The sequence below is a fragment of the Pogona vitticeps genome, chromosome 1, assembly GCF_051106095.1.
Source record: "Pogona vitticeps strain Pit_001003342236 chromosome 1, PviZW2.1, whole genome shotgun sequence".
In the NCBI taxonomy this organism is placed as follows: domain Eukaryota; kingdom Metazoa; phylum Chordata; class Lepidosauria; order Squamata; family Agamidae; genus Pogona; species Pogona vitticeps.
In genome coordinates, this window is record NC_135783.1 from 156,075,918 (window position 1) to 156,220,096 (window position 144,179).

At 41.0% G+C, this 144,179-nt stretch overlaps 3 protein-coding genes and 1 long non-coding RNA gene across 10 annotated transcripts; 1 reads left to right on the top strand and 3 right to left on the bottom strand.

Moving 5' to 3' along the window:
- Positions 1 to 34,885: 34,885 nt before the first annotated feature.
- Positions 34,886 to 88,747, bottom strand: APLF (aprataxin and PNKP like factor). Of its 4 annotated transcripts, XR_012088380.2 has the most exons (12): positions 88,604 to 88,747; positions 78,198 to 78,269; positions 76,502 to 76,662; positions 74,748 to 74,919; positions 69,711 to 69,834; positions 59,843 to 59,916; positions 53,299 to 53,693; positions 49,626 to 49,751; positions 47,932 to 47,978; positions 44,807 to 44,848; positions 41,726 to 41,824; positions 35,464 to 35,740 (listed from the first exon to the last, which is right to left on the bottom strand). XR_012088380.2 is itself a non-coding variant. In XM_020811314.3 (11 exons), exons 1-11 carry the CDS (start codon positions 88,694 to 88,696, stop codon positions 35,532 to 35,534), a joined length of 1,515 nt encoding a protein of 504 aa, XP_020666973.3. In that variant the 5' UTR covers positions 88,697 to 88,747; the 3' UTR covers positions 34,886 to 35,531. The 4 variants fall into 4 exon arrangements, 3 of the variants coding, with proteins under 3 accessions (XP_020666973.3, XP_072859630.2, XP_072859640.2); XM_020811314.3 differs by lacking the exon at positions 41,726 to 41,824 and having other exon boundaries at positions 34,886 to 35,740; XM_073003529.2 differs by lacking the exons at positions 41,726 to 41,824; positions 88,604 to 88,747 and adding an exon at positions 79,665 to 79,723 and having other exon boundaries at positions 34,886 to 35,740.
- Positions 88,748 to 89,005: 258 nt separating this feature from the next.
- Positions 89,006 to 94,528, top strand: FBXO48 (F-box protein 48). 3 transcript variants are annotated; one of them, XM_073003542.2, is made up of 3 exons: positions 89,006 to 89,124; positions 91,067 to 91,402; positions 94,094 to 94,528. In XM_073003542.2, the coding sequence occupies exons 2-3, from the start codon at positions 91,103 to 91,105 to the stop codon at positions 94,289 to 94,291; spliced, it is 498 nt and encodes a 165-aa protein (XP_072859643.2). In that variant the 5' UTR covers positions 89,006 to 89,124; positions 91,067 to 91,102; the 3' UTR covers positions 94,292 to 94,528. The 3 variants fall into 3 exon arrangements, with proteins under 3 accessions (XP_072859643.2, XP_078247735.1, XP_078247659.1); XM_078391609.1 differs by lacking the exon at positions 89,006 to 89,124 and adding an exon at positions 89,342 to 89,476; XM_078391533.1 differs by lacking the exon at positions 89,006 to 89,124 and having other exon boundaries at positions 90,262 to 91,402.
- Positions 94,529 to 100,940: 6,412 nt separating this feature from the next.
- PLEK (pleckstrin) lies at positions 100,941 to 129,433 on the bottom strand. 2 transcript variants are annotated; one of them, XM_020811312.3, is made up of 10 exons: positions 128,144 to 128,246; positions 118,156 to 118,244; positions 116,972 to 117,127; positions 112,828 to 113,009; positions 110,316 to 110,407; positions 109,011 to 109,195; positions 106,987 to 107,091; positions 105,312 to 105,395; positions 102,978 to 103,047; positions 100,941 to 101,533 (listed from the first exon to the last, which is right to left on the bottom strand). In XM_020811312.3, the coding sequence occupies exons 3-10, from the start codon at positions 117,119 to 117,121 to the stop codon at positions 101,394 to 101,396; spliced, it is 1,008 nt and encodes a 335-aa protein (XP_020666971.1). In that variant the 5' UTR covers positions 117,122 to 117,127; positions 118,156 to 118,244; positions 128,144 to 128,246; the 3' UTR covers positions 100,941 to 101,393. The 2 variants fall into 2 exon arrangements, with proteins under 2 accessions (XP_020666971.1, XP_020666970.1); XM_020811311.3 differs by lacking the exon at positions 118,156 to 118,244 and having other exon boundaries at positions 128,144 to 129,433.
- A 1,973-nt stretch (positions 129,434 to 131,406) lies between these two features.
- On the bottom strand, positions 131,407 to 140,398 carry LOC144588596 (uncharacterized). The gene is made up of 2 exons (XR_013544216.1): positions 140,282 to 140,398; positions 131,407 to 131,736 (listed from the first exon to the last, which is right to left on the bottom strand). It is a non-coding gene; the product is annotated as an uncharacterized LOC144588596 (long non-coding RNA).
- Positions 140,399 to 144,179: the final 3,781 nt, after the last annotated feature.

Here is a 144,179-nt window from a genome sequence, read left to right on the forward strand (position 1 = left end):
ACAGTTTAGATTACACTCTTCCATTCACTTTTCTGCCTTCCCATTGGTTTCCTTTGGGGAAGCTGTGCAAAAATCTTTCAGATTTACCTTCTCCTATATCAGGAATGATATAAATGGATAGGTGGCCAAAACCAACACTAGAGAAAGGTGGGGTGGAGCAAACCAGGCTCAGGCCGGTAACCAATCGATGGAAGCTAGCAAAAAGACACGCAAATGAATACAGGACATTTGTAGCTGCCTTGCCCTTTATAAAAAAAGTAAAATGGACCTGAAAAAGAACAAAGATAAGGGTGCCCTGAATGTGGAAGTTTGGGTACATGGTGATGCAATATGTTACACAAAATGGGGATTGCTGGTCATTCTAAAGTTGTAAGCCGCCTAGAGTGGTCACAATTGACTAGATAGGCGGGGTAGAAATAAATAAATAAATAAGTAAATAAGTAAATAAGTAAATAAGTAAATAAATAAATAAATAAATAAATAAATAAATAAATAAATAAATAAATAAATAAATAAATAAATAAATAAATAAAGTCTCAGGATGGTGATGCCTGTCTTTTATCATTAATAAGAATTGCATTCAAGAATCAGAAAGACAACAACTGCCCTTTATAAACCAAGAATGACAGAGTGGTTCTGTATGCTTAATTAAGTTTCTTAGAGAGGAGCCGGTTGAATTAAATTAAGGGCTTTAGGTAGAATAAGGGGCTGGGAGAGTTATTCAGAAAGGCCAGCTTGCTCCAAGGTTATTGTAATGGCTGATTTACAGTCTGAAACTGTGCCAAGTCGTTTACTAAATGCTTATGTGGTCTGTCCAGGCAGCAAAAAAATTGATGTTCATGCTGATCCTGCAGGAACAAAGCTATAGCACTGCAGTTCGATTTGCTCCCAAAGAATTGATGGCCTCTTGAGTTGTTTTTTTAAATTTATCACAAATATTTTTATACTCCCTTTTCATTTGCCAATTACAAAAGAACTTACAGTCACATCATGAAACAATCCAATAAAAATAAAATACAACAGAATGGAGAATTGCAGTCCAGCAGCTCATGGCTATGAGAAAGCCAAGGCCAGAAGGTATATTCTCAGCAAACACAGGGACAACACCACTGTTGATGCCTGCTATGTCACAGAAGGGAAATCATTTGACAAGGTGGGTGCAGAGGCAGAGAAAGCCCACCTGCCTGTTACCTCCAAGTTGAAATCAGTAGGTCATTGTATGAACAACGGGGCCTTCCTTAAAGACAGCAGTGCCATGGAACGTTGTCATGGGAAAATCTTGACAGCATCTGGTCCAAAGATGTTTATGGCTTTGTCAATAATTGTCCCTAGACAAAGTTCACATTCTGTAGGAGGAAAGGGATAGGAAGAGAGAGAATTAGCCATTGAAGGAAAGGTGAACAGAGATAAATAAAAACAAGACCAAGCCTTGTAGTATGTTAAAAACCCCTAAGGCTTATTTAGCACAAGGATCGCGGTCCACTTCCTCATGAAAATATTCAGACTCCTCTCTCTCAAGAAGAACACTTAATAAAGAGGCAGTCAAACTCTCTTGCCATGAAATTTTCTTTTAAAAAAATTTATTCTAAGGAATAAGGGCTAACTCTTACACATCAGGATATTTATTTGTTTGTTTGTTTGTTTGTTTGTTTGTTTGTTTGTTTGTTTGTTTGTTTGTTTGTTTGTTTGTTTGTTTGTTTGTTGAAGCCTTCCATTGAGAAAACGGTAGTGTATTTTCTGACTACAGTGAAAACTCCAGTGCATTGATGGTGAGCAGTTCATTGTGGCTAACCAAATCGAAAACAGTATTCATGTTTTGTGGACATAGTTTGTATTGCCTGATCCAATTTCAGGTGCTAACCTACTGTGAACCAGAGTGCAGCCCTTTTCAAGAGTTATGCCTGAAGACATATATGTAAACTCCATCTCCTATGTTGCCACCCAGTGCAGAAGTCCTGCAGACCTTTGTGTGTTCAGTGCAAAGAATGTCTAATTGCAGTGAGCAAGCTGAAATGGAGACCTGGGGTAGCACTCACAGATCTGTCCTCATTCTTATCTCCCTTTTAGCCCTACACCATTTCAGGCTTAAAGCCTGAATAGGGTTTATGCCTCGTCTGTTCTCTTCTCCATTGTTTGGCTGAAAACAGAAAGGGAGAGTTTTTGTCCCAGTATGTTACAAAGAAAGTAGCACAAAAAGGGAGAGGAGCAAAGCAAAATATTTATTCTGACATTTTTTTAAAGGCTTGTATATGACAAGTAGATCCTGAAACTGAGGCTCCAGTACTTTGGCCATCTCATGAGAAGAGAAGACTCCTTGGAAAAAACCCTGATGTTGGGAAAGTGTGAGGGCAAGAAGATAAGGGGACGACAGAGGATGAGATGGCTGGACAGTGTCATCGAAGCAACCAACATGAATTTGACACAACGCAGTGGAAGATAGGAGGGCCTGGCGTGCTGTGGTCCATGGAGTCACGAAGAGTCAGACATGACTAAGCAACTAAACAATGACGATATGACAAGTGGTGGAAATGAGGGATATTGCTTAAGTGACAATCCTACAGAATGTTATTTGTTGCCCTATTTTTCTGTGGATTTTACTCTCTCTCTCTCTCTCTCTCTCTCTCTGTATATGTACGTGTGTGTGTGCGTGTGTGTGTAGAGAGAGAGAGGGGAGGCAGGCAGGGAGGGAGGGAGGAGAGAGAGAGAGAGAGAGAGTAAAGTTCACCTTCTGTAGATTTGTCAGAATATACATATATATTCTGGGCAACCAAACTGTTTCATCCTAGGATTGTTATGGATGGACTTAACCTTTTGAATTAATCTGAGAGAAGCAAAATGTAGACTAAAGAGAAGAGGAAGATAATCTATTTTGCTCTATCAGATTAACTGGCCCAAGTATATACCCTGCAAGGTCACCGTCTATCCCCTTGGATAAATTACACCATGATCATGTCATGTCAGACACTTTACTGATATTAGCAACTTTCTGCATTTATGTTATCACCTACCTATGAAGTACTTTGTGTTGCAACTCCAGGTATCTCTCATGTACTCTGAAACACACTATTCAAACAGAATGTGATGTTTGATGAGTGCATGTTTTTATTTATTTCTACTTCTATATAATAAATACAATAAAAATACAATAAAATACAATAAACCCTGTCACTAACTAAAACAATGAAGCGATCGTTAAATAGAAATACAAAAATTATAACCCATTTAAGCATCCTAGGTCAATATTCACACTAGTAGATGGCAGCTTTATATAATTCAGTCTTAATTAGCTTCCGAAAAACGGAGATGGTCATTTTTTAAATGTTCATTTCCAATCCATTTCTTTCATTCCTCTGTTTAGCACAAAAGACATATTTGTAATTAATAGAAGTGCTTTAGGTTCTTCTTATCATGTATTTTATTATACAAATTATTACATATTATGAATACATGACTGGCCAAAACAGCATTCCGTAAGCCATTACTCATAGGAGGGAGGCATCCAAACAAAAATTTTGATGTTTTGAATCAGTTCTTTATTCAGGTTCATATTTAGCAGAGTAAACAAAGTGGGCATACTCCATGCCAAATTTTAGATAAGTTTGGATGCATTTAAAGCAGGGGTCAGGGAACTTTTTTACCTTTTACCCCCCCCCCAAAAAAATTATATACGCCAGCATTACCCCCTTGATTCGAAAGGAAGGAAATAATACATTATTTGAATTAAAAATATTATTGAATCTACACAGGCTGTGTACCGAACTAGTAGGATGCACCAAATTTGATAAAGATGTGCACTATTTTTGCTGGAGCACATTGCACTCCAGCCATGGTGTGGTATAGGGAGCAGTAAGGTGTTCAATGTGCCTAGCAAGTTGCATAAAATTTTTGCTAGCTCACAGAGGATTTAATCATCATCAGTGGCTGCCAGAGTGCTGCTAGCAATGACATGCTTGCTAGAGACAGCCAACGCAGAATGGGGGGGCATTCCCTACCACTTTAATCATTCTATGTGTGGTGTACAAAAAGGAACAAACCAGGCTAAAGGTCATGTCACCCACCCTGGTGCCACAGCCCAATATCAAAGGACCAGTGTGCTTTTTTTATCATCCTCAATGGAAAACTCAGCAGTGGCCAGAGGATTGGAAAAGATCAGTCTACATCCCAATCCCAAAGAAGGCAAGTGCCAAAGAATGCTCCAACTACCATACAATTGCACTCATTTCACACGCTAGCAAGGTTATGCTCAAAATCGTCCAAGGTAGGCTTCAACAGTATGTGGACCGAGAACTTCCAGAAGTACAAGCTGGATTTTGAAGGGGCAGAGGAACTAGAGGCCAAATTGCTAACATGTGCTGGATTATAGAGAAAGCCAGAGTGTTACAGAAAAACATCTGCTTCATTGACTACGCAAAAGCATGGCAGAAAGTGAGGAGAACTTAAAGAACCTCTTAATGAGGGTGAAAGAGGAGAGTGCAAAAAATGGTCTGAAGCTCGACATCAAAAAAAAAACTTAAGATCATGGCCACTGGTCCCATCACCTCCTGGCAAATAGAAGGGGAAGATATGGAGGCAGTGACAAATTTTACTTTCTTGGGCTCCATGATCACTGCAGAGGGTGACAGCACCCACGAGATTGAAAGATGCCTATTTCTTGGAAGGAAAGCAATGATAAACCTAGACAGCATCTTAAAAAGCCACCCTTTCCCCCGCCTTAATTCAAAGTTTCTCTTTTGCTTGCCTGTTCATTTTCACAGTTTTGATTCAGTTTCTCTCTCTCTCTCTCTCTCTTACACTCACGCGCGCGCACACACACACACACACACACACACACACACACACACACACACACACACACACACACACACATCCATCCATCCACCACCCTCCCTCCATTTTCTCCCTCTATTTTGTACATTTAAATAAGTTTGATGAAGTCCTCGGTCTCTCGCACCTTTCTTCCCTCCTTTCCCTTGCTTGCTCCTTGATCCTCTCCCTCCTCCTGCTTGTTTGCAGTCATTTCTGGAGAAAGCAGTCATTCAGAAGCCCCGGATTGGTTGATTGCCCGGGGCGAATCCCCAGCTGTAACCAATTAGGGAGGCTTATCTCTGATCTCTAAAAGAAGGGAGGATTTATGAGTGCCCTGCTGCAACGAAGGAAGTAACAGAGAGAGGTGGCTTACAATTTGATGTTTGGCTGCAGAGGGTGGGGTTGGGAGGGAGGGAGGGGGTAGAAGTCTGCTCATTACCCCCAGGATTTTCATTTTTACCCAATTTGGCGTAATTTATCCCTGTTTACTGACCTATAATTTAAAGTCTAGTATTTTGTTTTAATAAAGGGCAACTTCACACATGAACACCCATTTTGCAATCCTTTTTACCAGCATGTAGCCATTACTGTAGCTAATTTTAAATGCCTAGGTTCTGATTCTTCGGGGGAAAATGTTTCCTTCTATATGCTTTACCTCAATGAATTCTGCTGTTTAAAAATACATGACTTTAAAAATTCTTGTGTTTGGGGCGAAAGATGTGTTGGGTCACAATCAGATCAACAGTCAACAAGTAAAGATGGCTTGAGGTCCGGGGGTGGTCAAACTGTGGCCGCCCGGGTTCTTGCTGTCTAAGACCGTGAGAACTTGGGGCCGAGGACTCGCCCATTTGTTGATTAAGGGATATTTTGAGACCTGATTCCACACTACGGCAGGCCCCCCTTTGCCAAAGGATGGCAACATTGAATTATGATCAATGAAGTGTGGCCCATGTTTTAACCCATAATACTTGTCTCTCGTCTTTATTCCGGGGTGGAGAGCACAATGCTGGAGCCGCTGCTGGAAATCTTTCATAAACTCTGACTGCATGCACTTCTGAAGTATTCCATAGCAATTGCCCAAATATCTTGCCAGTACTTGAGAAAACTAGGTAACAAGAACCAAAGAGATGGAAAGAGAGAGAGATTGGAATCATCCAACAAGGACAGTCAAAGCGAGAGGGCCACACAGAGAGGGAGTGTAACAATAAAGACAAGTGTTACAAAGGGAGGGAAGAGACAGGAGCCACTGAAAGATGTGAAGAAAGTTGGGGTAGGGGAGGGAGCGAGGGGGGGAGCGAGGGGGGGAGGGAGGGAGAAACCTTCCTTGGAAAGCTTTGTAGTTACAGCAATCCAAATTCGACCCAAACCAACTCTTCCCCCTCCCCCATACACCTTTCTTTCTTGCTTTCCTTCTCAGATAATTAGGAAGAACAAGAAAAGAAGTCTGGGGGAGGTTGCCCAGAGTTTGGGGTTTGATTTCACCAGATGACACCCAACTCTCTCTATCCTTTCTATTTCACTCATATTATTACAATTCAAATAGTGTTTGCTGGATGGTTTGTGGGAATGTAGACTCATCTGGTGAGGATGCTCACTGATATCTGAATTATGGATATCTGTGCTGGTAGAAATTGAATGCATTGCCTCATAAAAGACACACAGAGAGAGAGAGTAGATTTAATGCTGGAGCCAGAGGGTTATGTGCTTTCTGACCAGAGATGTTCTCACTGAAGTCCAGGGATGTTGGCATTTGCCCTCCCTACTCTGGAATAAAGACACAAGACAATATTATGGCCACACTTTGTTGATCATAATTCAATGTTGCCATTCTTTGGCAAAGGGGGGCCTGCTGTAGTGCAGACTCAGATTAAATCGCAGAGGTCTCAAAGTACCCCTTAATCAACAAATGGTTGAGTTCCTGGCCCCAAGTTCTCATGGTCTTAAAGACAGCAAGAACCCGTCCGGCCAGAATTTGACGACCCCCCCGGACCTGAAACCATCTTTACTTGTTGACTGTTGATCCTGTTGTGGCCCAGCGCATCTCCCCCCAAGCACTGGGGGGTCCGATGGGCTGTTAGCTTACCTGGGTTTGCAATGGGACTCACCAGGAAAAAAAACTGTTTTATCCGCAGTACCTGCCAGTGTGACTGAACTTCCACCTCATAAAATGCCAGCACCCAGTTCCAGTATGGGATCGGCAAAAAATCCCCACACCCAAGGGCCAATCAGGATGCAGGTCAAAAATTCCTATCCGGCCCCAGAGGTGACCAGAAAATTCACACTAGAACATAGGGCAGGTGGGTGGGGGGCAGAAAAAGGAAGAGGGGGGAACACCCCTTAAATAACCTAGCGTTCCCCCCTCTTGCCCAATTGCTCTCATGAGACCTAGAGTCTTGCATTATCCAGGGATGGAGGCAAAGGCGAGCTGCACTGCCAAAGCTTTGGCTCAGCAGCGGCTCCAGCATTGTGCTCTCCACCCCGGAATAAAGACGAGAGACAAGTATTATGGGTTAAAACATGGGCCACACTTCATTGATCATAATTCAATGTTGCCATCCTTTGGCAAAGGGGGGCCTGCCGTAGTGTGGAATCAGGTCTCAAAATATCCCTTAATCAACAAATGGGCGAGTCCTCGGCCCCAAGTTCTCACGGTCTTAGACAGCAAGAACCCGGGCGGCCACAATTTGACCACCCCCGGACCTCAAGCCATCTTTACTTGTTGACTGTTGACCTGATTGTGACCCAACACATCTTTCATCCCAAACACTGTAATCACACGATCCGTAGCACTGGAAGGTCCGATGGGCTGTTAGCTTAGCTGAGTTAGCAAAGGGAATAACCAGGAAAAAACAGTTTTATCCGCACTACCCGCCACAGCATAGGGACTAGCGCAGCTAAGACCCATGCCCGCCATCAAGTCTATTTAGCTCACCAAGAAGACATCCAAACCCAAATTGGACAGATGGCCTCTATTGTTCCAAAAACACTCAGGTACTCAATCACCAATCCAAGGTTGTTGTAGACCACTCTGCAGACCTCCCGGTTAATACTCCTGTGTGCTGTTTTAACGGAGAGGAAAATCCTGGCATCCCTCCACGCCAACCAAGGGATGATCGTGGATCACACAATATGCATGGCCGGGTACATGGCCTTCAACCATTTCAGGTCACGTAAAATGTCTAATATCAATGCCTTACCAGAATGCCTGGCCAAATCATTGCTGCTGAGGTGTACTATCAACAAATCTGGTGGAAACTGGCCAAAGGCCACCACCTTGCATAGCTGGCTCCACATCATTCCATGCAGCCCTTTCCATATGATGTGCGCTCTGACTTCAAGGGACCAATGAGTAAGGCCAAATCCCTGCAGCAGCTGAAGTGTTAAACTGGGCTGGTGTGCCCCATTCAGTGAATTGTAGACTGGAACATGGCCATGTAGTGTTGGGAGGCCTACTGCTCTGTATGTCATATGGTGTGTAAACTGTCAGATTAAATTGTCCACCACCAGCCCATGCAGGGATTGGTGAATACGTGCCCGGTGCAATGGCCAACTCACCTGACAAAGTCATTACCATACTTGGTTCATCCCCGACATATAGCCTGTCAGGGCAGACCTCTTGCGCCTCTTGGTTTGTGGTCTCTGGTTCAGGTGTAACAGGAGTTAACAACTTTCTACTCTTCTCAGCACTCCGAGGCCATGGTGTTGGAGAAGCCCCGTCTGCATCACATCCCTTCAGGCTGTGGCTCTGCCTCGAGAACAGCAAATATAGCCATCAGATCATCAGCTATTTTCTTAAGTTTGGCCCTATGATGGCTCTTCTCATCCCTGGATGATTTGCATAGCTGCACCTCTCATGGCTGTGGAGCTTGTCTTGCTAGCCATTCAGCTTCCAATGCAGAAATCTTTTCTTGCAGTTGCTGACAGACAGGCCAGAAGAGGCCTGGGAAGGAGACACTTGGGGAACTGGCCTTTTCTTGATAGGCTGTTTCCCCTTCTTATTACCTTGGCTCTTCCAAGATGTCATTATGAATCCAGTGCTCAGGCTGAAGAAGAGCTCAGAATTGTCTCAGTAGTACTGATGCCACATCAGATAATGATTCTTAACTATGCACAGTAATGGAGGGGTAACCATCTGATGGCTGGCAGTTATGTTCCCCTTTTAAGACAAGACAACCTCACTATGTGGTACTAACCAGACCGCATAAACGTTATTGATTGTACCTATTTTATTGATTTTGTAATCACAATGAACTAAATCCCTTGATTAATCCCCTTTAATTAAACTGCAAGGAAACAATATGATTAATTAATCTCAATTAAATAGTTCCTGCCTCAGGAACCAATTTATGGAAACAATTAATTTTAATATCAACCAAAAAGTCTATCACTAGGTGTTGCTAGCCCCTGTAATTTAATTAAATTCCAATGTATTTAGTACTTGCACTGCTACTTGCAGGCCTTAATGATGACACCACTCACAACGTAGTCAAGAAGGGGAGCTCTTTCCTTCCCAAGGCCAGAAAATGGAAGAGGGTGGATAGAGGGGGGAATATCCCTTAAATAACCTAGCATTCCCCCCTCTTGCCCAACTGCTCTCATGAGACCTGGAGTCTCACTTTATCCAGGGAGGGAGGCAAAGGCAAACCACACTGCCAAAGTTTTGGCTCAGCAATGGCTCCAGCATTTTGAGTGGAGAGCAGATTTCCCTGGCTCTTTCATGCCTTGGCCACGAGGACCCTAGGAGCTAGACAAACCTGGATCTATGTAGCGCTCCCTTCTGGCAAGTGGCAAGAGGCTGCTTCTCCTTCTTCTGGAACTGTGTTGCTAATGCCACAACCACTCTCATGTTCTCCCCTCACCTTCCTTTCCTGTATTCAATACTGGAGGATACATCTGTTAAGCTTTTTTGTTTTTGGTGCAAAAGGGGTGGGAAGTGTGCACAGACAGGATGTCCAGGCGGAGATGTTCAGGGGAGCATACAATGCTCTCTTTCACCCATACAATGTGTTGGGGTGGCTGAAAGAGAGAGTGTTTCAGATGTTCTTGACGCCTAACACAGCAGCTCATAACCATGGCTTCATCAATCAGCCAGAATGAAGTATTATCCATTGTTTTGGATTTAAAAGTGTACATCTTCCCCATATGTGGCATTTCATCAAGACTATTACATTTTCACATTTCAGGGAAGGCTTCTGATCATAGTTCTGAGTTCCTTGTCAGATCCCAAAAGTGGTTGTATGAGGGGGTGCTGACAAGTTTTGAGCCTTACCCAGAAGTATCTAACTTCTTGGTATTCCTCCCCCCTTTGTTTATAAACTTCCCCTGGTGTTGCCACTTAATATTCTATTCAATATTTTCAACATTTTATAGTCTCTATTGTTTATTAGTTATTTTATCTTTTGTAATATGTTACCAATTATGTGGGTGTTATTAGGGTTGTTTGTACTGGACAGACAGACAGACAGACAGACAGACAGACAGACAGACAGACAGACAGACAGACAGACAGACAGACAGACAGATAGATAGATAGATAGATAGATAGATAGATAGATAGATAGATAGATAGATAGATAGATAGATAGATAGATAGATAGATAGATAGATAGATAGATAGATAGATAGATAGAGTGGTGCCTCGCATTAAGATGTTAATTCGTTCCAGCAAAATCGCTGTAGAACGAAAACATCATAAAGCAAAATTAAAAAGCCCATAGAAACGCATTAAAACCTGTTTAATGCGTTCCGATGGGTTTAAAACTCACCGTCCAGCGAAGATCCTCCATAGGATGGCCATTTTCGCTGCCTGTCTTGTGAGGAATCCATCCCTAAACACAGCGGGGAGCCATTTTATTTACCCGGTGGCCATTTTGAAACCGCCAATCAGCTGTTGGAAAATCGTCGTTTTGTGAAGAATCAGTTCCTGAAGCAAGGAACCGATCATCGCAAAGCAAAATTCCCCCATATGAAACATTGTTTTGCGATTGCAAAAGCGATCGCAAAAAGTTCTTTGCAATGCGATTTTGTCATTAAACAAAGCGATCGTAATGTGAGGCACCACGGTAGGTAGGTAGGTAGGTAGGTAGGTAGGTAGGTAGGTAGGTAGGTAGCTAGGTAGCTAGGTAGCTAGGTAGCTAGGTAGGTAGGTAGGTAGGTAGGTAGGTAGGTAGGTAGGCAGGCAGGCAGACAGACAGACAGACAGACAGATAATATTAAATGTTGCCCACAAGTCAGCACCAGCTATGCATTCTAATTTCATTTGGTACGCTTTCAGTTTGCTTACTATTTCAGCCACTTGGTCCACTGAGTCACACAAATAACCAACACAGATCCTTCCACTTAAAGTTACTAAATAGATTTATAAAGATCCCAGAAGACCAAAATCAATTGGAAAGCCAATCTCCCACCAACAGCAGTGGCAGCTGCCATATGCTGCAGAGAATCAATGGTGCCAGCTGTGGTAGCCTTTAGAGTCCTACTGAATTCTAAAAAGCAGCCTTATTTGATTGCTTCTAATTATAGCATTTCTGTCTGAAAATCTGGGTGAGAAAGAATGTTCACCCTATTCATTTATTTCAAGGTCCTTGGAGAGAAACTGCCAACTAATGTATTTGTATGCTTGGTTTTCATATCATCTAAAAGCGAACACGGTAACAAGGCAATAAATATCAGTTCCCCAATGTGGTCTTTTAAAGTTGCTCCTGATGGTGAAATAGGAAGAAGTAATTCTAGAGGACTTTTTTGGTACTTATTTCAAGATACTGGTTTTGACCACATTTTCTTAGTTGCTCAGTTATCTGCATGAGACCCAATTATGAAGGAGGTATGCATTACCAGGGCCTAGAGATCCAAGGAGATGGCTCAGTCTTCAATCCCACTTCTACAAAGGAAAATGGAACTTCAGCCCATGCTTAAAGATATTTATGGGGACTGACTTCCCTGTAGGTATGTAACTTCCATCTATATTTTGTGAGATTGGCTTGAGTGAGAAAGAGAAGCGATGTTGTAGTACAACTAGCAGCGTTCTGAAGGGTCCATTGATCATCCAAGCCCTTCTCCAGACCCAGAGAGTTTGTTTCTATAGCTAAACCAGGGCTTGTATCCTGAGAAGTAGAAAGTCTTGTTCTTTTTTAGCAATGGTTTCTTAGCAATGGTCAGTCTCCACATTTCTTGGGAATTGCCAGGATGAAGGAATAGAGCATCATAATTAGGGACACTCTTCCCAGGGACACTGAGGCCAGTTATGAAGGTAGAGTATTAATATGAGCAGAATTAAATGAAGGTGAACAAAATTAAAGGCCCAAAATACATGCATCATTTCAGTCACAAAGCTGCATATGTAGGACAGGACCAAAGTACATGTGTAGGTGCTCCATGTTCTGAGTTTGTACTTGGCTCTAAACATTATAGTTGGGTTCCGGGAATAGTACCTGTGACGGAAAGCTCTCAGAACACTCCTGTCAGTCAAGTCAGAGCACTGGTGAGGGAGCCTATGACATGACAGGAGGGGCGGAACCAAGAAAATAAAAGGAGACAAAAAGACAGTTAGTGACAGTTTAAGGCCGTTAGGGCTGTGGTTGTGTTAGAAAGAAGAGAAATAGAGAGAGAGAGAGATTGAAAGAGATAGGAATAGGACAAGTCTTGGAAAGTTTGTGTGGTCAAGAACTGAATGAATTAAAAGTGATAATAATAAAAGAAACATCGTGATTACAGAAAATCTAACTAAGCAAGCATATCTCAAACCAGAAGAACATATATTGAATGAATAAAATAAGACCAGCTTTGATTTCCATGTGTGATTGAACTGTTATCCTATAAATAAACCTTGTTAATGTTGACAGCTGTGACTCATTATTAAAATTTGGTAGATTGAGGAAAATCCTCTGGTGGCAGCGTATAAAAGGTGAAAATTGTAAGTAGCAACCAAAGGCTAATCTGGGAGTTAAGGAAAACAAACAGAGGAGCTGGAGGGCTGCTACAGTACCAAATAAGAGCACGTTTCATCTGGTCATTGCCCCACTCCTCATTTTGAGAGCCAAAGCTTTCTCTCTGATCTGCGGGTTGAGCTGCAAAATGAAGGAGGTGGAGGAGAAACGAAAACTGACTGATCCAACCTGTCTTCCAGCAAATTTCTTTAGCAAATTTCAACTTGTTTTGTGGGGACAAGATTGAGGAACTGTGGCTTTACTCTTTTGTGCAAACTAAAGCCTAGTGGCTTGGTGAGCTGCATATAATGCCCCCTCAATGAAAAACACAAGTCAAACTGCCACTAAGGTCATGGAACAGAAGACAGCGAAACTCATACAACCTTATTCCTCCCAAGTCCCCAAAGTAAAAAAGTGACATTAAACAGCCCTTAGCATTTCCCATTCCTGCTGGAACTCATAAAAGCTTACGGCTAAAAGTTCCCCTCTAGAGAGGTCACTGATTCACTATTTGAGGTTGAAGTGCTAAAAGCTTTATAATGCAACTAACAAAACAAAGTCATTAATGGAAATGACTTCCCACTTTGCATAATGCCTGTTTTATTGTGCCTATCATATTGCATCTTCTGAGCACTCTTTTGCCAGAATTTCCATGTTTACTGATTGAATAAAAAAACCTTTCCCATTTATAAATTCATGTGAACTTTAAGATAAAGCTTATAATTAAAAAAAAAATACAGTAGGACCATCATATCTGCAGGATCAGTATCCACAGTTTCACTTATCTGCTGCCTAAAAAATATTAACTAACACCCCCCTCAAAAAATGTTTCCAAAGTATATTATCATAACTGGCCACAAGAGGGAACCAGAGACTATGCTATATATCGGGTTCACTTATCTACGATTTTTGGCATCTGTGGGCGGAATGACTTGGAATTGATCCCCCATGGATACCACTGTTCTACTGTAAAATCTAGCCACATATAATGTAAAATAAAACCTAGTTAGTCTTAATGGTGTTACAAGAGTTGTGGTGTCTCATTTTAAAATGAAAATAGAATATATGGCCTAAAAGTATCTGCCAGTTTGATTCCAATGGACATTTAAGCTAAAATGGACACATTTCCTAGTAACTAAGAGTTTGGGATGGGTTTTCTGTTGCTTCATGCTGTCAGTGACAACTTACATGGCAGAATGGCAAAGGATAGAAATACAGTAGTGCCCTGCATAGCGACGATAATCCATTCCAAAAAAATCGTCGCTATACGGATTCGTCACTATGTGAGGCAAAAAAGCCCATAGGAATGCATTGAAACCCCTTCAATGCGTCCCTATGGGCAAAAAACTCACAGTTCTGCGGAAATCCTCCATGCGGCCGCCATTTTCTCTGCCCAGTAAGAGAGGAAAGGGCGCAAAAACACTGCGGGTGGCCATTTTTTCTGGCGGCCATTTTGGAACCGCTGATCAGCTGTTTTTAAAACATCGTTATGCGATAATCGGTAAGCGAAACGCTTACCAATCATTGCAAAGCGATGTTTTGCTATTAGAAACATCGCAATGCGATCACTTTTGCGATTGAAAAAAAGCCATCGCTATGCAGATTTGTCATTAAACGAATCACTCGTTATGCGGGGCACCACTGTATGTTGGCATATATTGAAGGTTTTGTGTGCAATCGTGTGTGACCCTGGAGTCCATTGTGACTGTAGCTCTAGAGAATCCACTGCTTTCAGCACTTTCCCCCAAAGACAGGACTTCAGTCTTATTTGGCAATTCCTCTCTTTTTCTTTTATTAAAGCTACTTTTGCACATCTCTTACAAATCTCTTACAAAATCTCATTAACCACCTTTATGGTTAATGAGGTTCTACTAAGCAAAAAAGGCACCTCGAATGTTGATCTGCGTGAGGAATTTCAGCCTCATGGACTGTATTCCTTTTAAGTAGGCCAAGAGAAGCCATCAATTTGAGGGAAAAATAATTCTTTTTCCCCAGGGCAGAGAAAAAGAAGAGAAAACAATTTATATGAACAAAGAAGAAGGTAGGCTACTTCCTAGTTTTTTAGAGAGAAGAAAATAGAATAAAGCTCCGGAGTATTCTTGTGTGTTCTATTTGAACAGATCAATGGACAGAAGAGCACTGAGGGAATGGTTAGTGACAGTTGCAACCAGAGTGGGGAAATGAGAGTGTTTTTCTTAAGGCTGTGAAAGGCTCCCATCTTCTGTTCTGCGTAGGTGCAAAACCCATGTGTGGGAATCACAGAGACCACAGAGAACACTGTTTTCCCAAGAGACCTTTATTTCACAGTCACCCTTGCACCAATATTAGTACAAAAGCAAGCATGAAATCCTGCATTTTAAACTGGCTTCTTCAAGACAGCCCTTGAACAAAGAAGTCAAATGGTGAGAGATTGGGGGTTGGGGGGGGGGGAGAGAAGAACTGCTGATATTAGGGACATTTCTTTCAAGCAGCTTCAAGGAGACACTTTGCTGATGAATCACTTCAAGTGCCAAGGCTAAGAAAGGAAGTATCTACCATCTTGCTGCAATCAGAAGGAGAAACCCCCCCCTTGAAAAAGAGTATGCCAGCTACAGCTACTGCTAGAGCCTTGAAATGACTGCTGTAGATATAGATCTCTATATCCATAGAAAAGAACAGATTTCTTTTCCTCCAGAAGACATAATAGTCAATATGAGAGGAATGACATTGACTCTTATGAACCAAGGGTTAAAGGGTTAAACCCCCCCATGGCATGTGCTGTCAAATCAATTCAGAATTATAGTGATTCTAACAGGATGTTCAAGGTATGGGAGATGTTCAAAGAGTAGTTTACAGTTGCTACCCAACCACCCTCATAGTTTTCCATGAGGGAACAGGGACTTGAACCCAGGTCTCCCAAGTCCTTGCTTGACACTCTCCATTACATCACACTGGCTCTCAGAGGTAACACCAGCAAGGAATCAAACCCCCAACAAGCCTGAACCTTTAGGACTAGCCTCTTCTATTAATCTGACTTGGTAGCTTATGTCAGCTATAGACATCTATAACTACACATAAAAACACTACAGAGATGGATGTTCATGGGTTGAATGGTGGAAATAAAAATTATCTATTCAGTGGTTTGTGATTTAATTGCAGTCCTTGATGACAATCCAGATGAAAGAGCTGTGACTGTTAAGCATCTCCTTCTGAGAAATGCTTAATACCAGGCTAGATACTGTTTCTGTTGGCCTTCTCTGTCCGCAATAATAATTTTGCCTGGAAGCTCTTCTTCTTAGAAAGTTAGCTCTCTTTCAGCTAGATGCAAATGCAGGCATTTATGGCAGTGATTACGGTTTTGTCATTTAAGGGGTGGCAGATGTGCTCATGAATGGCATGTTCTCTCCTCTCATCTACAATATCTGCCTAATCCTGGGAAGTGGATTGTGTGGTTTACTTCAAAACTCTCTGGAGAATAAAAATGGCACAGTCCGCTGGATAAGTGCCTCAACACCATTATCTATCAGTGATCTAAGCCAATCATGGATCACTCTGAGGATTCAGTGACAATGCTCTCTAATCAGTCTCGTTTGTCTCTATTGCTGATGCTACTGAAAGGAAGGTGACCTATGGTGGGGCTGAAATAGCTTTGACTGATTGTATGGGCGATCCCTGAACTCCATGGATGACTTCAAAACAGTTTGGGTCTAGTCTAAAGTTGCAATCCTATACATCCTTTTGTTGTTGTTTAGTTGTTTAATCGTGTCTGACTCTTCATGACCCCATGGACCAGAGCACACCAGGCCCTCCCATCTTGCACTGCCTCCCGGAGTTGGGTCAATTTCATGTTGGTTGCTTCGCAGACACTGTCCAGCCATCTCATCCTCTGTTGTCCTCTTCTCCTCTTGCCCTCACACTTTCCCAACATCAGGGTCTTTTCCAGGGAGTCTCCTCTTCTCATGAGATGGCCAAAGTATTGGAGCCTCAGCTTCAGGATCTGTCCTTCCAGTGAGCACTCAGGGTTGATTTCCTTTAGAATTGATAGGTTTGTTCTCCTTGCAGTCCAGGGGACTCTCAAGAGCCTCCTCCAGCACCACAATTCAAAGGCATCCATTCTTCAGCGGTCAGCCTTCTTTATGGTCCAGCTCTCACTTCCATACATCACTGCTGGAAAAACCATAGCTTCCACCTTGCTAGAGGAACAGAAAGGAACTTAAATGAGGTGACATCGCAGTGCACCAAGCTGTTTAGTTCCTCTGGTTTCTAGTTAACAGACAGAGAAATATTAGAGAACTATCCAAACGGCTTTAAACAAAGGTTTTGTGATCAGATGCTTTTATGAAATGCTGAAAAGAATAAAATTCGTCTTCATTGCCACCCCAAAATCTAGCATCTAGGAGGGGAGGGGCTTGTCTATTGCAATGAGGTAGTAGTAAATTTGAAACTGCAGGCCCTCATCATGACAGTATCCATTGCCAGCCCTTCTCTCACAGAAGAGTCTAGAACACAGGTTGCTGGATCAGTCCATATCAACAAATAAGGAGCAGGTCTTTGGAATGTGAATAGTTCTCAACTGCCCACTCAAGACAAAACCACTCCCAGCTATTCTGTCTGACAATAGGAAGAGCTGCAACAATATACCATTCCTGGGAAAATCCTTTTCTTTACCAGTTACTAAAATTTGAAGGACCAGGGAGGCCTGAGGAGAAGTGGCAGATGATGTCACGGAAAGTCCTGTGAACTCTGGCACTGTTGTTCCACTGATCCACACTGTAGTGATAAGAGAACAACTTTACTACATGATCAGCTGCACTCAATTCACAATATGGTCAGAACAAATGTTCAGTGATTTGAAACAATCCTCAGGGTTGTTTACTACTACAGTTATGCTTGTATTTACTATTCTACACATGGCTGAAGGCCACTGCTTCGTAGTTGTAATTCTGCTGACTTCTCTGCTAAATCCTAATTTTATTTTCTTCCTGTCATCTTTTTTAACACAATGCAATTGCATTCAAGAAAGAAAACACAACTGCAAGCAGACCAGCTGCCCTTGGTGTGTTTAGTTCTTTAGAAACATTACATTTTCCAGGACTTAAAATGTGGTTAAAAAGCACCTTATACACTTCTTTGTAAATAATGGAACATAAGCAGCCTATCATTTCCCCCATATTGCTCCACTCCTTTTATAAATGCTTGGTGATGGAAGTGAATGATTATGTTTGTGACCTTCATCCAAAAATCACTGAGCAATAAACTCAACTATTGTTTGCCGGAGAGGAGCAAAATAAATTAAAAGCAGCAGCTTCCATGTGGATTTTCTGGAAAGAACCTTTTGGCATTAATCAAGCATATGGCTTCATCGTACCATGACAGGAAGGGTGTAATAGTAGGTCTTTGGCACTTTAAGAGTTTTTCATTTGGCCCTATGCCATTGCTTTTGAGATTCAATGTGCTGTGTCTACCTGTTTCTTAGGCATAAGATTGTGTAGGTGCCTGCTAAGGGGAGGAGTGAGATATGCAATAACACTGTTGATAGGTTAGCACTAATGGTAGGAAGTACCTTAGCACTAAGCTCCCTTCCCTGCCCTCCATACAAATCAATACTAAAAATAAATTATGCTTTCAAGAGGAATGAAATGAAATGGTGATAAAATCAGTGCAGAGCCCATGGCAAACAAATGCACCCTCTACAAGAGCTTTAAGTTTGGAAAACATTTCCATCTGCCACATCTCCCCTTAAAGACATAGGCTGCAAGACGGGAAGGTACTGGAGTTTGATGGAAACTCTCTGTTGAACAAAGGGAGACATTATTCACTTATTCTCTCTTCCCCCTATAGCCTCCGGTGTCATGATAGAAAAGTCTCCTGGCTATCCAGAACAGCTTTTCGGGAGGCGCAAAGGGCTGTAATGAAATGGGATAATCAGGAAAATCACCTTGCTAACTCCTTCCTCCAGTGTAAGGGGAATTCCAATATACACTCATCTGGATCCAACCCAGTATCAAAGCAATGTATTTTGGTGCTGGGACTTCTCTCACCAGCTCCTTTTCCTTTTCACCAAAGAATTCCATCATTCAATTTGCAAATTTACTTCCCTGGGTTTTTCTTTTCATTCTTTTTTCTACCCCAGCTAAACCAATTCCATTTTGTTATGTTCAAGCTCCTGCCACCCATAATTCCCAAGATACCTGATTATGTATTAGCTGTCTAGTTATCTGTTTCATTTACAGAGAAGTGCAATTAATATTTCCTTATGGCCTCAGCACCAAAGCAACACCCACATATTTTGATAAAAAGTAACCATGCGAGGAACATCTGTCCGTAAGCTAAAAATTAAAATGAGAAGAATAAACATCACAGTAATTTCAAGGGCAAAGCCAACTGTCTTTTTATTCGTTCCTTTCAACCTGAAGAGTTTTCTGGGTAGTTTACAAAAAAAAAAAAAAAAAAAAAAAAAAAACCAATCCAATTATAAGTGATTCCTATTCTCAGTTGTATGCACAAGATTATATGGAATGTGAGCATTACTTGCATGGTTATGACTCAGCATTCTACCAGTCATGTAGTTGGGTTTTCAACTTCATTAACAACACACACACACATTTTACAAAATATGAGCGCATACTTGATTTTCTGTTTATTCTCCCTTTACTTATTTTCTACTCTATCTTTGTATTGTATTTGTCATAGTATGATCTATGTAATTTCTGTATTATTTTATTGTTTACATTATGTTGGAAACCGCCTAGGCCAGATGGGTGGGGTATAAATCAAATAAATAAATAAATAAATAAATTTCCTTCCTTCCTTCCTTCCTTCCTTCCTCCTCTCAGTGGCTCTCCCTCCCCACATGGAGCAAATGCCTATTTTTATTGTCCACCCTCAAAGGCTACTGTATCCTATAAGATTCAGGACTCTATGAGAGGGATTCCTGCTGATCTGATTGGCACTCCTGTTGAGGCTCTGTTTGATGGCTGGCTTGCTGCTGCCACCAGGGCTGTTGACATGATCACTCCTAAATGTCCTCTCCATTGCAGAGCTTGGCCAGCAACCAGGAGCTGCGACCTATGAAGCAAAACAGGAGAAGGCTAGAGTGCATTTGGAGATGGAATCTGAGGAATTATAATCGGAAAGCTGTCAGGATTGTAACTAACCACTACCTTACTAAGGTGAGGGCTGCCAGTTGAGCTCACTTCGCTGTCCAGATAAGCAAAGCTTCAAATCAGCAGGTGGAACTTTTCCATATACAGTGGTACCTCACAAGACGATGACCCCAGTAAACGACAAATCTGCATAACAATGACTTTTTGAGATCGCTATAGCGATTTGCAAAACAGTCATTCCAATGGGGGATTTCCGCTTGACGACAATTTGGTCCATGCTTGGTGAACCCTTTGTTCGCAAAATGATGATTTTTACAGCTGAACGTTGGCTTCGCAAAATGGCTTCCCTCTGGGCGATCTTCACTGGACGATGACGTATTGTCCCCATTGGAATGCATTAAATGGGTTTCAATGTATTCCAATGGGAAAACGGATTTCGCATGATGACAATTTCACTAAACAGCGATTTCAATGGGACGGATTATCGTCATCATGCGGGGCACCACTGTAGTTCGCGATCTAGCCAGAATTGGTCTAAGTGATGGGACCACTGCCTTCTAAAGAAGCTGAGATTAAAGGTGATGGACTGGCCAAGCATGTCTCCAGACCTAAATCCTTTTGAGCATCTGTGCATCATCCTGAAATGGAAAGTGGAGGTGTGCAAGGTCTCTAACATCCACCAGCTCTGTGATGTCATAATGGAGGAGTGGTAGAGGACTCCAGTGGCAACTTGTGAAGCTCTGGTGAACTCTATGCCCAAGAGGTTAAGGTAGTGCTGGAAAATAATGGTGACCATACAAAATATTGACACTTTGTGCCCAATTTGGACATTGTCACTTAGGGTTGTACTCACTTTTGTTGCCAGATGTTTAGACATTAATGGCTGTGTGTTGCGTTATTTTGAGGGGATAGCACATTGACACTGTTATACAAGCTGTATACTCCCCGCTTTACATTGTAGCCAAGTGTCATTTCTTCAGTGTTGTCACATGAAAAGATATATTAAAATATTTATGAAATGTGAGGAGGTGAGAGGATGAGTAGAGTTTCGAGTACCCAGAGAATATGCAGAGAAAGATTGGAAAAGACAAACCTATAGAAAACTAACGTATTGGGGTGAGACAAAAAAAAAGAAAAGGAAGAAAGAATATAAATCTTGGTTAAGGAGGGAAGAACAAACAAAAGAACAGAGGAGATGTATGGCGCCAACTGGGAGATGCCGTGGGCTCAGTCCTTTCAGATCACCACTGAGACAGAACAAGGGGAAGAAAGTCTGGGAGCTGCAAGTGAGCTGGGTGTACCATCCACAACCATAGCCCTTACAGACAATATGCCAGACACCTCGGGCACTAGGCAGAAATGGACACCTAGAGTTAAGAGTTCATCTCCTCTTTCGTTGCAAGGAGAGTTACCTGGTTTTATGGAAGTTAAGAAGTATGACTTGTTAAAAGTGGAACCAAATAATATGAACATGATTGAGATTGATAACTTGTTAGATAATAAACCTGTTTTATTGAAAGGTTTTGGGCTCCTTTACAGACAAATGCATCTAAAGGAATAAAGGACTTCAACCATAATCACGGGGTGTGCTCACTTTTGTGATGTACTGTAATTAACTTTACCTGATTAAAATTAACAAGTAAACAAACTGCCAATTACTTCAACACTTGAAATAATAACTCTACAGCAATTTGAGTAAGCGTTCAAAAACAGGCAGGCTTAACTGATATTATTATGCGAGCAACTACTGTACTCTATATCTAAGTTATTGTTATGTATAGCAGGTAATTCTGATAACATCACAGGCAAGGAATTTTTTTTCTAAAAAGGAAGCACTGAAATGAAACCACTCAAAATGTGATGCTATCCCTCAAATAAAAGTTACCTACCTGTAACCATAGTTCTAGTGGTCCTCTGTGAATTCACATTTCCCACCCATCCTCCCCTCTGTCCGTCATGGTTATATTAAATGATTCTTCTGCCTGGTGGACAAATTCTAGGAACTGAGGGAAATCCTAGGTGGGCAGAGCATGTGATCCACATGGGAACATCCCACTTTTAAGCTCTAAAATCTTCTGAGATATTCAGCGCAGGCACAGAACAACCCATTTGTGTGCATTCACAGAGGACACGAAGAAGAACCTATGATCACATAAAACATAAAAAGCATATTAATTACTACTGAAGAGTGGTCCCCTGTGAGGTCATACACATGAAACATGCACGTATGCACATATGTAGGTCAGAACTCTGGTGGCTCCTAGCAATACAAGACCACACCACTTAATGTCATGGTAAGTTTGGATATGAGTTCTCTGTCACTAATTGTGCAGGATAAAGAGCGAGAGATATCTTCATTCCCAAGTCTGAGCCTTTTGAAAACCACTTCAGGTCTTGTATTTTAAAGCAGTACTTCTCAAACTGTCAGATATGGTGGACCAGCATTTCCCCCCACAATGCGCCAGACGTTGGTGTAAAATTGCCAACATGAGAGTATTGGGGGGGGGGGGGAATTTAAAAAATTAATTTATTGAAAATGTTAAAACCAACTTTTGCATTTAGTTACAAAATAAAGCAAAATTTACTAATTTTACTAATTACTAATATGCATGCATTTTTATTTTAATGCTTTTTAGTAAAATTACAAACCTAACTACCTTCAACATGGTTCAATAAAAATCAGGAAAAGGCTGCATGGTCATGGAAAGAATACAAATGCAGGAACAGATTGCACCTTTAATCGACCATTAAGATTATAAAACAAAACACCAAAATTAAAAAAAAAAATCGTGAGCTTTTGATGAGAAATCACCTTCTTCAAGGCTGTGCATTAAGTTCTTTTGGGCAGTGCCAAGCTTACATGGTGTTTTTAATGTCCCAGATTCACCTGGCTGATGGTGTAGAGGCCAAGCAAGCCTCTTAGATGGAAACAGCTGCGGCCTGCATGTTGGTTTCAAGCTCTTCTTGAGCTAGCAATTTGGAAGGCATGGCCCATCTCTTAAAGCAGAGGACTGTCACAGGCAATCTGGTGCCCCTCTCCTTCTCCCTTTCTGCCCTTTTGAAACTCGAAGAGTTCACTGTGGTTATTATTTCAGTTCTACCTAGAACTGCAACGGTGATTTCTAAGATAAGGAAAGAACATACAACCCCTATTTTGGTCATTAGGGTGATTAAAAAATTGCACACAAATAATAAATATTTCATATGATGTATATCACAGGTGACTAGCTCAACTGGCAAAAGCATTGGTTTGGACACCTACCACGAGGAAGCTCTTCTTCTAAGATCTGTTGTCCACAGATGGGTCTGGTGGTTTGGGCCAACTCTTGCCTCCAAAAAAAACAAGGCAGTATCTTTCATGGTACTTTCTTCATCTTACCCAAAATGACATTGCCTGGAGTGCTGGAACGTATGAACTCTGACAATCTGACACGTGAGGGTTCAAAACCATATTCCTTTCTCTCCTGACAGTTCGCTGCAGACCTCTAACCACCGGCTTCTGGGCCAGCACTGGTCTGCAGGCCCACCACCCCTTTGAGAAGCAATACTTTAAAGCAGGGGTGTCCAAACTTTCACCTTCCCTGGGCCACATTAGAAGATGAAAATTTGGTTTGGGCTGCATGGGGGGGGGCAGCCCTAGCCATCCTCCGCAGCCCCGCTCCAAGCGCACTTACCGGCAGCTGCGATCTCAGATAGCAGAGGCTGCCAGCTTCGACTCCGGTGGCTTTATGGGGCCGGGAGGGGGTTCAACTAGTGACGGGGATGGCACAACACAGTCACGCAGCCCCCTCTCCCCTGCCCCCGCTCCTTCCTTCCCTCTCTCCCCTCCCCCACCATTGTGACATGTCCCAGCCGCATTCCAGCCACAAGTGACGGCAGTATAACTTGAAACTTTGGAATTTCTTTTAAAATAAAAAATTGCACTAGGCTGCATTATGAGCTGACCTGGGCCGCATGCGGCCCTCGGGCCCCAGGTTGGACAAGCCTGCTTTAAAGTTTAAAGGACTCAGTATGGAATGATGTATGTAGTTCCCTTGAAGTCAGACTAAACCACCTCTGGTTCAACAGCTTTGCTTCAACTAGGTTCTAAGTTATTACTAGCATTGGCACAACTGCTTTAGCCAAATCCAGAACCAAACCAGGCTTGATACAGTTCTGAATTGTATCAACTGCTTAGGACCTGGAGTGCATTAGGCCAGTTTTTATCACTTTAGTTGAATTCCGATATAGCCAAAGACAGAAATTGTATTATTATTTTAAAAAGAAATAACATTAAATAACGAATGCTATTTCTTACTTTGCAATTACTCCACTGACAAACCTTTTTTGTTTGCAGTAGAAAAACATTAATTGCTGGATAGCTCAGTGATTTAGGTATCTGGCTGCAGTGTCAGAGGTTGGGAGTCTAATTCCTCACTGCACCTCCTTGATAGGGGCTGAATTTGATGGTCCGTAGGGTCCCTTTCCAGCTCTGCAGTCCTAAGATTATTATTTTAGCATTAAGATAATCGTTTTTATTCAACATCTCATTCCTTTGTGCAGGCAAGAAGCATATGCTTGGCTAAACAAGCCACCCTGCGATAGCATTGTGCCATCAGCTGGGACCTTAAAGCAGACACTGCTAATGAACAATTCAACACTAATGAGTTTCTAATGACCCGGTTCTTTTATGCATTGCTTGACTCATTAGCATTGGTCAGCAAATGTGTCAGATGCTCAGAGGAGGAAACACAGTAAAGCTCGACAAAGTTCAAGCTGTGAACTTCGATAGGTATTTTTGGAAATATGCGCTCTCATTTTTGTTTATCAGAAAGGCATGAGAGAAATGCTGCCAGTTTTTAACAGAACATCATGTTCTGCTTCTGATCTGTTTCTTCAAGCATTCATATCCACTGAAAAACGTGAGGCAGAAAAAGTGGAAAAAGTGCTTTTGTCCTCCTCCTTCTCTCTCCATTGTCTTCTGTGTTTTGTTTCAAAGACTGTAAGTCTGAGGATAAGAAGTGCCAATGATTGGCCTCTTTCAAGGATCCAAACTAGCCTTTTATATTTTTACATCCTTATAAGTCTGTGTAGTATAGTGCTTGGCATATAAATCTAGATCAAGGCTCAAGTGCCCACTAACTCACTGAACTTGTGAGATGACCTTGGGCACATCATTCCCAGTTTGATCTCCCTCACAAGGTGGGTCTGAGGATAAAAGTAAGAGGGGAACCAAATACACCACCATAAACCCATTGGAAGAAAGGTAGGATGTTAGTTCCACTGATTTTACAGAAGATGAAAACTATTGCTGTTCCTTGGACTGAAGATGTTCACATTGCTATGATTAATGTCTTAAATTAAGCTGAATAGATTTGTGTGCATTCAGCCAAGTTTTTTAAAAGGTATCCAAACTTTAAGTTTAAAAATGCAGGGCCCTTACAATATTAGTGATTGATATTACAAAACAGGGGAAAAAACGGATTCTGGCAAACAAAACTCTTTTAAATAATATATCCAAATGTAGATCTTGTTGCAAGGGTATGCAAATAAATAAAGAAATAAATAAAAATTCCCCATCTGCAGTTCTGGGAACCCTTGAGCAATGTTTCTGCTTGATTATTCTCCACTCTCTCTCTTAATGGATGAATTTTGAATTCCATCACAAATGATGCCTGAATTGAGTTTCCAGAGAGATTTCAATGTTCCCTCAACAATTCTGGCACATAATTATATAAGCAAATTAGTCAACTATCCCCCATCAGTTTTCCCCTATAGAAATTTGCTAAATAACCCAAACAAGAAGAGTAAGCCCTATGCTTTTTAATGAGTAATTAATAACACAAGATGATGGACAGAAAAGAGAAGAAATGTATGAAGAGTAGTAGCTATAAAACCATGGTCAGCATACAACATTGTCACTGTTCTGGCAAAAGATGTTTTCCACAGCAAAAGGGAAAGGGAGACAATGCCTGCCTCCCTTCTTTAGCCCATCACCACCACCAACAGAAAAGCCTGCTCCGTAGCCCCTCTGGTGCCACTAGGGCAACAAGAGAGAACAAATAGCAGAACGCGACCGAGAGATCATCCAGCATCATTCAGACCCATGCTTGGCTTTGCACCTAAGACACACATTCTCTGCCCTAGTAAAATGGCAATTAAATTACTTGCAACTAAACTGAAAGGTATCTCTCACACATGATGCTGAGAATGACATTCCTGAGCCAATCAAATCTTTGCAACATGTCTAGCAATGTAATTTTTACCATGTTCTGGAAATTCATAACGTCTGTCAAATACTGTAACTGGCTGTATGTTTCCATGGTCAAATTCCAACAAATGCAGAAATACACCATATTTTTCCCCCTGGGGAACATGATTCATGATGGCTAATATTAGATCAGCTTTAATTTACTGGCAACCATCTCAAAAGGGTAGAGCCTCTGAAACTGGGAAACAACAAAACTGGCAAAATAGGGAACTGATGTGTATTGTTTCTTCCACTTAAGCAAAAAGGCCTAGGTTTCCTCTCCTTTCTTCTGCCAAATTAATTCCTACCTATTCATCCTTAGCTTTTTTTTTTTAATGTCCTGATTTTTGGCTACACTTCACATGAGAAGGCAAAAACCTCACTCAGCTGCCAGGATGTTCATTATTCATTTACCTTGCTGGCAATATCCCTCTTGGGGATTATGTTCAAGATGTGCCTGCAGGCTACTTATGTGGCATAACTCAAACTTGGTTGTTTTCAGTATAATTGGTTATGAATTTCTTTAGCTTGGGCCCTATGTTAGTAGTTAAAGCTTTTGGGGACCTAGGTTGAGAATAGCTTGTTAGCCTCTATATTTTGGGGAACTTTCCCGAATTCTGAATTTAAGATTAATCTAAATGTTTTCCAAATTTGTAGGATTTGGGATTCTTTAATTAGAGAAAAATAGGGAAAATCACTTTCTCTTTTCACACTACAAGTGGCATTTTTTCTTTTAATTTTCTGATGATGTTTATACAGTCATGTGAAAAAGAAAGCACATCCTCTTTGAATTCTATGGTTTTACTTATCCGGACATAATAAAAATCATCTGGTCCTTAATAGACCTGACAATTAGATAAAAAACAGCTGCAAATGAACAAGAGCACATGACATATTACATCGTGGCATGATTTATTTTACAAAAATAAAACCAACATGGAGAAGCTATGTGTGAAAAACAAAGCATACCTAATAATCAATTAGCTTGTAAAACACCTTTAGCATCAATAACACGGAGTAATTGTTTCCTATATGACTTTTTCAGTCTCTCACATCAGTGTGGAGGAATTTTGGCCCACTCTTTACAACGTTGCGTCAGTTCATTGAGGTTTGTGGGCATTTGTTTTATGCACAGCTTTCTTAAGTCCTGCCACAGCATTTTAGTCTGGTTGAGGTCTGAACTTTGACTGGGCCATTGCAAAACCTTGATTCTTTTCTTTTTCAGCCATTCTGTTGTAGATTTGCTGGTGTACTTGGGATCATTGTCTTGTTGCATGATCCAGTTTCGGACAGAGTTTAGCTGTTGGACAGATGGCCTCACATTTTACTCTAGAATATTTGCTGATAATTAATAACTCAAGGGCCTTTGGTTAGCAGCATCTGGCTGCTACTTAGCCTCTTAATTTTTATGGAAGCAGTAAGGGTGTACTTAGTTTTTCACACATGACTTCTCCATTTTGCCGTTATTTTTGTTAAATAATTCATGACATACTGTAATATGCGCTGTTATTCATCTGAGGTTATATTCACCTAATTTTCAGATCTGCTAAAGACCAAATGATATTTATTATGTCCTGACAAGTAAAGCCATCGAATTCAAAGAGGGTGTACTTTTGTTTTCATATGACTGTACATTTATGCTGAAAGGCAGATGTTCTAAATCTTTTTCCTGTATTTTAATTCTTCTGAAAATAACTATAGATCATAACATGCTGCCATAAAAATCTGAAAGGGTTGACTTTACCCCGAAATCAGAGATGGATGTTTTGTTGATGATTTTATTTATGTATTAATATGACATGTGAAGATATTGAGGACTGCCTATGCCTTGTTAAAGGAAAAATGACATTTGTCACAGGCCAGTGAAGTAATCCCACCTGCTCAGCCAAGTGAGCAGCTGATTGTAGCAGCACCTGCTCCTCACCTACCGCTAACAGCATTTTCCGAAAAAGAAATGAAAGAGCATGCCAGGTTTTTCACGACCGGGAATCTGTCCTCCTATGAGCAAGGAGATAAATTTTCCTGCCTTGGGCAAAAAATGCAACCAAGCGATCCCCACTCGTTTTTAATGCTGGATGAAGGAGCTCGTTCTTGTTTTTTACAACCCAAGAAAACCAAGTGGCTATGGTACTTCTCACTATTAACCCCCATTCAAGAACAATGAAGGGCAGTTGCAGTTGCCTCTTCAAGATTAAAACAGCCAGGAGAAAGGAGTGGCAAGCTCTAGGGTCAGGATAGTAGGGAGGGCAGGAGAGGTGAAAGGAGAGGAAGAGGACAATGGTTGGTGGGAGATGAAGGGAGTAGGTGGCCTGCATAAAGAGTGAGAACTTGCTTCCTGAGGAGGAAACAGGATGTTGGCTTTCCCATTTGCAAGGAGGTTGTAAGATAACACATTTGGTGTGTCTGTTACTCTTTTTAAGGAGCTATAAACATAAACATTAAATAGTGTTGGGCACCATTTAGGAATGTGGAACATTTTAGGCTTTCACCAGTCTCTGAACCTAGTTATGAGCCATCACACAACTGTTTAAAGAAACTTTGTTATAGACCACTGATAATTACTTGCTCCCCTGCCCACCCCTAGACTTTTCTGAATGTTGCTGTGGTTTGTTTTGAGCCATGTAGGCACTTGGGGGTGTGCTTCAATTCCCATATAATATCTGTTTAAATGTAATTTATCATACAACAGAGTATGTACCCACTAGTAGAGGCGGGGTTGTAATTCTAAATGTAGATGTGTAGAGTAGATTGAGAAAGGTTTGTGATTAGGAAATCAGCTCCCTTAAAATTCAGTCTATAAAGGGAAGTGTACCAAAAAAAGAAAGGGGAGGAAGGGAAAAGGAAGGAAGTGTGCATTGTGGCACCTTGCTTCATTTTCAGAAAACAAAGTAGTTAAAAATCTAGGTAAAATAGCAGCCTTACAGTCTCTTTATGAGGGAACAAGATGCAAGCATGTTTGATGTGCTTTGTTCTAAGACTGATGTGCTTTGTTCTAAAGAGGTAAAATTGGTTCAAGATAGGTTACAGAACTAAAGATGGTTTGTACTGTAAAGTTTCTGCAATAGTCATGAACTCAAAATCTGCTCTGCCAGCAGAAAGAAAGATCTGTGTTTGTGGGCATTCTTAAAAGGCAAAATGTCTCCACATCCTTGTTGACATGAAATGATAAAAATTCAGGAATTCTCAAGGAGATTTTCTAAGGGGGCTGTGAAACTCCAGTTAGGAGCCTGATGCTTAGAGGTTTCTGTTCCTCATGGCAAGTGAGGTGGCATTGAACTAGAAGGAAGCACAGAGTTTCTGATTTGTTGTTGTTGTTGTTGTTTAGTTGTCATGTTGTGTCCAGCTCTTTGTGACACCATGGACCAGAACACGCCAGACCCTTCCTGTCTTCCACTGCCACCCGGAGTTGAGTCAAATTCATGTTGTTCGCTTCGATGACACTGTCCAACCATCTCATCCTCTGTCGTCCCATTCTCCTCTTGCCTTCACACTTTCCCAACATCAGGGTCTTTTCCCAGGAGTCTTCTCTTCTCAAGAGATGGCCAAAGTACTGGAGCCTCAGCTTCAGGATCTGTCCTTCCTGTGAGCACTCGAGATTGATTTCCTTCAGAATGGATAGGTTTGTTCTCTTTGCAGTCCAAGGGACTATCGAGAGTCGCTTCCAGCACCACAATTCAAATCCATCAATTCTTCGGCGGTCGGCCTTCTTTACGGTCCAGTTCTTAAATCCATACATCCCTACTGGAAAAAACATAGCTTTGACTATGTGGACCTTTGTCGGCAAGGTGATGTTTCTACTTTTTAAGATGCTGTCTAGGTTTGTCATTGCTTTCCTCCCAGGAAGCAGGCGTCTTTTGATTTTGTGGCTGAATAATGCATAACTCATTTTGAATAACTTAGGTGAATGCTACATTGGCTGCTGTCATCATCTCCAGTGATCATGGAGCCCAAGAAAGTAAAAGCTGTCACTGCCTCCATATCTTGCCTTCTATTTGCCAGGAGGTGATGAGACCAGTGGCCATGATCTTAATTTTTTTGATGTTGAGCTTCAGACCATTTTTGCGCTCTCCTCTTTCACCCTCATTAAGAGATTCTTTAATTCCTCCTCACTTTCTGCCATCAGAGTCATATCATCTGCATATCGGAAGATGTTGAAATTTCTTCCGGCAATCTTAATTCCAGTTGGGGATTCCTCCAGTCCAGCCTTTCACATGATTTATTCTGCATATAAGTTAAATAAGCTGGGAGACAAGGTACAGCCTTGTTGTACTGCTTTATCAATTTTGAATCAATCAGTTGTTCCATATCCAGTTCAGCTCTTGCTTCCTGTCTCACATACTGATTTCTCAGTAGTCAGATAAGGTGGTCAGACACTCCCATTTCTTTAAGGACTTTCCATAGTTTGTTGTGGTCCACACAGTCAAAGGCTTTTGCGTAGTCAATGAAGCAGATCTTTTTCTGTAACTCTCTGGCTTTCTCCATAATCCAGTGCATGTTAGCAATTTGGTCTCGAGTTCCTCTGCCCCTTCTCAGTCCGCATACTGCTGAAGCCTACCTTGGAGGATTTTGAGCATAACCTTCCTAGTATGTGAAATGAGTACAATTGTACGGTAGTTGGAGCATTCTTTGGCACTGCCCTTCTTTGGGATCGGGATGAGGACTTATCTTTTCCAATCCTCTGGCCACTTCTGAGGTTTCCAAACTTGCTGGCATATTGAGTGTAGCGCCTTAGCGGCGTCATCTTTTAAGATTTTAAGTAGTTCAACTGTGATGCCATCACCTCCACTGGCCTTATTGTTAGCCAATATTTCTAAGGCCCACTTGACTTCACTCTCCAGGATGTATGGGTCAAGGTTAGTAATCACACCATCTGGGTTGTCCTGGACATCCAAATCTTTCTGGTATAATTCCTATCTGTATTCTTGCTACCTCTTCTTGATGTCTTCTGCTTCTGTTAGGTTGCTACCATTTTTTTTCTTTTATCATGTCCATCTTTGCACAAAATGTTCCTTTAATATCTCCAATTTTTGAACAGCTCTCTGGCTTTTCCCTTGCTATTATTTTCCTCTATTTCTTTGCACTGTTTGTTTAAGAAGGACCTCTTGTCTCTCCTTGCTATTCTTTGGAAGTCTGCATTCAATTTTCTGTAACTTTCCCTATGTCCCTTGCATTTTGTTTCCCTTCTCTTGATTTGTTACACCTTAGATATGACGTATGCATGTCTGATCATTTACACTTTTTGTAGTTCTGATGTATTTGTATTACGGCATTTCCCTTTTCCAGGAATTCTGGGTTTGCAAATCTTTGATGCTACAGGACTATGTTCTTATGGGTTCTTTAAAAATTGTTAGTCAAAACAAAAATGTTATCAGATTGTAGATTACAGACCTTAGGAGTTATAAAGTATGCAACAACAATACGATTTCGTATTGAAAAATTATTCCTGGATTTTTAATCATTTGGGCTTCCAAGAACTGCATATAAGGTTTGTTTGAAGTTAAGAGGAAAACAATTTGTAAAAATGATAAATATAGGGAGGCAAGACACATTCATTCATTCACTCACTCATCATCAAAACTCCGCACCACTTTGGGCACCAGACAGGAAATAACAATCATGTAGCAGAGGCAACCCAAGGAGCTGATGTGAGGAAAAAGAAAATGAAATAGCACAGACAGAAGACACAGAAATCATGGAATTTACTCCATAGATTTTATTTTGCATTGTTTCTACTTATATAACACCCCATACTGCTAGAGCACTCTCTGGGTGGCTTACAACCTAATTCAAAAAGAAAAACTTTGCCCCCCACCCCCAGTGGGCTGAGTACTCATTTTACCAACTTTGGAAGGATGAAAGGCTGAGTCACCCTTGAGCCAGCTACGTACCTGAACCCATCGGGATGAACATGTAAGCAGAGGCTTGACTGCAGTTTAACCATTTAATTATCACAATTCCCCACTACTTTAAACTGCCTGATGACTGTGTAAGCACTTGGAAAATTTATTTTTTTCTGTTATTAATATCCTTAGAAGCCTAGAAAATATTGTAATATATTTTTACCTTTGTCAACTTTTATATTTTGAGAGATGTGGGTTGTTTGTTTTTTTTTTGTTTTTTTTATTTTTAAACATGCCTTATTAGGCTATAAGCTGTTGAATTTTTAGAATGTAACTTAAAACATTCAGTTTGATATTTTATTGTATTTTTGCTCAAGTATTTTGGATTCAAATGAGACTTAACTTCTGTTTACAACTAAAGGTTAATACTTGTAGCTTTTTACAAGTTGCAAGTAATATTTTTCAGTGTTTGTACTTCGTTTTCCTCACAACTGTAAGACTGTTTTCAATATATTTTAACTTGTTACTTTTTGAAGTATTTTCTGCATATGGAATATAGAAGCAATGAAGATGAATAAAGCAAATTGATATTGCCTGGAATTATTGCAACAATGAAGACTTATACCTTGATACTGGGATGAATTCTGCTTGTCAATGATTGGTTTCATTCTGGAGTTAACCTTTTTGGGGCGATAATGACAATTGTGACAAACACAGGCTTCTGGTTCTTCCCTGGAAGTCTATAAGGTTCTGTAGGACTTTCATGGAGGGTCTAGCATCAGGTTATCTGATCTGACACCTTTTTAGCAGACATGTATTTATTTTATTTATTTATTATTTATTTATTTTATTTATATCCCACCTATCTGGTCGGTTAAGACCACTCTTAACCGTATGTTGGCTCATATGCATCTTGTGATTTATGACAATTCCTTCTCACCTGTAGTATTACTGAGTTAAATATCCCCTATCTTGTGGTTTCTTTTTCACAGGTGTAGAAGTTGCCCTGTTAAATTTCATTTCAGCCCAGTACTTGAGCCTATCAAGATCTCTTTGTATTTTTTGTCTTCAAGGGCATTAGCTATGCCACCCAATTTTGTGTCATCTACAAATCTGACAAGCACTTCCTCATCCAAATCATTAATAAAAATGCTGAAGAGCACCACACTCAGGAGTGAGCCTTGGAATACCCTGCTTGTAACCTCTTTGGAGTTAGAAAAGGAACCATTAACGAGAACTGAGTATGATTCTGTAACCAACTTCAGATTCACCTGATCGTTGTTCTAGCTGGCCCAGACCTCGCCAAACACGAGTATCATAGGGCACTTTGTCAAAAGCTTTCCTGAAGACACCATATATTACTTCCACGGCATTCCCACCATTTACCAGGAAGGAGACAAAATTAGTCTGGCAGGATTAGAGAAATCCATACTGGCTTCTACTTATGGCTGCATTGTTTTCAAAGATCTCACAAAAACATTCAGTCTTTCCTGGCATTTACCAGCTTTTATATTTGATATATAGTATCATATAATAGATCAAATTTTTGTAAATATAAAAGCTGGCATTCCAGTCAAAATCTTAAAAGATGACGCCGCTAAGGTGCTACACTCAATGAGCCACCGGGTTTGGAAAACTCAGCAGTGGCCAGAGGATTGGAATAGATTAGTCTACATCCCAATCCCAAAGAAGGGCAGTGCCAAAGAATGCACCAACTACTGTATAATTGCACTCATTTCACATGCTAGCAAGGTTATGCTCAAAATCCTCCAAGGCAGGCTTCAGCAGTATGTAGACCAAGAAGTCCCAGAAGTACAAGCTAGATTTCGAAGGGGCAGAGGAACTCGAGACCAAATTGCTAACATGCACTGGATTATGGAGCCAGAGTGTTCCAGAAAAACATCTACTTCTGCTTCGCTGACTACACAAAAGCCTTTGACTGTGTCGATCAAAACAAACTATGGCAAGTTCTTAAAGAAATGGGAGTGCCTGACCATCTTATCTGTCTCCTGAGAAATCAGTATGTGGGACAGGAAGCAACAGTTGAACTGGATATGGAACAACTGATTGGTTCAATTGAGAAAGCAGTACAACAAGGCTGTACCTTGTCTCCCTGCTTATTTAGCTTATATGTGGAATATGTCATGCGAAAGGCTGGGCTGGAGGAATCCGAAGCCAAAATTAAGACCGCCTGAAGAAATATCAACAACCTCAGATATGCAGATGATACCTCTCTGATGAGAGAAAGTGAGGAGGAATTAAGGAAGCTCTTAATGAGGGTGAAAGAGGTGAGCACAAAAAATGGTCTGAAGCTTAACATCAAAAAAACTAAGATCTTGGCCACTGGCCCCATCACCTCCTGGCAAATAGAAGGGAAGATATGGAGGCAGTGACAGCTTTTACCTTCTTGGGCTCCATGATCACTGCAGATGGAGACAGCAGCCACAAAATTAAAAGACACCTGCTTCTTGAGAGGAAAGCGATGGCAAACCTAAACAACATTTTAAAAAGCAGAGACATCACCTTGCCGACAAAGGTCCACATATTCAAAGTTATGGTTTTTCCTGTAGTGATGTATGGAAGTGAGAGCTAGACCATAAAGAAGGCTGACTGCCAAAGAATTGACGCTTTTTAATTGTGGTGCTGGAAGAGACTCTTGAGCGTCCCCTGGACTGCAAGAACAAACTTATCCATTTTGAAGGAAATCAACCCTGAGTGCTCACTGGAAGGACAGATCCTGAGGTTAAGATCCAATACTTTGACCATCTCATGAGAAGAGAAGACTCCCTGGAAAAGACCCTGATGTTGGGAAAGTGTGAAGGCAAGAGGAGAAGGGGACGACAGAGGACAAGATGGCTGGACAGTGTCACTGAAGCAACAAACATGAATTTGACCAAATTCTGGGAGGTAGTGGAAGACAGAAGGGCCTGGCGTGCTCTGGTCCACGAGGTCACGAAGAGTCGTACATGACTTAACAACTGAAGAACAACAAAAATCATATAGTTTCTGATATATTTAATTTTTTATGTCAAAATAACTTTATGCAACAATCCACATATGAAAATTGGAAGAGACCCTTTTAATAGAATATATGGCTTCATATGATTATTTTTACCTCGAAGTAAGTGCTCATGTTGACAAATTTCTCTAAATTCTTTGGCAAAAAGTTTAATTATGATTTCCCGGCTTGTCTGAAATGCCAATATCTAATTTAATAATGTTTTGGTATTTAAACATGGTGCTGCAGCTCTGAGCACCTTAGCATCTCCTCTGTCTTTGGAAATGTTCACTGAACCAGCACAATTCAGCCCGATTTCAGCTGTTCATTTGAATAGGATATGTTAAGCATTTTAACCTATTAAATTAAACAGAACCCCAAAGTGATTAATTCTGGCTAGATTATGATTTTTTCCTTATTTGCTCTCAAGTATGGATATATATTTATTTCAATCATATATCACAACCGTCTTCTAAATAATTTTAAACACAACAGCGACAATCTAGGGATCATTTAGAAACAATGTCAGAGTTCAAATCAAGTCAGTGCAGGATGGAATGAAATATTTAAATAAATCACAATGTTTTATGTATTTTAATAGCATTTGTACATTTAAGCTTAATTAGCTATATCAAAGCATGTAATTAACTACTTCTTGCGTTTCGCAAAATTCTGCGCTTCTTTCAGAAGTGTGTCAAAATCTTCATTATCCTGGTCTTCAATGTCTGGATCCCAGTCAGAATCTTCATCAGTTGAGTCACACTTTTCGCTCTCTTCATGATCTAGAAAGCTGTCACTAGGATTGCATCCGTCAGACTCATCATCATGAGCATTTTTATCTGAGAAAGCCCATCTCCCTGAGGAGCAAAAAAATTTTTAAGGAAATTCAAAATCGGAATTTTAATTAATACACAACCATGATATGACCACTACAGAATATGTCTTATATTCCTTGATATTTGATCTTCTATATACAAACGATTTAAACATGGCTTTGTAAATAGCAAATATGGATTGAACAGATGGGTCCAGATTAAAGGTTAATATTAATGATGGCTTAAAATGTTGAAAGTGGCCTCCTCAACCTAATTATAAACTAAGCCCATGCTTCCACTGAAGTCTGGATTCTTCTAATACTAAGCTCGCAACAGCACCAACTGATTCGTCAAAATTCCCTGTTATCGGCCTCCATGCTTGCTAAAATTTACCCTTGTGAAAGTATAGTGAAGACAGGGCTTGTGACAGTATTTAAGGCTTAGAGTAAGACTAAAGAAGCATCCACTCAGTCAGATGACATCCAGGGATGTGGTTCTACTCAAAAGTCCTGACTCTGCAATGCCCAGCTTTCCAATTAGAAATATAAGTGGATCAGGCCAAACAGAAATCTCAATGTTATTGCCAACTAGCATTTATAGATAACACAACAATCCCTCCTCACCATTCCACCCAGCTGCACACATGGCAAGAACATCCATTAATGCCAAAGAGTCTGAGCAAGGAAGTTTCCCATGCTTTTTGATTCCAGAGGTTAGCCATTGGAAATTTGAGAGCTTTGCGAATGGAATTAAAAGTAGATGAGTATCTGTACCTACATGAGTCTAGATCATTCAAGCTTTAAAGAGAAAGGATCTGCTGGCTTTCAAACAGTAAATTTGGGGAATGGCAAGGGCTAGTGGGATACCAATATTATAACCACATGGGAAACTCAAAGTAATGCCCCCACATCCCCATGTTTTTCCAAAATAAAACTAAGGTTGGACATCTAGTACTATCAGCACAAGAAATGCATAATAAAAAATTCTACAATTCCTTTATCTGGCAAAGGTGTGGGTTGCTAGGGTTTTATACACCTTGCTGACCATTTTAAAAATCTGCAATAATTGCTAGTATTTCCTACTTTGCCTCTGTCTGATTTACTCAGACGGAAACAGACAACATGAACGATATAGTAAACAGTAATACATAGAAACGATGTTAATCTAGTGATTGACCTTTAATGTTAACAAGTATTAACATTAGAGATGGGCACTTACCACAGTTTGGCAGTTCAACGTGGTTCGGCCAATTGCGCCCACAGGATTTTCTGCAGGAACCCCGGACTCCATGCCCTGCCTCCTCCTGTGGGTACCCACTAGGAGGTGGCAGGCCAGGCCAGGCCGCAGCACTGCTTCTGATTCAGTGGACACAGGAGGATGGAATCTGGGGCACCTGCATGAAATCCTGTGGGCCCAATTGGCCAAATCAGGGTGTGTGCCCATTTCTGGTTAACATCCTCTGAGGACAGCCTTTCAAAAATTATCAATGACTTTTGAAAGATTTTTCTCATCTCAAATAGCAAAATTAGTTTTAGCCAAAGTATATTTTAAAAGTCTGCGGATAGAGTTCACTAAAGTGTTTGTGAGACAGAAGCTGTATCAGTATGATATACAGATATACCAGTTTCTAAAAGATCATCCTTGTATTAAGACCTTCCCTTAAATACATTTTCTCCTATTTTGTTAAGAAATGTCTACTATGATACACTTACTAAAGCTCAATTATATTTAATTTACTGTATTTGGTTGTGTCAGAAGGAAGGCAGTGTTAGGGATTATATTCAAAGCTTAAATGTCCATGTGGGTTTAAAGCCTGTGAAAGACCTTACACATGTTATATTCTGTACCACATAGTAAGACAAGAATATGTGAACCAGATGCTAGAGAGAAAGTATGACCCCTAAAATTGGTGCATGAACAAATAGAAAAATTAGCTTGAATGAACAGTAGGATCCCCTATCCATGGATCAATATCCACTGATTCACTTATCCAGTCTGAAACTATTAAAAATATTGAAAGAAAAAAATCCAGAAAAAAACTATTTTCGCATGTATTACTAGAACTGGCCACTAGAGAGAGCCAGAGATTGTTCTGTAAACACGTTAGTGAAGAACACATAGCATGGTTTGTGACTCCCTCTAGTGGCTAGTTCTGGTAATGCATGTGAAAATATATACAGTGGTGCCTCGCTTAGTGAGCACTTCATTTTACGACGAAATCGCTTTCCGACGAACTTTTTGCGATGTTCCCTACGGGGGAATTTTGCTTTGTGATGATCGGTTCTCTGCTTTGGGAACGATCATCGCAAAGCGACGATTTTAAAACAGCTGATTGGCGGTTTCAAAATGGCCGCTGGGTAAACAAAATGGCCACCCGCTCTTTTCTGGGACGAATTCCCCATTCTACAGCCACCGAATATGGCCGCGCTATGGAGGATCTGCGCTGAACTGTGAATTTGAAGCCCCTAGGAACACATTAATCAGGTTTTAATGCGTTTCTATGGGCTTTTTAATATCGCATTGCGACGTTTTCGTTCAACAGCGATTTCACTGGAACGAATTAACGTCGCAATGCGAGGCACCACTGTATATTTCTGTTTTTCCCCTTTTACCATGCTGTCCATCCATCCATCCATCCATCCATCCATCCATCCATCCATCCATCCATCCATCCATCCATCCATCCATCCATCCATCCATCCATCCATCCATCCAGTATTTGCTATTATCCATGGTTTTCAGTATCCATGACGGGGGTTGGAACCAATTCCAGCAGATATGCGGGTCCTACTGTACACTTAAGTTTCAACCTAAATAACAAGAAATATAGTAGAAATCAGTTTCCCCCTCTATCCTGTACAGGATAGCAGAAACCTACACAATAGTGAGATCAAACAGTGGTTTTGCAATGTGATCTTTATAGGCATGCAAAAGGATTAGAATTGTCTATGCTTAAGCAATTCTACTGAAGCCCATATGCAGTGAAGATTGAACCTATCAGACTAGACATCCTATATAAAAACAGAAAACTGATTCGTACGAGTGCTGCCAGTGTATTATCTCTCTTTTTATATCCACACTGCTGGTAAGGAAATGAAGCTATTATAGTTAATACAGAGGTACCTACCATGGAAATGGTTCAGCTAGAGTCCCACCAGGACAAGACTCTAACTGGACCATCTGGAAGACACTTAATAGACTTCAAAGCAGTGAAAAAACAATCAAGGATAATGGGGCTACTTGGATATAGAACAAATGTTCTGTGACTATGCAGAAATTCAATCAATGCAAGACTTAAGCGTATGCAATTTATGTCCCACCACATGTACAAACGATCTAGGAAACAGCCAAGAAAATGCTATTGACGTAGCCTGCTTCTGGTCAAAAATAGTCTAATAATCTTAACATTTTAATTTGTTTTAATTTTACATGTCTATAATTTTAGGTTCTGCAACACACTGATATGAAAAAAGAAAAGAAGAAAGACGATACAAATGGGCCCTTGGGCTCTTTTGTGGAAACCACTTTCGTGCCAGAAATTCTCACATGAAAATTCTTTCTCCGGTGTTCCTAGGAAGGGCTTTTTCTGTTTTCTATAACCTGTATACAGAATGCAAAATTACGGTAGCAGGACTGCCGATACCTATAAGCAAGCTAAGACAGTCCTTCCAGTTTTAATTGTAACAATGAGCTTCAAAAGAAGAAAAAAAGCAAAAGAAGAAAAAAAGACTGTTAAGCTCCAGCTGCTCTCCTGCTTCTTGCTTTCACATATCTGTTTTTAGAATACATTTTAAAGCCATCAGATCCTTATAGAAATGAAACAACTAGCAATCTGTTATAATTACAGTAATAGTTTTAAAGACTAACCAAGACAAAGGGGTCAAGTAGACATGGTCTATTTGTATTCATATCCCTGAGGATACAAAAACAAATCATGGCACTATAGGTGCCATGGAGCCCCATTACCTTCCTTCAGAACAAGGCAATCCACTCACCATTTGCCACACAGTGCTCAGCTCTATCGTCGCCATCGTGCCAATTGCAGAAGGAGCCTGACCAGCCCTTTCCCACCTCCCCATGCAGCTGACTACGGCGGCATGGAGGCAGGATGTGAAGTCTACTCACTCAGCCAACGTGTTCAGATGGGGAAAAGCTGGCCAGGCTTCTTCCGCAATTTGTGTGACGACACAGCCAAACAGTGAGTGGACCGGACAGTTCTGGGGGGAAGGAATGGGCATCTGTGGCACCTGTGGTGCTGCAATTCATATTCATATGCCCAGGGATACCAATACAAGTAGCCCATGTCTAGTGTCTAGCCAGCCCTCTTATTTTGCACAGGTAGTGTATGTATATGTGTGCTAGGATAATCATGTGCCATCAAAATTCTGCCTTCTGGCTACTCTTTTTACGATTTTCCAGGTAGAGAATGCTCAAAAATGGTTTACTGTTCTCTCCTTCTGGAGGCATCCTGGAACTGTGCAGCTTGCCCAAGTCCACACAGGAGACACAGTGGGGAATTGAACTCCCAGTCTCCAGCTCCACAGGCAGATTACCTAAACAACTGAACTATCCAGTCAGCCTCATAAGGAAATAGGGGATTTTATTTGTGGTGTGCCAAGCAGCATGCAAGAAATAAAAATGAAACCCTACGGAATTTTGAGACAAGATAGATGAAATAATCAATGCTGACCTTTAAAGAGGCTTTCACCCTGAGGAATAGCTGAAAGAACCAATACTTGGGTTTGGAAAGATTAGCGTCACTACAGAACTTGAACTGCCACTGACTTATATTGTGGGTAGGAAATCCTAATCCTAAAAATGTCAGGTTATATCCTACTGCACTCAAGGCAACATCTTGGCACTCAGTAACTGACTATACCAAGAGACCCATGTGCTCTCATAATCCTCCAGTTAGCATCTTAAACTCACCAAACATCTATCCAGGGACAAGCAGAAAGAAGCTGTTCATCCTTCTTGTTTGCCCAGAACAACTCTTCCAACAGATGCTCTGGATTCTGGTTTAGTAAGTCTATAATTGGTCTTGAGCCCCTCAATTCAGTGTGTTGTTGAGTGCTCTTATTACCATCCATGCTATCCAGAGCCCTGCTCTCTCCTTCTCATCACACACCTTCAACCTCACAATGGTACTATAGCGATCACCCTGCTTTGGCTTAGGTAGATTATTAGCATGTACCAATGAGAGCTGGTGGGAGGCAGAGCCAGAGAAGCTAGAAGGGAGGGGTGAGTCAGAGTCTAGTCAGTTCAGTCAGAGAGACAGAGAAGAGAGAAAGAGTTTTGAGGGTTTGAGGCAGAGAGAAGGTGTTTAACGAGTGATTAGTCAGAGTGTGACCTGTTTTAATTAAGATAGAAGAGATTAAAGTAAATTTTATTTATTTATTATTAGATTTTTATCCTGCCCTTCTAGACAGGCGTCTACTAAGGGTGGCTCACAATATATTGTGCACAAAACAGGTTTAAAAACAACAATTAAAATCTACAATAATAATATAATCAAGATGGGAAGTTAACAAAAAACAAGAAAAGTAGAAATCAAGTATTGGCAGGAGGGAAGGCCTGCCTGAAGAGCCAAGTTTTTAAAATACTGAAGCTTTGTGTAACTTTAAGAATGTGCTTAAGAACTGGTTCTGTTTAAAAGTTCAGTACTGTATGGAACTCAGTCTTTCATAGGAAATAACGGTTGATAAAGAGATCAACCCGTGGCAGCGTGTTAAAGGGCATATTGGAATACTCAGGTGAGCTCTTTGTTTGGTGAAACAAGCAGGGGCCATGGGGTAAATGTCACAATTGGTGTTCAGCGGTGGGATATGAAATAATCCAGTGAAGCCAAGGTTTAAAACTGAATTTTCTGGAGTCATGAGTACTTTTTAGTCAGAGGTCTGTGGTAAAGAAGTGGGTGACCTGCTAGAGCTTTTGTGGAAAAGTTTACTGGCGGGGCTTCTGAACCCAGATCTGGGGGAACTAAAGATAGGGAGCTGACTCTAAAGGAAAAATTCTTTTTTTGTTTACCTCAGGATTTGAGAGACCCAGTGGGCTAGCTTGAAATCCAAGGCTCTGAGAGATAAGGGAGCAGTGCTGGATAGAGTGGAAGCCAAGATCAGAGCAGACCTGAGGTGGTAGGAAAATAAAAGCAGAGGCTTGAAAATAAAATTATTTTGGTATCTAAGAGGAAGAATAGCTCAGACACAGAGACACAGCACCTAAAAGGTTGTTAGCTGGAGGACAGCCAGAGATAGCTGCTAAGTGAAGCACAACAACATAGTGGAATTAACAGCAGAAAGACAGGTTCTTTAAAAAAGCAGTACAGACATTAAAGACTAATTCACTCAGACTTAAACATACCACCCAAACGTAGCCAAAAAGGGAGTCAAGAGGCAAAAGTGGAGGGAAATGGAGACTCTCTAACTCTAGTGGAACAGGAGGAGACTGATGAGGGTGCCTCAGAAAAGCAAGGTGGGCAAAGCTCCCAGGATTTTGAAAAATGGAAGTTGGAACAGGAATTCAGGCTAAGAGCTAAGGAAATAGAAAAGGCGAGGGCTGAAGAAAGAGCTAGGGAACTAGAGCACAAGGAGAGTTGAGGCCAGACAAATGGAATTTCAAATAGAGATAAAAATGGAATTAGCTGCTCAAAACAACAACAACAACAACAATTCTAGTGAGGGAAATCTCTCAAACATCGATCTAAAGAAATTTCCCCAATATAGGAAAGGAGATTGCCCGGTATCTTTCCTGATTTCATTTAAGAAAGTGTGCTGGGACTTTGAGATTAAGGATGATGAAAATATGAAAATGTTCACAAATAAGTGGAGATTTAGCTAAGCTTTATTCTCAGATGCCTCTGGAGCAAGCTAGAGATTTTGTGGCATATAGAAAAATACAGTGGTGCCTCGCAAGACGATGTTAATTCGTTCCACGAAAATCTCTGCTTTGCGAAAACATCATCTTGCGAAATGTGGTTCCCCACTGGAATGCATTGAAAGCCATCCAATACATTCCAATGGGGAAAAATCATAGTCGTTTTGCAAAAATTGCCCATAGGAAAACCGTTTTGCGAAGTGCGGATCAGCTGTCAAAATCGCTGTCTTGCAAAAAAAAAAAAAAAAAAGTTTCCAAAAATAAGTTTTGTGAAGTGTGGATTCAGCTGTCAAAATCATCATCTTGCGAAAAACGATCCCGAAAAAAAAAGTATTGCGAAGCACGGTCCCGAAACATTGTCCAGTGAAAACTGCACATAGGAAACACCGTTTTGCGAAGTGCTATAGCGATAGCAAAAACTCACCATCTAGCAAATAAACCATTTTGCAAGGTAATCGTCTACCGGGGCACCACTATATTCTAGATTTGGCATAAATGCAGAACATCTTAGAAGAAAATTTCATTCCCTTACCAAAAAGCCTGAAGAATCTTATGCCCAATTGGGGGCTAAATAGATTTAATGTTTGGACAAATGGATTGAACGTGAAAATGTCACTTCACCAGACCAAATGAAAAATGTAGTTGGTTTAGAACAATTTTATTCACTGTTCAGTGAACAACCTTCAGAACATAGCCAAAGAGCCCGAAAAACCCACAACTATTAGATCTCGGCCATGAAAGCCTTCGCAAATACATTTATTCAGTGTTACCATGGGAATTGCATTATTTGGTCAAGGACAAAAATCTTAAAAAATGTATTACAGGCATCTGAATTTGCTGATTCCATTAATGAGATCAGAGATCCTCAATTTTCTGAGGTAAAAATTGGTAAAAAAGTGTGGGACGATAGGAGAGGGCCCCCACCCAGTAGAGATTACCTCAGAAGTACCCAAGCTCCTGAAAGCCAGTTTAGAGACAAGCCTTCACCCACAGAGCAGAGTCACCTAAAAACTAATAGCTCTGAGGGAAAAGTTAACAAGGCCTTTTATTTTGAAGCCAAGACCAGTAAATAATTTTATGTGTTTGGGGCAAAAGGTTATTTTTCAGCTTAGTGTGAGACTCAAAATACTAGGGATTTTAATCAGCATAAAGGTGGAAATTCCAGTCAGCCTAAAAGGATATTTTGTGCGCAGCATAAGGCTCAGTAATCAGCAGTTGAAGTTGAGGCCTCTTCCCGCCACAGCACTGTTGCTAAGGAAATGGACTTGGCACAGAGCCCAGACAGTCCAGAAGCAAGAGTGTTACAATGTTTCCTAATCAAGTGTAATCAGGATTTATTGAATAACTCTGCAGAGCCTATTTTCATTGACAATGTAAAGTATCTGGCTCTGAAAGATATCTCAGCCAGATTCTTTTACCTTCCAAGATGCATGTCTCCTAGTGGGCCCCATCACCAAGTAATTCTGATTCTATCATGACCAGACCTTATCTGCTCTATCTGCATTTAGACTGCCGTGCACTGATGCAATTCTAATCTCATAGATTAGCTCCTATACCCAGCCAGCTTGTAAATCCTCTGGGTTTGGTGAAAGAGGGTATCGTGTGGCATGAAGTCTTTATCTGTATACTGTACCTACTTGCACATGGGCTTCCCATCTCCCAAAAGTTAAGTGGAACAACTGAACGTTCACTATATGAAATTCCACAATAGACTATCAGCCAGATTATCTGGGTATTCTAGGGTACCTATATGAAATGCACAGTTCTTCCAGAAAATTGTGTTAAGTCGAATTTTTTTGAAAGGAAAAATCAGATTAAATCTCCCAGAGGCACTGGGTGATAATATCCTGATACTGCACATTTTAAAAAACATTTTGATAAAGGATAACCCACTAGAGTGGCCCCAGAATGTGATCTGAGGGCATATGATGGCACCTTGTTAAAGATAAGGAAGTCACAGGTCTGCTCAATGCCTGGGTGGGGGATCATGGAAACACCCTCTATGACAGAAGAAAGGTAGGATATACATGCATGAAACAAAAGTATTATGGAATATTGTTTACTGAATCATATATTTTGTTTCCAAGGGAACATCACATGGAGAGGCCTGCTTCAGCACACCATGCAGAAGCAGAGAAAGCCACATTGTTCTGCCGAACTTGCTTACAGTAAGTATTGCAAAGGAACTATTAAACTATTCTGTTTGTTCCATTTACACAGGCATATTATCCTCACCTTTTTTAGCAGCCTTTGGTCTCGTCTGCCTTCTCTCAGATTCTAAAGAAAGAAAAATATTAACATTACCATGGCAACAAAAAAGCGAAATACAGGGAATGCCCAGCTGTTTTCACTAGTGCCACCCCCCCCCCAATGGGTTTCCATGGCCAAGCAGGGATTCAAAATGAGACTTCTCGAGTCTTAATCCATCACTCTGCCTGCTACATCATACTGGGCACCACATTACAGAAACTGTGCAACTGTTGAAAAAGATTCCTGGCCTTCCTATTTGTCCAGTAAAGCCCTGTGGTGATGTTCAGCTGCTTGTCGTTAAGATTAAAGCTGGAAAAGAAGGGGGGGATGTGACTGCAAGCTCTACACACAAATATTCTGGCACATCTATAGGCATGTCTTCCTTTGGTATGTTGTGGATAAAAGGTGTGCAGAGGGCTCTGTAACCGTATTGCACTGAATGAAGTTAAGGAACTCTCATGATTGGGAACTCAGGAGGTACAAAGGTTCTCAGTCATGGGAGTGTTATGTTTGAACCAAGCAGGTTTACAAAGCCCTCTGCATTAAGGTTTACCACTCCTCTAGCTCTGTGTGTGCCCATTACTGGTATTAACCCTACACACGGGAGGCAAACAACTGCACAGGACATTATTCACATTAATGGAATGTACTTGCAAGGCACACAACTGACACCTTGTCAATTAAAAACGGTGGCTTCCACAGTTGTTCATGCATGGAGGATTTTGCCCCATGTGAAGAAAGTGGCATGGTAAGGGCAGAACCACAACACTCCCTCATCCTTTTATGTCTACTTTAAAAAATCTGAATTCATGTGGAGTCTCACAATCATGTAATGAAAAAGCATAGCCAACCCATTTGTCACACTCATATTTAGCTGTACTACAATGACCTAAAGGTTAGTGCTGGTATAGCTCAGGACTGAAGCAGGTTTATATCTTTTCCTTCTTGTGAGCTCTTATTGCTTTTAATTAACAGGAACTGTGCAGACAGTCCATCTTTCTTCCTTAATAGATCTTCCCTAGAAAGAAAGGACTGAAAACGAAAGGAAAAACACAGCAGCTGTGCAAACTGAAGGTGATATCATCCGAATCCACTTCAGACTTCACTGAGTACCTCTTCTGAAGCCACAACCACAGTGTTGCCCAGAAGTGTCTTATGTTGGGCACGTCAATTCTTTTTTTTCCCCTATGTGTAAACCATGCCTGTTACTTATGAATAAATTAAATCCCATTTAGAATATTTAGTGGATCCTGTGATATGCTTTCAGGGATTTCTTCTACAAAGGTCTCCCTCATGATACTGGTTGTATCTTTGATATAAAGTTTTCCCATCTACAGAAATAAGGCTGACAGAGAATGGTGTCAGGGGCACAGACTGAATACTTTTTGGATGATGACAACAATTATTAGGCAGGAACACTTGTCTTGGAACAAATCAAGGGTATTTATGCATTTCCACTGCAACCATGAGGTATCATAGGTTGCTCATGGAGTAGAACAACAACCCTGCAAATATCTCTTGTTAAATCTGGAATTTACATTACATTAGGCATGTCCTATGGCCCCAGCACCACTACTTTTACATTAAAAAAGACAAACAGTGTATCCTGTCCGCATATTTCAGTCTATAACCTGGCCTTGCAATTTGCATTTCCTTATTTGCAGGTATGGAGCACTGATAAATGGAAATGTGCAAACGCTATCATGGACTTAGGCCAGAGTCAAGCCAGAGCATTGCCAAAAGACCACAGGATAGGCTAGCTGATTTGTTGCCCTGTATTCAAGCAAAGAAGAGGTTGGGGGAGAGTGGAGGCTCGACCCACTCCATGATGGCGATAATAAGGATAGCTGGAGAGCTTCCTAAGTGACCGGGAGGTGGTATTCAACAGACTACAACTCCCATCACCAATAAACGTTGGCTATGTTTAGCTAGACTTCATGGGTGTTGTCATATAACACTTGATGGATGGCCACATTCCTTGGCCTTAAATTGTGATTCAAGGCCAAAGAATGCAATCCAAAGTAGCGCTTAGATTTATGCAAGACGTTCACAATGGCCCCACATAATCTATGACTTTTTAGTTGAACAACAGGCACTATCCACTCCAAATTATCAACCACTTTGCTTTCAAAAAGAAAAGAAAGAAAAGATCTCTCTTGAGAAAACAAACTTGAGAATGAAATCTAAACACATGTACTGTATAAGGTAACAAGCCCCTTTCTACTCAAATGGACTTGCTTCCTTTCCTTTCAAGTAAATGTGCAGAAAATCATGCTGAAACACTGCAAAAACAAGTACACACCAAAGAAAGCTGAAATCCTACCAAATTAAATTGGACGTACTTCTGAAATGAGAGTGGGCTGCAGATCCCCCTTGGATTCACAGAAAGAGTTACATGACCCTTTAGATCTTGGCCAATCTATCAAACTAAACTAATATGCAAATATGTGGTAAATGGATCTCATTCTAGATATCCAGTATCTAAAGTTTGTGCTTGGTTGGAGTCTTGAATTTAGCTGCAGTGGTTTAGATTTAAGGCACGTGAAAGGGGAAGCAGTTCTTCCTGGTTCATTCTCCCTCTGTTTCATTGTCCCTTCTGAAAAGCTGATCTGGCTGGCTGGGGTATACTCTGGAACAGTGAGAGAGACGATGGAGAATGTCAAACGAAGACAAGAATGGCAAAAAAATTTCTCCTGCCTCCTCCAGTGGGAGGCTTTGAAGGGTCTTGGTTCCATCTCTAAAGATAACCATTCTTCTCATGGATGGGAGAATCTGGGTCTAACCTGGTATAGATTTACACTCTCAGAATGTCTTGTTTTGCTGCATTTGCTGAAAATCAGATCCACAAATCCACCCACAAAAGGCAGGGGATGGAAGTTTCCTACTTGTGGACTGCCTTAGGCAGGAATGCACCCGGCAACATAAATCAGGCTGGACTATCAGAAATCACAGCCACTTCCATACTTAAAGAAACAACAGGATATGCTGTGTAAGCCACTAAAATTTCCAAAGCCCACTCTCTGGCCCCTCCCATTCTGGCTCTCATACCAAGTCATATTGGAATCATATAGGAATCTGTATTTAATACATACTGGAATAAAACACTTTACCTGGGGGAGCTGTATGTTTGTATTCCAGCCTGTGCTGTGGATTTTTCCTGCAAAGAAAGGTGGATAATACAATGATGTATAATATAATAATATAATAATATAATATAACCTACCCATCCTATGTGGTGGCGCTGTGGGCTAAACCGCAGAAGCCTGTGCTGCAGGGTCAGAAGACCAAGCAGTCGTAAGATCGAATCCACATGACGGAGTGAGCACCCGTCACTTGTCCCAGCTCCCGCCAACCTAGTGGTTTGAAAGCATGCAAATGCGAGTAAATAGGGACCACCTCGGTGGGAAGGTAACAGCGTTCCGTGTCTAAGTCGCATTGGCCATGTGACCACGGAAGATTGTCTTCGGACAAACGTTGGCTCTATGGCTTGGAAATGTGGATGAGCACCACCCCCTAGAGTTGAACATGACTGGACAAAAATTGTCAAGGGGAACCTTTACCTTACCCATCCTATATTCTTTATAACTTGATGCTTTATGAACACTGAAAATTATAAAAGGGGATTAACCTTGAAAAATCAATCATTCTGTAACTTCAAAATATTAAAAGTAAGACTTGCCAAAAAAAGACAAAACAAAAGCTTTTCATCTTTGAAAGAGAGGACAAATACAAGTGGTTTAATCAAGCTGGCACTGTTTTCTCATTTTCAGAGAAAGAACATTTCAGCATGAACTATCAGAAGCAAACTTGTTTTTCATTTATATATTTAAGTGTCTAGCAGTGCACACATCCACTAAAACACAGAATGAAACATTAAGGTGTAAATTATACAATACAATGGTTGTTTTTAAAACAAAGAAAATGGGGGAAAATGAATGTTTATAAGTCAGTTTGAATGTGAGCCAAGAAACCATACAATTTTGCTGTTTTCCACCCCAATCCAAAATTCCATGTAATGATCATTGCCAAAATAGTCTTATTTCAGGGTTGCTTCTCTGTAACGTGGTTTTTCAAGAGCGGCCTACCATGTGGTGCTTTTTCAAAATTCTACAAGCATAAAAATTCATGAGAAGAGGAACCTACACCATGGATAGTGCTGTCCTGGTTGTAGAAGGAAATCACTATCCTATAGACACTATGCACAGAACAATGAAGTTTAGCTGGTTGGCTGGGATCGCCCACTCTGCAGTGTGTTGTACCATCCTTTCTTTGCTTTAAGATATGGTAGATTTGATTTAAATCACAATTTAATTTTTTTTAAATCATTTTTTAAAATTTAAATTGTGACTCGAATCAATCTGAGATTTAAAAATCATTTATTTTTATCCACCTTGCTTGAAATGTAAAGAAAAACAAAAGACCAGTGAAAAAAGGAAAGAGGAAGAAAGTGAAGCAGAAGAAGGAAATTCAGCAGATGTACCTCCTCGCCCATATAAAAAAGTTGTTTGTTAAAGTTAGTAAGGCAAAGGTAGGAAGTGTAAAAACACTGGAAATTAATGGGTGAGAGTATGTAAGGTACAAATGTCACCTCATGCATTAGTATATCAAAAGATGTATTCTTACATCTTTTTAGACAACTGAAGCTTGAAACCACATTTCATGGTTATGCCATCTCAGCAAGTCTGCTTGCTTCTGCTTTTTAAAAAAAATAGAACTGAGTTTGACTATATTTTTTACCCCACCCATACCCACCCTTTCTACCTAAATATTTAAAGAAATTATCTTTAGCAGGCAGTATTTTTACCTGTAACAAGAAACTCCATAAGGACACTCAGGTCTGTTATCAGTATCAGCCTGACTCACGGCTTCTGTGACATAATAATCGCTATCACCAGGATGGCTGAATTGTTGAAAGTGTATGGGATTCTTCCTGTGAAATTCAGAAATAAATGATAATATTAACGTACACTATTCTGTATATAATGAGATGTGATTCACATAAGTTCTAGAGAAATGCAGTGCAATAAACTAACCAAGTACATGAATAATAACTGCTATCAAGGTCAAAATAATGTCTTTCAAACAAAGCCCTCAGATCACTATAAGATTATAAGACCCCTTGGTAGTTTGAGTCTGTAGTGGTCCCTCACAGTTGGCAGTTATCTCCAAATGTGTTAATTCCAGTGTGAAATCAGATAATCTTTTCCAAACACATCAATGCTCCTTTGGCTATCAAGGTATAATCAGTTTCATTCCTAAAATGATTCCAAGCAACATTAGCATGTTGATTTCTACAAACTTTATTCATCTACACCGTTTCTACATTCTATAAACATAAATTTAATTCAAAGCTGTTGAAAACGTGGGACATTCACCTCCCTGAGGCACCTACGTTTTGTGCCCTCACAAAGGTTCCAGTCGTTTTCCTTTCACTGCCACTAGTGGATCACCTCAATCCACAAAATAAATGATGTTTGATCAGACACTTGTATGGTGAATGCAAACAAAACTTTTTTTTATTAAAGTGAAGTAAATTTAATAATCACAGAAGTTCTTCAGATATACACACAATACTCTTGCCATATAATTTCCACCTTCTCTATCTATTTATCTTAAACAGTCTCTAACTCAGTCTCTATCTCTTCTAACTCTCACTGACTCACTCCTGTCTCTTGACTGACTCCCTCCTCCTCTCAGGCTCCACCTTTTAACTTCTCTCTCAGCTCCGCCTCTCCACCACATTTGCATAGAACATGAATAATACATGACTTATACCTAACAAAGGGTGAATGCTACAACATGTAACTAAGGTTCCTGCTAAGCTGGGCACGACTCCACTTCCTTACGTACATATCTCTTCCTTCTCCGCGCGGCGATCACATTAGGTTCTGGTCATGCCGGAACCCAGTTTGTGGAGGCGGAGTTGCACACACATGCATGGATGAAGCTGTGTGTGAGAGAGGCAGAGCCCCGCCCAGTGGGGCTGAAAATTAGAGAGTATGTTGCATGTAACTTATTAGCAGTTACAGGCATTACTTCAAAAACCTTTTGAATGAAGACCTGCCAAAACTGGAAATATGTGTTCATATCTGTTGGAACCTGTGATCAGTCTGGCCGCTGCATTGTGGACCTGCTGAGGTTTCCATACAAGAGCAGCCCTACACAAAGAATGTTACAGTAATCTGTTTTGCAGATTCCCAGCACACAAACCACTGGGGTTAGGAAATTCTTCTCCAGATAGGGGTGCAGCCAGGCAATCAGCTAATGTTGATAAAAAAGTTAACAATATGACCAGCCAATTTTACTTTACCATCAAGAAAATGTGGCATTGTATAGAAACATGTCCTCATCCCTGACTCCATTTTTGAACAAGGGAAATAACACCAACCATAGAATCACTGATTACTTCCATGAATTATGAAAACTGTCTATTTATTTCTTGCCTCCACTTCCTGTTCTAACTTCCTTCTAGCTCTTTAACCAATTATCCATCCACAAGAGAAAGACATCCTTTTCTCCCATGATGGCTAAGTATGCTTAGCAGTGGTTGCTAAAAAACTCTGGCTGAGAAGTGAACATCAATAATAATAATAATAATAATTTATTTAATTTATATGCCGCCCACACTACCCAGAGGTCTCTGGGCGGCTTACAACAATTAAAATTCAATACAGTAAAAGATAAAATAATTAAAATACAATTAAAATTGCCATCGGACCCACAGCTAATATGCCCCATTTACAAAGAATTCCTACCATTAAGGTAGGACCACAATGACTCAGGAAGGGTTTTTTCTTTTGAGACATCCAGACTGAAGTCCCCATGAGCCAGGGCTAATTGCTCTCTTGCAACCTGACCTATCTCACTGAGCTGTTAAGGAGAATAAAGTGTGAAATGCAAGAGCTATGCATATTGTCTTAAGCTAATTAAAGGAAAATCATCTTATAAGTTGAAACCAGAAAGCTCAAAATAGGTTACCCATTCATAATGCTTTCTACCAATATATTAGATACAGAAGTTAGGGTAACAATCGCTCATACCTTCCAGATTTTTTTTTTAAAGCCTGAAGTCAAATTGGCATCTTTCTATTCCTCTGATTAGCTTTTTTACATAATTATGTCATATATTTAGTTAAAAGTTCACCTCAACATTTAAGTGTATCTCAAGAGGATATACTTTTGATTTTATGAAATGCATCTGCCTTTTCAGCATTTATCTGATGCCACAGAAAATCACAAGCTAGATAAAATAATTCATGGTTTACTGGGGGGGATCAATTGAATGAACTATCTGCAGATCTTTCCTACTGTGACAGAGTGCCATTTGTCACTGCTGAAGTAGCTGTGACAAATTAAGGTTGATTCAATTGCTCTGATTTGTTCACTCGTTCCTTTCGATAAATATTTATTATACAAAGTAAGATGTGCATTTTGCTCTTGACCAACTCATTTTACCTTCATAGCCTCCACTAAATCTGATTTACAAAGCCACAGGCATCTCCAAGATTTGGAAAATTAACAAGAGACTGTATCTGACATTCTTATTGAAAAGTAGCCCAATTTATTCTCTTACAAGCATTTTTCTTCATTTACTTACAGGCAATACTGGGAATTTAGAATAAATGCAGGCTATAAATTCTCAACAATGTCTACCTTCGAAAGGAAAAGATGAACATTATTACCTGCCTGTCTCACAAGTAAAATGTAGGAGTGGGATGCACAAGCTCTCTGGTCCTGCTGGCCACATCCAGTCTTGGCTAGGGGCCATGTACAGTGGTGCCTCCTTTAATGGGCACCCTGTTTAAAGATGAATCCGCATAGCGATGAAGATTTTGCGATCACTTTTGCAATCGCATTGCGATGTTCTCTATGGGGAAAAATTGCTTTGCGATGATGGCTTCCCCCCCATCATCGCAAACGCCCCATTCCGCACAGCTGATCGGCGGGGCACGCGATCTTCGCAAAGGCCCCGTTTCTTGCGAGGAATCCGTCCCAGAAAAGAGCCGGGAGCCATCTTCTCTGCTCCAGTCCCTCCCCCTCCCAGCCTCACAGCTGATCAGCGCTGGTCTTAGAAGCTTCCCCAGGCTTGCCCAGCAGGTAAACAGGCAGTGGAAATGCACTGGTGAAGCCTCTGAAACCTGCGCTTTGCTGGGGTGTGGGTGGGTGGGGTGTGGCAGGGGCAGGCCCGCCCCCCCGCCCCCAGAGCCCCCCCTCGCACCATTTTCAGAAGCCTCCTGGGGCTTTTTCAGCAGTAAATGAGGTGCATTTCAGCAGTGAAAGAGGTGTCTTCATTTACTTACAGCCAATACTCTAACACAATAACATTTGCTTCTGAAGAGGCAGCTCTTCTGCTCACACCATTTTAATTAAAACTACCATTTTAAACATAAAAGCTTCTTCAAGTTGCATTACTAGCATCAGCAAGTTGCGTGAATCCGGCCATTGAGAAAATATATAATTTTTAATTTAATTTCTCACCTGTAGCAGCTTCTCCCATACTGACAAGCTGTCCTCTGATGTCTGGGGATGTTTGAGCTTTGTGATACACCTTGACTTCCAGCTAAATTAGAAACGTCTCTTTCAGTGCCTTGACTCAGAGCACGATCTTGAATCTCGCCCTGGTGAACAGAGGAGGCTGATGCTTCATCTTGAGAAACCCACTCAGGTTTAGAGTTAATACTCTCCAATCGATTCCCTGTTGTTCCTGTTCTAGTGGACTGGCAAGTCTGTACATCTAGGTTAAGGCCAGGCTCCTCATTCTCAAGCAGACGGTTACATTGCTCTGCAGAACTTTCAGTTCCTTGGGGTACACTTCTGCTTTCAGCCTTTTCTATTCTTTCCACATCAGGTTTAATCGATGTTCCCTGTACATGCTGTAGAAATAGGAAGTGAATTTCTTCATGAAGCAGATTTTTTGTTCTTAACTGTTTGTATAAGAGCTGAACATGGTGAAAGTATCTTAATCCATCAATGTCCATGATCCTTAACAAAATAAACGCAACCTACAATTCAAACTAGCAACCAGGGTGATAAAAAGGGTGGGGAAGTGAGAGGTGGGGCTATTAGAAGATTAACCTGCATATGTAAAATTATACGCTTTAAAATACAAGCACAGCTCAGAGAGAGGATAAATTGGTTAAACTGCAGGTCTGACAAAAGGTATTGAGGAGGGACTTGATGAATAGAAGGAGCAGGCAAAACCTTCATACCTGAAGAGAATTCAACAGAGTGGGAAACAGGTGTGAATGGGCAGTAAGAGAGAGAAAACTATCCATCAGGTTAGGCAGCAATACACCTTGTGAGCAGACAAAGATAATAAAACCATTAAAAATTAAGGAGATCAACACGGGCAAAAATAAAAAAGCCCAAAGGGAAGCATGGAAGAGTGAGGGACACCTCTGAAGTGAGGACATGAAATTTGCGGAAGGGCCTTCCCATCCTCTGAGCCAAAGGAATGGAGTATCACTGGGACAATAGAGTTCTGAACAGAGGTACAGTATGAGAAGTACAAAGAAAAAGTGGGTCACAATAATCACAATGTGTCAGGGGTTAGAACAGGGATGGCCAGAGCATGAATCATGGCTTTAGCCATGGAAAATGAGAAGGGGGGGGGATATTTCTGCAGAGGAAAAACAAAATACTTAATAAGATTGAGTCTACAAGCAAGAAGGGGAAATAAATGATAACGCTAAGGGGACAATGGATGATCAACTAGGCTGTAAGAGAAGGCCAACTGAGAGCAGAAGGAGAAGATGATTTTAAAGAAAAGATAAACAGTTCATGCTGTGTTTGAGACGGATATAAAATACGTGCAGATTTCAGATACAGGAGAAGGACTTGGACAGTCAAGAAGGGTTGGAGACACAGGTTATTATTGTTTGGTGGAAATCTTGTTGCCCAGTGAAGTGTTACTCTAGTGCAATTTACTACACTAAGCAACAGGAGTTCAGCCAATGTCATTAGAATACTGGTAGTAGTGAGAACTGTGGGATAGGATACAGCTATCTAAGGAAACAGTATACAGTACATAGCATAGGTGAGCAAAGTGTGTGAGGCGCAGAATGGGGCTGCTCAGGACATTGTAACAGTGCCTAACACCTCCAAACCAGTATTTTTTTAAAGGAAAATTGATACTGTATTTCCATTCCTAGAAATCTGTAGGGGCAGAACGTTGGGGTTTAACAAAATCGGAAGTAGCTGTCAAAACATATCCAGATATTTAGTCGGGGGGGATTTGGTGGCAGTTCTGGGCATCCTAAAACTGATGGCAACTGCTGGGGAAGGTATGTGGCTCCCAGGTCTGTCAAGATTTCCCACCCCAGTACAGAAAATAGTAAGAGACCAAGAACAGAAGAACTCCAATGCAGAAAAGAAGGCAGAGGAAAAGCTCTAACTGCTGTGCCAGCATAAATGCTGTACAAGAAACCTAGGTAAGGAAACCAGCTGCAGAAAAAAGTTGGGGAAACTTAAGGTATGGAGAAAGTCATACAGGAAAGGCTGATCAACTGTATCACAAGTAGCAGAGAGGTTGAACAGGAACAGATGAAGTAAAGACCTTTGGATTCAGTGGCATGATCATCTGTAATTCTAGCAACGGTAGCTTCAGCAAGGGAATGTTCTGTTCAGCAGTTCACAGTGGAATTTTTCTTATGTAGAGAAGGTAGAGCAATATGTTAAATGGAAAGAAAGAGAATTTACAAAATGAGAGATGAAAATGGAATCCCCCTTACTAAAGTACAATTAATAGAAAAATTCCATCACCTATATTAAGTAATTATGAATACCACAGTAAAATAAAGTGTGGCCAGAAATATGATCAAATTTGAATGTATCCTATGAAGGATACATTCATATCCTATGAAGAAATAGATACCAACAATTTACTTGGTATCCATTTCACTAGATATATGTGAATATATTTTAGATTTTTTGCTTGTTTTTTTTGTTATTCATATGTTTATGAAAACATATGAATAACAAAAAAAGCAAACAAAATCTAAAATATATTCACATATATCTAGTGAAATAGATATCAAGTAAATCATAGACTAAAAACAAGGTAGAAAGATGATATTGGGATAAAAATAGAACAAATCATATAGAACAAACTAAGGATAACTCAATCAACAACCACAGCAATAATCCTTAGGGAAAATGCCTTACTATTATATCAATGGTATATTATGCCGGGATACATAGTGTGGTGCACTGTTTTTAGTAACAATTTGAGGAGAACAAAATGAAAAAGTAGTACCCATACTGTTTATGATGTGAGCTCATAGGGCAATGCCAAAATGCTGGAATTCTTGCTGTTAAACTTAATGCTGACAACCTACCAAACATGTATTAAGAAATGTGACAAGCTGGCAGGGCAAAAAAAAATGTACAGTTCAGCTTAGAGCAGTTAAAATAATGCTAAAATATCAGATTTCAAAGAAATATAGCATGACTTTATTTTATGTAGAAATCAAAAAGGTATTCAACATCTACCTAAACCTTTCCTCAGATTATGGAAGAATTAAGTGCACTTAATTATTTTGTTTCCCCCAAAATAAGACAGGGTCTCATATTAATTTTTGCTCCAAAAAACACATTATTGCTCATTTTCACAGGATGTTTTTTTCATGTACAACATTTATTCAGATACAGCCCTGTCATCTTCTTCTGGTTGCTGAACAATGGTGGAGGGCAGGGTTTCACTCAACGTGGGCTTATTTTTGGGGTAGGGCTTATATTACGAGCATCTTTAAAAATCATACTAGGGCTTATTTTCAGATTAGGTCTTATTTTGGGGGGGAATGGTAATATAAAATTTTTTAAAGAAAATATCTATTTTTATTTATTTATTTTATTTATTTATTATATTTATACCCCGCCTATCTGGTCATTTCGACCACTCTAGGCGGCTAAACCATTCATGGATTCCTGTTATATTTGTAATGGCAAGATAGATTCAAACGCATGTCAATTATTTTGTGTTTGTTTTGGTTATGACCATTGAAATGGGTTAGCAAGGCCATTTCAGTTCTGTGTGATTTCAAACTCCACCGTCACCGAAGAATTTTGTCAGTTCCACCTACAAACCAGAAATTGTTATTGCTGTTGCCAACATAATTGGCACTGGTTGAAATTCTAAGCATCTTTACTTCAAATAAATCCAATTTAAATTAATCAGTGTACTTCTACATTTAAAAGTGAGGCTGCGCAACTCACTTAATTGTCCACCCACATATGTCAGTGCTTTAGAGAGTGGTTTGAGCTCCTGATCTGGAAACAATTCTGTTTCCTCTCTGGCAGCTTACCAAAAGATTGAGCTACACTCACTACTGGCAATTTGACTACATATTTGGAAGGATGTCAAAATCCATAGTTGCCTATCCCAAGTATGATAACCAGCTGGAATCAACTAGTCTAGCCATGAGACCAGATGTCCAAATGGGACAGATGTATTTCTCTGGCAGCAATGTGTAAATCACTGAGTCCATTGAGGAAGACCCTGGTATAAACTATCTTAAAAAGAAACTAAAATTATGCTGTCCTTCTATTAAGCCCTGATTGTGGGGGGAAGTTAAAATATTTTATTTCCAACTATTGAAAAACCATAAACATTGAAAAAGCACCAGCCAGCTATAAGCCATATTGGATAAAGACAAGAAATCCTTCTTCTAATCCCTGCTGGTTCAGTTATCTAACAAATATTGACAGAAACATCACTGCAGCAAAACAGTGACAGTAGCTTTACAATGAAGTATGAGCCTGCTTAGACTTGGGTAAACAATGGTGGCTTGCCAGATATTTTTGGATTGCAAGCCCAGTCACCCCCTACTGTTGGTTGTGTTGCCTAAAGCTGCTGGCAGATGCAGGCCAAAAACAGTTAGAAGACCAGTTGCTTGACACTGACGTAAGACATACTATCATGATTTAGTACTGTATGAACCACCCTGAGAACCTCTGGGTTCACATGCTTTCTCCCCTCCCTCTCCCCTCCCTCTCCCCTCCCAACAATTTCCATCCTTGCTTCCAGCTTACCACAGTATATTATTTTGCTCAAAATAAAACTTGCTCCAGAATAAGGAAATTGTTATGCATAAGAGGCTAATAAGGTGGTAGGTTCCTCAGAACCCAATCTTGTGCTTCTTGTGCCTCTTTGACTCAAGGGTGGGTATGGAATCACAGTATTGGAAAGGATCGTTTTTCTAGGCAGTCTGTTTCACTGTCAAACAGCTCTTCCTGTAAGAACTTTTCTCCTAATGTTTTGTCACAATCTTCTTGTAATTTGAATCCTATCCTTGGGGGCAGAAGTTTGTTCTTTCCTGCATGACAACCCTTCAGATAGTTAAAGATGGCTCTTTCACCAAATCTCACACTTATCTCTTCTAAGTGAAATATAAGCAGCTTCATGAACTTTATGAGGAATCCCCACTCATACATTTTGTCCTATCCCAGCTGAATCAGCTGTGCCATTGTGATGATAGGTTTTTTAAAAAGTCTCTATACATCTTTAAAACAAGGCATATAGAAAGCATGCACCTTGTTCTCAAATAAAGTTGGACTTCTAGAAATACATTTTGCCTTAAAAATATGATGCATGCTCCTCATATATGTTATTTATATCAACAATGGAGGAACAAGGTGACACTACAGCAAATGTGATAATACAGTGGTGCCTTGCTAGACAATGATAATCCGTTCCACTGAAATCGCTGTTTAGCGAAATCATTGTCTAGCGAAAAGCATTTCCCCATTGGAATGCATTGAAACCTGTTTAATGCGTTCCAATGGGGAAGAATCGTTGTTGTCTAGCAAAGATCAGCCATAGGAAAGCCGCTTTGTGAACCACCAATCAGCTGTTTCAATAGCTGTCTTGCGAAGCTTAGGTCCCGAAAACACCCATTTTGTGGGCATGGAGGGAGCTGTCAAAATTGTTGTCTAGCGAAAATTGGTTTGCGAGGCAGGGACCAAACATTGTCCAGCGAAATTCCCTCATAGAAATCACTGTTTTGCGAATTGCTATAGCGATCGCAAAAAGTCAATGTCTAACGAAAAAACTGTCATGCGGGGTATCTGTCTAGCGAGGCACCACTGTACCTTGTGTAAGAAACAGCCTGGGTGGGTTCAGAGATAATGCATACCTCAGTAGTTGTCCTCTGCTACTTAAATGAGACAGATTATACTATACTTCTGATTCCTTCTTGTCATGAGACGCTAACATGGGCTGAACTGCAGGGCTGCCAAGCTGTTCAGCATACCAAACCCTATACAATGCTTAATCCATATCTGGACACACAACAACCCTGCATGTAGCACAGCCCTGGCAACATACATAAGACTCATTCAGGCACTTGGTTGAACATGTTTATATGTAGGCATCCTTCAGTCTTGAGAGACTATGGTAACGTGCTCTAAACAGAGGTCTTGGAACACCATCTAGTGTGGCTGAGAAGGCCAATTCGAGAGTGACAATTCCTCCCACACAAACACAATCTGTCCACTGTCCAGCTCCCTGATTTTGCTGGTTTCGGGACTGCCTCCTTGCCTCAGCCTGCTGAACAAGTGTCTCTTCAAATTCAGATAGACCATGCTTTACCGCCTGCCTCCAGGCTGAACGCTCAGATGTCAACATTTGCCATTCTCACAACACGCCCAAGTCAACACAGATGTTGTTTACGTCTTGAACATATGAAGGGCTAAATGGGTGGTGGAAACATGAACACATGTATAAACCCCACATCTCCCAGTGTCCACACACATATTGCAACATTGCAGACCATCAGCCATTGAGTGTGAAGGTCTGGACTATATAGCAAGCTCTACTAAACTTCCTGATCGTGGGTGTTCTGGAAATATGTTCACCCAAACACTGCAAACTTTTCTCCTTAATATGCAGAGGTCTTAACTGTCAACACTGCTGAATACATGGGGATATCCAAGGGTTGAGCTCATGTGCATGCCCACATCTGTGTCTTAGGTACTATGGTACAGGTCAAAAGAAAGAAAGGGAAGGGAAAATGAAAACCAATACCTGTGTTTCAAGACCAGCTTCATTTTCAGTTATCTTCTTTTTTCCATGAGCTTTTTTAATCTTTTCACTATCTCCTATGAAAAAATGCAAATGACATTGAGGTGGAATGATGAAAAGTTCTACTTTACCAGTTTCTGCAAGAGAAGACAGTCAAGGAATATTATTTCATGCCCTAATCCAGCTGTATAATTCTCCTCCCCTCAGATGGCCAATGACAGCCAGTGCTCTATCAGAAGAACCTTTATGATTATATTTCATCGTTACTGCATCTGATTAATAGATCTTTGGGAAAATGTGTATGTATCCTGAAAAAAAATGGTCTATAAAAAGTTTCCAGCATGTGTCAAATCAGAAAGTTGATGCTTGACCTACAAAACTTTACAAATCTCCCAGGGGGGAAAAAAAATCAGAAGCCTGTGTTTATCACTGCTGGTATTTATCCCACAAGGGTTAATTCTAGAATGAAACCAAACTACAGTATCTTTGAAAACCATGTTAACATTTGTCTGAGTATAAAAGTGTAAGTCTTTTCACTGAAAAAGCCTACACTGAAATACTTTTTGGCTGGGAAGAGGCACATATATATGTGTCCCTTTAGCTTTTGTACAAGGATCATATAGGTTTTTTAATTTTTCACTAACCAAAGATTTTTTTAAAAAACTTTAAAACTAGCACATTCTGACAGAACTGATAGGCTTATTGACTTACACCCTAGTATCACAGGTGAGTAACAGCATACCAATTGTCTAAGTAAGCACAGTAATACCAGTATGCAATAAAATTAGTATCTTTTTCTAGTGCAAAGTTTATCCTCCTGGAAAACAAATCCTGATGTTTTTATTATGCTGAATGGTGTATATAGTTGCAAAATGGCCTTGATGACCTAAGTGTAGTATAAAACACTTGCTATTACAGATAATACCCTGTTTCCCCAAAATAAGACAGGGTTCTTATATTAATTTTTGCTCCAAAAATGCATTAGGGCTTATATTCAGGGGATGTTTTATTTTTTTCATGTACAACAATCCACATTTATTCAAATACAGTTATGTCATCTTCTGGTTGCTGCACAATGGTGGAGGGCGGGGTTTCACTTAACTAGGTCTTATTTTTGGGGTAGGGCTTATATTACGAGCATCCTGAAAAAACCTACTAGGGCTTATTTTCAGGTTAGGTCTTATTTTCAGGGAAACAGTATTTTGAGTAAAGACTGCAATAACTGAAACAACAGAAGGTAATAGGAATAAATTGCCCATTAATATTCAACAATAACATCGGTGTTCTCTTTGCCTTCTTCATAAAACACAGTCTAAAAACTTCAGATACAAAAGATAGTTCTCTTCTTCCCCTCTTGTATCTACTGACTGACCAAATTTAAATCACAACAAACATCTACATTTCCAGTTTTGGTCTACCAGATCGATAAGACAACAATGCCACTGAGCAATTGGATCAAATGAATCAAAGATATTTATACAGACAACTGTCATGAAAAAGAAAAACAACACTGCATGGTTCTTAGATTCTGTGATGCTTACTATCAATGGGCCATCTGCCAGCACTACATTGTGTTGTACTATCTAATAGCTGCACTTTAATTAGAAACTCATGCCTGAAAGGCACTTGCTTTTAAAAGCTGCATTTCTATTTGACAAATAATTATTATAATTTCTGCTGTTTTGACATTCAACAAAGAAACATAAAAGCTAGTAGCCATTTACATTGATAAAAATGCTGAAAAGTCTGAAAGCTTATTTTATGTAACAGTTCTGGTCTTTAACCTTTCTACAAGGTAACAAACAGTAATAATCTTAGACATTGGACACCACCCATTCGACCATGTATAATAAAGACGGATAGAAAATACTGAATAAATTTTGGGCATTACCTTTGTATCCATCAAGGCATATGTCCTAGATCTTCAACTTTGCTAAAAGAAGAATATAGGGAAGTAGACAAAGCTTTGAAGGGTCTGACAGGGAGGTCTGAACTCCTTAAGGCTACGATCAACAGGATTTGGAAAGGACAAAGTGCTCTCCCTTGCACAGCCCAAGATTCTGCAATTGTGGTTGACAAGCCACAATTGCAGAAAGGTAGGCCTTGAGGGACAAGAGAGAAAAACTTTTAGTTTTTAACTGCAATAAAAAAATAAGACAGTGGTAAGAGAGGAGTTGGTTGACGAAAAAGATGACGCTGCAGTAAAAGCTTGAACTTTTTTTCCCTTTATACATATAGGCCTTCCTGGTTGAAGGTTTCTTTGCATGATGAATGACATTCATCAGTGAGGCCAAATCCTCAACGCTGTGAGATGAAGAGCAGGGAGATCTGGGTGGAGAATTTGATTTTTCTTCTGTATGAGCAGGTGAGGTAGACGGGGCAGGTGATAAATGTCAGACAACAGCTAGTGGAGAATTGGGAACCATGGCTGTCGCAGCCACCATGGAGCTATTAGGACAGTATTGGGCCTGTCCTGCTGAAACCGGATTACAACTTTTGATCTAGCGTCCATTCATGGGCTTGAGATTTGTTTTGACTGAGCAAATCTGCCAGATTGTTGTCTTGAGCGGCTATATGCATTGTTGTGAGACAAATGTGATGAGAGGGGCACCATTCCCATAGGTCAACAGTAAGGTATAAAAGGCCTGGTGAGTGCCCCTCATTTGAGAATCATGGTGGTGTTGTCTGTGGCTATTTGAACCATTTTGCCTACGAGATGGTTTTTGAAAGCTTTGAAAGCTTTTATTTGTGTTAAAGAGTTCTAGCTCGTTGATATGGAGGAGTTACTCTTTGTGACCACCGGGCATGGATTTGCAGGGATCTGCAATGGGCCCCCCAGCTGTTAAGGCTGGCATCTGTAGTAACCTAGATTTGTGGGAGGGGTTGTTGAAAGGGCCATCTCATCATCAGGTTATGAGCGGAGTGCCACCATGCAAGCTGGGAGGCGAGTTCTGCAGTGACTCGCAGCAACATATGTGGTGAGTCTGTCAATGGGTTGAACAAGGTTAGGAACCATGCCTGTAGTTATCTTATTTTGAGGTGAACATGCTGAATTACAGCAGTCATGGACACCACAGTGCCTAAAACACGTTGGACTGTTAAAGCAGATATGAGTGCATGAGGAGTGAAGGCATATAGTAAGGAGATTAGATTGAGGCGTTTCTCTGTTGGAAGAAACATCCAAGCATGTTTGGAGTCTATCAATGCTCTTATATAATGAACCAGCCTTGTGGGTTTTAACTTTGATTTCTGTAGATTTACTGCAAGGCCGAGATCCTGGAGAAAAGACAAAGTGAAGCAAACGTCTTGTTGTGCTTTGTCATTGATGTACAGGGAGATGTGAATTTTGTGCAGTTTGAGGTAAGCTGCCACAAGGGCCATGCATTTGGTGAATACTCGGGGAGCTGTTATGAGTCTGAATGGAAGTCTCTTGAATTGGTAGACCTGAGTTCCAAGTTGGAAGCATAGGTAGGGCCTGTGAGAAGGATGAATGAAGACATGAAAAATAGATCTTAGGTCTATGACTTCGAACCAGTCTTTTCTGTGGAGTAAGGGGAGGACAGACTCAAGGTTAACCATGCGGACCTTGGTGGTACTGATGTATTGATTTTGGCTCCCTGAGGCTGAGGATGGGGTGAAGGCCTCAATCTTTTTGAGGGATGGTGAAATAGTGAGAGAAAAACCTATGACTGCGTGTTGTAGTGGTATTGGTTCTATGGTGTCTTTGAGTAGTAACGACTACTTTTTGTAGAGTTGTGACGGTGAAAGAAGCTGGTGAAATTCGATGCGGTACCCATTTCTTATGATGGAGAGCACTCAGTCATCTGTAGTGATGTCTTTCCATGTAGGTAAGTGCTTCCAAAGGAGATGTGGGAGGTGATATTGGGATTTCAGCTGGTTGGATGTAAAACATGATGCTTAGGCTTAAGGTCATTGCACGTAGTTGTGGTTTGTTGGTGAGGTTTGGCTCGGTAAGGTTGTTGCTTATAGTAAGGCACATATTTGTCTTTGAGGTTCTTGTTGAAATTTTTGATGGGGGTATAAGGGCTGTGCCACTGATTGCACTGAGGGTGTTGCTGGTATGTGGGGTAGACTCCCAAACGCCTGTCAGCTGTCCTCTTTTTCGGAACATTCTCAATAATGTCATCAGTCTCAGCATTGAAGAGACCATTGAATGTGAGATCTTTAATGTGCGCACGTGTGGCCTCGGCTGGACCCGCAGTTCTAGGTCAAGATAAACGCTGAAGTGCTACAGAGGTAGCCATTGATTTAGGCCATCAGAGAACGGGATCTCATTATCGCAGGCTACGCAGCTTTTAAATGGGCCTGAAAAGGACATGAACAGAGAACTGGTTTTGAAAAGAAAACAACAGAAAGGGGGGACACTTTGGCCTTAAGGCCGTATCTTGTTTTGAAAATAATAAGGATAATAATAAATAAAGTTCAATAACTTTCCTACTTTTCTTTGCAGATTTCTCACAGAAGCAATGATCGAGGCTCTCAACGTAGTGGTTGAAAGAAAACTGAAGGGAGAGCCTTGGCACCAAGGTACATATACCGGGGGGACGGGTCTATGCTAATGTATTTTCCTTTGGTATCGCAGAAGCTCTAGAATATTCCGACGAGGCTCTATGCATGTGTGGATTACCCATAGTGTGATTCACAGAGGCCACGAAGAAGAACAAAGACTTCTGCTGAAGATCTACCTCATGCAAGACAGATGGAGATTTTACCTCAAAAGATCTCTTAAGAACAACAGAAGTTCTTATATAACAATTGTAGGGTATTGAGGTTTTAATTATCTACAGATCTGTGATATAACCTAGAAAGTTTGCCAGATTATTTTGTTTTCTACCATAACCTTCTTGGGGGATGAGAGGCCAAAATTTCATCTGATCCATAACAATCTGAGAAGAGAGTGCACCAAAATGTCCTTCACATTAGGCTGGCCTTTTATTCCTCATACTAGACTAGAAATGCCTGTTAGCACACATGCAACAGGAACTGTGGAAGTTGCTGAAGCTAATTGATGTTGACTGCAACTGAAGTTCAGTTCAGAAACTGCTAGGAGTTCCAAATAAGGTGCTCTGAAATATGTCCATGAAAATTGGACTATAAGTATTTTTTTTAAAAAAAGGTTGAACTTTTTTCAGATCATGTCCATACACTTTTTAGATTATTCTACTGCCTTTCTAGTTGCTCACAGACAGCCTACACTGGTCAGGTGTAGACTAATGTTCCTGGACTGCACATTATCGACCTTGTCTCTCTTGATCAGCAAGGCAATATGAAGGTGAAGGAAAGCAGCTAGCCAACTTAGACAGCTTCAGTTTAAAAGGACAGTTTGGTCACCTGCATTATGTATTTAAAGTATTTTTTTAACTTGCCTTTCTCCTTAAAAAGGACCCAAGGTGGCTTACAACAATGAAAAGACAGTATTGAAGCTAACAGTCAATATACAATATAGTGGTGCCTCGCTTAACGAGCGCCTCGCTGAGCGATGAAATCGCTTAACGAGGCGCTCTGGGCCATCGCTGGAGCATTCGCTCAGCGATGGCCCCTATGGCGATTTTTCGCTTTGCGGTATTCGGTAAGCGATTCACTTAGCGAATATCGCATAATGAAGCGGGGAGAACAGCTGATCGGCGGTTCCAAAATGGCCACCGGAAGGTCCGCGCCGCATTTTCGCGCCCTTTTAGTTGAGTACATTCAAAACTCAACTAAAAACATGGCTTTATGTCAAGGCCTTCCCTCCTGCCAGCACCTAATCTAACTTAATTTATTTTTCTCTTCTTTACCTATTTATTATTTACGATTATTTATGATTTTTGTTATTTTCTGTTAATTGATTTTTAATTTCTTTTATTATAATTGTATCTATGTTTCTGTTAGCCGCTCAGAGTGGTATAGATTTACCAGATGAGCGGGATATAAATCAAATAAATAAATAAATAAATAAATAAATAAATTACCGAGGGTGCGAAAATGGCGGCGCTATGGAGGAACATCGCTTAACGGTGAGTTTTAAAGCCATAGGAACGCATTGAACAAAGTTCAATGCGTTTCTATGGCTTTTTTAATTCCGTTTAGCTATGTTTTGCTATAGTGAAGGTTAATCCGGAACGGATTAACCTCGCTATGTGAGGCACCACTGTACTAAAAGGATCAAATGAATATAATATTAAAAAAAACATAAGCAACATCAAAAAACATTAAATGCAGTAAAGATGTAAGAACCTATTTTTAAAACCCCACTCAGCAGTCAGTCAGTCACTCAGAGAAAGCCTGCCTGAAGAAAAAGATCTTTGTGAGCACACACCCGCCCCTTTGCGCATGCGCGCAAACGGGTGCCCCGCCTTCCCTAACTGGTCTGTGGCGTTAAAAAGGTTGGGGAATGCTGGTCTAGAGAACATGGTAGCTGCTTTGCCAGTGAGTTTATCCAGCTCGATATCAGGGAGAGAGTGTCAGAGATCGTTGAGCCAAGGTACACAAAGTCATGAACAATTCTTGTGTAGAGACAGTGATAGAGGGAGGTGAGTCCACACCCTGGCCCATGACTTACATTAGAAATTGAAAGTTTATTTAAACATTGTAACTGTCTGAAAATGCCTAATGCTTAAGCTTTAAAGCTACAACCGTAACGAAGCTACTTTATTTTCTTAATAAAAAAATATGCTTCAATTTCAACAGAGGACTAGTTTCTTGATCCAGCAGGACTATAACTAAATCCAGTGTGAATGAAAGAAGGTTAATAGTGGCTACTGTAAATAGAAGTCCTACTGTCCTACTTTACAAGACTGGTATGTATTCTAAGGAAACACATAGCCTATCATTGTCTCTTTAGGGAGGTGGGATTGTTACCCTATGCATTCACAGAAATGAGTCCTGTGCCTGCGGAGACACCATAAGTGAAATTTCCAGAGCTTCCAGCCTCAAGATTTTCTTTACCTAGCATCCACTGTGCATGCTCCCCCCCTCCACTCTCCTCAGTCCTGAACTGGCCTGTGATAGAAGACTGTATAAAGTTTGGCAAGATAGCAGTGGAGAGACTGGTGGATTATATGAGTGTACAGTTGACCACTTGAAGAATGACAGTTACAGGAGAGTAACCTGTCCTCCTTTGCCATGGTCTCTATGTTTCACACAAATGAGTGACTAAAAAGCAGAAAATGTAGGAGGTGGGACGTCAAGCCAAAATAGACGACAGTACTGCCCTACCAAAAGAAGCATCCCCCTGAGCCTTCAAATCTATTCTAGAGTAGCTCACAAATGTCAAGGCTAGGATCATGTTGCTGCTCCACATATCTCTTGAATGTCAACTCTTCTCATAAATGCTGTTGAAGAGGATACAGCTCTTGTGGAATGACCCTTTACATTTGACAGCAAAACTTTTCTTGCAGTTCCATAGGCTTATTTAATTACAGTACTTCTACAAACCATTTGCAAAATCATTGAGAAGCCACTAGAGACCAATTATGGGACCTTTGTATCAAACAAAGAGTTTGTTGTTTTTCTAAATTTCTTAGTTCTGGACATATAAAAAACTAATGCCCTTTTCACTTCTAAGGTGTGAATTTCTTTCCCAGATCAATTTGAGGCAATGGATAAAAAGCACTTCAAGAGGGTGTGACATATGAAATGTGGAAACTACTTTTGGTAGAACAATATATCTGTATAAAGTGTTACTTTGTCTTTGCTAAACTGAAAGTAAAGTGGATCACACATCAACGCAGTGACAGCAACTAAAAACACTTTTAAATGTTCCATTATCTGAGAACGCTTTTAAAGATGAGATTAATAAGCCCAATTATTTCAGATGGAACAGAAATGTTTAGTATTGTATTTATCATAGTTGCATTACTACTCTCATAACTGATGCTGCATATTCTACAAATTTATTCATTTATAAGACTATAGACTATTAGTTGAAGTGACAAAAGAGAATGCAGACCACACTGTAGTCCATTGTGAAGAATTTGTCCCTGGTTATGGGACAGAGACTGCTTTGGCTACCGTGATGACCTACACTGGGAGCTGGACAGGAGGAGTATGTCCTTGTTGGTTCTGTAGCTTTCGACACCATCGATTACGGTATCCTTCTGGGCCAACTCTCTGGCTCCAATCCTTCCTGGAGGGGAACACTCAGAGGATGGTGCTGAGGGACTCCTGTTACAGCAGCTCCACTGGCTACCGGTCCTTTATGAGCCTGCCTAGGCATTGAGATCAGCAAAGGACACCTTTCTCACAGTTCCACCACCCTCACAGGTGCATTTGGCGGAGACACTGCTCCCTCCCACAAGGGGGCAGGCTGCCCTGTCTTTGTTGCCAAGACCTTCCTCTTCAGGCATGCTTTTCCTCAGTTATCGTTTGAGAGAGTTTTTTTTTAAAAAAAAACTGTATTATTTATTATTTATGCTTCGCTGTTTTTAAATGTATTGCTTTTAAATATGTTTTAATGCTGTTCTTATTTACTGTGTTAATACAGTGGTGCCTCGCTTAACGAGTGCACCGTATAGCGATGTTTCCGTATAGCGATCCCTTTTTCGGGATCGCTATACGGAAACATACCCGATCTTTGCAATGGGGAAAACCCGCATTGCGAAGATCGGGTATTGCGGCGGCCATTTTGGAGCCGCCGAACAGCTGATCGGCGGTTCCAAAATGGCCACCGGAAGCCCGGAAATGGCTGCCGGCAGCCATTTTCGCGCCCTGCCCTCGCTTAGCGAAGGCGCGAAAATGGCTGCCGGCACCTGGAATCCTCGCTGAACGGGTAAGTAACGAAGGTATTGGAACGCATTAAATGAAGTTTAATGCGTTCCAATACCTTTCCCCTACCCGTTTAGCGATGATTCCGTATAGCGAGGTTAATCCGGAACGGATTAACCTCGCTATACGGGGCACCACTGTATATTTTGTTTTGTTGTTCAATAATATAATATTGTTTCTTTTTTAATAATGTAAGCTGCCTTGAGTCCTTTTAGGAGGAAAAGTAGGACATAAATATTTTAAATAAATAAATGAATGAAATTTTCTGCCCAAAGAAGACCTGTTGACTAACTGCTGTGTTATATAAAAGAGGCTTTGACTTATAACAGGTGACAGGTCCATTGGCAAGTATAACTATATTTAACAAAATATAACCTACAAGAGGCAAGATATAGTTATCTCACATGCTGCCAGTTAGTAGAGCACAGCTCACTTGTGTTTTTAAACTATTGTCATCTTTCACCGTTCTGTTGCTTTACTCATTATTTTATTAACAGTTGTCTAGTCATGCATTCATGATGAACAAAAGTATATATTAAAAAGTAGCATGATTCCTATGGTACTGGTAGTATTTCATCACAGTGCTTAAGGTGTGTATAAAAGTTAATTATTCACAGCAGTCCCTATACTGATGCCTTCTTGTAGACTCTAACCCCGAAGTGAACTCCATAATCTCTCTGTAGCATAATATCTGTCATGTACTACAGTGCATTTGAAGAAATATGTTGATGTAACAAAGTCATCACTTCTATTGAGATAAAAGCAAGAATCACTGGATAAGAGCTGATGGGCCATCCATTCTAACACCAGTTATAACTTTAAATCCCCAGAGACTACCAGCGACCAATAGACAGAGCTAGAAAAGAATCCTACTTGAAAACCTGGAGACCTGCTGCCAGTTGAAGTTGACAACACAAGGCAAATTGGACCAAGACTCCAACTCAGAGCCTGGCAGCTTCTTACATTCCTAATACAGCCTATGATAGTAATAGTACAATTATACGAATTGTATATTTACAAAATTGTTTTCTACATAATTGTGCTAAAAGAAATTTAGCAAGGACCACAGTCGAGACTTCTACAGCAAGTGGTATGACATACCGACCTCTTTCAGGGACTGAGGCTGATGGGTTCTGCATTGTTACGTCTGTCTGCAGCATCCATGCTGGAAGTGCCCTTTTCCTTTGAGTAAAGTGCTGTTTTTCAGTATCACAAATGGTGGTAGAATGCTGAAAAAAAAATATCATGTCTCTTTCTGTGAGGTGCAAAAGGACAAGACAACGATGTGCAGGGGATTCAGTACCCTTCTTCCATGACTTCCATAATGTTCTGTACTCCCCTTGTTGGATTTTTGTAGCTTGCTAGGCATGGTATCATATATTCAAAGTAATACAAAGGAATCAAGTTCCCCCTTCTGCTATAGTTCTTGGAGCAACCATCTTTCCTTCAATCTTTTTGTATATACTGTACATCTTTAAAAAGCCATGGTTGAGGGAATATGTTTTCTTTACTTAAAAGTTTGGAAGATTTTCTTCATGCCTTCTGCACAAACTCTGTCACATTGCCCTTCTGCAAACATTTTGACAAAAGGACATATAGCTAATCTGCCAACCTTGGTGAATTTTAAATTACAGTGGTGCCTCGTTTAACGAGCGCACCATAGAACGACGAATCCGCATAGCGAGGGGTTTTTTGATCGCAACTGCGATCGCAAAGCGATGGCCCCAATGGGCGAAACTCGCATAGCGAAGGTCGGTAAGCGTTTCGCTTACCGACCTTCACTTTGCGACCCGCGGATCAGCTGTTCGGCAGCTCCAAAATGGCCACTGGAAGCCCCGAAATGGCCGCACGCAGCGTTTTCGCGCCCTTGGTAAGCGAGGGGAGGGCGCGAAAATGGCTGCCGGCCATAGGAAAACATCGCTCAATGGTGAGTTTTCGGCCCATTTGGAACGCATTAAACATCGTGTTTTCTTGATCCGTTCAGCAATGTTTTCACATAGCGAGGGTTAATCCGGAACGGATTAACCTCGCTATGCGAGGCACCACTGTAGTGGCTCAGCAAGCACAGTCATTGGGCATAGGTATCAACTGCACTATATTTGATGGAAAGCACTGAAGAACTAAGGTAAGAAAATCAAGGCTTGAAGGAATGAGATCTAGACTGAATGTGTTTTAGATAATTCGGCTACATGATTATTTCAAGTGCAAAGAATATAGTTTTCAGCAGTCCAGCTTCATGAGTACACTTCTAATCGTAGGTAGGGAATAAGGTGCATTAAGCCCAATGGTACTTAGTTTATGAGTCTATAAAAGTGCATTTCTAAGTTTCTGCTGCAGAGTGGCATTGCAGGTTTAATTTTCATATGTGACTTAACAACAATCCCATGTTGTTAATTTGATAAAAATGCAAGGCACACTGATCAAAAGAACCCCTAAGTAAGTTGGCACATTTCTGTAAATGTATTCACAACCGCATCATATAATATTTATCCACTGTGACCCTGCCTTAAAATCCATGAACACACCAATTTTTTTTTTTTAAAAAAATAACCCCTTCATGGATTACTGCCTTGTTATGGTGAAGGGGCTTGAGTAACTCAGGGAAGCTATGGGCTATGCCATGCAGGGACACCCAAGACAGACAGGTCATAGTGGAGAGTTCCAACTAAACACAATCCACCTGGAGGAGGAACTGGCAATCCACTCCAGTATCTTTGCCAAGAATGCCCCATGATCAGAAACAAAAGGCAAAAAGATATGACGCTAGAAGATGGGCCCCTCAGGTCGAAAGGTGTCCAACATGCTACTGAGGAAGAGCGGAGGATAAGTACAAGTAGCTCCAGAGCTAATTAAGTGGTTGGGCCAAAGCTGAAAGGATGCTCAGCTGTGGACGTGCCTGGAAGTGAAAGGAAAGTCCGATGCTGCAAGGAAAAATGCTGCATAGGAACCTGGAATGTAAGATCTATGATCCTTGGGAAGCTGGATGTGGTCAAACAGGAGATGGCAAGAATAAACATCGGCATCCTGGGCGTTAGTTAACTAAAATGGATAGGAATTGATGAATTCAATTCAGACGATTACCATATCTACTATTGTGGACAAGAATCCCGTAGAAGAAATGGAGTAGCCCTCATAGTCAAAAAAAGAGTGGGAAAAGCTGTAAAGGTAAAGGTAAAGGTTCCCCTTGACAATTTTTTGTCCAGTCGTGTTCGACTCTAGGGGGCGGTGCTCATCCCTGTTTCCAAGCCATAGAGCCAGCATTTGTCCGAAGACAATCTTCCGTGGTCACATGGCCAGTGCGACTTAGACATGGAATGCTGTTACCTTCCCACCAAGGTGGTCCCTATTTATCTACTTGCATTTGCATGCTTTCGAACCGCTAGGTTGGCGGGAGCTGGGACAAGCGACGGGTGCTCACTCCGTTGCATGGATTCGATCTTCCGACTGCTTGGTCTTCTGACCTTGCAGCACAGGCTTCCCACGTCCCTACTGGGAAAAGCTGTATGGGGATACAATCTCAAAAATGATAGAATGATTTCAATATGAATCCAAGGCAGACCTTTCAACATCATAGTAATCCAAGTTTATGCACCAACCACGGATGCTGAAGAGGCCGAAACTGACCAATTCTATGAAGACTTACAACACCTTCTAGAACTGACACCAAAAAAAGATGTTCTTGTTAGTATAGGGGACTGGAATGCTAAAGTAGGGAGTCAAGAGATAAAAGGAACAACAGGTAAGTTTGGCCTTGGAGTTCAAAATGAAGCAGGGCAAAGGCTAATAGAGTTTTGTCAAGAGAACAAGCTGGTCATGACAGACACCCTCTTCCAACAACACAAGAGGTGACTCTACACATGGGCATCACCAGATGGGCAATACTAAAATCAGATTAATTATATTCTCTGCAGCGGTTAGCAAAAACGGTCTATACGGTCAGCAAAAACAAGACCTGGAGCTGATTGTGGCTCTGATCATCAGCTTCTTATTGCAAAACTCAAGCTTAAACTGAAGAACGTAAGAAAAAACACTGGACTAGTCAGGTATAATCTAAACCAAATCCCTTATAAATACACAGTGGAAATGAAGAACAGATTTAAGGAACTAGGTTTGGTGGACAGAGTGCCTGTAGAACTATGAATGGAGGCTCATAACATTGTACAGGAGGCAGCAACAAAAACCATCCCAAAGAAAAGGAAATGTAAGAAAGCAAAGTGGCTGTCCAACGAGGCCTTACAAATAGCAGAGAAGAGAATGGAAACAAAATGCAAGGGTGATAGGGAAAGTTACAGAAAATTGAATACAGACTTCCAAAAAATAGGAAGGAGAAACAAGAGGGCCTTCTTAAATGAACAGTGCAAAGAAATAGAGGAAAATAATAAAAAGGTAAAAACCAGAGATCTGTTCAAGAAAATTGGAGATATTAAAGGAACCTTTTGTGCAAAGATGGACACGATAAAGGACAAAAATGGGAGGGACCTAACAGAAGCAGAAGACATCAAGAAGAGGTGGCAAGAATACACAGAGGAATTATACCAGAAAGACCTAGATGTCCAGGACAAGCCAGATAGTGTGGTTGTTGACCTTGAGCCAGACATCCTGGAGAGTAAAGTCAAGTGGGCCTTAGAAAGCTTGTCTAACAACAAGGCCAGTGGAGGCGATGGCATTCCAGTGGAACTATTTAAAATCTTAAAAGATGACACTGTTAAGGTGATAAACTCCATATCCCAGCAAGTTTGGAAACCTCAGCAGTGGCCAGAGGATTGGAAAAGATCAGTCTACATCCCAATCCCAAAGAAGGGCAGTGCCAAAGAATGCTCCAACTACCGTACAATTGCACTCATTTCACACACTAGCAAGGTTATGCTCAAAATACTACAAGGTAGGCTTCAGCAGTATGTAGACAGAGAAATCCCAGAAGTACAAGCTGGATTGCGAAGGGGCAGAGAAACTAGAGACCAAACTGCTAATATGCACTGGATTATGGAGAAAGCCAAAGAGTTACAGAAAAACATCTCCTTCTGCTTCATTGACTACGCAAAAGCTTTTGACGGTATGGACCACAGCAAATTATGACAAATTTTTAAAGAAATGGGAGTGCTTGACCACCTTATCTATCTCTTGAGAAAACTATATGTGGGACAGAAAGCAACAGTTAGAACTGGATATGGAATTGATTGGTTCAACATTGGGAAAGTAGTACGACAAGGCTGTATATTGTCCCCCTGCTTATTTAACTTATCATGCGAAAGGCAGGACTGGAGGAATCTCAAGCTGAAATTAAGACTGCCGGAAGAAATATCAGCAACCTCAGATATGCAGATGACACCACTCGGATGGCAGGAAGTGAGAAGGAATGAAAGAACCTCGTAAAGAGGGTGAAAGAGGAGAGTGCAAAAAAATGGTTTGAAGCTCAACATAAAAAAAAATTAAGATCATGGCCACTAGTCCCATCACCTCCTGGCAAATAGAAGGGGAAGATATGAAGGTAGTGACAGATTTTACTTTCCTGGGCTCCATAATCACTGCAGATGGTGACAGTAGCCAGAAAATAAAAATACACCTGCTTCTTGGAAGGAAAGCGATGACAAACCTAGACAACATCTTAAAAAGCAGAGACATCACCTTGCCGACAAAGGTATGCATAGTAAAAGCTATGGTTTTTCCAGTAGCAATGTATGGAAGTGAGAGCTGGACCATAAAGGCTGACCACCAAAGAATGGATGCTTTTGAATTGTGGTGCTGGAGGAGACTCTTGACAGTCCCCCGGACTGCAAGGAGTACAAACCTATCCATTCTGAAGGAAATCAACCTTGAGTGCTCACTGGAAGGACAGATCCTGAAGTTAAGGTCCAATACTTTGGCCATCTCATGAGAAGGGAAGACTCCCTGGAAAAGACCCTGATGTTGGGAAAGTGTGAAGGCAAGAGGAGAAGGGGACGACCGAGGATGAGATGGTTAGACAGTGTCACCGAAGCTACCAACATGAATTTGACCAAATTCCGGGAGGCAATGGAAGACAGGAGGGCCTGGTGTGCTGTGGTCCATGGGGTCACGAAGAGTTGGACTCGACTTAATGACTAAACAACAAACAACAACAACGTATTCAATTCTGCAGAGTGATCCAAAATTTGGGAGTTACCTTGTTTGGGATTTCAGTTGCTTTTTCTAGTACTGCATATCCTTCCAGAAATTGGCTCTTACTGGAAAACTTAATTTCCTGAACTGCAGGTTGTCTGTGTGGCATCTTTGTGGACTGAAGTGTTGCAGGAATTTGATCTGACATGTCTTCTACATTATGGCTGCAGTTTTTCCTGTGACATAGTAATATACCTCTTAACAGAAAGTAGCAGTTATGGTGTGCTGTTAACTAGAGTTTGTCAAATTATAGTACTGTATATCTAAAAGTACAAGACACAATGCAGCCAAAATTAGGCGCTTTTAGGTCCCAATTATTTCAATATCTTATGGAGTGCTCCAGTTACAAACAACAGGCATGAAAATATCACCTTTGGTTATATTGTGAGACTGCTTTACTACATACAACTCAAAACAAACTATACAGAGATCAAATATTCTTACTTTGCTCCCATTAGAAGGAGCTTTATCAGGTGCTGCTTTCAAATTATTGTATTTATTTAAATGTGGATATTCAGAAATGCAACTGCTGTTTTTTTTCACTATTTAAAAGCAAGCAAGAGACTGCATTGACAACAACCTTGCTAACATTTCCAGAAGTGGCTGGATTTGGACATCCCGCTAAAGAATCAAATAAATATAACCTTCAGTTGCTTAAATTGCATTGTTACAAATTCAAAACCCATTAGCCAGACTCCTGCACATAAACTGAAACTGTACAAGCAGTAAACTCAACCTCAGCTGCACACTAGGGCACCAGAAAGATAAAATCTGTTTCATGGAAATGAAAAAATATTTTATGTCATATTAAGTGCACTGCATTATATGCTGAAAGGAAAAAATATATTTCAAAAGGATCAGAAAAGCTACTTTATCTCGCAAAAGACTTGATAAAGAAAGCAATTTCCTCAGCTCCTTAGCTCTCAGAGACTACAGAGAAAACTCTTTATGTCTCTGCCATCATATTTTTTTTCACTTAGCTTTCTTTAAAAAATGTTATCATCATTCACTGTCTAAAAAGAATTCATTTTTCAATCATCCAAGAACATAGGTGGATTACGATATTGGAATGGAAATTTTCTATATAAAATTCATTTACAGACTGTTACATGAATGTCATGTCATTAGCTTAGTAGGAGATGTTGCCATAGAGAAGAACCACATAAAGTATTCAGAATTGAAAAACTCAATGTTCTAAACGTAGTTTAGATAACATGCTGACCTAGTCAGAAAAGGAGTTTGTGCTACTCAACAGAGAGCAGCCTCTTCTTCTGGGGAACCTCCTTCAGCCCAGTTATAGCAAACTTCTACATGGAACATTTCGAAAAACAGGTCCTGGCTGCGGCACCCTTCACACCCACAGTCTGGTTCCAATATGTGGATGACACCTTTGCAATTTGGAACCACAGTGAAGAAAAACTGGAAGATTTTCTAAACCGTCTCAACAGCATCCACCAAAATATACAATACACCATGGAAAAAGAAATAGAGGGCCAACTCCCTTTCTTAGATGTCATGGTCATACACAAACCTGACCTCCTGACTGGCGAAATGTTAGGAAGAATAACCTTCAGAACACTGTCAAACAGCCTGAAAAACCTACAACAACCATCGGATCCCAGCCATGAAAGCCTTAGAGAATACTGTGACTCAATCATATACCTCTATACGTATGCATACATTCTACAAATGTAGAAAGTAGAAAGTAACACACGACATGCAACACAACTGCAACATTTCCACAGCAGATAACATTACCTTTGCAGACTTTCTGAGGGAGAGAAGAGAATCTTGAAGACATATTTGTCTACCAACAGGGAAAAACTGTCACCTGAGCTGAGCTGGTGCCATTTATCTGTGTCCAATGGCAACAGCTGACCATTTTCATTTGGCCGATAAAAGCAAGGGTTTATGTGCACCTGTCAATTAATAAAAGGACTCTTAGTAGAGATACTGCGCCAGTCACTGTCCTGTATAGGTATTTACAGGCTTAATGGCCACTCTAATTCCACTGCAATATAACAGTACAGCTTAGATAAGAAATAATAAATATTATTAAAATTAAAAATTACTTATTGTTCAAACTGTGAGATAAAGAATCCATATTCTACATTTTGTTTCCATCCCAATCAAAACGTTTAGACTACATATACCATACGTGAGGATCCAGGGAGTCCCTTGCACGAGTGAATGATAAAATATCTGATTTTCATGAAATCACCACCACCACCACCACGTTAAAGGACTTCCAAGTCTCAGATTTTGAGGGAGCTGCAAGAGGTGGTATAAGGCATCACTAAACGCCTCTGAATGACTGTAGCTGCTCTCTGAATACCACCTCAGGAACCCAAATATCATGATGACTCTATGCATCTTTCTGACTTTAAGTACACTTTTTAACTTTTGACAAAGCCGCATTCAGTTCTTGAGAAATGAGAAGAGACACTGTTATTTGAAATATCTGACAATGACTGAAGAGGTCAGTACAGCAGCATAGCCATGTCAGTTCACCCATCACTGGTGGAGAGGGGCAGGAGCTCTACAGAACTGAGGTCATGGCAGATGAAGGCTGGATGAATTCTATCCTTGCTGGGTATTGGCCTTGTCCCAGGCATAGCATAACATCATTACAGCTACAGAAGATGTTGGAGACCACTGCTCTAGAGCACTCTAATTATCTGCTTATGCAAACCACTACTTGCCAGAATGTGGCAGACTCTAAATGGGGCAGACTAGGAAATGAGCAAGTCAGAGAGAATGGGAAAGCCAGAAATAAGCACAAAGTGACTTCTTTACATATTCTGACTATTAAGTCTGAAGCAAGCCTATCTGGATATTATGTTCCTTTACCCCTCTTTCTTAGCCCAGCAAGTCTTTTTGTTGTTAGATGATAGTGGAAGCTGAATACACGTATTTTCAGAAAAATCCTTTAATGTCCCAAATTTGTTAGCATTAGACTCTGGCACAATTACTGTACTTTGGAGCAGATTCATATGCACCACCAAAAGAGGATTCTTGCTAAGGGAAGTTAGTACCCTGTAAACACAACCTCTGGATGCAATGCACCCTCTCAAAAACCAGACAGGCCCTACCCCAGGCTAGGATGCAAACAAATACTCAAAACTACATATACATGCTGCAGTGCAAATAAAACACACATGCAAACATTCTTGCTTCTTGTTAGATGTAGGTACAGGAATAACCATCCACAGTCTACAGCCATCAATTACCCCATCAACTATACCTCTTTCTATCACTAAAGGGTGTATGTGTACATGCTTGCATCCCATTATCTCCAATAGATAGAAGCTGCCATAGTCTATGAACATTTTTCTTTTCATCTCTGCTTGGAATCTAAAAAAAGAAAGCTGAGACATGGAACATCAGAACCAATCCTATAAAACCAAACCTTTTCAGCTTTTGTTACACTGAGAAATAGAAAACAGATAGTTACCGGTTTGATGCTAAGTTGGTTGCCTGCTACTTTCAAAATGGCATGTTTCCTGGATACTCTTTTATCTGTAATCTTTAAAAAATCAGAAAATCAGCTGGATATTAAGAGCCAATAAGGTAAGAAAAACAATAAAGATCTCTAAAAAAACAGAACAAATATGATTTATAAAAGGAAAGCAAATTTGTTTGCTTTTATAGAACAAAGATTGTCCATCCTTCTTTCAAGGTGCATCTAAATACTGCACCAAAGGCATGCAAAACCTAGGTTTCATGTCCTGTTTTAAGACATCTGTACAAGAATTCAAAAAAAAATTCTTTCAAATGTGCATTTCAGTGTAATATTGGGGGAGAGAGGGAGAAAATAATCTAAACAATTCCTCTTATGAGGTAATTCATTTCAGGGAAAATGTATATATTATGTACAGAACAAATATTATTTCACTTTCTGTGTTTGCAATATTAACTACTGGGAGCTCATTAATGTGATTGGGATGAGTTAAATCAGGGTACCTCTGAGTTGTAGAAACATAACTTGACCATTGTCATGCCACCACCTCCTCCCTTGACCCTTGCCTGGCCTGGCTAATCAAAGCAGTCAGGCCCATAGCAACTGAATGGGCCACTGCAATAATTAATGGGTCTCTCCGGGAGTTCCTCTTGCCCTCAAGGAGACACTCATTAGGCCCATTAAGAAGAAACCAAGTTTGGCGATGGACAACATTGGCAATTATAGGCCTGCCGCCAATGTTTCCTTCCTCAGCGAAGTGGCAGAGAGGGTGGTGGCTGACCAGCTACAGGCCCTTTTGGATGAAACCAATGCCATGGATCTGTTCCAGTCAGGCTTCACACCATACCATGGCATGGAAACGGCATTGGTCGCCCTGCCTGATGTCCTGTTGAGGGAGGCCGACAGGGGCAACACATCTGTTGATTCTCCTTGATATATCAGCCGCCTTCTAAACCGTTAACCATGGTGTCCTCCTGGGGAGGCTCTTCAAGCTGGGAATCGGCGATCTGGCACTAGCCTGGCTCTGATCCTTCTTGGAAGACCATCCTCAGAGAGTACAGCTTGGGGTGAGTGTTTCGGCCCCATGGAGTCTCAATTGTGGAGTTCCACAGGGCTCGATTATCTCCCCAGTGCTGTTTAATATCTACATGAGGCTGCTGGATCAGGTCATCGGGTGTGTGGGGAGCTTCGTGTCATTAGTACGCTGATGACAGGCAGCTCTACATCTCCTTTTCTCCAACAGCAGTGGATGCCATTTCCTCCCTTCAGCGCTGTCTGGATGCCGTATTGAAATGGATGCAGGAGAATGGTCTGAGGCTGAACCCAGACAAGACAGAGGTCCTGAGGGTGGGTGGCCTCAATGTCAGTGGTTTGGGGAACTCCCTCTCTTTGGGGGGGGGTGACTCTCACCACAAAGAATTTGGTTCGCAGTCTGGGGGTCCATCTTGACCCGGCGCTTACCATGGAGACCCAGGTAGCGTCAGTGGTCCATACCGCCTATTTCCATCTTCAGCGGATTGCCCAGCTGAATTCCTATCTTGATGTGGGGGCCCTCGCCACTCTGGTCCATGAGCTTGTAGTCTCGAGATTAGATTAGTGTAATGCACTCTATGTAGGGCTACCTTTGAGATTGATGTGGAAGCTTCAAATGGTGCAGAACGCAGTGGCCAGACTTCTCACTGGAGTGAGAAAACATCAACATATCTCCCCTACTCTGGCTGCCCTGCATTGGCTGCCATTTGTTTCTGCATTGATTTCGAAGTACTAATGATGACATATAAAGCCCTAAACAGTTTAGGATCTCCATATCTGGCGCAACACCACCTAGATCTACCCGAATCACTTGCTTTAGTCAAGATGGGTGGGTGAAGGGCCTAACACCGAGGGAGGCCCGAAGAGAAAGAACAAGAAAGCAGACCTTCTTGGCAGTGGCCACTCGCCTCTGGAACAATCTTTTTTTAAGAGCCAACTCAAGACCTGGCTCTTTAGGCAAGCCTTCCCTCCTGTCAATACCTAATTTACTGTATTTGCTATTTTCAATTTTATTAATGTTTTTTTATTTATTTATTTATTTGTTTGTTTGTTTGTTTGTTTGTTTGTTTGTTTGTTTGTTTGTTTGTTTGTTTGTTTGTTTGTTTGTTTGTTTGTTTGTTTGTTTGTTTATTTATTATTCTTGAGTGTTGTTAGCCGCCCAGAGTAGACTTCGGTCTACTGCCAGGATATAAATTAAATAAATAAAATAAATTTTAAAAATTCATAATAGTGCAGAAGGCAGAATTTCAGCAGGATTAGTCTGGTGTGCCAACTACAATCTGCTGTAATTTCCTTTTCTGCACTGTTTCTAAAGGTACAGGTTTTGCATCTAGCAAACACATTCTAAAATGTTAGAAAACCAAAATCCAATATTGCACAGACACTCCACAGGAGGTGAGTTCAAACTCTACAAACTAACCCAAAGAAAATCAATCACCAACCTTCCTGTAGCTTCACATTAGGATTCCCCTCCCACAGAGACAGACACAAAGGCTAGGCAGCTACTGGAAACACCTCCTTGCGTGTTGCTTACATACTAGCTATATACATTCCACAGCAGAGGAAGAAAACCTTGCAGCTGCTTCCCTGCTGCAGATGAGGAAAGTTCACAACACCTTCTACAGATGGATACTTGAGCTTGGAGGATCCTATTGCAAGCACCAGCTGCAATGTTTTAACAGAGCAGGAGAAAAAGAAAGTGGGAGCCAATGGGCAAATAAGCCTGACAGTTTCAATCAGCCTTCAATTCACAAGTGATTTGCTCATCTACTTGCATTACTAATATGTTCACCTGTCAGGTTGTTAATGAGTCTGGTGTTTTAGGAGAGGACAAGCATTGTTCATTCAAGAGCAAATCTGCTTCATTTTAGTCCTTTTATTCTTCAGATTCACCACACAGGCCTAAATCCTTTACAGCAGTGCTAGGGAACCCATGGTCCTCCAACTGCCATTGCACTATAATTCCACTTATTCCTTGGTGAGTGGAAGTAATGGGAGCTGAAGCTGAACAAGATGTGGAGGGCCACATTCCACTTGCCTGCTGTATTAATTATCTTAAATATCTCATCTAGTCTAGAAAGTAAATTTTAGCAGAAATTTAAAAAGCAACACCGTAACTATAAAAGCAAAGTCATTAAAACCATCAGTGTAAAACCAGATTATAAAAACAATAATTCATAAAAATGGAAGGAAAAGTATATAAAATATAAAGAGGTGAGTTTCAAAGAAAATCCTTCGATTACTCTGGAATGCATTAACTGCAACATACTACATAAGTTTCAAAAAATGGAACAGTGAGGACTATAACACAATTCACAGTGTATTGTGACATCTAGTGGAGAAAAATACTGCTAAAATCTTCTTTGAACAACTAATGAAAGCAAGCTGTAATTAAGAATCATATGACTATACAGCTCCAAATGCACAGCATATGCCATGAAATAATAGATCAACAAGTGCATTTTTTAAAAAGCAACTGATTAAAATATTATGGATTAATCTTTCCAAATAATTTCCAAATAAGGTAAGACTGCAATCTTAGCCCTGAACAGATCTTGATTAGTACCTTTCCATGTGTACAAAAACAGCCACAACAAACCTATGTTGTTGGCACACACAGTTCCACAGTACATAGCACATATGTACTATAAAACCTTGGATCATGCTCTTGAATCTTGTAGCAAATCTGTGTATATTTTGCCCTTGAATTGCATGGGTCTGAACAGTATCACTTTGGTTAAGTATGGATTTGGCTTTGGTTAAATATGGATTTTTTTAAAAAATCAATATTCCAATAAATATTTAATACATATTGTGCCCTGGCCACCCAGAACCTCGTCAGTTCAATACTGAAGGCATCCAAGTGGTCTACTTGCCCCCCTCTCAGTGTGCGTGTGTGTGTGAACTTCCTAGTTACATTTGGAGCGGGGGGGGGGCAAAATACTTGTACATGGATTTTGAACCACACAGGTGTTCAGAACTGCTAACCCCAGCGTTGTTGAAGGGAGAAGTGTAGTTCCCTTATGGCAACTAGTTAGAATGCTAATCTAGAAAACATTAATTTCAAAATTCTCAATTTAATTTTATTTATTTATTTATTCAATTTATATGCCGCCCACACTACCCAGAGGTCTCTCCCTTAGTAATTAAAATTTCTGATTTAAGCCTCACGCACAACTTATTGTAAGGAAATGCAGCCTCCCATGTAACTCCTTCCACCCCAAGCCACTTAGCCTCCCCCAGGAATAACAAACTTTGCTTATCAAATCAGGATTGAGTACTAAATGCAGTAAATGCATCTTCTTCCAACTGAATTCTATCTAATTAAATGTTAAATAACTTAGTTTTGCTATGTACCCTAGTATGCCATCATTTTTATTCATTGTTATTGCTACATTTCTATTACGTCCTTCTTATAAGGAGCTAAAGATAGTAGAAAACATTCCACTTGCTGTCTTCATTGTGTCCTGTCAATATCCTAGGGAGCCAGATTCAGTTCAAAGATAGTAACTAGCATAAGCTCTCTCAATTATCTACACATCTGATCACAGATTTGATGTCTCCTGTTTCACATCTGATTATCCTACACTGCCTTTATAGAAAGGTAATTAAAATTATGCTTAAATAAACTAATTTACTGCCAATATAATGAAAAGCATCCTTGGGCATACACAGTCACATGCAAATACATCAAGATGTTTCAATTATGCCTTCACTAAATATGCATAAGTATATTTAAAGTGCTCCAGGTACGTGGGGCTCGTCAGCCTTGGAAGGCAGCCCATCTAGGAGAAGGAAAACTCCAATTTCAAACCTCCACTGCCTTGTGGCTATATCCACTCATGGAAAAGGCTTCAGGAGTTAACCCTGAGGCATAATCCAGAGCCGGAGTCCCGGAGGCAGTTCGTGTCATTCTGGCAACTCCTGCAACGTCGCTGGAACCAGTTGTATTGGCTCTTGCCTTTCCATTGGACTATTTCAGCGATGTGGAGAGGGGGGATTTGCTGCATGGGTAACAGCCTATCCTCCATATTATTTTATCCAGGCTTCGTGCTCTGGAGAGGACACTCCAGCTTCACATACAGCGTCGAAAGCCTCCATACAGAGCACGTTACCATAGTCTCTTGAGACTGAAGGATGCCTATGTATTTAAAATGCTCAGTAAAATAGAATTGCCATTAAGATTGATAGTGTTGATTAAAGCAGTGGTTCTTAACCTTGGGTTACTCAGGTGTTTTTGGACTGCAACTCCCAGAAGCCTTCACCACCAGCTGTGCTGGCTGGGGTTTCTGGGAGTTGCAGTTCAAAAACACCTGAGTAACCCAAGGTTAAGAACCACTGGATTAAAGGACTCTTTCCACCCTCAACTATAACTTAAATGCAGCAGCTCCATCCATATGGAGTAAAGGAAGAGAACGGAGAGAGGGACCCAACACACTGGCTTTGCTGAGAAGCTAGTTCCCTTTGGCTTTCCTTGTCCCAGAACTGTTTAAATTAGAAGTAATTATTACTATGCAACTTCAAGAACAAGTCCCTGAGGTTGCTATTTTTCTTTCTCCCACATAATTACCGAAATTTGATACATTGGAATGACAACTAACATAGAACATTTCCACACTATTAGAGAGGAGGCCGGGTAGGTGGGGCTCGTCAGCCCTGGAAGGCAGCCCATCTAGGAGAAGGAAAACTCCGACTTCAAACCTCCACTGCCTTGTGGCTATATCCACTTATGGAAAGGGCTTCAGGAGATAACCTCGAGGCAAAATCCGGAGCCGGAGTCCCGGAGGCAGTTTATATCATTCCGCCAACTCCTGCGACGTCACTGGAACCAATTGTACTGGCTCTTGCCTTTCCACTGGACTATTTCAGTGACGTGGAGAGGAGGGATTTGCTGCTTGGGTAACAGCCTATCCTCCATATTATTTTACTCAGGCTTCATGCTCTGGAGAGGACACTCCAGCTTCGCATACAGCGTCGAAACAACACGGGAAGTAGCAGTTACCGGTTATAAGTCCTTGCTCAATTGGCATAGAGCATGACGCCAGGGGCTACTTCTGACGGTGGGAGAGGTCATTACACCTCACCAGGTAGATACCGCCCGCCTTAAGCTGGGCAGCCCCCAGCCAGTAAGGTGCTACCTCGCCACGGTCTGTTAACTTCACGGGGTGCGTGGGGTTTAGGGTCAAACCCGACAAGCAGATCGATAACTGTGCACCATGCAACAATCGTAAGAAAACGCCTGCCCTAAAGCTGGGCACCTGGAATGTACGGACAATGACCCCTGGCTTTCCTGACTACGGCTTTCCTAACGACCTGCAAGAAATAGACGATGTGCGCAAGACAGCTGTCATTGACATGGAACTGAGTAGACTGCAGATGGACATTGTTGCCCTGCAAGAGACAAGATTGCCAGATCTGTCAAAGAAAAAAACTTCTCATTCTTCTGGCAGGGAAAACCATCGAATGAGACCAGGGAATATGGTGTTGGCTTTGCAGTCAGAAATACTCTTCTGAGATGCATTGTTCCACCTACTGTGGGGAGTGAAAGAATCCTGTCTCTGCAGCTCCACTCATCAGCAGGACCAGTAACCCTCATTAGTGCATATGCACCAACACTGTCATCCACTCCAGAAGTGAAAGACAAATTCTATGACGATCTGGCAGCTACTATCAAAAAAGTCCCTGAAAGAGAGGCACTGTTCATTCTTGGAGACTTTAACGCTAGAGTTGGTGCTGATCATAATTCTTGGCCCACTTGTCTAGGCTGTTTTGGCATTGGAAAGATGAATGAAAATGGCCAACGCTTGCTGGAGCTTTGCTGCCATTATGGTCTTTGTGTCAGCAACACATTATTTAACACGAAGCTGCAACACAGAGTTTCCTGGAGACATCCAAGATCCAAGCATTGGCATCAGCTCGATCTAATCCTCACTAGACGTTCCAGCCTTCCTAGTATTACGATCACACGCAGTTACCAGAGTGCTGATTGTGATACTGATCACTCCCTGGTGTGTAGTAGAGTAAAACTGCGAACAAAGAGAGTATATCACACGAAAAAGGAAGGAAGACCACGTATTGACATCAGCAAGACTCGCGATCAAAGAAAAGTGAAAGAATTTACCCAAGCACTTGAGGAAGCCCTCCCAGGTCCGGCTAATGCAAATGCACCTGAACGATGGGAACACTTCAAGAACACTGTCTATAACACCGCCTTGTCCACCTTTGGCAAGAAGACCCAAAAGATGGCTGACTGGTTTGAAGCCCACTCAGAGGATTTAATGCCAGCCATCGAGGTTAAGAGAAGAGCACTAGCAGCATACAAAGCCTGTCCTAGCGAGTACAACTTGCAAGCTCTTCGAGCTGCTCGCAGCCAAGTCCAACAGGCTGCCAGGAGATGCTCCAATGATTATTGGCTCCAGCTCTGCTCTCATATACAGTTAGCAGCGGACACAGGTAGCATCAAAGGAATGTATGACGGTATCAAGCAGGCCTTAGGTCCAATACAGAAGAAATCTGCTCCCTTGAAGTCTGCTACAGGTGTGCTCATCCAGGACCGAGCACAGCAGATGGAACGCTGGGTACAGCACTACTCTGAGCTATATTCCAGAGAGAATGTAGTAACCGAAGAAGCATTAAATAACATTGAGTGCCTACCTGTCTTGGAAGAGCTGGACAGCGAACCAACCCTAGCAGAAATAAAAGCGGCCTTGGACTCCCTCGCCTCCGGCAAGGCACCTGGAAAGGATAACATCCCTGCTGAAGTGCTGAAATGCTGTAAGGAGATCATCACCACTGAACTGCATGAAATCTTTTGTCTCTGCTGGAGGGAAGGTGGAGTACCACAGGACATGAAGGATGCAAACATTGTCACATTGTACAAGAACAAAGGAGACAGGGGTGACTGCAATAACTACTGTGGCATCTCTCTTCTTAGCGTTGTAGGGAAGCTGCTTGCCCGTGTCGTTCTGAAGAGGCTCCAGGTGCTTGCAGACAGAGTCTATCCAGAATCACAGTGCGGATTTCGAGCTAATAGATCCACCACTGACATGGTATTCTCCCTCCGACAGCTGCAGGAGAAATGCAGGGAACAACAACAGCCACTCTTAGTGGCCTTCATAGACCTTACAAAAGCATTTGATCTGGTTAGCAGGGATGGCCTTTTTAAAATACTTCCCAAGATTGGATGTCCACCTCGTCTCCTTAACATCATCAGATCTTTCCATGAGGGAATGAAAGGCACTGTAGTTTTTGACGGCTCAACATCAGACCCCTTTGACATCAGAAGCGGAGTGAAACAGGGCTGTGTCCTCGCACCAACACTTTTTGGGATCTTTTTTGCTGTCATGCTGAAGCATGCCTTTGGAACTGCAACCGAGGGTGTCTATCTCCGGACTAGATCAGACGGAAAGCTCTTTAATCTCTCTAGATTGAGAGCGAAGACCAAAGTCCAACTGAAATGCATGCGGGACTTCCTCTTCGCAGATGATGCAGCCATTGTTGCCCACTCTGCTGAAGACCTCCAACAACTCATGAATCGTTTCAGCAAGGCCTGCCAAGACTTTGGACTAACAATCAGCCTGAAGAAAATACAAGTCATGGGCCAGGGCGTGGACTCACCTCCTTCCATTACCATCTCTACACAAGAATTGGAGGTTGTTCATGACTTTGTGTACCTTGGCTCAACCATCTCTGACACCCTCTCTCTGGATGTCGAGCTGGATAAACGCATTGGCAAAGCAGCCACCATGTTCTCTAGACTCACAAAGAGAGTATGGCTCAATAAGAAACTGACGACACATACAAAGATCCAAGTCTATAGAGCCTGTGTCCTAAGCACACTCCTGTACTGCAGCGAGTCCTGGACCCTTTGTGCACGGCAGGAGAGGAAGCTGAACACGTTCCATATGCGTTGCCTCCGACGGATTTTTGGCATCACCTGGCAGGACAAAGTCCCAAACAGAGTAGTCCTAGAACGAGCTGGAATTTTCAGCATGAATACATTACTGAAACAGCGACGTCTACGTTGGCTTGGGCACGTCGTGAGAATGGCTGATGGTCGGATTCCAAAGGACCTCCTGTATGGAGAATTAGTGCAGGGAAATCACCCCAGAGGGAGACCACAGCTGCGATACAAGGACGTCTGCAAGCGAGATCTGAAGGCCTTAGGAACAGACCTCAACAGATAGGAAACCCTGACATCTGAGCGTTCAGCCTGGAGGCAGGCACTGCATCGCGGCCTCTCCCAATTTGAAGCGACCCTTGCCCAGCAGGCCGAGGCAAAGAGGAAATCACAAAAGCAGCAAAACCAAGCAGCTGGACAGGGGACAGATTGGATTTGTTTTCAATGTGGAAGGGATTGTCACTCTCGAATTGGCCTCCTCAGCCACACTAGACGCTGTTCCAAGTCCTCCATACAGAGCACGCTACCATAGTCTTTCGAGACTGAAGGATAACTAACTAACTAACTAACATAATTTGTATTTTGCCCAGTTGTGTACATGTTTTGAATACTCATATGATCTGAGATTGCAACAGGACTACCTTGCAACAATGGAAAGTTGCATGTTCCAGTGTTCCCAAAAGCTTATGATCAGCCTTTTCTAGACTCGAATAGTAGTGAAAGTAATTATGAGTTACATCATATTGATCAGAAAACCTTAAGTTAATTTGTCTGGCAATAATTTCCCTGACTTAATTCTGTGAAACAGAATCTCAGATGGTAGATGAAAAATCAATGCTTGCCTATTATTTGCTTTCGGTTGCAGTGGGTGGGCATGGCATTATTAGTTGTCCTAAAACCCCGAGTAGAGCAGTATATAAATGTAATCAATAAAGAAAAATATAACATAAATAAAGACGAATGTTTGTCAGGACCTTGAGGGGGAGGGAAGGTGTCTCTAAAACTTGGGTGCAGAAAGCATGTACGAGTCTATTAAAAGAAGTTAGGGCGATCTCCAATGAATCGGGAAGATTTGCTGCTGCCAGAAAGCAACAACAAAATGACTCCACCATTCTCAGAATGTGCGGGTGAAACGAAGAAAAAAAATGAGGACTGAAGAGGAGAGAGAACGCCCTTCACTTCGGAAACGAGAAACATTCCTGGGGCCCAGATATTTTTTTTTTCGCTCTACAAGCATGTCTCGCTTTTTCTCCCAAGCTCCCGTCGGCAGATGTCTAGTTTCCAGCAGCAAACAAGGTGAATCCCTCAAGTTTGCAAGGGTTTTTTCTCCCCCTCTTCGGCCGTGCCGGAACAAGAGGGCCAACCGTCTAACTTTTAAGGGCCCAGCCGCAAGGAGCTGCTTTTATAAACCCTCCGCCTCCCAAGTTCTTCAGCAGTTCCCGCCCCCCGCACCGCCGGTGCCACTTACTCCCAAGAGGGCACCTCTTCCTATCACGGTCTCCCCGGGCGGCAACACCACGGGGCAGCCCCCGTCCACCGGCGCTAGCTCAAAACCTGACATAGCCCGCCCGAGTCACGGTGGTGTTGGGGACCCAAAAAATCTCAACGCACCGGCCGTCCCTCCCTCTATCTCTTCCCTCTGCTGACTTGAGATCAGAAGTTCCGGCCTAAGTCACGGCCCGACCCTATTGAAGCAGACACCGCTTTAAGGGAGGGGGGGGGAGAGAGAGAGAGACAATGTTATCTCCCAGCTTCCTCCTTTTTTATCAAACTACAATCCCCACAATGCCCTTCGAAAAAAATATGCCGTTCCCCAAGATGTGATGACGTAACTGGGGAGGGGGGAGGAGAAGAAGAGGAGTAAACAAAGCCGTTCGAACAGGGATGCGTTCAAACCGTTGGCGGAAACTGTACCCGTCCGAATATCAGCCCAGTAACTCGCGCCGAACGAGGAATTCGGAGGCGCGAGCTTCCCGGGTTGCTGAGTGGGTGAGGAGGGGCGTCGCGAGAAGCTCAGTCATCCAATCGCTGAGCAGGGCGGTGCTGAGCGAGGGGAAGGGGGGGGTACAGCTGGAAAGGCTTTTAAACGACGGGGCGGGGGGCGGGAGAGAAGTTCCTCCGAGGCTCTCATTGGCTACGAGCGAAAAGGCGACAGGTGGCTGTGGAACCCGCTCAGCTGAGGCAGTTCGCCTCAGAGTTGGGAAAAGCTTTATTCAGGGAATGATTGGAAAAGCGCTCCCCGTTGACCTTGGCTGCCCATAACCCGCAAAATCTGTTTCCACTCACGTCTTTAATATTTTACTCCAATTCCCATTTAGGGAAAAAGGGGCTGGGACTATAGGTACGTTAAAAGGGAAGTAAGCACTATCATTATCATCTTGAATAAATGTATTAGTCCAACAACAATCCCTGTTTGGGACATCACAGCCTTTGCACACACAGAGAGAGAAATCCTACTCACTTTACACGTTTTGGGCTGCAATCCTCAGTAACCCAGATGGCTGAGGGATAGGTGTGCTAACACAACGTCTTTGCTGAGTCTATAGTCAGGGATGGGGACTGAAGTCACAGGACTCGTTGTCAAGTCAGACTTAAATTGCACTGGCGACTGGACTCAGACTTGAGATTTTTCCCCAATGACTTGGACTCAGAATCCCAACCTGGGGGGGGGGGGGGGAGAGAGCTTGATTTCAGTAAGGACTTGAGCTTTGGGACTCTGGCCCAAAGATTTGCCAACCTCCCTGGTCTGTGTTGAATCTAAATCTCTCCAGAAGTTTGCAGATGGTCCCTGGCCTCAGTTGGTGTCAGCCTAGTGGCTGTGAGTCTGGGCTGAGGGGGATTTGGATTTCACATAACTGTTTTTACCCCTTCTGTGCTTATCGTTTTGGCTCTTCTGCCAGCTGATCTCAGCCAGTGCTGCACCACACTTGTGCTGGCAGATCCAGTTGCTCTGGCAGGTTTAAGATTCTTTAGCCCAACAGTGGTTGTGTTTACCCAAGGGATTTCAGGACCATCCCAAACCCCTGAAACCAGTGCATCTCTAAGTTTAGATTGTGCTGCCTAGTAGTTTAATATTGTGAAGCTCTGCAAAGAATATTTATTTATTTATTTATTTATTTATTTATTTATTTATTTATTTATTTATTTATTTATTTATTTATTTATTTATTTATTCGATTTTTACCCAGCCCCTCTAGACAATGTCTACTCGGTTAGGTCATATGTACTGAAATTCCTTATGAGGAAACTGAAATTATCCATCATGAAAAACTGAAATATGACACATAAAGATAGTATGCAAAAATAATAGGACTGCAAAATAATAAGACTGTACAGTCTGAGCAAAAACATAGTTTTGCAGATATTATGAATATATTAGTACCTATCCAGACCAGGGCTGGATTAGGTGAGGGATGGATGGATTTTTTTAAAAAAAGTATGTTATGATGATGTTTTAATCCAGGGGTAGGAATCGTGCAGCCTAGGAGTTGTATGGCTTTTGTGTGGCCCCTGGAGCCTCTGAAAATACTTCAGGGAAAGGGGCCCTAAAATGAACATTTACATCCATAGAACCCATTCTGAATACAACACAGTCATCTTCTAGGGTTTTCCTATTTAATGCTATCTAATGCCTTTGGAGACCCAAAATATTATTTAGCAATAAAATGTAGAGAAGTAACTCCCAGCTACTTGGCAGAAGGCTGTGGGTCCAGCCCATGCAAATCAGAGGTAGTGGGACAGGTGCATCTCTCAGACCCCACAGTTGGCTATCCCATTCTAAACTGTAGCTTCTGCATAAGTGCAGCACTACTCCAGAACACTTTTTTTACTGTTGCAAAATATCTTCAAGTATTTCCAAGCAGACATGATGATAGTAATTTCACTTTTGTTTATGCATTTTGCTCTGACCATTTTACCCTTTTCACAAAAGGTGGCTAGTACTTAAACAGACTCTAAACTATGAAGAATGGCTCACAGCAGACATTTTCTTGCTTGTACTGTCTGTAAGAAATCATCTGTAAATTCATCTGAGCAGAAGAATAAAACAATTCAAGGGGATTTTGTGCAGCTGTTCCCACTAGAAGTCACCTTGAAGATTTTTAGTGAACTTGACATCCGGAGCTTATGCAATGCTTTGATGACATGCAAGAGCTGGAACCATACTATTGAAAATTGTGATCAGTTATGGAAACAACATTGTTTAAGTGTCAGAGCTGTTTGCCAGCGAGAGATTGATGGTGACAGAGGAAATGGGTATTCATGGAAGGTATGTGATGCAAAGGGGCTTCTCATATCCACAGCATAAATCCAGAGCTGTTGTTAACCACCATTGCCATTTGTCAGTTATCTCAAGTACCTTTCTTATTTGACAGTACAATTTGTCACACAGCAAAGGCACAACTTAGAAGTAATATAACAAGCAAAAACATAACTGTGTATCTGTAAGAGTTCTGAAAATAATTGTTCTGTGATAAGGATGAAGAACCTTTAGAATACAACTCCTTCAGTTGTTTACCCTGTTGGATGTGACTGATGGGATTATAGACCAAAGACCAAAATATCAACCCTATTTTAAGAGCTTTTTCTGACCACTTTAATGAGAGGTGCAAAACTCATGGACCTCTATATATTGTCAAATTACAACTTTCATTTCTCATTGTTTTGGTCTACATCTATGGGAGTTGAAATCCAGCAACATCTGTAGGGCTACACATTGCTTACCACTGTACTAAACCAAGCTTTAAGATTACAGCTTTCAGGACTAGTTCCAGGAGAGTTGATGTGAACTGGGAATCCACCCATTTCATGGTGGAAAGCAGTGCAGTCACTATAACTTCTGCTATGAAGATCATGTCATGAGTTACAGTTTCTTTCTTTTTTAGCATTAGTTGAATGTTGTAACAGTTGAGAATGATTTTATAGGTAAACAAAGCTGAGTTGTCTGATTGTACTCTTTGGGGCACAGACAATCGCAGGAATCAAAAGAGATTCCTGCAAGACAAGATAGAATTAGGCTGCTTTTCAGAAAACCATCTGGTTTTAGCGGTGTTTTCCTCTTACAAGGAAAGTCAGCAGGAATAGAAAACCGTTTTGTAAAAAATAAAGCACTGCCAGCACGTAGCAGCCTCACATTTACTGTAGTTATTTTAGAAGACATCATAGAATTGATACTGTTGCTTCTCGCATAGCTCTTGGAGATTACAGTGGCAAAAACTAGGTACAGTGTAGAAATGTTATACTGTATCTAACTTCTAAAGCCATCTTTCTGGAGCAACAGCAGCCTGGATTTTTACAGGGAACCTACTCAATAAATCTTCTATTTCATGCACTTATCACCTCAAGCACTACTAATGCGGGACTGAGGAGCATGTGGTATCCCTTCAGCCACATCTTCTACTAAGCTTAGCCAGCACAATCAATGGCAAAGATTTTGGGAACTGCAGCTCAGATGCATTTACCAGCAACAAATGGGCTCCTGTATCTCTGAAAGAAATAAGTGCTGTGTATAAGTGGGAAAATATTCAGAGTCTGATTTTATGTCTCGCATTTCAAGAGCTACAGCAGCCCATTTTATATAAGGCCTACAGGCCATGGCTCAAGCCTGTCAAAAAAAAAAAAACCCATGGTAGTTCCAGTCATGGTGGCAGCTCTCAATTCCTGCACCTTGTACTTAGAAAGCATACAGATAAGGCTCTGAGAAAGAATATGGTATCTACCCAAATTGTGCTCCTCCACCCAAGCCTAAAATCACTTTTCATATTTTTGCCCTGCAGGTATTCTTGACTAACTCCCACAATCCTTTAGCATTCACCATTATTGCTGGGGCTTGTGAGAGCTGTAGGCCATCACCACAGAAGGTGGAAGGGGAGCATTTTTATTGGGAAGTGGGTGGTCAATATACAGTGGACCCTCGACTTACAGACGGCTCGACTTACAGACTTTTCGAGTTACAGACTTCTCTGGCTGCAAAATTTAGATTCGACTTGCATCCAGAGAATTGACTTACAGACCAGAAAAAAACCAAAATTGAAAGAAAATAGAATAAAAACCACTGGTTATGAGATTAATCGGTTTTCAGTGCATTGTAGGTCAATGGAGATTCGACTTACAGACTTTTCGACTTGCAGCCACCATTCCAATACTGATTAATTCCTTAAGTAGAGGGTCCACTGTAGCTTGTTCTGTCATTTTGCAAGGCAATTGCAGAAAGATGCATTTTGAGCTCAACATTTGAATATGTTAAAATAAATCTATAGTTAATATACATCTATATTTATTATAATAATAAGTCTATATTTACAAATTTATAATACATTTTAATGGGAAAAGATTCTGTTGCAGGGAAGGATTTGGAGATGAGAACTGGTGGAAGGGAGAGCAGCATGATGTTCTTAAATGTCTCTTCTATCCTAAATCACCTCCAGACCAGCTTTCTATTTTAAAATCATCAGTTTTCCATAAATAAATTGAATGCATTTGAAGCTTTGACTCTTAACTTTTCACCATGAGGATGTAAAGTTTCCATGTCCACTAGTGGGCAGTGGTGCATTTTGTTTATATGAATCTATTTTAAATGTAACACTTTTTTCTGCATTAAGTCAGTTTTAGGTTATTTTCATATCTGAGGTTTACAGTGGTCTGGAATGCAGATGTAAGATCTTTATAGTATAGATATATTTTGTGGGCTGACAATATTTTCATACAGTAGAATCAAGATGAGGAAACTTCACATACTGAATCACCTTTTAGTTTCATATGTGACAAGAGTAAACTGTCCTAGAGACAGCTTTTAAATAGAGTCCATCTTCAGCTAAAACATTGTCTTAAATTCTGGTTTGGTAATGACTGGATTTTGATTATAGTTACTTTTAAGTACGAGTCTCTGAGTTATCTTTGTATTTTTTTTCCTTGCCATATTTTTCTCTTCTTCACATTATTTCCAATTTATTGTCTTCAGGTCACACTCTTGAGAAATTATTGGAAAAGCAAAGTGAAGTATGAATGGCTCAGTGGAAAGTATAGCAATATTCGTTCCTGCAGTGGTTTGCCAGAAAAAAGTATGTATCCTATGGATGCTGATACCTGGGGAGAAATCCTAGAAGCTGAACTGGAAAGAAAAGAGGCCCATTTAAGGGTCTTATACAGAAGAAACTAGAATTGAACTTATCTTTAAAAATATTGCCCTGTATCTGTATGTGAATTTTTATATTTGTTTGGGACAGCTTTATGTGTCTGTTTTTGTTTTGCACTTTCAGCACTCTAATATTTTAATTCTTTATTGTAAAGTTGAGGTGAAGGATGCATATTTCCAGTCTAATGTACTTTTTAAAAGGACGTAGTTCTTAAAATGACTCAAAATGCACTTTCGAAACAATGCCAAATGCTGCTGAAAGCTCCAGTGTTGTCCTCTTCTTCTTCAGCTGTTATCAGAATATGCTATAAGAAAATATAATGACATCCTTAGGAGAAGACAGTGAACATGTCTGAAACATCAGAAAGGTCATCAGATTCCGATTTTGGATTGAGAAGAAAGATATGTGTATGATTCACTGACTGAAATCATGTCATGCAGTTAGACAAACAGTGTAAATTTTGGAAGCAAATTGTTGTAAGTTAAGAAATCTCTGAAAGCAATGCCAAATAGTATGAGTCAATATGGAATAGATAATACAGAAATTTCTTTGTTTATGACAATTTGCTTCCAAAAATGATGCCATTTGCATAACTGCACAACTGGATGTCAGCCACAGTGCATCTTTAGCTGGGTTTTCTTATGTTTTTTAGAAGCTGATACTGTATCTATACAGGTCCTTTTTATATGATCACAACTTTTATTTTACAAGAAGCTTGTCATAAACGTGAAGGTAAAGATCCAGTGGAGTGGTTCCATTGATGGAACCAGTAGTTTCTACTATCAGAATGGGGCAGGAGGATACACCCTAGTGAACCTCCCCTTGGTGCTGAAAGGCTGGAAAGATGGATGGAATGGTCTACTATACCCCCCCCCAAAAAAAGGAAGGGGTGGTGAAAAGAAAATGTACAAAAAAAAAATTGAATCCCAGAAAGAAAACTGATGTGATTAATTTTCCCTTCCCTGATGGGCAGCCCTCATCTCTCCAGAAAGTCAAGGAGATTTTACATATTGCCCCTTTACAGCTGCACTGGGACAGGGGAATTACTGAAACTGGGAACCTTGAACAACTGATGCAAGATTTAGCTATCTTCAGGGACCTTTCTTCATAGAAAGGCTGGGAGTTAAAGAGTTCTCTGCATGCTACCTGGCAAGTTTTCCTTCCTGCTAGGACACTTAAAAATAGCCCACAGTGTTTGGTGGGCTATTTTTTGACCTCCTGAAGAAATTTTGTTGGGATTACTGGAGCTGCAGGGGAGATAGGTAGAAGTTGTTTGCCTTCCATTCACTGGTGGCTTCTGCAGCAGGAAAATGGGATATTGCCTTACCTGTATGTTTGTGTGTGTGCATGTGTGCATGCATTTGTGTGATAAAAAAGGAAGAGAAAATAACTCATGCCTTCTGCTCCACAAACCACAATGAACATCAACCACTATTGATTTATTTTGTGGTTCTATTGAAACTTTCTGCTCCTTTTCTGTAAACAGTTTCACTCCACATGTAACTACATTCTTCATTATTATACATTCTGGAATTTATATCCTCAGAAAACATTTTCAGAACAGAATTGTGGGAGCATATTAACATACAGAGATGGATGAAAAATTCCAAAACTAGCATGTGAAGAACAAGCTCTGTGGTTGAGATAATGTTGTAAAAGAATTAACAGCTGTATTTCCTGTCATTTGTGGTTATTGAGGCAGAAGCACAAAATTGCATCATTCAGTGAAAACCCCTTCAAAGGTTACTAAATACACACATTTGAAGCAAAAGGGATTCCTTTTTAATTCTTGTAAATCAACAACTATGTCTATCTTTAAAAAGCAGAGGGAAGTAAATGAAGGGTTGCAATGCAATGCAGCTGCCTAGAACACTGCTTTCTATTGAGTACTATGTCAGCAGAACAATAGGCAAACCATTTCTGTCTCCAGCTCTAAAGCATGACCAGCAAAAATATGATTAGATAGTGACAAGTAATTGGAGAACAACCTAAAACCCTGTGACATCTTGAAGACCAACTCTTTCATAGACTAGAATTCAGTCCATGAGATCCATGAAGTGTTATCCTAAGTTGCATCTCTATGGTGGCAGTTGAGTGTAAATAGTAAAACTGGAGGGAAATGAAGGTTGGATGTACAGACAGTGACAATTATGTCATTAATAGTGGCCATTCTTAAGGTGTGTGTGTGAGAACATAAACCATGTGGCACTGATTACCTAATTAACACACGGATAAAAAACCTTTTATCCAGAATCAAGCCAGAAGCAATAGGAGATCAAACTGAATAGATTTCTACTGTAAGACAGCTGTTTAGCTGTCTTGTTTGTACTGATTTCATAGAAGCCTTTTTGAGAGCCAATTCAGCTGAAGAGTAAATATTTAAAATTCACTCACATTAACTAAAGTATTTAAAACCCAGTGAATCAATCCATGTGACAAGGGCTTCTGAACTTTTTCCTGTGTTCAGTAAATGTCAATGAAGGAATATATGGGAAGGCATCAAAAGAAGAAACGGAGGAAGGAATTCAGCAAGACTGAGGTTAACAGTATTGCAACCAAGCTGGCACCCAAGGACATTGCAAGAGGCAAGTTGGTAAAGCAAGGAACATCTAGCAAATTTCATTTGGACATGTAATTAATTTTTAAGCATTTCTAGATAGAGTTCTGCAGTGAGCCACTAACAACCTAATTACTGTGGGTTGACAACAACAACAAAAACCCAGTTTAGGTACTTTTCTTGTGTACTGTACATACATACTGTATATGCACATAAAGTGTATAGTCATCATTTTAAAACATTATTACTGAATGTGAACCCAGTCCAAGCCTCTCTCCGAAATACTGGATCTGGTGTGCAGATTTAGATCAATGCATGGAGGCTAGAGGAAATCCAAGCAGAGAGATCCTCCTTCTTCCCCAACTTCAGCTATTTTTATGTTGATTTAATTTATGCAGTTCTCTAATGGCCTCAAGGCATGTGGCTGAAATTCATTTTATGTACCCCTATTTTGTTCTTATACCTCCATAAATGTGTAAATATGACGATATGTGGCATATTGTTAATCAGGTAAGTGACTGCTGTTACACTGACATCAACCCTATTCCACACATGTGCCTATTCTGAGGCATAGTTAAGCATGGGAAACCATAGTGGCTGTCACATAACTATAAAGATATGAAAACTAGCTAAGTCATCCCAGCTGTTTGTTTCTGTTATAATCCATTTTAAGGATAAGGAACCATCAGAAGAAGAGAGAACAGATGCTTTGAAGTTGCTTATCATCAGGCCCTGGTCTGCTCTCCAAGCAGGCCTCTCATCGCAGTTTTTGCAATTTTTGTAAAAATTTATGGTAACTCTATTTGAATTGCAATCTTTGTTTCTAAATCCACATGTATAGATATAAATGAGCCTCTGTGATATGGATCAGTATGTTTTCTAGCCCCAATGACCACTTGGCAATTTTGACACTTCACATATCTGTTTAAAGAAAAAGAAATAGTTCCTGTTTTTCTTGGGTTTCCAGCATGACAACATATTTTTAGATGTAAAAGCTTCAGTGGTAACAACCACACAGCAATTATCAAGAAGGCAACGGCTCAACAAGCAAACTTTGTCTTCCTCCCCGGCTTCCCTTTTAGTTATGTTGCCACTGACATGTGGTGGTCCTGTCAGTGTTGATGGTTTTCAAGGAGAGTCTTGCTGTGAGCAGATTTCCACAGAACGAAAACTTTCACAGCTCAGTAATAATGAGGAAAAGGCAGAGCCCCCAGAACTGTCTTAAAGTAGTGGCGCTCTTAATGAATTTTCTCTATTTTCATGTGTATTTTTTTTTACAGCTGGCTATCTAATGGGCTAAATAAAGAAATGCAGTATTTTGTTCAGTGAGAGACCATATGATGTAGTGGATAGAGTGACTAGGCCTCAGGAAACCTAGGCTCTAGTCCTCAGGTAACTGTGGAAACTCACTGATAAAACTATTCTTTAAATATCTGACATACTGTACATACTTTGAAAATAATGATTTGAAAATTATTAAAACTATTAGGGTTGCCATAAGTTGAATGCAACATAGTGTCACATAAGGCGCAAACATTATGTTCAATATTGTTAGAGTGAATGTTACAGCTATATATACTGCTGAGTGATGATTAAAGTACGGTAGACAAATTGAAGCAGTTGCATTTTGGCTACCCTGAAAGCAATTATAAAATAATAAACATCACAAAATTGAGTTCAAACTCCAAGATCCATAAAACGACAACAGCTGTATTGGGATCAACTGTAAATGCACAAAATATGCAGGCTTTCAAGCTCTGTAGGACTCTTCATCAGGCTTTACAGTAGCCATGGAAATTCAGCTAGAAGGAAAGTCATTAACTGGAAATTCCCCAACATTTTACCATTTAGGGATATGCCTGTTAATCCCAATACATTTGTTGTTGTTGTTCAATTGTTAAGTTGTGTCCAAGCAAAGTCCAAAACAAAAAACACAGGAAAGGATGTTTTGATTTGTATGCATGCTTTATATGTGGGGACACCAGTCTATAGCCAGTTACAGCCAGATGTGGTCATTTGGTGGGCTCAGAGGCTGGCAGACACAATTTTGCTCTTCCAGCTGCTATATATTAGTTGCACCACATTTAGACATGATCAGTCTACATAGTCCTAGATAGCAGAGGCTGAAATGTTATTTATAAATGAAATAATGTACCAGTCTGCCATTTCACCTAGGAGGGATATGCTCTTTTTTTAGGGTTTAGAAAGGAAAAAGAGGGAAATGGGTTCAGAGCTTAACAATGATTTTCATAGAATTTATTTGAATCATCAATGGGGAGATCAGGGGTTGCCAAGTTCATGAAGTGGATATCAGTTTTTCTTTAATGCAGTATTGATGATTCATCAGTTTGCTTCTTCCTGATGAGTAATTGGGTGGAAGGGGGCAGGGGCATGACCAAATAAAAAAATTGTGAAATTCAGTCTAATGACAAGGACCTGAACTCATTCCACTTTCATACAACCTTCCTAAATTAATCTTGTCCACACACTTGCCAGTATCTGTGTAGTTTGATAAAAACATTGGGTGGGAAATCTAGCTGCAGAAGCTGTCTTGATGATCTGACAGGGGTGTTGGCTGCACCCAACCTGGTACCTGACTAGCACCTTGTCAGATCACCACAACATTCACAGCAGGACTTCTGCGAGCTTAAATAATGAACTGGATACTGGCCACCATGGTCATGCTTTTAAAAGGAAGGCATTATAAGCATCCTAATTTTAAAAACATGCCCATTTAATAACTAAAGACTTTTGTTCCAGCAGTTAGAGCTGTGATTCCCAACCATGGGTCCCCAGAGGTACTTGGACAACAACTCCTAGAAGCCTTCACCACTAGCTATGATAGATGGGGTTTCTGGGAGTAGTACTCCCAGGATGGGAACCACTGAGAATGTAGGATTAGGACTGGGGAGACCCATCACTGACTCTCAGATCAACTTTTCTCACAGGGTTGCTGTGACGATAAATTAGTATATGTCACCTTTAACTCCTGGGAGGAAAGCTTTAACAACAATTTTTCTAGGTATTCTCAAAGGCTTTCACGGCCGGGATCCGATGGTTGTTGTGGGTTCTGTGTTCAGAGTTCTAGCTCCTGTCCTCTGAAGATGCCAGCCACAGAGACTGGTGAAATGTTAGGAAGAAAAACCTCCAGAACACAGCCAAAGAGCCCGAAAAACCTACAACCATCATTTTTTTTCTAGCTTTCTGCTCTTTGTGGACAACCCATTATATGGAGTTTATTACAAATTGGTTGGAAACCATCTGGTGGAAATTGCATGGTAAAATGGCAAATGCTGGCCAAAATCCTGTTACTTAGATAAATTGCACTGGAGTAGGCCTATTGGATCAATGGGAATTCAGTGAGCCAGCTCCTCCAGATGTTGAATCAGATGGACCTACTGTAGCTATAACTTACTATGCTGAAGCAAGCAACAGAGCTTTGTAAGTGTGAAACATACATAATAAATATGTTTCAGATGCTTAAATCTTCAGAAATGTGTATGCATGGGCTGGTATCCCATTGCTAATCCCAACAAGAGCACAGACCAATTGAGTCAGTGGCTGGAAGGTAAACTACTGAGTCAATAGGTCTTTTCTAATTGGGACCAGGATTAGAAATTGGCTATAGATTCTCAGACCTGCTGGATTCATTGTTTATACTGGTGCAGTTGCAATTATTTATCCATTAATGCAGTGACCTAAGACAGTGAACACTAATCATTAAAATTACTGTGGGTCTCCTAAAATTAACAGTAATTATCATGTTTCCCTAAACAAATGCAGAATGAAAGCATTTGATACATAAACTGATCCAACATGTTAGAGCTGCAAGTTTTGTTTTTTCAGAATTGGTCTACCCAGTGGAGATGGGCCCAGCAGACTACTATTCTATGTGTCTCAGGCTATAGTCAGCCAGCCTGTTCTTGCTACCTTATCAGAGATGTAGTTAGTCCTGTAGTATGCAAATATCAGTGTCTGCTTACTTGCAAACCTCTGTGTGTCTGCCCGATCATGAATAGACATCTGAATACTATGCAAAAGTCCCTTCCTCCCCACCCTCACTATAAAGCAGTCACTGCTATCCTTTATAAAAATATAAACAGAGTGAGGAAAGGTTAATTTTTAAATCCTCAAATGTGTATTTCCATGCCAATGTTAGTCATTATTCTGATACCAGAATAACACAAAGAACTTCAGTGGTGACTTTATGCAAAACACCTCTCACAAACAATATTTGTGTGCTAATATCAAATGCAGAAATCATAAGGCCGAGAACACTTACTCATGCATCTGCTTAGCTTTCCTTAATGGTAAACGACAAAACTACACAACATTTTGATATAACAAATATTTCTGTTTTAGATGATGACTGGCTAGAGAAAGCCAACAGGACGCAAGTGAGTTAAATACTGTGATGAATCTAAGTCAAACTTTTATCAAAGAAAGGTTTTTAAAAATAAAATCACTCTGGAACTAATATATGAGCAATATTACAAAGTGTTGCCAGAAAAAAAAATCCTTTGAATAAAAGGCATTTTGGGGGGGGAGGGGCTGAAGTTTGAGGTTCTTCACTTTCCAGTCCTGGCAACCAGCTGGACGGCCTTGATCCACTCCGTCCGCTCAGTGGAGGTGGCAGCTTGCAAGACATAATGGACTTCGTTTGCAGTAATGATTTCAAACAAGTTGCCCCCAACTTCATTCTTCTTTCCTAATGATGAGGGAAAGAAATGAATGAGTGAAGGAAATATAATTGTGTGGATGATCTTGGCTCTGGTCTCTAATGACACATCCTTACACTTGATGCTCTTTTCTAACTTCTCTATAGTTGCCCTTCAAAGTCTCAGTCCTCTTCTGAATTCTTGCAGCAGCAATTGCAGTTTCTTTTATCTCTAGGGTCGCTCTTCAGGGTAACAAGGAGTGACTGTGGATAGGGCAAATGGGTGAAAGTAGAGTGCCCCACCACAGGCATGCAAATCTACTTTCATCTACAACAAAACCACCATTAGATGGAATCTACTGGGTTTAATGTGCTGTTAATCTCAAGCAAGCGAGTACAGAATAGAAGTCTGCGTTCTTCTCCCTGGAGCCAAATCTGTCCCCAGTTGCAGATTGCAAAAAGATCAGCCATATGCTGTTATTCATCATTGCCTTGCAGTAACTCAAAACATAACTAGTTTTGAACATGAACATTCTCAAAAACATCTCTTCTTGCTAAATGTTCAGTGTTTAATGGGGGTGGACCTACTTTTCATTATCATTTTAAGAGAAAGAAATGCTGGTTTGATGTGTGTGCCATAATAGAACCAGTGTTTCCTTTGTTTCCTTTAGGCAGAATGAGACATTTGCCTCAGGTTTTGGGTGCTGGTGAGGAGGGATTGTAACAACAGTTACTCTTCCTGAGTTAGTTAGTTTGCTTAAAATAGTTTTTATCCCACCTTTCTCCTTAAAAAGGATCAAAGGCAGCTTACATCATTAAAATGTAAATGAATTTAAAGCTAATAACAATAAGTAAACAAATACTAAAAAAGGATCATGTAAATGCCAAACTAAAAGACAGTAAACAAAAGCAACACCAAAAAAACATTCAAGGCCCAACCATCTATTATAAAACCTCATTCAGACATCCAGGAAATTAAGGGAAAGCTTGCCTGAAGAGAAATTCCCTGGCTGACCCCCTCCATTGGAAAACAGAGTACAGTATGAGCCTGTACCACCCACAAAGATCAAATGGGGAGGGGCTATCTTTTCCTCCTCAGGCAACAGAATCACTTGGATGAATCACATCTGCCTGCATGGAAATGCCGGCTCCAGTGATTATATGCCATCAAGACAATTCTGACTTGTGGCAACCCATTCCAGAGTTTTCTAGGTATAGAGTACTAAGAAGTGGTTTACCATTCCATTCTTCTGGAAATGCTCTGGGACTATGCAGCTTGCCCAAGCTTTTCTCCTGAGAGGCATAGCAGGGAATCAAACTCCTGACCCATTGCTCTGTACCTAGATACTCAACTCACTGAGCTATTCAGCCAGTTTACAGAAGTATTTGTTTGTTTCAAAGCCCTGACTACATTGAAAATGCAGCTACTGTACTGCCAGCTGAATAGATTTGTACTGAATGTATGACAGTCTATGTGCTCACACTTAGTGCTTACCATCTGGTGTATCTTCAATTGCTGTCACTACACAACCCCTCAAGTGAATGGCTCCAAGTGGGTCTTCTCCCTGAAACACATTCCAAACAATGCAACTTTACTTCTGAGAAAAATGTATTTGCGACTTCATTTTAGATTGCAGCTGGAACCAATGAGGTAGATGGTGTTGTTCTGTTATGCAGGTTGTGGAAGAAGAAAAAACGAAAGGAAAACCAAACAGTTTGAAGGAAGGCAAGAGGGAAAAGATTTGACATAGATAGTCACTGCAAGGAGAAAACTACAAGGAGAAAATTTAACAAACAAGTTATTTTCTCTGGCACATGCTGTTTATTGTCATAAATATATTAGCAGTAAGGTCAGGAAAGATGGAAGAAAAACAAAAAGGCATGGTGCAAAAAACAAACAAACAAAAACAAACTACACCATCCCCTGATGAGCCAAAGAAGCTTCCAAATTAGCTTAATCTGGGTTAATCCGTACCCTCAGGAAAATAACAACAAAGGTTTTACAGGAACAGTTCTGCTATGGTAATGGACTGGGCCTTCAGAAAGCATGCAGATCCATACTGAGATTTAAATGGAAAAGTTTTTATAGTATGGTAACAACAGGCCAATCTAAAGGTATGTTCAAGATTATACTGTAAGACACAAGTTTCAGGAAAGGTGCTCTCTACATTATGCAAAGCACACATAAGGGAGGGCTTTAAAGGGAAGTGCAAGATGTTCAACCTAGAAGACAAGGAGAACATAGGACTGTTATTCTTGTCTCCCATTGTCCATTCAGAAATGAGCAAGTTTCTGAAGCAGCAGAAGCAGCCAAGTCACTTTGAAGGGAACTCTTTCTAGTGTGCATTCCAGCAGGGGTGGGAAGAGTTCTGGCTTGTGGAATCTACTACTTATCCATTAGTTAATGTTTTACTAGAACACCAAGATCCATCAGCTAGAACCTGGTACAACAGTGAAATAACAAAAGAATTCTAAAATAAGGAATTTAAATTCTAGAAGTGAAGACAGAACACAGTGCTTTCATCAACTAGAACAACAATAACAACAATAATCCACTCCTCAGGAGACCAAACTCTCTTTCTTCATTTGAGCAACATAGCTGGGGAATAGAGAGTGTTACACCATATTGTTATTGTTGCTGTTGTTATTGTTGGGAGGCGGGAATCCTTGTTAATCTACTGTATCACCCAGAAATCTGCTAGTGCAGTGGTCCCCAACCTTGGGCCTCCAGATGTTCTAGGACGACAACTCCCAGAAGCCTTCACCACCACCTCTGCTGGCCAGGATGTCTGGGAGTTGAAGTCCAGGAATATCTGGAGGCCCAAGGTTGGGGATCAATGTGCTCGTGGACCCAGATCTACATTCTCTTCACAGCATCCAAGACTGGATATCACAGGAGCTTAACACACTGCATATATAAATAATAGAGGACACCGCGGCAGTCATTAGTTCAGATGACTTTTTAAAAAAAGACTGAGACAAAATCATGGATGATAAGCATGATGTTTACTGGTCACCACCATTTAACTGCTAAATGGAACACCCATTGACCATGGTCAGAAAGAGCGGCCAGAATCCTGCATAACCATTTCCTATCACATGCCAGTTATATGACTCAGCATGTGATAAGAAATGGCTATGCTGATTCCTTGACATCATCAATTAAATTGTGACAATTTGCTTCTAAAGGTACTGCTGATGGAATTATGCTGGTGTAAATATGTAATAAGATTCTGGCCACCATACTCTTTCTAGGGAAACCATCTTCATTGTCATATATGACATGTGCCTTTGCCAGCTATTGGTCCCTAGACAAATTTTTCTTTATGAAGGCCAGTTCTCATGAACATGAGTATCTTGGAGAAGGTGGGGCGGGGCGGGATGAATGAGAATGCCCTGGCAGTGGAGATTTCAGGACGCAAACAAAGTATTTTTGAAGAAAAAGTGTATTTTAAGAAAATCAGATAGAGGGATATTATTGTGTAAGGAGTGCTGTGCATTCACACTTCAAAATTTATCTTCTGCTGTCTACCTGTTGAACAGGTAGGGCAGATATTTTAAGCACTACCACATAAGTAACACATCTGAACAGGGACAGAAGTAAAATGGATGTAAGTAGTATTAACAATGGCATACTACTTCCATGCTGATAGATGTCTCTAGCACTTAAATAACATTAATACAAGGAACCTGAATATAGTTTTAAATGTTTATTATCAGAAGTTCCACCAGTTAGTTACTCATATCAATCATACAGTTTTCAAAGGCAACTTCATTTTTGAATGCACTTTGGAACACACGCCAACAAAACCACCAAGAGTGAGCTTACCCCAGCAGGATCATAGTAGTGCATGTAGGCAGGGTCCTCTCGCAGCACAAACTTCCGTACTTTCCAGTTTTTCCTCCGATGCCCCTAAATCAAATTAAAATGACAATTGAGTGACTTATGTTTTGTAATTTGAAAGAATGAAGTTAAAAGAGATCTCTGAATCAAACTTTCGATAGTATCCAAAAATGATCCTGTCAGTATTGCTGGTACTTAAATGTCACATTTGCAAATAATAGGTTTCATTAGGGATTATGTTTTATAAACCAAGATGTGCAGAAAAAATGTACTGTTTCTTTGTCAAAAGTTGAGTATCTAAAACGTCTGTATAGTAGAATATTACACTCTTAATCCAGTTGGTAGTTTCAACTAGACATATTGAATCAACAGATTTCTGGCATTATTTTTGCTATTAAGCCACTTCCAGCCTGATAGCCCGATGGGTTAATGACCTCCAAAATGTCCTATTATTTTATGTGCTGATTTCCCTTACAGCAGTGGGTTCAATTGTCTACTCTTTGAATTACAGATTGAATTTAGACCTAAAGCTCAGACACGGGTTTTTAATAGTCTTAATAATCTGAAGTGTACTTTTGACCACAATCTGTTTTCTTGAATTGTATGTATATTCTAAGCATTATATATTAATTTGAAAACTGAAAAGTCTTCTTTAAGACAGTTTCAGAGCCATTCTTCTGCCTTAATTGTTTCAAGAGAAATTTGGTTTTATACTGAAGTAATTCAAGGAGCAAAAGAAGCATGAAAGGGAGTATTACCAGATTTTTCCAAGAACGAGTTTTGAGATTTTTTAAAATGAAATAAAATAAATCACCTGATTTAATTATGGGGGGAGGGGTTGAGATTGTTTGTGGTTAAGGTTCCCCCACTCATGCACTTTGACCAGGGTATTAGATCTAAGCAGCAAAAATGTTTGAACTTTCCTCAAACTGCTTGTCAAAAACTGATGATCCAAATAATGCCGTGGTTTTATTGCATTTCCTCTGGGTTGGGCAACTTCTCAAATACTCATGAAGACAATATAAGTGCTTTTAAATATATCTGTGCCCTCTACTTGATTTCGGTATGGCAATTTTTTGGAATTGTGCAAAATCAGACTGCCATCAGACGTTTGAAGATGTCATATCCATACTAGGAGCTTCACGTATTCATAACAGGAGCTAGATATTGACTGACTACACAAAGACTGATAGCCTCTTGGCATTTCTGTCCCACTATAGTTTGCATTCTAACACAATTCCTGGAGCTGCTTGCAATATAACTTTTATACTGATACACATAGTTGCAAGAAAGCACTCAAATTGCTTGTAGGGAGAACTTTTCACATCATTCGTGCTTCATAAACTGGTATATGTTTCTGCCTTGCCAAGCAGTTTGTGTGCTGAGCACACTCTGAAGAAAGAAATATCCAGAACTGGCGATGGCTGAGCCTTTCATGCAGGGAAGACGGAGGAGCGAGGCAAGTTTTCTGTAAAAACTACTGGGCACCCACTATCAGCTGATTGCCATTTGCAACACAATGATGCTGCATACAGGCAATGGATCCAAGCTCTGTGAGGCCTCCCCCCCCCCCCCCCGAACATCCAAGGTCACTGTATAGATTTGCATTGCATGAATTTATTTTCTGTGTAATTGCAATACACAAGGTATATACACCAACCTGTTTTAATAGACATCCCTGCTTGACCACAATTCCTCTGAATTCCTCCTTGAAGATGCCATCATCATCACTGGAGTTTCCTTCACAGAAAAAGCCACTGTCTGCCTGTTTGAAAACATGCAAGATCTCATGCTGCTAAATGTCTCCTGAAAGAATTCACTCTGTTGTACCGAAACAAACTGACAGATATGACCAACAAATACTGCAAAACTGAGAAAGGTTGTTTGTTATAGAAAGATATATGTAAGCAACTGACAACATGTGAAAAAACTCTACCTCTGCAGAAAACTGTCCCTTCCCTTTGATTGACTTTATCCTATGCATCTAAACAGTTTTCTTTCATTTGGGTGGGAAACATAGCAATTAACCCGTGTTTCTTTTGTAATTGCAGAACTGTGAGATTACACAACATTGTTTGCATGTCTGATGTCTCAAGCACTTGGTGCAGAAGGAGCCGCATGTCTGTAGGGATAGTTGAAAAAAGGAAGAAATAGATGTTTTCCTAAAAATGTGATCTTACCCTGAAATGCATAATATGAGAAGTGCTATTCTTGCTCTTTGAAGTGGAGGAAATTATTTTAAGAGCTCTTTTCAGGGATCTCCATTCTAAGGAGAAAACTGTAGCATATGAATTACAGGAGGTCTTTTTCCCAACTTGCTGACAAGTGGGTCAAAGGAAACAGGTTCATGCTATTCAACAATAGAACATGGCCCATATATAATCCATATCTATCTCTATAACACATGCAATGTAGCTAGGCAAGGCTGCAAACTCTCAGGACAGATATGTTTATACAGTGGTGCCTCGCTAGACGATGATAATCCGTTCCACTGAAATCGCTGTTTAGCAAAATCATTGTCTAGCGAAAAGCATTTCCCCATTGGAATGCATTGAAACCTGTTTAATGCGTTCCAATGGGGAAGAATCGTCATTGTCTAGCGAAGATTGGCCATAGGAAACCCGCTTTGCGAACTGCCAATCAGCTGTTTAAATCGCTATATTGTGAAACTTAGGTCCCGAAAACACCTATTTGCGAGCGCAGAGGAAGCTGTCAAAATCGTCATCTAGCGAAAATTGGTTTGTGAGGCAGGGACCAAACATTGTCCAGCGAAATTTCCCTATAGGAATCACTGTTTTGTGAATCGCTACAGTGATCGCAAAAAGCCAATGTCTGGTGAAAAAATTGTCATGTGGGGTAACTGTCTAGCGAGGCACCACTGTAATGTGCTTGCTATACATGTTGCCAGTTGGGGACAAAGAAGGATTTGAGAGGTCCACTTTTATCATTAAACAAGTACACAGAAGATGAAATAAAGTCCATCTTCTCTCACCTCTCCATACACTGTTAGTTTAATACTTCCCTCTGCCCAGCTTTGATACCTACAGTGAGCTATCTGGGGTCAGGAAGAGTCAAATGGCAGACCTTGGAAGCTAAGAGGTGGCGCTCATTCTTATTTTATCTGTGATAAATTCAGAGATGTTACCAAAACAACCTAGATCAGTCAAGAGTTAATTATGATAACTTTTTTAAAAAAATACAACCTGTGCCTGAATCAAAAATCATCTTCATTCTGAGAGATGAGAAAGTATTCTGATGTAACTTTTGAAATGAAAGTCGGGCCATCCTAATCATGAAGGCAGTCTCAGGCTGCAAATCTGGAATTCTCTTTAAGAGGGTCTTTTCTGGGGATGGGGAATGCTAGATATATATACACCCTTCGGTTTTGGTCTCATGTACGGTGAGAGTGCGGAATGATCAGTCTGCACTAAGGAACAACGATGAGGCACCTTCACTAAAATATTAGTGGGGACCCCACCCAGGAGGTTCTGGAAGGTTCTTGGATGTACATTCCAGCATTCTAACAGCTAGACAAAGATGTGGAGTGGCCCGTGGTCTGGCCAGAGGATGCCTCCTCTCTCAGCATTTCACAGAGGCCCATAGAGGTAAACAGCAATGTGGAGAATGCTGCATTAGCTCAGGCTCTCCTCCTCAAGTAAAAATGGCCCATGCTTTAACACTTACAAAGTAATAATAGGCATCCTCATCATCAAGGAAGGAAGTTTCTGACAGGCCTTCAACTGCACTTTTAGCTACATCCCCAGCAGGCTGAAAATAACCTTCGTTCAGCAGAGCAGATGCCACCATTAGACCTTCTTGGCGATTTTGGATGAAGTTGCTTGACAATAGCCAGTCAATCACGTGACTACCTAGGAATAAGGAAGCAAACCAAGGACTGTCAACTGACAACTGCAAAATACGCACACACACATCTTTCATAATTACAGACATGGATGGACTCTATTCTCTGTAAAACTGAGCTTTATGCAAATGACAATTACGGTGCAGAAATATGAAACCCATAATAAACCTTTCTGGAATTCCTGCTAGGTGCTACCATCTTTTTAATGGGCACAGTAACTGGCAATTGTCATAAATAAGTAGAATTGCACCCAGTATTCTCTGAAGCTCTTTTGATCCAGCAGTGTTTTAGGGGAATGAAAAGCAGACAAGGATCCTTTTTTTTGCCAATTTTTAATCAAACCATCAATGTGACTATTAATGTTCTGGTGAACATAAAGGAAATGTATAACTGTTTTCCATTCTGCTGAGTAACCAGTATAATTTTGCAGTTGGAGTAAACATTCCACACCAGAACTTTCCAGATGGCTTGAGAGGAGAATTGCTCATTGTTGACGTTGACTAGAATTTCACTATCACAAATCTTTGAGGGGGAAATTGGCGTTTTTATCTTCTGGTTTATACAAAGGTAGAAATGCCATAGTCTCACAGCCTAGTTCAGCCATTTTCATCTTTTGTTTGGCCACGGCTATAAATACAATATGAAAGAAATATAGGCCAAATCAGGATGGTATAAGTTGCATAATGAGCCTCATAATTTGGCGGGTGAAGAATTGTTTCCAGTCTGTGGCCCCCTTCAAATGTTCCAGGGAGCCCCAGAGGGCCCTATGGTCCCTGTTGAGAATGGCTGGTCCAGGTTGTCCTGTCACAAGAACAATATACCTCATACTAGCCCTTTATTGAACACTGATCTTCTTCTAAGCATAAAGATGAGGTTACATTCTTTTTCATCATATTTTCAACAGTCATCCCTTTCATAGTCCCATTCTGCTTTATTTCATTATGATATTTTTCAACCCTCCATGAGATCTGAGATGGTTCTGCTATTTTATACATACACTTGAAATTTTCTCTCCAATTTTGCTTCTTATACATCTAATGGTGAGTGGCAATCATTATTTTTAGTGAGTGTTCCACCCAGATGTGTGCTTTCAAAGTTTTATAATTTTGGAAATGAACGCCTTCTACCTGTAAAACAGTGATTGTACATTTTCTTGTCTTTTTCTAGCTTCATTTCTCTTATGCCTTTGTCAGGGTCCCTCATCGAGACATACAAAGTACTGTGGACAGAAAATATTGACCAGTCATTAGGAAACCGTGGTGAATTGGAAAGCAATTATTTGCAAATTGTTTTTTCCTGTATTCTAAAACACTTGTGTGAAAACGTTAAGGGTCCAGTTCTGTTCTACAATAGCACCAAAAGGGCCCAGCCACCTTCTGTGTTTAATGGCTCACTCATTAAAGGACCAGCAGCTTTGGTCATGTCTTGCTGGTTACGAGATATCCTTCAAAGGTCCATATATGAAGCAAGCCACTTCCTTCTGGTTCTATTCAAGACTATTTTCCAAAATTCTTCTTTACTTTCCCCCTCTGGTTACCAGATATAGCCACCAGCTACCATGCTTAGATTGGGTGCTGTACCAACAAGAATACATCATGCAGGGGGAACATGATACAGTTCAAGAAGGCTGCTTAAAGGTCAAAATTTTGAAGAGACTATTGTGGCCCTCCAGGTATTTTAGACTTCAGTTCCCATGGCCTCTTGCCATTGGCTGTGTTGGCTGGAGCTCACGGGGGAGCGGGAGGAGATCTGTGTCCACGGCCCGGTCCTACCTAGGCCATGGACTGCAGCCGGGACATGGACTGAGGATTGGGGACCCCTGCTTTAGCTTACTAGCCAGGGCACTATTTTAGGTTGGGGGAAAATGTTGTTCTTGCCCTATGGCAGTGGTTGGGAAACAGGGGTAAATTACCCCAAATGGGATAAAAATGAAAATCCTGGGGGTAATGAGGACGCAACCCTAACCCCCTTCCATCCTCATCCTCTTCCTCCTCTTCTGCCCGGAGGGGGTCCCTGGCTGCCCAATCGCCCCCTTCCTGCCCCCTTCTCCGGCCCGGCTGCAACCAAGCTACGGTGGATGGCAGCTGGCGACGGGCCCCAGCCAGTGACATAGGGCAGCCGAGGTGGTGTCAGCGGGGTCAGCCATGGTGGAAGGCAAGGTCAGGCCAAGCGGTTGGAGCACCCCAGCCAGGAGGAGCCTCTCCTTCCAGCCCAGGCTCACCCTCCTGGTACCAGGACATAGCTGACGCTGCCCCACGCCCCATCCCCAGAGGAGCCTGTCAGGCAGCAGCAGCAGTCGGGCCGATGCCAAGGCCCAACGCAACTACCCCGGCAAACTGGTGCTGGAGCGAGAGGTGGAATTGGGCACCCCTGGCGGGTGAGCCATCTGCTTCTCTTTGATGCCCACCCAGGAGCCGCCCGCTGGCAGAGAAGGGGAGCCGCCCCCGCAGGGCCGTGCATATATAAATTTGGGGGCGGGAGGTAAAAAAGTTCCCTGACCCCTGCCCTATGGAATTCCCCATCCACCTAGACTGTCTCATTATATCAAACATGTAAAGTTAAAGGTTCCCCTTGACAAATGTCCAGTCATGTCTGACTCTAGGGCGTGGTGCTCATCCCCGTTTCCAAGCCATAGAGCCAGCGTTTGTAGACAGTTTATGTGGTCACATGGCCAGCATGACTAGACACAGAACATCGTTACCTTTCCACTGAGGTGGTACCTATTTATCTACTTGCATTTGCATGCTTTCAAATTGCTAGGTTGGCAGGAGCTGGGACAAGCGACGGGGGCTCACTCCATCACATAGATTCGATCTTATGACAGCTGGTCTTCCGACCTTGCAGCGCAGAGGCTTCTGTGGTTTAACCCACAGTGCCACCATGTCACTTAGTTCTGCTTTAGTTGTTCTCAATTTGGTGAATATTGATCTCTTATGTTCTTTCGATAGTCTCCTTATTTTAGCTGCTAACTATACTTGCAACCTGTTTCTCTCTTTTTGTAACCCTAAAACATAGCAAAGTTTAGATCCAGAAGATCAATCACAGAACACTGCATGCTAATTTATGAACTGCAGAAAACAAAAGAAAGTTCCTGCTGTGACAGATGCTATCAGTAGTTAAGGAATTATCTCTTCCAGCAATGGGTTATCTTTGACAAACAATTTGACCCATCCACACCATTTCCCCTCTATTTTACAGCTGCTTTTGGAAATGGGGAATTTGAGGCAAAGGAATTACTGGTGTTTGAACTTTTTTTATACAGAGTTTCAGCATGCACTTGGAAGACACACAGAAAAAGCAGTTAAAAAGCAGAAAAAGCAATTATTTGGGGGACAGAAGGTTGGAGAGATGATTGCACACCTCTCCAACCACACTAGAGCTTCTCTACGTCAAATTTCCATCTCCCAAAGCTATTTTTCTTTGTCAAATGCAACTGCAAGCACTACCACACAAAGCACCAAAGCAATGTTGTATGAAGAAGACAGGTAATTTGTCTCCTAAGTAACCAAAAGAATTTTGTTCCTTGCTCACTCAAAGTTACCATGAAAACATCCATTTCAGGGAGCCCAAGAGCATCCATGAAGACTACATAAATCGCTGTTCCTGGCGGAAAGAACTGAAAGTGAACTTTTCACAAACCTCAAATTGATTGTTGTAGGAAGATTAACTGACTTCTTGGTTGATTTCCTGGAAAATCTTTGACCTCCCAAAATGCACTTAATTGCCTTTTTGATGTCTTTCACCCAGACATCTCTCTCCTCAAGATGGGAAGCCTGGAAGAAGTGATCCTGTTGTTTGGCAGTCGTGAGTTTGAAGACAAACTGGAATAGTAACAGATTTCATTGGAAGTCAACACTGATTTCTTGCATAAGAATGTTGGTTCATTTTCTAACAGAGTTCCTATTAACCAGTGAGTAAAAGTGCAAGCCTATTGAATTCAGTGGAGCCTATTCCTCAGTAAGCGGATAAGCCTGCAATCTAAATAACAGTATTTATTACAAAACCTTATAAACTGGGCAAACGTGGAAATTCCTGACAAGTTATATGAAACGTATAGAGAATATTTTACACCCTGTTCAGATGTTAAAACATCTTACAGCTTGAACAACGAAGGATCACATGGTACCTTTCTCACCAACGTGTTTTATTGAGCATAGGTTTTTCGGGACTGTATATGCAACTAAATGAGAGGGTTACAGCTATAGTTCAGGACTATATGTGCCCAATAAAACCTCCTAGTCTGAAAGAGGCCACAAGACTCTTTGTTTGTTTGTTTGTTTGTTTGTTTGTTTGTTTGTTTGTTTGTTTGTTTGTTTGTTTGTTTGTTTGTTTGTTTGTTTGTTTTGCTGAAACAGACTAGCACAGCTACCTCCGTGGAATTTTCTTACAGCCTGAATGAGCCTCCCTGGGCAGTAAGGTCATCAGGGGAAGTCTTTCTCTCAGTCGCACCACCCTCACAAGAATGCTTGATGGGGACATGGAAGAGGGCCTTCTCTGTCACTGCTCCCAACCTCTGGAACTCCCTCCCACAGGAGGCCAGGTTGACCCTGTTTTTACTGTCCTTCCACAAGCAGGCAAAGACCTTTCTCTTCAGGCAGGCTTTTCCTTAGTGACTGGTGGCCTGAGAGGTGTTTTTTTTTTTAATGAATTGTAGTGCTCTGTTGTTTTTAAATGTGTTTTTAGTATTGATTTTATTGACCAAACAGTTGTTTAATTCTTTTTAATATTTGTATGCTTACTGTTTTTCTCTTTTAAATATTAACTTTTACTTGTTGTAAGCCACCTTGGGTCCTTTTAAAGAGAAAGGTGGGGCAAAAATATTTTCAATATATAATAAATATTATTCAAATGGGGAATTTGAAGCAAAGAAATTACTGGTGTTTGAGACTTTCTATACTCACAGTTTCAATATACATTTGGAAGACACAGTATTATTCCTAACACATAACAAGCAAACTTACAGCACTTCTCTCTGTTTTTATGGGCGTGAAATATATTTTGGCCTTAAAAAATGGGCTGGAGGAAGAAATTGCATTCAGAGGCCAAATTATTTCCCTCAGAGCTGGGTCTAGCCTAAGGGCAATACTTTGCCTATTCTTGCTGCAAGACTTTGATGAATATCTTTGGGTGCCATATGGGTGACCATCTGTAAAATGATGCTGGGCCTTCCTCCTGAATTGCAGAGTCTGCCTTTGGTAGGGTTTGAGTCACAAGTCTCCAGTGTCCCTCCTAACTCTACAGTGCTGTGAAAAGGGCTCTGTTTGGTGCTGTCAACAGGACAGGAGAACACTTAAGGTTTGCAGATTTCAAACAACAGCAACTTGGTATGCAGGCAGAGAGAGTACAAGGCCTTAGTGGATGAAGATCTAGGCATGAGATTGCAATCCAGCAGGGAGTGCAAGTATAAGAACAGGGTAAGCGTAGCCAAAGCAAAGTGGATGGGCCAGAAGTAAATCTTCACAACTGGATATTTTCTGACCAAATGTACAAAGCACAATCACATTCCAGGCACAAATACTCGAGAACCTGCTTATAAGCAGTGACACCTTGCTTGTCTGCAAAGCCTACGGAGTTTCATGCAGTGGCATTTCCTGCCTGCAAAATATAATTCATTTCTATGCATACAAATTATTTAAGGTTTAAAAAGCTTTAAACCTCTTGAGCCCTGGTTAATTCTGTACTATTTACTTCTTTGTCGGCATGTAGAGAATGAAATTACAAGTCCCAATTAAGATCTACTGGCCTTATCCACATGATTGATGTCTACGGAGGTTTACAACCAGTTCCTAGCTCCTCAATTGCTCTGCATAGCTGTCTTTCTTATCCCCTACTTTCCCTTAATTCCTTAAAATCACATGAAATTAATGTAAGCAAATTTGGTGTTCTTTCACCGTAAGCAATTGTAAATGACAAAATAGTATGGGGATTAAAAATTATAGGTTGGATGCAGACTAGTTACTCATTACTTGTTACTTTGTGAGCATAAAACATTAGCAAACGTGTCTTAATGCACTATGTTTTGTTAGTTTAATTAATATATTGAAACTACCTTTTTTTAAAAAAAGTAGCCCAAATTCTCCCCCCCCCCCCTCAAACCACCATCTGAGTAGATCATCATCATCATCTTAGGACTGCAGAGCTGGAGGGATCCTATGGATTATCAAATACAGCCCATGTCAGGGAGGCACAGCTGGGGATCAAACACCCAATGATGTTACTCACTATATTATTAAAACTTAACAATGCTTTTAAATGATGTTATTTTGTAACAGGAATGTCAAAAAGGAGTGCATTGGAGGAAATTTCATGACAATAAAATACTTCAACATTATGTTCTCTGGTTAGGGTCTCAACATTCTGGCATCCCAGAAACTGTAATGCCTGTTTCACCTCAGATTGCTTCATGCCTTGCCCAAAGTTTTCCACACCCTCCAGGTGAACCGCTTTGTAATTTTTTGAAGAGAAACAACATTTCTGTACACAACACTTTGGGTTGCAACATGAAGTTGTAGTCTGAACTCAGCCTGGATTCAACTGTTGTGGAATTCCCACCATCTGCCTGATTGGCTTTAGGGAGAAAGAGATTCTAGCTGAAGCACTGCACATCTATGCTATGTATGAGCTGTCCCCCCCCCCTTTCTGACTAAGAGTTTAGTAGGGGAATAGGGACTGGATAGTAACAGAATGGAGGGTGCCATGTCAGGAACATTATGCCAACAGAACTGGGTTGTCCAAGTCAAACTGTGATAATTAAGAGCTTGTGGGGTTTTTTTGTTATGTTTTATTGGTTTTAGAATATTCTTATTCCATACAATAGTTTCACAGTTCAGCCACAGTCACATTTTCAGATTGCTGTGACTCCTCTAAATGAAACTCAGGTGATTTGATTAACCATTCAGCCTGCATCTAATCCAAATGGCATGAACATTTCAGAGCTGAAAAGGGTGCCTTGCTGTTGTAAAAAACCACCTTCTCCAATTTGGTGCCCTCCATCATGCTGGATTGCAAATCTCATTGGCTTCACCCAGCATGGTGAAGGGCCTATGTTGTCTGGGGATGATGAGAACTGTAGGTCAACACAGATGGAGGACATCAGGTTGGAGAGAGCTGATGCAGTTCTTGTTCTGCGTGGTTTCAATGGAAATCCACAGACAGCTGGGTTATCCAAAGACAGTTGTCATGCATTTTGGACCTCAACAACAACTTGCTCCAGGAGGATCTACACAGTAAAGTAATACTGTGGCAAACTCTCAATAGGCAATCAGCTGGCAGTTGCGGGAACAGAACGCTGGACTAGACAGATTTTTGGTCTCATCCAGCATGGATGAGATCGCCCTTCACAGACCGAATGCTTTCTTCAGCGTGCATATGGAGAAACTGCCTTTTCTGTTTCTTGGACTGGCACAATCCCTCACCATTGCTCTGTGTTGGTTAGGGCCAATAGGTGAACAACCTCCAGAGGGCGACAGCTTTGCTGATCCAAGCCCAAAGGACTCAAGACCCTTCTAAGCCACATTTCTAGGCCCAGCAGCAGTCTTATGGCCCTTCTAGTGCTGAAAACAAAATTGATTTGCTGCTTGTTCCACACTCTCACTCAACTCCATGTGAGCACCTACAATCTGAGTAGGCATGCAAGCAAGCTCATGGGGAGGTTACACCCAATGGATACCTTTTTTAAAAAAAGACTGTTGCTGAACTTGGCAGCAGCTAATAATGGATCATCAAACTTAGACTTGGACCTACCCAGAAGTCTGTTTATGTGGAAACCACCGTACATACTCACCATCCTTTTGCCAAAATCCTGGCAGGGACTCGTCAGGGTGCTTCCTTTTAGAGGAATCATTCCTTTAGGGCTGTTGTCAGTCTTCTTCTTAAAGAACTCAACTGCATCTTCTGACAACACGACCCACATGGGTTTCCAGGTATTAAACATGCTGCCCTGTATTCAAACCAAGCAGATGTTATCTAAACAGACTGCAAAAACAGAAGAGGAAACATTCTTAACATGAAATTGTATCCACATGAATATTTGTTTATCAGCAACATTTTAAGTCCCACTTTTCAGTCCTCACGGACTCTCAAACAGGCTTACAACCAGATTCCATAAAATCTATTTCTAACAGCCTTACAAACAGATTTTTAACATACAGGGCAACACGCAACATCACCTGAGTAAATGAATACCAGGATCTCCCTGATATTGCTGAAACAGAACGGATAGCACTGGTTGCCCATGCTTTTCTCAATTCAGTTCAAGGTACTGGTTTTAATCTTTTTTTAAAAAAACCACATGACTCTACTGTAGATGTATCAGAGGCTGCCCGGCGTGTTAATGAACCTGTCTGGATCTTAAGATCTACAGAAGATGCCATTCTGATGACACTGTCACTTCCAGAGGCTTGCTAGGTGCACAGAAAGACTTTTGCTCATTCTAGGGGGTGTCTCAGCCATGTGTTTTGTCAAATACTCCATTGTACAACCCAGAAGCACCACAGCACTTCAGGAATGAGCGTTTAATTAGTCATGACATATTACATAAATATGAGTGAACACCAATAGGATTCAGGCCAGAATTTGAACACTGGACAATATATAATTTTACATCAATTGCATGTTAATAACCTGTGTACTAATTTGAAGAACAAAGGAGTGAGGTGGCATAGGGTTAAGGAGTTTTGGATAGAGCAGAAAATGTTGGATTACTACAGTGCCTGGGGTGGTTTACATCATTGCAATTTTGTATGCAAAATGAAGTAATTGGCTTGGTTTCTTAACCTTTTGCACCAGACTGGCTCTTTCGTTCTCTCAAGTGAACAAGAGATTTCATACAGATATGGGAATACAGCGGTTCAGGTTTTTTTAAACCAGTCAGTGTGTCTCCAACTGCACAATATGAAACAAATGCACGGGTGGAATTTAGAGAAGAAAGAGGGAACAAAGACTTCATTCACTTTAGATCACACCCACCAGAACAGAATCTCCATTTATTTGTGTCACATCTGGTCATATACAGAATGCCTTCCCATCCCCATGGATGGTCCACCACTGTATTAAGACTGGAATAAAAAGCAGAACTCACTGACACATGACATAGTTTCCCTACAGAATTCAGCAGCAATCTCAGCACTGCTCTTCTTACCAGTTCTGATCAGGACTCAACTACATGGTATTTGGAAGGTGCAGCTGAGACAATAACAATGTATTAATATAAAATTGTTGTTGTTGTTTAGTTGTTTAGTTGTGTCCGACTCTTCGTGACCCCATGGACCAGAGCACACCAGGCCCTCCTGTCTTCCACTGCCTCCCGGAGTTGGGTCAAAATATTATAAAGTATTATATGTTTAATAGCTGCATTTGTTGAAAGAAAAATTTACTCTGCATGTTTGTGAATTAGCCTAGTAGGCATCCTTCAGTCTCGAAAGACTATGGTATCGTGCTCTGTATGGAGGACTTGGAACAGCGTCTAGTGTGGCTGAGGAGGCCAATTCGAGAGTGACAATCCCTTCCACACTGGAGACAAATCCAATCTGTCCCCTGTCCAGCTCCCTGGTTTTGCTTCCTTTGTGACTTCCTCTTTGCCTCAGCCTGCTGGACAAGGGTCTCTTCAAATTGGGAGAGGCCGTGATGTACTGCCTGCCTCCAGGCTGAACGATCAGATGTCAGAGTTTCCCATCTGTTGAGGTCTATTCCTAAAGCCTTCAGATCCCGCTTGCAGATGTCCTTGTATCGCAGCTGTGGTCTCCCTCTGGGGCGATTTCCCTGCACTAATTCTCCATATAGGAGATCCTTTGGAATCCGACCATCAGCCATTCTCACAACGTGCCCAAGCCAGCGTAGACGTCGCTGTTTCAGTAATGTATGCATGCTGAAAATTCCAGCTCGTTCTAGGACTACTCTATTTGGAACTCTGTCCTGCCAGGTGATACCAAAAATCCGTCGTAGGCAACGCATATGGAAGGTGTTCAGCTTCCTCTCCTGCCGGGCACAAAGTGTCCAGGACTCGCTGCAGTACAGGAGTGTGCTCAGGACACAGGCTCTATAGACCTGGATCTTGGTATGTGTTGTCAGTTTCTTATTGAGCCATACTCTCTTTGTGAGTCTAGAGAACATGGTGGCTGCTTTCCCAATGCGTTTATCCAGCTCGACATCTAGAGAGAGGGTGTCAGAGATGGTTGAGCCAAGGTACACAAAGTCATGAACAACCTCCAATTCTTGTGTGGAGATGGTAATAGAGGGAGGTGAGTCCACACCCTGGCCCATGACTTGTGTTTTCTTCAGGCTGATTGTTAGTCCAAAGTCTTGGCAGGCCTTGCTGAAACGGTTCATGAGTTGTTGGAGGTCTTCAGCAGAGTGGGCAACAATGGCTGCATCGTCTGCAAAGAGGAAGTCCCTCATGCATTTCAGTTGGACTTTGGTCTTCGCTCTCAATCTAGAGAGATTAAAGAGCTTTCCATCTGATCTAGTCCGGAGATAGACACCTTCTGTTGCAGTTCCAAAGGCATGCTTCAGCATGACAGCAAAAAAGATCCCAAAAAGTGTTGGTGCGAGGACACAGCCCTGTTTCACTCCGCTTCGGATGTCAAAGGGATCTGATGTTGAGCCGTCAAAAACTACAGTGCCTTTCATTCCATCGTGGAAGGACCTGATGATGTTAAGGAGACGAGGTGGACATCCAATCTTGGGAAGTATTTTGAAAAGGCCATCCCTGCTAACCAAGTCAAATGCTTTTGTAAGGTCTATGAAGGCCACTAAGAGTGGCTGTTGTTGTTCCCTGCATTTCTCCTGCAACTGTCGGAGGGAGAATACCATGTCAGTGGTGGATCTATTTGCTCGAAATCCACACTGTGATTCCGGATAGACTCTGTCTGCAAGCACCTGGAGCCTCTTCAGCACAACACGGGCAAGCAGCTTCCCTACAACGCTAAGAAGAGAGATACCACGGTAGTTATTGCAGTCACCCCTGTCACCTTTGTTCTTGTACAACGTGACAATGTTTGCGTCCTTCATGTCCTGTGGTACTCCACCTTCCCTCCAGCAGAGACAAAAGATTTCATACAGTTCGGTGATGATGATCTCCTTACCGCATTTCAGCACTTCAACAGGGATGTTGTCCCTTCCAGGTGCCTTGCCAGAGGTGAGGGAATCCAAGGCCGCATTTATTTCTGCTAGGGTTGGTTCGCTGTCCAGCTCTTCCAAGACAGGCAGGCACTCAATGTTATTTAATGCTTCTTCGGTTACTACATTCTTTCTGGAATATAGCTCGGAGTAGTGAATTAGCATCTACTCATAAAACCAATGAGTATTATAATGTTTTGTATCCTTTTACTGAATATGCAAATAATAACAGCATTCTTTATTACCCTCACCATCCCATGGAAACTTATGGGGCTATTTTACGCAGGAAGTAATAACATTCTGTATTTCAAAGGGAGAAATAAATAAATACATAAATAAATACTGGGGCAGCCTGAAAGCATAGACAATGATGTGATCTGTTTCAGCCATTCTCAACAGCAGCCATATGAACCCTGTGGGTGGCCCTGGCACATTTGAAGGGAGCCACAGACTGGAAACAATTCTTCACATACCACCTTATAAGGTTCATTATGTGACTCATAGAAAACTGATTCGGCCTGTATTTCTTTCATATTGCATTTATGGCCATGACCAACAAAGGTTGCGAATGGCTGGTTTAGATAAACCCCCAACATCTAATGGTCTTGTTATCTTCCATGTGTTCTAGTATATATTGTTGTGTTTTCCAGTGGTTGCTCTGTGTTTTTTTTTAAAGGTGACTGATAGCTAGAATTTCCATCCAGAACATGATTGGTCATTATTTCTAGCTAGGAGATGTGAAAAAGCTTGCTTGGGATAAACACATGGGGCTGTGAGCACACACAGAGGGGAGTACCTATCCCTGTGCCTGCCTTCCTCAGGTCCTTCACAGTCACGGCTCCAGATCTGAAGAGGAGAATAGTTCTGCTTTCTGGGAGAAAGAACCCTGATTGTCCAGGGTTACTGCTTATATGTAGAGCCTACCTGTGAATGAGAAACTTTTGTCTTCAGACTTGGTGTGTAACTGTGCAGAATGTGCTAAAGGAAGGGAGATGGCGTGAGGCACTTCCCTCTAAATGTGTTCACACATAGGGTGGAACAATGCCTGTTTAAGGTTAGTATTGATGGAGAGTCTTGAGTCTCCTCTCTATCCTCCCAACATCACTGAGAAGTTTGTGGTAGGGGAGATGCAAGAAAGGTCTTTCATTGTGACCACACCCAAGTATGAGAACATCTGCTCTGGTGGATTAGACAAAACACCAATCTAATGCACATGGTGTTGCCCATAGGGGTCAACTAAGTGCCTCCGTGAAGCCCAGAAGCAGATTGTATGTGCAATAACTCTCATCCTTGCTTTCCAGCAGTTGGCATTCAGGGATGTGGCAGTGAAAAAAATTAAAACAACATTAAAGATTATAATGCAAAATCTATAACCCAATTACCCATACAATCACAAACACAACAATAAATTTATCTCTATGAATGATACAATCCATTCCTATTAAACTACTAATACTTGCATTCTATTAAACTTAAAAGACAACAGACTTAAAAGTCAACTGCTCAAAGTGACTTCTCTATTTCATTCCAAACCCCAAACCAACACAGGGTGCCAAATTTTAATGGAATTATCTTCTTTTATTTCTCCTCTAAGCAGTCTACTGTGAGAGGTCCATTTTTACTTCAGTGCTATGAGTCAGATTCCTATTCAAATACCTTCAAAAGGAAAGTCCTTGAGCGTTTTTCAAAGTTTGGGCAATGTCTGTTCCCGCAATCCGGACAAGGATCACCACCAACTCTTTATCAGATAAATTATCATTATTTCCAGTGAATATTGAGAATAATAGTAATGTTTCATTAGGGACTATTACCTGCTAAAAAAGCAGAGACATCACCTTGCTGACAAAACTCCGCATAGTCAAAGCTATGGTTTTTCCTGTAGTGATGTATGGAAGTGAGAGGTGGACCATAAAGAAAGCTGACCACCAAATAATTGATGCCTTTGAATTGTGGTGCTGGAGGAGGCTCTTGAGAGTTCCCTGGACTGCAAGGAGATCAAACCTATCTGTTCTGAAGGAAATCAACCCTGAGTGCTCACTGGAAGGACAGATACTGAAGCTGAGGCTCCAATACTTTGGCCATCTCATGAGAAGAGAAGACTAACTGGAAAAGACCCTCATGTTGGGAAAGTGTGAAGGCAAGAGGAGAAGGGGACAACAGAGGATGAGATGGTTGGACAGCATCATTGAAGCTACCAACATGACTTTAACCAAACTCCGGGAGGCAGTGGAAGACAGGGGGGTCTGGTGTGCTCTGGTCCATGGGGTCACGAAGAGTCGGACACAACTAAATGACTAAACAACGCCTGTAGTTCTGCTTTAAAAGGTAAAGGTTCCCCTTGACATTTAGTCCAGTCGTGTCTGACTCTAGGCGGCGGTGCTCATTCCCGTTTCCAAGCCATAGAGCCTGCGCTTGTCTGAAAACAGTTTCTGTGGTCACGTGGCCAGCACAACTAGATATGGACTACCGTTACCTTCCCACCAAGGTGGTGCCTATTTATCTACTCACATTTACATGCTTTCAAACTGCTAGGTTGGCAGGAGCTGGGACAAGTGATGGGAGCTCAATCCATTGTGTGGATTCGATCTTACGACTGCTGGTCTTCTGACCCTGCAGCACAGAGGCTTCTGCGATTTAACCCACAGTGCTACCACGTCACTTAGTTCTGCTTTAGTTCTTCTCAGTTTGGTGAATATTGATCTCTTATGTTCTTTCGATAGTCTCCTTATTTTAGCTTCTAACTGTACTTGCAACCTGTTTCTCTCTTTTTCTATATCTTGACTCCTCCATTGTAAACATCCCTCTTAAATAGGTTTCAAGGGTATCCTATAAAAGTGTTGGCTTCACCCCATCTTTATCATTTGCTTCATTGAAAAACTCCATATCTTTTACATTTTTAATGATTTTTAGTTTGTGGGTATGCTAGAACTTAGCTTCCAAATCCTAGCCTTATACATTGGAATATTATTAGCCCCATTGACTTTTATTGGAGCATGGGAAAGTGTTATGATCGGAGCAAAATCTGCCTTAGTTAACAGTGGTGCAAGTGATCTTGAAATAACTATACAGTCTATCCATTGAATAAGTTAGATATATATTGAGGAGGGGGGGAAAGGTGCAATGACTACCTTCAAGCATTTAAATACCTCCATCCATCCACCAAACTATCCTTTTTCAATAATTTTCCAATTCTTATTTCAACAGCATACATGTTCTTAGTTTTTGAAGATATATTTCTTTTTACATTCAAAACACAATTAGTATGTATTAATAGGATTATTTTTCCCCATGCAAACTGCCCATTTCTCAGAAGGCTTCATATTAATTTCACCTGACCTACATTAGGAGCATAATGTGATGCAATACTCATCAATCTATTTCTTAATTTCCTTCTTACAAACATGTCTCTGCCATCAGGATCACTCAGCTGATCTACCGCTTGAAATTTAGAATTTTTCATAGAAATTATTGCTACCCCCCTAGATTTATTTGTTCCACTTTTACTAAACTGTTCCCAAAGGGATGGATATTCTATAATATATTGCTCTTGTTTTCTATGATGTGTTTCCTGTAGCAAGAACACGTCAGCACCCAAATTATGAATAGCCCGCATAATTGCATAATATTTCAGCTGATGAATGTGTCACCCATTAAATTTGTTAATCGTGCATTTAATCTCCTTGTTCAAATAGAATACATTAAGGAATGTTAAATGCTCATATTGCAACCATATAAGATAGGGTTGCCTGCATAACCTTCCCCTTCTTCTTCCACCTCCCTGTCTCCTGCTTCCCTCCTGGATCTCCTTCCTCTCCCTCTCTCCTTTCCCCTGCTCACTCACCGCCCAACTAATAACACTGAAGCTGCATCACTAAAATGAGCAGTCCCATGTGGGTTACAATTTGTGAGGTTAAGAGCTATTGCTCCTGTGGCGAAATCTCCCCAACTGCATAGCTTTTATTTCAATATATAGAAATATAGATGTACAGTTTGTTTGTTTGTTTTTTAAAAAAAACTCTTTTAAACTCATTGCTATATAAGCTGTTTCTTAACTATAGTAGGACTGTCTTTCTTCTCTCTTCCAGCATAACTGCATTCTATTTCTTTGATAATTCTGGTCTTGTGGAGTTTTTTTGGAGGGGTTTTGGAATCTTAAGTATCTGAATCTTCATCTCTTTAAAGAAATCTTGTCCTTCCTTTGCAGTTATAATCCTAGATTTATGACCAAGCCATACTATCAGTTTGAAAAAGAAATCCCCAGACATACCTTATTTGGTAGTATCAGTAAACAGCTTCCACTATCTATGCCTTTTACCCAGTTTTTTTTCTCAAGCATCACTCTTAAATGACAAAGACTTTGTTTCTTAGCCTTTGAGCCTGCTGTGCTGATCTCTTTCCTATCTTATTGTATAGTTTCATTGCTCTTAATTTTTACTTGGCCGCTGTATTTTTACTGTTTTATTGTCTCTCATTAAAATCTCTATGTTTAAACTTATTTTCTCATTGCTGCCCACCAAGACAAAGCAAAATAAACCTTTCTTAAAATAAAGCATTCACTTAAACAAACTTCTCCAGCAGGAGAATCACTTTAAAACGAGAAGAATTTATCCTATAGTAATCACATTTCAACGTTCCTTGGTTGCGTGTTTGCAAACCTAGAGATGAGCAATACATTCCAGGACCAACCAAAAAGCCACAGAAGTGTGCAAGTATTCATGTTTTCCCAGCCTCTTTCATTTTTCTAGACAGAACATTTTGGTCAGTCCTAAGAAAGGTGTAGCCCTGCCATGGATTTTGATTTTACCTGGCCCCGTGTGGCTATTTTTGTTTTTATTTTATTGAACACTTCCAGGTGGCTGAAATTGAAGTGATTCCCCAGACAGACATCTCGGCTGAAACTGTTTCAGTATCTCACTTACTCGTATATAGCAGAACCAAGACATAACTTCTCTGAATGTTATTGCCACATGAATAGATAGTAAATGAAGAAGTGGGTGCCTTGCAACTTCCTTAAGTTACGTGCTATTTCTCCTTTCCTTTGAGTCTGTTATACCACATAGATAGCAATGATGGTTCCCCTCCCCCCAGCTATCAGATATAGAGAATTTTGCCACATGTGTTCCTCTGGTAAGTCCGACCCATAGTAAGCATGCTGCAGATGGCAAGCCTTTCCCCATAACTGTGGTCATGGCCTAGTCTTGGTCACTCCTGCCTCCTAGTGCAATGCTACACAGACTCCTCTACCCAAGTACACTCAAAAGAACTCAGTTCAGAGTACCCATGCCTACAATCCCATTATTAGTCACTTCTGAGTGGTTACTGTAATGTGCTCCTATGTAGGTTTCCCCTTGAAGTTAGTCTATAGACTTCAATCAGTTCAGAGTGTGACCGCTAAATTCAGGTTTGAATTTTATCACACTATATCCATTTTATGACAATGTCATTGGTTTATAGCTTGTTTGTGGGCTTACTTCAAGGTGTTGGTTTTGGATATTAACAATGACCTGGTTCCCTCAGGAGGGTCTTCTCCCATATCAATCTGAAATCTCTGGTCAATTTCTGAGGCCATTTACATTGAGCCCTTACTAACTACAATGCAGCTTACTTCTATCAGCATTTTTCATTATTGAGCTTTTGATATTATATTAATCTGTTGTGAAGTTTGGGATTTCTTTTACAATAATACTTTAGGGCACTTTATTTACCACATGAGTTTTGATGATAAGTCCAACCCAGAGGTAGCATGCTCCAGATGGCAAACCTTTCTCATAGCTGTTGTCACAACTGTGGTCAAATAACTGTTGTCAAATAAAGACTTGTGATTTGTTTCACCGTCAGATTGATTCTCAAACATTTGTGCAGTTTATTTATTTATTTTAATTGCAAGCTCCTTAACTTGGTTTTCCATTAGAAAGGTGAAACAGATTGGCCAAAGAAATAAATGACTTGATAAATAACAACATAATGGAAGAAAATAAGATGAGTTTGCCTTTCTGGGTTACAGGAAATGTGTGCAGAATTTCCCCTACAGGAGTGTTTCTGTAAGAACCTATTTTGACCATTCTCAGTTGCAAACATAGTTTCTCTTGTGGTCAGGGCTATTCCTGTACTTCCTCCTGCTCATCGAGCCTTTAATTGGTCTTGTTGGTGTATTTATTTATTTATTTATTTATTTATTTATTTAATTAATTAATTAATTAATTAATTAATTAATTAATTAATATGAGTACTTATGTGAGTAAGTGCTTTGTTTATGCATATGTTCTAAAGTAATTGCTCTGGCTCTCATTAGTTTAAGGAGGTCAATTTAGTTTAGAGCTGCTGGATAGCTCAGTGGTTTAGGTAGGACTGGGAGTTCGATTCCCCACTGTGCCTCCCTGACAGCTCTGCAGTTCTAGTAATTATTAATTCTGCTGTCTGTCATAATGTCAGGGTGCATTCTGAAGCTCTGTATGCACACAATGTTCCACCCTTTTCTCTGGGGATGAAAGACACGGAGAATCTGAACTGGCATGCCCAGTTCCTTGCAGAAAAGATGATCTGAGAACATGTGGGTGCATATGATTCCATAGGAAGTTATCTGATCACAGCTACAGGCTTTATTCTCCTCTTATTGTCTTTAGGAAATTGTGTGTGAAGCAGAATTGTAAAGAAGCTGGTGACAGACATTAAAACGACTTAAAGCTGTTTTGAAAAATCCTTCCACACTTTAATTGAGTCTAACTACACATGATGTGAACAAACTGTGTTCAAGAAGCAGCTAACAATCACATGTCCCATGCTCATTGACAGAATTTGTTACGGAACATGCTATGGGAGTATTTAAGCCTTGCCTATGCAGCTGCAACCACTACAGCCCTGCCTCCCCCCCCCCCCCGAAAGGGCAAACCTCCCACTATGTTGACACTGTGTGTTATGTGCCATCAGGTCAGAACTGTCTTGTATTGATCCTAGCAAGGTAAGTGAGATATCTAAGTTCCATCTTCTCCTCCAGGGAGTTTCCATAGCCATGCAGAGACTCAAACCCTGGTATCCTGGGTTCTAGTATGCACTCCATCCACTGCAACACACGGCATATCCAAAGTAACACTACCCACTGGGATAAATATCATTCATTGCTCTAGTTGCCATTTTGTGACTGCTCTCCATATAGTGACCACTGACAGAAAGGTGCAGAGCTCAGAAATGCTACTTTTCTTGGACTATAGTTCTCATAGTCCATCAACCAACATGGCCTATGGTGGGGAATTCTAGAGTTGTCATTTAAAAACTGACATTTCCAAGCTCTGGAAAGGATTTATTGGTAATATCATCTTAGAGCTAAGATCAGCAGCACCTGCAACACCACAGGGAGAAAGAGAGGGAGACAGAGAGGGGCATAAAAATCTTACCCATAAAAAATCTTTGGAAATTGTTGGGAATTATATCAACATAACTGTGTTTAAATAAACTTGGCTTTAAATGGCAGCAGCTTTGGACCACTGGGTGCTCATAGAGGCATTGCTGTGACAAATGAAGGCTTTTGCATAAACAAACAAACAAACAAACAAACAAACAAACACACACACACACACACACACACACACACACACACACACACACATACATACATACATACATACATACATACATACATACATACATACATACATACATACATACATACATACATACATACATACATACATACATACATGTCATAGAAATACATCTTTCCAGTGCCTGAAGTTAGGTCTCTCAGTGTCCCAAGCTCAGCTAAGGATAGTGAACTTGGCATTCCAGTTTGCTTTAAAATATAATTTCCTGCACAAGAGTTTAATTCAAAATAGTCTGTGCATACCTTCTTCACTAGATATCCCTCTCTGATGAGCCTGGGTTCCCGCACAGGTCCCTGGTCTGTCATCTTGCTGCTGTTTCTGGCCCAGTGGAATTGAAACACATCTGACTGGGCTGGTTTTTATGAGCTGCATTTATAGAGTTGTCACTTTCACAAGTTCCTCTGATTGTTAATCACATGAAAGCACACTCATTTCCCCTTCCGTAAGAAGGAAATGCACAGCCAAATGTAAATGTTAATTTAAGGACATTGTCATCTTTTTAAAAAAATGTGTGCACAGATGCATGTACATATGCTAATGACCACATATCACCTAGAAGCAATAATATTAGTTGCAATGAGCCATCTGGTCGAGACAGGACTGGACATAAACAGAAAACTTAACTTCTTATTCCAACGTTAACCTTCCATGGTTGAGAAAGAACAAAGTTCATCTAGCCAAATCAGTAAGTACAATATGCTCACATGCATATTAAGAAAAAGTTATAGCAGTTGCTATGACCTTAAGAAAAACAACACCAAAGCTAGCATAATATCTCTGTTGGACCAATCTAACACAGATACGCAAGCTTCTATACTTTCCAGATCCCTCCATAAGACTCAGGATAACAGGTAGACATGAACTGTTCAAATAACAGTTCATTTGTGTTTTTTTCCTCCTGTCCAGCCCCCCACTTACCTCTTCCATTCATTTTTGTAATATTTTGCCTGGTGAAGATTTCAGAGAACTCAAAAGCTTGCACACATTTCTATGCTCTTTTTTTTTGCTAACCTAATTAAAAATAACATACTAACATGTTTTTTTTGATACACTTCATAGACTCATAGAAACATAGAATAGTAAAGTTGGAAGGGCCCTAAAAGGCCATCAGGTCCAATCCCCTGCTCAATGCAGGAATACAAATCAAAGGATATCTGCCAGGTAGCTGTCTAAGTTTCTCTTTAATGCCTCCAGTGTCGGAGCACTCACAACCTCTTAAGGTAATTGGCTCCACTGGACATTTTTTCTCATATTCAATCAAAATCTGGATTCCTGTAACTCGAGCCTATTGTTGTGTGTCCTGCACTCTGGGATGATTGAGAAGAGAACCTGCCCCTCCTCTGTATGACAGCCTTTCAAGTATTTGAAAAGGATTTTCATATCATCCCTCTGTTTTATTTTCTCAAGGATAAACAGCAACAGTCTCTCAGTCTTTCCCCACAGGGCTTGGTTTCCAGATCCCTGATCATCCTTGTTGCCGTCCTCTAAACTTGTTCCAATTTGTCAGCATCCTTCTTGAAGTGTGGTGTCCCTACACTCCCCCATCCGCGTCATTAATAAAAATGTTGAAGAGCACCGGACCCAGGACTGAGCATTGGGGTACCCCACTTGTTACCTCCTCTCAAATAGAGAAGGAATTATTAATCATCACTCTCTGAGTATGATTCTGTAGCTAACTGTGTATTCTCCTGACAATTGATTTATCCATCCCACACCTAGTTAGCTTGCTGATCAGGATAGCATGTCGAAAGCTTTGCTAAAGTCAAGATATACTATGTCTACAGCATTCCCTCTGTCTATCAGGGAGGTTACCTGATCAAAAAATGAGATCATATAAGTCTGGCTTCTAGTTATTACTGCGTTGTTTTCTAGGTACGTACATAGTGACCATTTTATAATTTGTTCCAGAATTTTCTCTGGGATTGATGTTAGACTGACTGGCCCATAGCTCCCAGGGTCCTCTTTTTTGCCCTTTTTGAAGATAGGGACAACATTAGCCCTCCTCCAAACATCTGGCATCTCACCTCTTTCCCATGATTTCAAGAAAATAATAGACAGTGGTTCTGAGAGTTCTTCAGCCAGTTCCTTCAGTACTCTTGGATGTAGTTCATCCAGCATTGGAGATTTGAACTTGTTCAAGGTGGAGAGGTATTCCGTAACTATTTGTTTATCAATCTCCAGCTGTAATCCTGTCTCCTCCACTTGTGCTTCACATTTGTTTTAACGTTCATAGTCTGTCCTATAGGAAAAGACAGAGATAAAATAGGAATTGAGCACCTCTGCCTTTTCTTTGTCATTGTTATCATTTTTCCATTTCCATTCAGTATCTGTGCCACTGTCTGTTTTCTTTGTCATTTGCTTTGCACATACCTGAAGAATGCTTTTTTATTTCTTTTAGTGTCTCTAGCTAATCTCAGCTCATTCTCAGCTTTTGCTCTCCTAATGCCATCTCTGCATTTCCCTGCTACTTGTTTATACTCTTCTTTCATGACCTGGCCTTCTTTCCACTTCCTATATATGATTTTTGTTTTGTTTTGTTTTCAGGTCCTCCCTAAACTTTTTGTGAAGTCACACCAGCCTTTTTTGCTGCCTCCCACCTTTATTTCTTGTTGGAGTTGTTTGTAGTTGTGCTTTCAGAATTTCTTTTTTTAGAAACTCCCATCCTTCTTGGACTCCTTTTCTTGTTAGGATCTCCTGCCATGGGACCTTACTTATCCTTGTTCTGACATTATTAAAATTGGGTTTTTTAAAATCTAGCAGAAGTGTGTGGCTACATTCTGCTTTCATTTCCTTTGAAATCAAGAATTCTAGTAGAACATGGTCATTCTCTTCTAGAGTTCCCCTTACTGCCACTTCCCCCACCATCTCTATTGGTTAGAATCAAGTCAGAGATAGCGAGTCCTCTGTTTTTTCTCCCCTTTTTGTAGGAGGAAAGTATCAGCCACACAAGCCAGGAATTTCTTGGAAGGATCATACTTTGCAAAATTTGCCTCCCAACGTATATCCAGATAATTGAAACCTCCCATCACTATCATGTCTCTTTGACATCCTTGCAATTTGTTTTTCAAAAATTTCATCTGCTTCCATGTTCCTTTTGTTTTTGGCCCAGCTACATTGATCCAGATGCTCTCAATGGAACATCTAATCTCCTCCTCCTGTATTTCTGTGCAGGAATGCATGTCTTTGAAATATACTGCAACTCTATCTCCATTTCTATTTTCTTTGTTCTTTTTGAACAATTTATATCCTTCAATTGCTGTATCTGCTAAGTCACAGCCTGCTGAGGGACATTTCACTCAGACAACACTTGAAATCTGTTGCAAAAAAAGATCCTATGAATGAAAATGACCTAAGAATGGTTTTACTACAAGACATTTTTCTCCCACATATTTTTATGTTGTAGTAAGTACTGGAATAACATTTTTCCCTGATATGGGCTTCCTCAACATTTGGAATCTCTTTCCATAGCAATTAATAGACTGGAGAACAACCTGGCAATGCTTAATTATTTTTAACTTTCATTTTTAATTCTGGTAGTTCACATTCCAATGTCTCGCCATTTAAACGTCAATTCATTGAAAAGCCTGTCTGTTTTGAGTACAGCTGAACACCTGTTTGAATGCAACTGCAAAATAAAGTCCTCTACACTTTTCCTTGAGGAAAGGACCAGAGTCCTTAAGTTCGCACATGATGAGTGGGCTGTTGGTGATAGGACACTTGGAAGTCACTCATTCATCATAGGGCTGTCATAAGTTGGAGGTGATGTCATGGCAGCATAACAGCAACAGCAGCAGCAACGACAATAGTTCCATGAAGTCTTGAAGGAATTACATGCCTGAAAGGAAAATACAGTACTGTAACACCAGAAAATAGACATTTAATCTGACCCTCAATATCCTCACAATAAAACAAGAGATGACAACTCAATGGTGGTAGGCTGTGCAAAGCAGCCTTGTCATTTGTGTTATCACAAAGTCAGAGGATCACAAATGCACTCACCATCCAAACTCAGAGGTTACATTGGGAAACATAGCACATGGGGAACGCACACAGTGTTTCCCAGCACAATTGCAGTCCCAATGTGATGCAAGGATTTTGCCCCTGATGTGACTAAGTTGCCCACTCTGGTACTCAAAGCAGGTTTTACAGCAGGTGTGAGTAAAGTGAGGCCCCACATCTATATGTGGCTTCCAAGACTGTTTCTGTGTCACCCTGCCAGATTTTCAGATTTTCTTGCCAATAATGGTTCGTTACCCTGTTGTGGGGCGGTATGAATTGCTGCTAATGGAAGCCTCAGAGAGAAGTAATTCACCTTTCAGATAGGCCACAGGACCCCTCTGCAATTGTTTAACACATTAAAAAAATGCCCAAGTTTCAAAACCAGAAGAAGACTTCTGGACACTTCTAGTTTTATTTTATTTTTTAAAAATTATTCTCTTTTTTAGTTTGCTTCTTGCATTCTTTTTATTTTTTATTCTTTGCATTTTAAATTAAATTAAATAGCCATGTGTAATACACAATAAACAGATGTTTGTTTATAATTCCAAAGCCATCATGATGTGGTTCCTACAGTTTACATTGTATCAAGTTAAAGAGTATTTTGAGAACTTTAGTGCTGCTAATTGGTTCTCTTATTACACGGTTGATCCCTTGGTCAGTTCTTCTATGTATCAGTCTTTTAACAAACACCTTTTCAGAATCAAACATGATACACTGTGAGAACTCTTGTAACCTGCCTGCCTTGCCCACGCAAAAGTAAAGGATACAAACTTTTGGTAAATGTATATGTCTGTGAAGGGTCACCGTGGCTGGGCATCCTGAACAGGCTGCCAGATCTCGCCTGGCACCCTGCTGGAAAGCCTTCTGGGTGCAGAGACTGCTGAACCTCTGGCAGGCACTGGGATGAGTCAGCCTACTCGGGAAGAAAAAGCAGCTGCAATCGACTGGGGCCAGTGCTTGGGCCTAGCAGAGGGGCGCTCGTTGTGTTAGCAAGGGGAGGACAGAGGAGATAGAAGAGAAGGGGGAACGGGAGTCTGGAGAAACTGGGGTGGGCAATTTGGGCAAAAACGAATACTGAGCTGATGCTGAGGAAGAGCTGGTGACTGCCTAACCGGCAGAAGACCTGTTTGAGGACATCCTCAGGAGGGACTCTTAGACTGGGGTTCTGGTAGAGCTGTGGGACGCTAAGGAGATGGCCTGGGCCCACACAACTCTGAGGCCATCATCACCTCAGCAAAGGCACCTGAACCACAGAGACAGCAACAGTGGGAATGCCTGCATCACCTGCAATCAGGCTTGGCCCAAACCCCAAGAGCAGTTACAGGCCCTCCCTGTGAGGGACCAGGGGGCACAGACACGCAAGGACTGTTGGCGACTCTGCAGGTCTTCTTCTACCCTTCCCCTGTGAAGGAAACTGGGGACTGGGAAGAGACTTTGTTCATCCAGAGGCTGGTGCAGGGAACAGGCCCCCTCTCCCAAGATGAGTCTCAGGGGGAGGAGGTTGGAAACAGGTCTGTAATTCCTCCCTCCCTCCCTACAATAAAGTCAGAGTGGCGTCAACCTTCTGCTCTGAAGCCCATGGATGTCCATGTGGGGGAGGCGTCACCCATCACCCCTACTGTGGGAGTGGGTGGTGGTGCCCACGCTGTTTCATTTATCTCTGGCATTTATCTCTTATTTTATGTGTGATTTTTTTTTAAACAGGGCAATACTCCATATTCTGTTAATCCAAACACTCCAGGAAACATTTGTGTCAGTCTTCCAATGGTTGGCTGCCTCCCTTGCAGCAGTCACAATACAGTTTTATGATATGAAAAAATGGAGATGGGGTAATTTTGGCAGTCAGTGAAGCCCCTAGAGCTTCTGGAGTGGAAAATCAGCCCCGCCCAACCCACCAAAATTGCCCATCTCAATTTAGACAAAAGGTTTCAGGATGTCCCTTACCAAATACATGAGAACTGCAGCTATGGGGCACTGCTGAAATACCACAGAAAGCTGCAGCTACAGTTGACCCTTTGGAACTTCCACAGGAGCTGACTTACCAAATCCCCACTGATTCAATGGGCCTATTGTAGTTGTGATTTACTACTGGATTTCAGCCAACAGATAATAATTACAAATTTAGACATAATACACTCTACTCTCTCCTGCATGCTAACAACGTTGCCTTCTACTGGCACAAAGAATAATCTGAGGTTTAGAAAACATTTGTTTCTTATCTGTGTACATATATCATAATGCCAGTCACTAATTTTGGTTATTGTACTACTAATCAGGTGGGACACTCAAATTATGCAATTTCCACTATATTGTCAGGCAGAAGCCAAAATGTTAGTAAACTCTCACAGTATATGCTCACTGGCTGAATAGCTCAGTGGTTTACATATCTACCTGCGGTACCAGATGATAGGAGTTCAAATCTCCCTTGTGCCTCCAATGAGGAGAGCTAGCCTGGGTGGCCTTGGTTGGGCAAACTGCATAGTCTGGGCTGCTCCAAAGAAGGGAACGATAAACCACTTCTGAGTATTCTCTACCTAGAAAGCCCTGGAAGGGGTTGCCATAATTCAGAATTGACTTGATGACACATGCTCTGTCTCTCTATCTCTCTCTGTGTGTGTCTCCTCAGATTTAGACTCAAAAGCACTGAAACCCATTTTTACTGATTATGCCTTTGTATGCCTTATTTCACCAAATCCTGGACAGACCTTAAAGCTTTCTGCAGATTTAATGTCATATTTTACCCACAATGAGATATTCTTGCACTGTCATCCAGTTATGGAGTTCTATGCCCATCCTAATGTTGCCAGTGGTTTGGCATGTGTTCACATGAAGGCTGTCAACCGATCAGAAAAAATGACCTTCCACCCTCTCTCAGTCATAGACAGCGCAGCAAATGGCCAGGGATTGTGGAACTATTATCCAGTTTCTGGTGGTCCTATAATTTCCTCATCCGGCTACAGCTCCACATTGCAGCAATGGATAGAAAATGACTGAAAATAATTTGTTCTCAGGACTTTTGGTGCTGGATGAATTTCCAAGCATCAAAACAATTGCATATTTTGCTTCAGATACATGTCATGACAGATCCTGCAGTTTAAAGTCAAATAAACCATAGGGTGATTATAACAATCATATTGACAATCACTGAACATTTACCCAGACAAGAATCCCCATTTCCCACATAAAGGGACAGAGAAACCTAAGTTGTCTTCACTCCATGTGCAGAGCTTCCCCATGTGGTGACCTAATGGAAGTGCGCCCTTATGTAAAAACTAGTGCACCCCATCCATGTTATTTATTTATTTATTCACAATATTTTTTAGCCGCACCATTACCAGTGGCTTCTGGGCGGCGTACAACATTAAAACTTAAAAACATTAAAACATTTTAAAAGACAATATAAAATGTCATATATTAAAACAATTTTTAAAACATTAAAAATTAATAAGTCCTGCTGCTCATGTGCCCAGCTAGGGAATACTGTTTAATTAAAATGCTGGCTGAACAGAAAGGTCTTTGCCTGGCGCCGAAAAGCCAAGAGTGTCGGAGCCAGGCGGATCTCTACAGGGAGGGCATTCCAAAGTTGGGGGCAACAGCCGAGAAGGCCCTATTTCGACATGCCATCCCCCTCACCTCTTTCAGGGATGGCACCTTCAGAAGGGCCTCCTGGCCTGATCTTAGAGGACGGGCAGGCTCATATGGAAGAAGGCGGTCCTTTAGGTAACGAGGTCCTAAGCCTGGTTATAAACTATAAAACCAATTAAGCACAACTATGGGAAGGTCCACAGGTTTTTCACTTGTGATCTGGATCCTAGGTAAAGGTAAAGGTTCCCCTTGGCAATTTTTGTCCAGTCGTGTTCGACTCTAGGGGGCGGTACTCATCCCCGTTTCCAAGCCATAGAGCCAGTGTTTTGTCCGAAGATAATCTTCCGTGGTCACATGGCCAGTGTGACTTAGACACGGAACGCTGTTACCTTCCCACCGAGGTGGTACCTATTAATCTACTCGCATTTGCAAGCTTTCGAACCGCTAGGTTGGCGGGAGCTGGGACAAGCGACGGGCACTCACTCCGTCGCGTGGATTCGATCTTACAACTGCTTGGTCTTCTGACCCTGCAGCACAGGCTTCTGCGGTTTAGCCCACAGCGCTACCACGTCCCTCGATCTGGATCCTAAGCAGAGACAAATCCTCTCAGGTTGTAGCCTTGGCCAAAGGGCTTCTTGTTTGGAGAAGATAGTTCTCTAAACAACAAAAACCTTCTGGTTCTGTTCTATTTGGGCTTTGCTTCTTAGCTCCTGACATTTATCTTGGTAAATGTACATACCCACGCTATCGCAAAATATAAACATTGTGTTGCAGTCTAAGCATTCCATCAGTTAAGTATGGGCTTTAGCTGTGTGCTAAAATTGGCAGTTAAGCCAAAAGTTAGCACTTTCTTTTGCTAAATGCCTAAATGTCGTTTCTTTGCCCCCACCTTTTTCTCTGGGCTGTGGGGTGTGTGTGTGTGTGTGTGTGTGTGTGTGTGTGCGCGCGTGTTCCTGCTTGCCTCCTCAACTCAGAGAGCAACACCTACAGACACCTACATTTCTCTTGACAGGAGGAGAGGACCTAGCTTCAAAGTATCATGATCAAGATCAAGCCTTGCTTCCCATTGGTGATGTCCAAAGAACTAAGCTGATGAAGTTCTTCCTGGGAGTGATAGTTTTCCTGCTCTTTTGGCATCTCCCAAAGAGCTACACTTCTAGGAAGTGCTATGGAAGCTTCCTTTTATGGACATTACCAACATCCCCTTCTAGGTAAGTGAAATATAGGTGCCCGTAGGTGCAGATCTGAATGACACACCTCTAACTGACACCACAGCCAATATTAACTATGAAAGAACTGGCTGTGGGTCACCTGAGATCTTTGGTGTTGCACAGCAGCCTAGAAATTAATTCTGCCAGATCTACCAAAAGCAGTGGGCATTGATCCATGTTAGACATCCATACTGTAAAAGGGGGGAAGTAAAGTATCTTGAAAAATCTACCCTTCAAAGGACTTGGGCTGAAGACAACTGAACGACTGCCTTCTTCTATACATGCCCACCCAGAGGCCATGTTATGTCTCCCATCACCCCAAAGAATTAATTTTGTGGGTGTGCAAGAAAGGGCTTTTGCAGGAACAGCAACTAAGTTGGAGCCTCTTTAAGAAGAGAAGTTCCACCAGATCTTTCTCTGTAAAGCTCCCAATTGCAAGGTACGGCTTTCAAGAGCTTCTGGTCTCCAGGGTTTTGCAGAATGTTTTAAACATGGTTTTAAAAACTGTTTTACATTTCCTTTTCAATATTTTCAGTCTGTTTTGCATCCTTTTAATTTCCTTCTAAATTGCCTCAGGAGCCCTGACGGTGTGGGCAGAAAGGCAATGAACAAATGCTTCAAATGCATTTAAATGAATAACATGAATCCTAAAGCACCTGGAAAAGAACACACAGAACTCAAGCTGCACAGTTGAGTTTTGCAGGATTGCAGCATAAGACCCTGAACAGGCCAGGATTCCATAGTACATGATATCCTTATTCCAAGTCTCCAGCATTTACCAGCATACTAGCTGCAGTGACAAGAGTTGCCAACTGACATCTCCTGTTTCTTTCTTTCCCAGGAGAACATCACAGGAAAGTTTAATATACCTTTGATATATAATAATTGTGAAATATTTCATCCCTTTTAGTATCAACAGGACTCAGAGGATGAAATCCTGGTGTAACCTTTAGATGTGAATTGCCATATTAAGAAATCTGCCTAGGCATTACCTTTTGAATGCAGAGTAAGTGACTCTGCATGCAACAGCTAATGTCTACAGAGATTTCTTGATTCACAATATTTTTAATGAAAAAGCAATGCCATTTACAAAATCGTGTGACTGGATTTCAGCCAAAGGTTCTTTTTCATTGATTTTAATAGGCATCTGCCCAGGTCATGAATATTTATAACCTATCTGCATGGACCAATGAGAGTGCTGGAGAGGTGGAGTAACGAGATATAAGATTCTCTGCAGGAGGAGGGGGAGATGAGATTGGAGTTTGAGGGGAGTTGAGAAGGAAGATTTTGGAATTGGTAGTTTGGAGGAGAGAGAGAGAGAGGGTTGGCGGTTGAGGGTGGATGAAGTGGGATGTTTGGTTCAGAGTTAAAGGCATTGATTGTACCTGTAATAAACAACTTATATTTGGTTCTATTTTAAATGACACATTGCCTGGACCTCTGTTATTAATAATACCTAATGTTGATATAATCAACTGGTGGCAGCTGAAAGACACATAGCTTGTGCCCTGTAAAAGAATCAAGGGATAGGCGGGAACATGACAGGCACACATGCTTTTTCTGATGACTGAATGTCCACCACAGGCCAATTTATACATTTAGTCAACGCTGGCTTCACGCGTCTTGGTGATCACCTCTTCAGAACAAGCAGATTGTTGCTCAGGTCGAGAGAAACCTCTCTGTGGGGAGCAGGAAGAGTGCATTCCTGACCACCAGGCTGTCTTCCCTTTTGCAGGGGGAAAATATTCAGTATATCCACCCATTGGTGGGGACCGAGGCCAGGCAGGGCACATGACATTCAGGAAACAATGGGGGAAAGAATGGAAACAAGCTGCCTTTTTCACTTGCTATTCCTTGTGCCAAAAGAAGTTAACATTGTTACCATTCAGGGTATAGCGGAGTGCTCTATGTCTAAGCTTGCAATTATGAAGCATTGGCTAAAATCCAATAGTAAGTTGCAACTACAATTTAGGCACAGGGATAAGTGGGGATTCCTCACCCCACTTGAGATGGCCCTGCTTTGTTATTACAACATCCCAAATTACTCTGCAACACTGGTACACTGGCCAAATACATGACACAGTACTATACAGTAAACACAACCAAGCTGTCATGCTTTCATTTTCCTGGTGCAAACTACACATTTGGTCTCTGGCATCACTATCTTGTCTGATAGGCCTTCTCTTCTCTGAGGATAGCCATTATTTTATTTGCAGATATGCTGCACCGCTAAAACAAAACACTGTTTGGTCAATACACCGACCCAATGGCCTTTGAGCTGTTTTATTGCAAGGCTTAAAATCACACTGACATAAATTAGGAAAAAGGAACATGTAGCCCTCCAGATATTATCTGCAACTTCAGCTTTCATCAGCCCTACTTGACATAGCCAATGGTGAGGGATGATGGGAGCAGCAGTCTAGCAATGTCTGGAGAGCTACATGTTCCCCATCAATGACATAAATCATACACCGAGTGAACACCAGCTGCTATTCCCTACCTCCTTATCCAGGAATAACCCCTATTGATCTCAGTAGCAACCTATGGACATATCTGGGATTTTGCTCTCTTTCACACAATTGACAGAATCTATTACATGTCAGTAGCACAGTCTATCTATGTTTTGCTAAGTGAGCAGAGTAACTGAGTGGATTCAGTTTCTGGCTGTAGAGCCATAGTTTGGGAGTTCGATTCCCCACTGTGCCTCCTTGACAGAGGCATGACTCAATGATCCATAGGGTCCCTTCCAGCTTTGCAGTTCTAAAATTAAAATCTAAGATCAGAAAACAGATTACCAAACCTGATTCTTCTAATGTTATTTTTAAAAAATCGATTGGGTAAAAGCTGAAGAATCTCAGAGGTATGCGCACTGAGCGAGAGATATGGTAAATACATTCCACAGCCTAGATCACAGCCTATAGGATAAATTCTCAGATCGTTCTATGTTAACAGAAAACAAGATTTTCAGCTTCGTATTCACTGACTCTAAAGCCTTTCAATTAAATCAGTGCAGATTTCCCAAACGGACTGTTTCTAAACAAATGCTCACAACAAACATATTCCTCACCACTGTTGCAATTAATCTTGCTCTGCCCCTCCTGAGAAAAGCAGAAAATAAAACAATGAACCAGGGCCAGGTTAAAGGGCTGTGTTTATGCACTACATGCCTTATGGCACACATTGGTCTCCACAGGCTGCCAGGCAGGCCAAGCTGTTTCACTTGCCTCTGAAGAATAGCTTATTTTTCTACTTTCTGCCACAAAGGACAGTACACTAGCTAAGAAATGTATTTCTAAAAAGCTCCTTTCCCTATGACTGACATGGAAAATTCAGAATGGAGTTGTGACATAAAGTCAATGGAATAGTGTATGGACTATGAATTTTAAGATATTTGTTTATTTATTTATTTTTACAATATTTTTTTAGCCGCACCATTACCAATGGCTTCTGGGTGGCATACATTAAAACTTAAAAACATTTTAAAAGACAATATAAAATATCATATATTAAAATAATTCTTAAAACATTAATATTAATAAATCCTGCTTATTAATTGTAGCCCAAGACTTAGTCAAAGACTATTACCTCTATAGCCTGGTTGTCACTGTGGACCAATTGGGGGGCATCACCCAATTGACTTCTGAAATCCATCACCTTGGCACTCTGCGTTACCTTCCTCTTCACCGTGAAGGGAGATCAGCGAGCCCTCGGCCATCCATATACAGTGAGGAAGAGGGTAAAGAAAAAGTTCAGGAGATGAGAAAGAAGACAAGGAGAGCAGAGATTGGTGAGGACATACTGGAGGCCTTTGGGTGATAAAAACCTAACCTTGACTATCACACATGTATTGTTGCTAAAGCAAAATAACAAAAACAAGGTTTCTAAAACATAAGATGCAAGACTTTCACAAGCTAATGAGATTTCATTCAGTTTTCAGTAATAGAGAACAAGTTTGTTTTCTTGTCCTTGTTTGTTTGTTCAATAAAGCCAGTGTTTTCCTTTGTCCTTTTCTTTACCAAAGCAAGCAAAGGCACCATTTTGGGGAGCTTGCGAGTCAGTTGCCTTCCCCCACTTCGGAACACTGCGACTTTGTTCAAAAAGGGCACTCATATTTCTCAAGTGACAAAAAAAGTAATGTGAGCAGTGCCAATGTTTAATGTAGCCAAAAGTGGAGGCTTGTAAAATTAGGGGGTTATGGATTACAAAGTCTAAGCACTCCCATATCCAGATGGCTGGGAAATTCTGGAGTTGTCCAGAATGTAACTTTTCTGAATGCTGTTTAAGACCAGGTATTTCACCTTTGTACTAGAACCCTAAAATCTTTCCTTAATCCCCGCTGCCGAATCTTGAATTACAAAGCCTGACAGCAAGTCTTCTTGTTGCTGCTGCTGTTTATTGAGGCCAATCAAAACATTATCAAGTCTTAAAAAGAAGTGTTCCCATCCATGGTTTTGGACTACAACTCCCAGAAATCCCCCAGATAGCATGACCATGGGCTATGATCCACAAGAAGTCTGGGTATTTTAGTCCAAAAGGTACATTACTGGTCCCGAATAAATTTTCTAGAACTATTTATGGAAAAAGCTACTGAACAAAACATATGAGGGAAACAGAGATTGTACTTTCACATCCATACCTGCAGCGCATAAAATGGAAAGTCAGAGGAGTTTTACAGACCAGATTCGAGTAGTTTTGTTGGGTCGTTAACCTAGAGGCTATTGTATTAAGGAAAATAACAGTGGGGGTTTCATAAATGTAACAAATATCACAGAAATGAATAGGTTATAGACAGGTTAGCCAAGACATTTTTGCTTAAGGCAACAAAAGTCCTACTTTTTACTGCCTTGGAACATGTCAGTGGGCATGCTAGCTAAAGCCTGTCATGTTGTTTTGTCAGTGTGACGCAGAAAAAATTCTCACAAGAACCTCACCTTTCCCCAGAATCTGGTAAGAAAAATACAACAACAATAAATTATACAACAGTTAACTGCCCTTTCATGACACACAAAGTTTGGTGGCTACCCTGTTCTGCTGAACAGTAGGACCGGCCTACACTTGGATATGGAGGAGGTGGGAGAAACTACTACAGTCCATTCAGATTACTTACTTTTAAAGAGGGCATCTACATCTGCATACATCCGCATGCACACATCAGTATGAAGACACATTTATGTTCCATAAATAAAATCACAAAGGCCTTCAAAGCAGTTAGGCTCACAAAGGCCAATAAACTACATTTAATCCCTGGGATGAATTCACTTAAATCTCATTCTGCATTGATATAGCATGGCCCAGATTTAATCAACCAGATGGAAAATAAAAGTCCCATGGGCAAGAACTAAGCCTTTTAGCCTAATGATATCTTAATACTGGGGCAGGTTTTTTTACAAGGGGGAAAAAAACCCTAACACAGAATGGCTAAGGTTACAATTCTATGCCTACATATTTGAAAGCAAGCCTTCTTGGAAATAGCAGGAGTGACTTCCAAGTAAACATGGAAGTGGCAGACCAGCAAGATTACAAAAAGACAGAACATATAGGAAACTCTTATATGTAGTGTATGAATCCTTCTTTCAAGGCATTGCAACATGTTCTCTCTAGTAGTTCTCATAGCAATCAATAAAAATTTAGATACCCTGTCAGTAATAGAAGTGGACGCACCCTCTAAACAGGACAGTAACAAATCTGTAAGGCTACCATGCAGAGAGACACCTATTAATGAAGAGATTGACTTCATTCTTCAATAACATGGAGAATATGGTGCTGCATAGCTTCCAGGCCAAAACCAGTTATTTTTCCTTTGTCTACATACACCTGTTCATTGAAATGGAACAAACAGAAAAGACTGGCACTGAACTCTGCTCATTATAGATCTTGCCTATCATTTAGGAAGGATGCCAATTAAAATCAATACTTTCAATTTCACACAGTTTACCCGGCCATTATATGGGCCCACACTCGTAAGAGCTCTAATTGATTGCTCGCAGTGGGCAATATTTAGGCACCACGTGTTTTGCTGTTTCATGTTTCAACAAAGGGAACTCCCTATAACTATATTTTCCATATCATCCTCATTTCATTTGGCTCCTCTGTTGCATTTTAGGTCAATTAAAACAAATGTTTCGTTAAAAAGATTGATCATAGAAGGAACAGAACTGGGGGAGTTTTCAGTTTCTTATGATGAAATTGCTACTGTTGTTCTCTGACCTTCTGGGGCTTTCAGATGTTCATGTAACTAACAAAATGAAATAGGGAAGCACATATGCACACTCTGCAGAAAAGTTCCTTCTTCAGGATCTAAAAGGATCTCCCAAGACAGATGTCTTACACAAAACTGGACAGTTTTCTTTGCATATTTCTCCAGTGTCACCTTCATAGAAGAAACTCTACCCTGAGTTTGGACTGTGAACACTGAGGTTAGCTGGAAACCAGCATTTGAGTCTGTGGGAATGAAAATTCCCAACTTTCTCTTTCGTTTGCAGCAACAATACAGTACATGCACTTTTAGCAGTGTAAAAAGTCAGCTCTTTCTTTGGTAACTGTCCACACGTATGGTGCTGAAAGAAACGTTTCCATCTAGATGTGAGCAGCATATGCTCCTGGGGGAATAATTTACTCAGGCTAGGTCATACTCCGATCTTGGTTAAATATTGCAATGCTGTGAAGGATGCCAGCGTTGTTTGATTTTTAAAAAAATTCATTCTTTCCCCCACATACTTATTAACTCAGCAAATGCAAGTATTATGCCATTTCTCTGCACAGACTTTTCACTTCTCTGTTCCCTGTGTCTTTGGTTACCTGATACCTTTTACAAATGATTAACTCACCTAGTTGAGCAGGGTTAATATAGTGAGGAGCCTATTTATCCTGTCACTCCACCATAGCAAGATCACCTACAATTATGCAAGTGTTTGAAGAATGTGTGTTCAGGGACATTTGGCATAAATATTCTACATCTCAGAGAAACATTAATCATCTATTTACCTATATGATCAGGAGGATCCCTGAGTGATGAAAGAAAAGGACTTTCTGTTCTTCTGTCACTTTTTAAATAATTGCTTTTGAAAACATATATCTTTTTCTGTTTCAAATATAAACACAGATCAGTCAGTAACAGACATTTCACTGTGAAATGAATGAAATAATGAGCCTTGACAAAAGAAAACAGAATATGGATAGTTATTTAGAACGCTTGAAATATGAGTATGCAGTATCCCAACCACCTCAAACGTGTCCCACAGGTGATCGACAGCCTGTAGATTCATGACAGTTTTTCAATTTATAATCAAGACAACTATTTTATGATCAACACTGCCATTTTATGACTGGCATAGCCAGCAATTAGTTGCAGTACAGAAGTAAAAACAGAATCGTAAGTGACTGGTATAGGCTTTGTATATAGTTAGCAAGTGAGAATTTAGGTAAATGTGCAGATAAATAATTCAATGTAGAAGCAATCTTTGCCTTACAAATGGCTCACACT

Coding starts and splice junctions, on each gene's coding strand:
- APLF (XM_020811314.3), bottom strand. CDS start 88,696: ATGTCAGGTTTTGAGCTAGCGCCGGTGGACGGGGGCTGCCCCGTGGTG. Junction 69,835..74,747: donor CAACTGAAATCCCAAACAAG/GTAACTCCCAAA, acceptor TTTTTTTTTCAG/CATTCTACCACCATTTGTGA. Junction 35,741..44,806: donor ACCAAAGGCTGCTAAAAAAG/GTGAGGATAATA, acceptor TTTGCTCCTCAG/GGAGATGGGCTTTCTCAGAT.
- FBXO48 (XM_073003542.2), top strand. CDS start 91,103: ATGGCTCACAGCAGACATTTTCTTGCTTGTACTGTCTGTAAGAAATCA. Junction 91,403..94,093: donor GAAATGGGTATTCATGGAAG/GTATGTGATGCA, acceptor TATTGTCTTCAG/GTCACACTCTTGAGAAATTA.
- PLEK (XM_020811311.3), bottom strand. CDS start 128,206: ATGACAGACCAGGGACCTGTGCGGGAACCCAGGCTCATCAGAGAGGGA. Junction 113,010..116,971: donor AGGATTTTGGCAAAAGGATG/GTGAGTATGTAC, acceptor TTACTATTCCAG/TTTGTCTTCAAACTCACGAC. Junction 101,534..102,977: donor AATTGAAGATACACCAGATG/GTAAGCACTAAG, acceptor CCTCATCATTAG/GAAAGAAGAATGAAGTTGGG.